This window comes from Anser brachyrhynchus (genome assembly GCF_964034855.1).
Source record: "Anser brachyrhynchus genome assembly, chromosome: 2".
NCBI classification, from domain to species: Eukaryota; Metazoa; Chordata; class Aves; order Anseriformes; family Anatidae; genus Anser; species Anser brachyrhynchus.
Window position 1 is genome coordinate 22,784,562 of NC_137695.1, and position 114,298 is coordinate 22,898,859.

At 39.2% G+C, this 114,298-nt stretch overlaps 1 protein-coding gene across 2 annotated transcripts; it reads left to right on the plus strand.

Moving 5' to 3' along the window:
• Nucleotides 1-3,985: 3,985 nt before the first annotated feature.
• On the plus strand, nucleotides 3,986-113,844 carry ITGA8 (integrin subunit alpha 8). 2 transcript variants are annotated; one of them, XM_080578569.1, is made up of 30 exons: nucleotides 3,986-4,310; nucleotides 4,394-4,518; nucleotides 15,573-15,673; nucleotides 18,332-18,455; nucleotides 20,718-20,779; nucleotides 21,729-21,774; nucleotides 22,775-22,900; nucleotides 24,019-24,063; nucleotides 25,773-25,816; nucleotides 26,883-26,939; nucleotides 27,133-27,185; nucleotides 32,388-32,593; nucleotides 34,748-34,939; nucleotides 47,104-47,149; nucleotides 49,210-49,317; nucleotides 54,326-54,381; nucleotides 54,912-55,066; nucleotides 56,198-56,335; nucleotides 56,800-56,867; nucleotides 58,082-58,229; nucleotides 66,556-66,648; nucleotides 71,231-71,310; nucleotides 74,558-74,638; nucleotides 79,410-79,515; nucleotides 81,182-81,340; nucleotides 87,528-87,653; nucleotides 91,015-91,128; nucleotides 102,315-102,416; nucleotides 110,443-110,565; nucleotides 112,469-113,844. In XM_080578569.1, exons 1-30 carry the CDS (start codon nucleotides 4,132-4,134, stop codon nucleotides 112,553-112,555), a joined length of 3,150 nt encoding a protein of 1,049 aa, XP_080434695.1. In that variant the 5' UTR covers nucleotides 3,986-4,131; the 3' UTR covers nucleotides 112,556-113,844. The 2 variants fall into 2 exon arrangements, with proteins under 2 accessions (XP_080434695.1, XP_080434696.1); XM_080578570.1 differs by lacking the exons at nucleotides 110,443-110,565; nucleotides 112,469-113,844 and adding an exon at nucleotides 103,696-103,880.
• The last annotated feature ends 454 nt before the right edge of the window (nucleotides 113,845-114,298 follow it).

Sequence of the window (114,298 nt, forward strand, 5' to 3'; positions counted from 1 at the left end):
ACTGCTTAACATATAGGATCAGGCGTGCTCTGGAGACTGTAGTTGTGGGTTTGCTGTATTATGCTGCAACTCTGCTGACCACAATAGCCTGGAAAATGCTGGGTAAAGAGTAAATGCATTCAGATTCCTCCCTGCAAGATCCCTACTGCTACACCCTTCAGTGTTCCGTGCACTAAGCAGTCTGCTTTCACGAGGATGGTAGGTTAGCTTGTTAGACTGGTTTACATTGATTTCATATGATTAACCTAGCTGACATTTATAAAATAAGGAAAAATCTATTCCCATGAGATGTCTTGAAAATAAGTTGTTTGTTTGTTTTCTTCATGGGCTATAAGCTTAGGTCACTGGAAAGCTTATTCTGCTCATTCTCAAATTAGCCTTAATGCTTTTCATATCTGAATTAATTTTGCTAAGATTTATAACTTGGACAGTGTTCACAGGGGTAAGATTCAAAACTTAACACTGAAAATCATTTGTTGGCATGTCATGCTGAATTCATGTCCCAGCAACTAGTGTCTGGGGGAAGAAGAAAGGTCTTGTGGTAGTAAAATTATTAATTAGTCTAAGGGACTCTAGCAAACCTTAAAGTACAGCTCAATGAGTTTGCTAATTACTAATTGATTTGGCTACAAGCAAAAATTGTCAGGCGTTTTACTCCCAAATGCAGGAGAGCATCCGTACTTAGGTCAGAAGTACAGAATGAGCCCCCTGATGAACCTGATCGCTTTGTTGCTCTCAGACTTGGATGTGGGCTAAAATTCATCCTTTTCAGTTAGGAAGGACAAGCAGGTGTTCAGATTCAGTAGCTGGCAGTAGCAAGCTGTTAAGGAATGTATGCCTTGTGTAGGGCATGGTCGTCTTCTCATTTCATCCTCTTGCTTTGCGACAGCATAATCAGTACAAAATACTGTCTGCAATGGCTCCAAGTGCGGTTTAGGAGAAGGCTTCCTGCTACAGAAAGAGTTACCGGCAAACAGCTAAGGGAACGGGTAAGCTTTCCTGTGGGAATTGGACACTCAAGGCTTCTGTACTGGCAGGTTTTGGAAAGATCCGACAGTAAAATTGGCGTTAGTTTTGACAAGATTTATGTTAAAATCCCATATGATTCTTTGGAACATTTATCCTTCCTCTGCTAGCAGACAGATTACTAAATAATGGCATAAAATAAGATTAAAGGTTTAATAATAAGAGTCTTGTATGAAATTCTAATATCTAAGTTTTACTTAGGCAAAACTTTCTGTAGAAGCTTTCACTGATTTATTTTTAAGGTTGGAAAGACCATAATGATATGTTAACCTTACCAACTGCATATAATGTAAGCTGCAGAAGTTCACACTGTGAATCTCATACTTTATCTGTATAAATTATTTGGTTCCACATCCGACCTTCCAGTTATTCTGTAGAGTAAATAGGTTTATAATGACTTCTGGACTCTGGCTAAATGCTGTTATATAAAAGCTCTCTATCTTGGCTCCAGATCAGTTTCTAGAGCCTATTAAGACTTTGTAGTTCAACATAATAGACATTAGCGTAGGGCAACGTTTACGGTAGCTGAATTCCTATTCATAGAATGGAATCGCAGAACCATGGAATGGCTTGGGTTGGAAGGGACCATAAAGATCATCCAATTCCAACCTCCCTGACATAGGCAGGGATGAATATAGTAGTATCACGATACACAACTTTCATTTATTTGCCTTCACTTGCTTTAAAAATGTATCGCTGTTAAGAGTAGGCATTATCCCCACAAGTCCTTGAGGTACTTCTGAGTTTCTTATTGGTGCCTAGAACTCTAGGTGATACTAGTTCCATGTAAAATGGCCAAATACTGTCAATGGTTATGTTTCACTCTAATAAGAGTAATAAAGTCAGTTGCATTGTAAAGCTAACAGAATTAAGGAATATTACAAGCCTGTGGGGACAGCTGAGGGTCACATAGCTAATGCTGGAAATAAACACACTGTTCTATTTTCGTGAGCAGGAATGTCAGTCTTATCAGAATAATCTTACCATAAAACACTTAAAATAAAACAAACACAAAAGAAAAGAAACCAGAACCTCAGAACAAAACAAACTACTCTCAGCTGCTTTCATAGGTATGCACTACTGGAACATGTTTATAAATGGGTTTCATGACAAATGTTCTCAATTTTTCTGATCTTTCCCTGATATTTTTTGGACACATCTTGCATTATAAATGATGAAAAACAACACTTTTTGTCCTAACAGAGCTGATTAATTTTTTTTTTTCCCTTTCTTTGGGTTGGTCAGAAAAAATAAGACTGTCCCTTCTCTAGATGTGGGTGTGATGTCCCGTTTAGCCTTGTTGGGGAGGGGAGCATTAACAGGCAGATGCAGTTTTACGTACTCTTAACAAAAACAGCTAGAACACTATTGTCAGGCTCACTGGGGCAGAACAATTCAAGAAAGATGTTATACAGCTTCATTGGTTTTAGTTACTTTTAAGAAGAACTTATATGAGGAACTTTCTAAAATTTGGTGTACCTTGCAGTACAGTAGAGTTGGCCATTTCTATGGGAATAGAGGCACGACATCCGCACCTGCACCAAGCTGTGGCGAAGGTCTACAGCAATGCTGTCCTCTGTGCGAATGTAAGGACCTCCCTTCAGCACGACAAAAGCTTATGTAGCCAGGCAAGCAGTAACAGAAACTTACAGAGGAATTTCCTAACTGCTAATGATGGCCTCATTCAGAGAGTTTTGGTCAACAGCTCAATGTCCAGGTGGAGATCAGTGACAAGTGGTGTCCCTCAGGGGTGGGTACCGGGAGCAGTACTGTTTAGTATCTTTATTAATGACATGGACAGTGGGATTGAGTGCACCCTCTGCAAGTTTGTGGATGACACCAAGCTGTGTGGTGCAGTTGGCACGACGGAAGGTAGGGATGCCATCCAGAGGATGATCAGGGAACTGGAACACCTCTCCTCTGAAGACAGGCTGAGGGAGTTGGGGTTGTTCAGCCTGGAGAAGAGAAGGCTCTGGGGAGACCTTACAGCGGCCTGCCAGTACCTAAAGGGGGCCTACAGGAAAGCTGGGGAGGGACTCTGTGTCAGGGAGTGTGGTGACAGGACAAGGAGTAGTGGCTTTCAACTAAAAGAGGGGAGATTTAGGTTAGATAGGAGGAGGAAATTCTTCACTCAGAGGGTGGTGAGGCCCTGGCACAGGCTGCCCAGAGAAGCTGTGGATGCCCCATCCCTGGAGGTGTTCAAGGCCAGGCTGGATGGGGCTTTGGGCAACCTGGTGTGGTGGGAGGTGTCCCTGCCCATGGCAGGGCGTTGGAACTGGGTGATCTTTAATGTCCCTTCCAACCTAAACCACTCCATGTTTCTATGACTCAAAAGTGTTCTGAACTGGGGGGTTAGTTAGCTTTACATCTTTCCTGTGGTGAGACATTTGGGTTTTTTGTTTGCATGATTTTGTTTGTTTGCTTTTTCTTTAATGCCCATGTCACATAATAACCTAATGAAGGTCTCTTTTTTTTGCATGTGTTCAGTTTATTAAAAGGCATTGTTCAGCTGTCAGACCCTTCAGTGCAGACTCTAGAACATGCTGCAAGCAGAGGGAAATGCCCGCACAAGCCTCGACTCTGCGGACAGGGCTGGCCACACGGAGCTTTGAGGGGACTGACTGCAGGGCAGATCTAAGGGGCTGTCCCAGCTGACAGCTTCTTCTCCCAGCTCCACTGGTGGATTGTCTGTGACAAATCCTCCTCAGACAGCCCGGTGAATGCGGTACAACCACCCCTCAGCTCCACGACGGAGCAACCGCCAGCGACAGCGTCGCCTCAGCGGAGCCCCTCAGCGGGGCAGCCGCGGCCGAGGCGCGCCGGGGCCGGCACCGCGGGGCTGAGGAGCCTCCAAGGCCGCCGTGCGGTCCCGGGGCTTCCCCGCCACAGCCGCTCTCCCCCGGGGCCGCCGCCGCCGCCGGCCGCGGGGCCGCCAGGGGGCGCCGGAGCGCGGCTCGCTGCCCGCCGGCCGTGGCGGCGGAGGTGGAGGTGGCGGTGGGGTGAGCGGGGCCGAGCCTCCCCCGCCGGCCCCCCGCGGCACCGCGCAGCTGCGCTCGGCTGCGGGGCGCTGCGGCCGGGCTGGGCGAGCCGCGCAGCGAGGCGAGGATGCTGCGCCGCCGGCAGCCGCCGTGCCCGCTCCTCCTCATCCTCCTCCTCCTCCTCCTCGTCCTGTCAGCGCTGGCGGTGGCCTTCAACCTGGACGAGGAGAAGCTGACGGTGTACAGCGGGCCCCCCGGCAGCTACTTCGGCTACTCGGTGGACTTCTACATCCCCGACCCCGGCAGGTGAGTGCGGGGCCGGCGGCGGGGGGCGGCGGGGCCGGGAGCCCCCCGCGCCTCCCCCGCTGACCGGGCGCCGTGCTCCGCAGGGTCGGCGTCCTGGTGGGAGCCCCCAAGGCCAACACGTCGCAGCCGGACATCGTGCAGGGAGGAGCGGTGTACCACTGCGCCTGGCCCGCCGCACGCTGCCGGCAGATACCCTTCGACAACACGAGTAAGTGAAGCGGCTCGCCGCCGGGTCCCCTCCCTGCGCTCCTCCCAGCAGCGGCGAGGGAAAGGTGCTCCCGGCTGGGGGAACGCGGCGCCTTCGCTCGTTTATTTGGGTTGCCCAAGCCCTGCCTCGCCCGCTTCTCCCACTCCTGGAAATCGCAGGTTATTCTGTGCGGTTATGCTCCGTCGCGGTACCTCGCGAGGCACGCTCGTCTAGTTCCTTACACAGAGCAAGAACCTTGCTTTCCTCCCTCTTCCCTCCTCTCAGGACGGGAGGCTAGCTGCAGACAGATTTAGGCGCAGTGTGGATAGATCACATCCACTTCCAAAGTCCCAAGACAGATGGTTCTTATTTAATTAGGGAGAGCACGCATTTTAAACAGTTCAGGCTGTTTATGCTTTCTGTTGTCTCTTTAAAGGTCTTGAAAACAATTTGAACCTAGTGTTTCCAGGGACATTAAAACCGATCGGTTTAATTCAGGCGAACTTTGACAGTTTAGCCATTAAACAAAAGTTATGGTTCTTTCGGTTATATTAGATCTTAGCTTTTATGTCGTATTTAAATACAAACACAATACACTTCAGTCTTGGGCTAGGAGCACAAATTAACTTAGAAGAGCTTACTTTAGTGTAGCAAGTAAGTGCAGTTCTTCCCCCCGTCCAGCCCCAGCCACCCTCCCACTATGACTGTGTTAGTGTTTACAGCCTCCTCCATTCGGGACTCCCATCGTCCCGTGTCTGAACAGGCTAGGAGCTCCTGCCCCAGGAGCCTGCAAAGCAGTACTGTATGTGCCTGTGGCCACTTGGGCATGGGAAGTGATGTAGAGCATATAGTTACATATGAATGGGAATGTATGGGCATGGTATGCATACAATATTTTTATTGTAATGTGTCTTCGTGAGCTAGCACACTAATAAACCTAGCTGAGCAAATATTCTTCTATTTCTATCTTACAATTAGATAATTCGTGTACCAGTAGTAGAATGTGTTACCTACACAAATTACTTTTAGGTTTGAAGAGAAAACTTTCAGACCAAATGAAAATTTATTTGCATTTTAAAGGGGCGTTTTGAAAAATGAATGAAAACCTAGTGATGAAACCTAGAACGGCATCTGGCTTTCCTGTGGGAAACTTCAGAAAAGTTCACTGCAGAGGCTTAGGACAACTCCATATGCTGTAGGCACAGATTTCCATTTGCGGGTACTACGCTTTGAATAAAGGCACAACCACAGGCTGTTGACTAAGTACATCAAAAAGGCTTTGGACTGTGCCACATGACTGTTCAGAGAGGACAGAGAGCTTGGCATCTCCAAAGTGGTGTTCTTTCAGTCTGAGGCATTTTGTATCTCCTCTGGATAGATGCCTGAGTTGCAGACATTGAAGTTAAGCAAGAAGCCCGTTGTATGAACATAAATGCACAGTACTTGGAGGTGGGACTGCAGTACAGACATGTTTGGAAGTGTTACCACTGGCTTTCCAGTTCAGGTACCAAGGGCAGTTCAGGTGTCATTTCACACAATTTGGTGCTGGCCAGCTGCCCTCATAGACAAGGACCCCAGGAAGGTTTGCATAGCTGGTACCAATGCCCATTCTTCACTGCCAGCAACATAAAGGTTATCTCTAATATGCCTTAGATAATTCATTTTACGGAAGAAGAGATGTGTATTTCATGTCAGTTTTGTCTCTCCAAAATACTTCACTTACTGGAGCAATTTTTCCATCTTTTCCACATTTCCTCCAGAGCAGTCCATGTGAACTCTATCCTAGATGATGCTATTTTAAAGAGCCTGTTACACACAGTTCCTGTCGAAGCCTTTGACCACTGTATGCCAAGTGAAAGTTAGCTGGTCCTTTTTAAATATTAGGGGTATTTTCAGATTACGGCTCTTCCTTGGACTGGCACCTTGTACTCACTATGCGTTCTCCCTCCAGCATCACTGAGAATTTCCATTACTCCCATTTTCTATTTTAATTTCCATTTTTGTATCCATTCTGAGAAACAGAAAAAAGTGAGTCTGGGTTGTCAAATATCATACAGGAAGTTGGTGATGGACCTGCAAACTGACTCTGGATTTTTTTATCTTCCTCCAGTGCCTTAACCAGAAAATAATCCTTTCTCCCAAAGCAGAAACACCCAGGAACTGTCAGAAGACTGGAAATTCAGCTCTAAGAGCTTCAAAATTAAATTATTAAAACAAACAAACAAACAACAACAACAAAAAACCTGCTCAATCAGTAACAGTATTTTTAAATTAACATCAGAAGCTAAAATTGAGGGTAACTAGAAAGAAAGGAAGAGAATAATGTAGCAGTTAAAAGGGAGTGTGACCCAACAAATAGATAAAGAATTTATTAGATCGGTATTGTTCAGCCCGAAGGGTCCAATGGAGAACTTCTGAAAAGTTTGTTAAAGAAAAGCAGATTCACGCATACTACAACCCAAGTTAGAGACATGAAATCTCTGCAGGTCATAGAAACCGTGGAATTTCTACTGTAACCTAAAAATTCAAGTCATCAACAAATTCAGTTGGTTGATTGAAAAACACCGACTTCAACTGCATATGAGCATGAAGGCTTTTGATATGCCTTCCATTTTTGAGGGCTGGGTACACAAAAGTAGTTCAGGTATGTTGTGTTCAATGCGAGTTATGCTCTCCCGTTGAGGGAACATACTGTGCACTTGGATGTTATTTGGACTTTTACTGCCAACAACAGCCATCATAGTTCAGAAACAGAGAAGGTTCACTGTGTAAATTAGGACAATTTTACCAAAAAAAAGCGCATAGAGCGCATAGTAGTCTTTTTGATTGCAAGACTGGAATTATCTCACAAGCAGGGTGTCTCTGTTGCCCTGTGCAGGTGCTGTAGTGTGCAGTCATCGCAAATCATCCTGTAACGTCGTAGTGCCTCAGTTTTGCTGGTGGAAATAAGTCTGTAAGTGGGTACCTAGTTGGTGAGACTCATGTGTAGTTGTATAGGTTATTGCACTGTTTCCAGAAAGAAAATAGACCTAATTTCAAGGTTTCCTTCATTTGCAAATGCTTTGATATTATTTGTCTTAACACTATTAATATCTCATTCCTGTGAAAATAATGATGTCATTGAGTACATTGCTTTGTACTAATGCATTGTTTCCCGTTATTTTACTGATTCCAAGACAGTGTTCCAAGACAGACACCTCAGCGAAAAGCTTAACCTTGGTTAGGTTAATATTAGGATGGTAAGTGCTGAGATAGTCTATGCAGGGCCAAAGTTCATCCTGTTTTGTTGATGATTTTTTTTTTCCCTCTGTTATCATTACCTTCCTATTTTAAAAACAACTAAAGGTTTAGTTTAAAGAAAGCTGTTCTGTATCCTCCATGCCATAAAGTCCTGAAGGGAGAATAGAGATGTGAAGCCTAACTGGACCTGCCACCCTGACACTGGTGCAAGACAACTGCAGGTGTTCCACAGAGGACCGGAGATAGGACACTGCACAGGCAGCACTGGCAAGGTGCAGCTCACCTCCCCTCCACCACGCTCAGAACTAAACTCTGTCCTTTGTCTCCTGTAAGCCTTAAATTACAGAAGACAAATCCCTATGGCTTCTGAAGTTCTCTTGCTCCTTTTTGTTTTTCTTCAGGAACTAAGACTGCATGAGGAAATAGGAATTGTGTTGGTTGCTAACATATACCTAACCAGAACACACAATATTTGGTCAATTCCCTGTGAAAGATAGGCAAACACTTTAACAATGTGTCATTACTTCTGAGTGCCATGTCCTGGCTGTCAAACACAAACTAGATTCCTTACTACTAGAGGTGATACTCAAGGCTGCTCCTGAACTCTCTGTGGCCCAGCCTGTAGTTAGGATGTACAAGCTGGTCTGAGTGCTATGCGCTGCTGCTGAACTTGTGTTAATGTGGCAGTGTGTGTGGGCTAAGCTGCTCTGATGAGAAGATGGCTTACTTAGAGTTAGCAGAGGGGTAGGAGTATCTGCAGCTCGTTCCGACAAGTCATAGCAGAGAAGCTGTGGATGCCCCGTCCCTGGAAGGGTTCCAGGCCAGGCTGGATGGGGCTTTGAGCAACCTGGTCTGGTGGGAGGTGTCCCTGCCCATGGCAGGGGGGTTGGAAGTAGATGAGCTTTAAGGTCCCTTCCAACCCAAGCCATCCTATGATGCCACCTAACTGACGTTGTTCTACTGAGACTTCTCCCAGATTGTCACTAATCTCTCATGTCACCCATCGTTGCTCCAGAGCAGTCAACCCAGACATTTCCAATGCACTGAGGTTACTTACCTGCAAACTATGTGTATAATTAGCCCTCCTGATGAAATAAATTGTTCCTGACAGGGAACGGAGGAGGGAAGGAGGATGACATTTTGACATATGTTGGGAATTGATTCCGCCCAGCCATATGTAAGTCACGTAACAGGACATTCCCATTTGGGTGGACCAGTGATATGGCCTGCAGCCAAGAAGGGGATTTAGCAGTAACTCTCCGTGTTTCCTGCTGGTGATGCAGTGCTGACTCTGCAGTCCCTTGTTTGCACTTCTTCAAAGCTCCCTAAATCTAGGTACTGGAGCCAAGACTGAGAGGAAGCTGAAAGCACTGTCCTTCAGAGCACAACTGGTGCTTTAACCGACCTTGTTGCAGCAGGGAAGTGAGATAAAGTATAATGGAAGGGCTTTTAGTATCCCCTTACTCCAGGAGATACGGACTGAAGGGCAGAGACTCTTCTCCCTTGTTTCCCTGCTCTGTGAGGCTGTCCTATCGCATTGCACTGTCAGGATGCGATACTCTTTGAAACGTAACGGGAGAACAGGGGAACAAGTGTTGGCATTATCGTAGAGAGATGTGATCTGAATTTCCTCTTTCCTACACAAAGCCAACTTCTCCTTTTCAGTTTCTCCATTATGAAATGAGGTTTACAATGAGTTTTTCTGCTTTAGCACTGAGGTAAAATTACCAAGTCCTTGCGTTTAAACTGGATGCTTTTCCTTTCGGCTGCCAGAAGAGGTAGCAGGAGAGCAATATGAAGAAATCTTTCTCCCCTCTTTATTAACCGGGGAACTTCTCTCTCAAGGCATCTTGCAGCCAGAAGCAAACTTAAATGCCCCCTGAAGTACTCTGTTGTGTTTGAGATCTGTTAATAAGCTAATACTTTGTATTTCAGAAACTAATTATAATAGTTATTTTTAATTGTAGTGTTAATTGTAGTGTAGTTTTTAATTGTTACAAACTGTAACAAGTTCTGATGCTAATTAATGTTAAATTAGCTCTGAAGGGCAGAATTTTAGATGCTTGCCCTAGGTTTCCAGGACTCACTGGAGTCGCCTTTGCTATCAGTCACCTTCACCAGTTTTAGTAAAAATAGGTTATGTTTTTTAAGCTAGCTGGAGAGAATTTGAACGGGCTCTGAAGAGGAACAGGTGAGGGGGAATATAGGTCAGACCTGGCCAAGCATGCAGTTGATAAAAAACATGAGCTAATTTGGCCGGCAGTTGAGCTGATTGTAACAGAACCCAGGTATACTGTATAAGGGAAGGATGTCTTGTGGGACTCGAGAGATTCAGTTACATGAAAAAATCGTTAGCTGCAAAGATGCTAAGATTCTGGGGAAAACTTAGAATCTTGTTATAAAGCAGAATTTGCATCTCAAGAGAAAATGCTGAGGGAGAACTTTGTTGTACTTTGAAATGTTGACACATTTCAGTCACTATGCCAGTAAGACCTTATCTGGAGCCTCATGGTTCACTTGTGGCACTCTGGTTTATAATAGACCCTTGTGGGTTTCTTTTATAAATCTCAGCATTATCTAAAGAAAGGAAAAAAATACCCTTAGCTGTGTTAGTTCAAGCCCCGAGGTCTTAATTTGTTTTTGATCAGATAGTACTTAGGCAAAAAATCCTGTTGGGTTTGATGATGCTTTTTTTTTCTTAATTCATGGAATTTAAGTCCAAATAAAGCTCTCTAGATATGATCTATTAAATTAAAATAACTCATATGAATAGAATCTAAGGCACAATAAAATAAAAAAAAAACAACATAGGAATTAAATATATGTTTATAGAGTCAGATAAATATAAAAATAGAGGCAACTCTTCTCGTCATGCATGGGTTTTGCATGTCCTTACTGTCTCAAATACTATGGAGTCTTTTTTTTTTACAGCATTAACGTTGAATGCAACTGCTTGGCTTGGTTCCCTGGATCATGGTTAGCCTTGTATTTGTGTTCTGACTCTCTGCTGAAGACCTAGTATCAGTGGCCCTGTGGAAGCTATTGGCTTACCTTCGGTTAATAATGGGTGGTATCATTTGAATCTTTTATGGTGGTGATACCAAAAATAATCACTCTGCCATGGTGGTAGGGCTGACAAGACCACCTCTTACCTCACTTCTAGAGTATGGGGCCAGTACAAACCCTTCCCTCTCTCTCTTCCCTCCTATAAGCCATGACCTTACCAGTGCAGCAGGGCTGATCTCCAAGTTAAAGCAGGTTGCTTGGAGCTTTGCACGTGTAGCCAAGTTCTGAATTTACCCAAGGGTGGAGATGTCACAGCCTCTCTGGAGAAACTGTTGCAGTGCCTAATCACTCTCACTGTGAAGGGTATTTAATTTATATTTAATCAGAAATTCCCTTGCTGCAACAAATATCTGTTGCCTCTTTTCCTTTTGCAGTGTACCTCAAGTGGGAGTTTGGCTCTCTCTTCTCTCTGCCTATTGAGCGCGCTGACTGAAGTGCAAACAGATGATAGAGATCCTCCTTTGCTTTCTCTTCTTCAGGCCAAGCAACTGCAAGTCTTGTACTGGTGTCTCAAAACTGTACTGTAGCATTCTAGGTGTTGCCCCATGTGAGGGGGATATTCACTTTTCTTGGCCTATAAATATTTATAGAAATATAAATTTTTGGTTTGTTTATGTATTTAGATTCACGTTATAGAAATATGCATAGGCTGAGATGATTATTCGGCTCCACTCTGTGTATATGTAATTAGGTATGAATATATATGTAATAACTATATTACGTTTTATATTTTCCCTATACATTTGTTTATACACATGGATATGCATAAATACATAAATATATCAAAACAGGTATTTAAAAGGGATTTGCCATCCTGGATGTAGTCTGATTAGACACAGGTTAGTGGGCATAGTGTAACTGAGCCTGCTGGTGGTGCCTGATGAATGGCCATGTATGTTTATCCATTCCAGCACATACAGGCAAACACACGCACACAGAGCCAGTGAAGACAGTACTTAACAAAGTTCATGATGAGTGAGAACTGACCTGAAAGAGTTGCAGGTGCATTATATAGCTGGATTTGCTACTTTGATTAGAAGCATTGTTTTCCTGTATTGTTTGTTTAAAGTATTTTGCTTTTATTCGAGTATTTTCAAATTCTAGTAGATAATTAATTTTTTACTTCTAGTTTTCAAGAACTGGATGAGCCACAATGAGCCATTATCAGTATCTGCAAATATTTTTATGCAGATCCTAATTAACAACAAAAAATAAATATTTATAAGGGTGATGTTTGATTCATGCCTGTTAAAGAATTTATAATGTACTCATTCAGTGCCTGAGAGGAGACCAAGCCCTGTAGTGCCAAATTTAGTTTAATATGTGCAAATGATGGGTTGGCATTTACACTTTTTCCAGGTTCAGGCTTTAATTTCCTAAAACCAAATCTCTGTGCTGTTGTTCTTTTGCATTGCTGTTGCATTTTCCTGTCTGGACTCATTTTTTTCTACTTGTCCAGGTACTGTTTTGGTGATTTCAGGAGCCTCTTTCCCTTTAGTAGCCCCTAGGTAGCTCAAGTCTATAGCAGTGGCTGAAGGAACGCTGATCTTGAGAACCACGTTTCACCATCTCCAGCACTGCTTCTGAAGCTGGCTTGTGGGGTAGTACCAATGCACAGGAGTTTTGGCTCCTGCAGCAGAAAATGAGATGATTTGGGGCTGCTAACATGCACCTATATTTAGATACAGACATCTCTCTGCCCTTTGCATACTCTTGCTTGTCTGGGCCTTAGCCTGCAATACAGTCCTAGCCAGTACAATTACGAGTGACTCCAGGGCTGAGGTTCAAGCCAAATTTGCGAGTGATCCAGACTGTTGACCATCTGGAAGAGCTCCTGGGCTGGCCCTGAAGCAATCCAGCTGGGACTGAGGCGCTCGCCAGGCCTCTCAGCGGGCAGGCCCAGGCGTTGTGTGCCCGGCCCAGCTGCTGCCTTCCAGCCTTGCTCTCCTCGCGCAAGCGTCACGTATCGTGATACAAGATAGCCTGGACTCCTTCCTAAAAGGGGCCAGGCATGTTCCTCCAGAAGAGAAGATGACATTTGTATGCAACCTGAATTCGAGCCAAGTTTTTGCTGCTCACAGAAGTATAGCTTAGCCTGAGGGCAAAGCAGACGAGACGTAGCCTGTGGGCCTCAGAACCCCATAAATAACACAAGGAGAGATATTTTGCTGTCTTATTAAGGGTGTTGTCAGGATACAGACATCTTTTGAAACACTTAGCGCAGTTTTGAGGGATTTACCAAAGACAGAAATAACTTCATTGTTTTTTGAGAACCGGAGTGGGATTTATCTGACTAAACAAGTACGTTTTATGTTAGCCTGCTCTCAGCTGGTCCTCCTTGGCTGTCTATAGTCAGTTTAAAAAAATGAAAGGTACTTTTAGGCCATGGTTCTTCTGACCTTCTCAGGTCCTTGCTTTAGGATAAGAACTGTGCAGTAGATCATGCCCTCTGTTGTAAGTGACTGACTAGCTCAGGAGGGGGCATTTATAGGATCTTCGTTTGGAGGCTTGCTGTCTAATTGAGTGCAGTCAGTGCACAGTAATGACGGTCCGTATGTATTCACACAAGTTAATTGTGTTTATAGCTTCATTTTGATAAAGTTATAGGGGAAGCAGTTGCTGTTTTACAGCAATCTGAAACACTGGCTGGTTGTTACATACTAAAGGCTAAACTGTATTGCAAAGCACAAGCTCAGAAAGTTGGCAGATGACAGCTCCAGCAAGGGTCCTGAATAAACGTGATTTGAGAATTTCTGTCAAAAAACACTTAGCCAGGGAAAAATAAAAAGCTATTTACTAATTTGTATGTGTGTGATGTTTTACTAATTAATTTATAATGAAAATCCCATGCCACATGATAAAGGATTCATACTACACCATATGCCACTAAGGGGGACTACAGTTCTCGCAGATACTGCTAAATTCAGCTATGGTTTTCATAAATCCTGCAAACACTTGTCCTAGTTTTGAAACCTAACATCATCTCAAATTTTGGTATACTTTGCCAGTAGACAAGTGAGCTGTTTTGATTAAAAATGTAAGCTCTTTTTAAGTTAGAAAACTGGTTGGGAGCCTCCTCAGAGCCAGCCTAGCATTGTCTTCTGTAAGCCAACCATGGCTGATTTTCAAGTTTCAAAAGCTTTGTTTCTATCAAGACCTAATCTGTGGACATTGATCATCTTCAGATCTGCTGAAGCATTAAAACAAATAAATAAATTAAATAGAGGTTTCTTTATGTTTGAAATGGTCTGTCTTCACTGGAAAAAATAATCAAAAGTGGGGTTGCCAACAAGTAGGTAGTTGGCAGCTGCCATAATGCAGTGTCAAAGTCACCGTCTCCCACACTCTTAAAGTTTATGCCTAATTTAAATAAATGTATTTCAAAAGTGAAAGTTTCTAGAATTTTAAATTATTATTTCTGAATTTTGAAGATCTAAATATTCCTGAAATTTATCTCGCTCTTATGAGTGCTCTGAGCATAGATTTCTGTATTAGCTTCAGCACAGCACAACAACAAATACTTGTATGAAGGAAGCTTTCTCAGAGGCTTTTCAGACTTTCACAGGTTTGTTCTTTTTCAACTTTCTTCTATGCTTATTAGAAAAATACAAAGGTAGGGTCCCCTTTTTCTCCAAATTTAAAGCATTTGTCTTTCTGTTTGTATCTGTAACATTTATGAGATTACCACCGGCTGAGGTAACCAGTGATCCAACATCCTAGAAAAGGATTCAGATATCTCCTCTATGCCTATTGGGGAAATTCCAGGAAGTATTGACTTTTTACAGGTGACAATTATACCAGCTGCATTTTTCCTCAGTTTAAAATAAAAAAGCATATATATCCATAATATTTAATGTGAGATTCCTTTTTTTTTTTTTTCCTACGTTCCAAGGTAGACAGTATATGTTTTTATTTTCACTTAGAGTGAATAAAAAGAATTGATTCTTGTGCAATCCCTCTTGATAGGAACCAGAAACAAGCATAAGGGAATGCAGATACAAGGGGAAAGGAGTAATGCCCTGCTTATGTATAAATTGAGAAGTTCATTAGGAGTGACTGGTAAGGGAAGAACATAGCTCACGAACATATGGGAAATCAGTTTACTTCAGAGAACTAAGGGTGAAAGGAAGGGATGTCTGTTTTTTATTAAAACCTGAAATGCATTATAATTGGCCTGAGTCTTTGCCCAGATGGCTTCTCTTATGCTGACATCTGCAAGAGTGTATATAAAGCAACATTAAGAAGCTGTCTCTTGTGACAATGTGTACACATGTAATTCTGTTAAAAACGAAGTCCTTTGCTATCAGTAGGGTTGGGCCCTGAATATTCATGCTGAGAAATTTCACATTTGACAAAAACTAATTATAGAACGTGGTCTTTTTATTTATTTATTTATTTTCAACGTGGAAAGTTTCTGCCACTTATGAGAAAAGTTTTTAGGGATTTTTGCTTATTTTTGTAGATTCCTGTGTGTTCACCATAAACTCCAGGTCATGTGCTGGGATTTTTGTTTGTTTGGTGGTTTTTTGTTGTTGTTTTTGTTTGTTTTTTTTTTTGTTTTTTTTTTGCGTGTGTATGTAACACAGAGTTTCACCTTCCTTTTTATTTCTGAAATTTAAGTGTAATTATTTTGAATTGTCAACTGATAGGATGATGACAGTGGATATGATGCAATTAATATACCCATTGGTCTGTTTACTCGTATCTGTAATTCACTGGGTAATACTTTTTAAAATAAGCTGTCAACATACTTCTTCTTTCTTCGTCAGACAACAGGAAAATTAAGGTCAACGGCACCAGGGAACCAATTGAGTTTAAGACAAATCAGTGGTTTGGGGCAACGGTCAAAGCTCATAAAGAAAAAGTTGTGGTAAGTCTTACGCACTTGGTATTAATTTGGAGATAATGTTTATCTTTTCTCAAATGTGTATCTTTAATAGCTGTCTGTGTATAGATCACATAAGCAAGTCTGTGATTACTCATAGAGTTTAAAACAGATGATGTATGTAGCTTGTAAAAAATCAGTGCGTAAAATCAAGTTGAACTGATCACTTGAAGATGATCCTGCTGCCATGTCAAAATAGCGGAATGCCATATTGGTTATGGAAGCAAACAATATTTTTTTTTAAACAAATAACGGACTTTTTTGAGACACACAGTAACTGTAATAGCTATATGCTTAAAAATACTTTGTATTATGAAGGTTTATGAGGGATGATAAATGTAAAATGTAATGGAAGCCAAGAATCTGTGTTGAAGATCAATTAATAAGAGAAAGCACTGACCTATTTTGTCACATTTACATTGTTTCAAACAGCTATGTCACAGGGTAGAACAGCCACAAAAAAGTCGCAATAAAAAAGCTCCAAGTCATGACTGCTGTTAAAGTGCAACATCTGTGTTCCGGTTTTGCAGAGCATTTTCTCTGTATTGGTTGAAGACCAATGGTCCTCACGGTGCAAGTAGTTTTATTGCTTAGTAAGGTAGTGGTGATGTTGCTTACATGCAGACACTTTATATTTACAATTTACGCACTTTAGTTTGCATTGGAAATACTACTGAAACAATTTTGATATGAATAAATAGTTTGGTGATACCTTACTATTTTTACAATTACAAAGCAATAACTTGTGTCCTGGTATTTGTTTAAAACTTCCAGTTATTACTTAAGAAATAGTCATAAGGGAAGCATCAAAAGGAAGTGCTTTCACTTAAATTGTATGCCTCATGGTTAACCTAGAGAGGGATTTTGACACGGAACATGTAATGAATAAAACATCACTTACTCTGTTATAGAGTTAGCATATACTGTGTCAGTGTTATCACAGCTCTCAAATCTCATATGCATTGCCTTCATGTACCACTCTTTTGTACGTGCACTTTCTATTTAAATGTTAATTACACAAAGAAAGTATTTGTCACTTTTCTGAATTGTCAATGATTTTTAAATCTTAGAAGTAGCTGAAGATTTTTCCTTTTGTTTACTCTACTAAAAATAATTCACAAACTGTAATAGAATACTACTTTATCACCATTTGCTGAATCTTAATCAAATGAACTGAAAACGTCATCACAGAGTGATGTGTGGTATCTGTACTAACCAAACATTGTCTCCTTTCTCATATATCTCCTCAGGCTTTCTGAAACACAGATATAGTCAACACTTTTCAGGCAAAAACTTGGTCAGCAGTGCTAGAAAATTTTCTTTTTTTTTTTTTTAAGGTTTGTAGACTGAAAGGAAAGAAAGGGAAAATGTCAACAAACTGTCAAATTTTTTTTAAACTACAAATCTAATTGTAAACTGCATGAGGTCGACATTTATGATATGTATAATTCTTGTTTCAATCCACTTTGCTCAATGCTATAGAACGTACCTCAGTTCACCCTCACAGGGCATGTATTCCTCATTGCTGCAGTCTGGTTTTGCTCTCTGATATATCTCAGTCTGCAAGGTCTTCTAGGCAGGGGCATGTCTTAGGGTCCCTGGTCCTAAACTGGTGTTGCAGAAGCTATGACTTTACTGGTAAGCTCTGAATAGCACAGGGGCTTGTCCAACTGGAACTGATTGCAGAACTAAGGCCAATAGAGTAATGTGAATAACAACGCCTTGCCAGGGGGAGATGGGTTTCTGATTGCAAAAGTGAAACAGGGCAGGATGCAGATGGAGAATTTGGTTGTATCTTACAGGGGAAAGGTTGTAGGGAGAAGGTAATATCTCTGCCCCACCACCCCCATCAACTGAAAAGTTTTAGGGCACAGGAGACCCTGAAGAGTGACTTGCATACCTGACAGCTTATCTTTTTGGTTTTATAATTATTTATTTTAAAAAAGATTCTCTCTCCCTACATAACTTAAATATATTTTATCCTTAGACTTTCATGTTTGTAACATCACTACCAGAACACAGAAGATGAAATACTAGTCTACTAGCCAAAAGTTATTCAACAAAAAAATTGTTCATTGAGGGTCTGTCAAATGCATTATAACCATATTGCCTCTGTGAAGGTTTGGACCAGGGGTTCATAAGACAGCAGACAATCTGATGCAGTGATAGGCAGTGTGGCAGAACACCCTGACAAATCTTCGATTCAGTAGAGGAAAATCATATCAGTTCTGCTGCAGTGGCCTTTATCTTAAGACACATCAGGACAGAAGTAGGGGTGTCCTCAGCCTAATACACGTAATGTACAGCTTAAAACTACGGGATTGAGTCCTGTGCAGTGAGCAAGCATATTACTTGTGAAGCAGGCTTAGGAGGTATTTGTAACGTACGCTTAAATGTGAGTTGTAGTCCCTGTTAGATTTCACCTGCTAAGGGCTATAAGGGAAGGATGAGACTGTTTTTCAGGTTATAATTTCATTATAAGAAGCAGTGGTTCTGCATTTCATTCTATCAATATGTTATGATAATTGTTATGTGAATGATACAACACCAGAGAGGATCCTTGTAAACTGTTTATTAAAAACTACATTTGTCAGGTACAGGAGTTTATGAAAGGTACGTGTGACATGGTTTCTGTTTTGATAGGCTTGTGCTCCCTTATATCATTGGAGGACGCTTAAAGATAGCCCTGAGAAGGACCCAGTTGGCACCTGCTATGTAGCAATTCAGAACTTCAGTGCCTATGCTGAATATTCACCCTGTCGCAACAGTAAGTATTAATAGAAACTAATTTGTTTTGGAGGAATTGATGTTTCACTCAATGTTTTCATCCTTTCAGTTTTTGCACAGTCTTGGTTGAATTAAAATTACTGTATGTTATTATCACACTGGATGAGGGTTTAAAGAAAAATCAACATTGAATTGTATGCCTGCAATTGGATGCTTAATTGTATAATTAAAAGAGAAGAAATTAAGTAAATTAAGCTCATGCAGTTACAGTGATGTGATATAATTGGTTCACTTTAAATGGCTTTAAAATGTAACAAACAGACCTAGATAAGAACCAGACAGCATTTTAAACCAATTACTCATGTTCATGCTGAGTATAAATCGCTCGTCACAGGATCACCATCAAAAGACCAGACCCCACACAGAAACACACAAGCCTGTATCGCCATTCGTGCCAACGTCACCCACAGTGACTGACTCACTTAGGAAGGACTTCCAACGTGGAAGAAAGCCACATGCATTAGCACTGTTGTTCCTCACTCTGCTGTTCTGATGATGTGTGCCTTCACTCCACTGTGGTAGCAATCTCTGGGCCTTCTTGGGGAATAGGAAAAAGCAGTGCATGCATATTTAGAACCAAGCTGTTACCTAGAAGTCTGCAGAAAATGCCACACATCAGATTAAATCAGATGTTCATCCTGTTCAGCATCCTATGTCTAGGTGTATGTAATGATTGCTAATACTCTCATTACCTCAATGCTCCAAATTATTAAAATCAATATGAGGTATCTGGTGATTTTACTGAGCTTTGGACTGGGCTAGGCATACTGCAGTTTCTGCACTCACAGATCAGAGAATTATTCATTCAGTTACTTTCCTAAAGGTAATGTCTGTATGATAGCAAATATGATAGGCTTGCCTATCCCTTCCTTTGGAAACTCCCAAAGTAGAGTAATGATGTTGTTCGATTTAGTAAGGTGGTTTGCTCTTTCAAGTTGTGTGTGCCAGCCAATGCACGAGAAGTCTGCACATAGCCCCTTATCACAATACCCATTGAACAGATAACCTGCTATTGCAGCCAGCATTCTTAACCACGTGCACATGGGCTAATTTTGAATCGCACCTTCTGACTGTTCCTCTTCTGGGAACTGTGCTCCTACCATCAAGTTTCTCGTGGATTATTTTGCCAAGAAAGTACCAGGCATTTTACAGGAAAAGTAGACACACACTTTGCATAATTAAAAGGTCTCTTTCCTTCTACAGTCAGCATTATATTGTGTAGCTGGATTTTCCTGACATCTGACAGATGCTTGATAATACAGCCCAGTAATGCTTTCCACAGTCTACCAGAAAATCTGTACACATAAAGCAGCAGAAAAAGCGCTAAACTGAGTTGTGCTACCAAGTGTTTCTTCATTGTCTAATCCTTATCCCTGGGTGGACAGATATGGAAAGAAGCTGAATTTGTAAAAGAAACGGTGCCCACAGGATCTGCTTCATGTAATTCTGATGTCTCACTGGGGTTTTGCCAAAAGCTGATGCCATTTCAGGAGAGAGTTGAAGTAGTCATTGCTCTGTTTCCTGATCCTACAGACTTCCAGCATGCCAGTGCTCATAGGGAACCCCTAAAATACATGCCAGCACACTTTGTACAATTATGTAAGAATTTGGAGACTAGAAATAAAAATGAACAGAAACAGGGAGGATGTTTTTGCATGTGCATCCAAAATTATATTTCACAAGTCCCAATTGAACAAATGTGTGTCAATTAAAGGGGTGACCCTTGTGAAGAACAAGTGCCCCTTTCCCATGCAGTAGTGCAGATAATCAGGATGCTGTTTGAACATTGACCCATGCTGACTCATCAACTATGTCAGCATTTCTTGAGAATGCCTTAGTAAACACTTAATTCTGTGTTTATGGCAGAGCAGGCTGTGGTGACCATTCTAGGATTCCTTGTTGTGTTGTTTACTTTTGTATCTGCAGACAAATTCAAACTGAATCCTTAGTAGTTGTAACAAGGGTCCTTCCTGGGCAATGAGAGGATGAAGACCCTAGTAACTGGTCCTATTTTCCAAAACCTTCACAAGGAGGCGGCATGTTCAGTGTCCTGTAGAAGGCCTTGATTTGCTCTGCCTCTTTAAAACAAACAAACAAACAAACAAAACAAAACAAAAAACTCCTTCTTTCTATGTAATTTGATAGTTTTGCATTTACAGCCTTACAGCTCCATGGGGTGTGTACACTGTCTTCTGCATGCCCCCATGAAATCAATAAAATGCTTCTCCTTTCATAATTGCAGGCAATGCAGATCCTGAAGGACAAGGCTTTTGTCAAGCAGGTTTCAGCTTAGATTTTTACAAGGTGAGAGATTGTGCTTCTGAAATACTTTGACCAAATATATTTATATGGCAAGTTTTGCAAAGTTGTTGCAAGTTCTTTCCTCCTTTGCAAGCTTCAAACTTTCTGGTTTCATTAATAAAAGAAATATCACTATCAGTAGCTGTTAGCAGCACTCAGATTTGTCTCTCCTCCATCTATCTTAATAGATAATTAAGCAAAAACTGTATGTGCTTCTCTCTCAGTGTTCCACACACACATTGCTTTCCAGAGACCTGACTTTCAGGAAATAATGGGCAGGCACCTGCTGTCTTCTAAAAGTCAAAATAGATTGTATAAGGATGCTTTTGGAGCCAGACCAATGATTGAGACTGTTCTCCTGTGGAGGTGATAGAGGAAATGCTGAAGGGAAATAGCTAGTTGTTCTTACATGCCAAGAGAGTCACTAAAAATACTGTGGGCCAAAGAATATACTTTGCAGCTATTGTTATTATCTTTGCCAGTATTACAGCACTAGGAGCCCACGTCTTTCACATCATTGGAATTGTTTTCAGTGTTGTGTAGCAACAATTGTTATTCACACTATTAATAGGCAAGTAGTAAAAACTTCATCGTAGAATGTACACAGCTGTATTTCTCTGTAAAGCATTACTGTTGCTTCATTGAATGTGAAGGACCTCTTTTATGCTGACTTTGTTTTCTTACAAATAATCAGCAATTTTTAGAATGCTGTGTTAGTTCTGAAAAAGAAAATAGGCTTTCATTCAAACGAAGATGCATAGGATGATCTTAACTTTATTTAACTGTGGATTTTCCTAAACATCCATGTACCTACATCCTTTGCTTGAACAGGACTGTTCTCCCTTATCATTGTTCTGATATTCTTTTGGTCATTTAAATTGTTTTTCCCATGCATGCTTCATTTTGTTGTGTTCTTTTGTTGTGTAATTTTATTCAATTCTGCTTTTTGTAGAATGGAGACCTGATAGTAGGCGGGCCTGGTAGTTTTTATTGGCAAGGTATGTTCATCTGGCTGGTTAACTTGATCTAAGAAGTGAAGCATAAAGTATTGTGGAAAACGTTCTAGATTTCCAGTGTTTTCTCAGTTTAAGATAACCAGTCTCTGGTCTATTTTCAAAAAGTCTAAACAACAGAGGAATTGTTTAGAAGCCACTGAGCATAAAAACAAGTCAGAGAAAATTCAGACTGTAGGTTATATAGAAAGTGAGACAAACAGAAATAACTATTTTTATCTTGGCAGTTTAGCACATTTGTTGTTTAATAAGCTGTTTTCCTAAAAATACTTATATTTTTAAAATAGCTAATATTTGTATAGTAAATGTAATATTTTCAAAGTTTTGTCACTATTTGTTTCTGAACACCACCTTTTATTGCTATCTACACATATTTTTAGGATATATGTGGCATCACTGCAGTTTCTCAGATGTAGTTTCTCATGTAGATGAAACCTGAAGTAGTTTTGTTAAATGAGAAAAAGTGTATTTTTGCTCTAACTGTTTTTGACATTTGTGATGTAGCTGATTCCTAGACTCTGCCTACCAACTTGGCTCTTGTCAGCCTCACTGATGTGTGTTTTTTCATAGCCATTAAAAAGGAAGATCTGATTGATTATACTGGTAGGGGATGCATGGCTTTGAATTTTCCATTAAGAAATTACTTCCATTTGTCTATTACATTTAAATTCTACAGCTGCAAAAGGTAGCTGTTCTGAAGAAGCTGAGCCTGAAAATGCTTGATTTTAGTTTGATTCAGCACTGTGAAATGTATATGGAGTTGTTTTTTGTGATTTTTCAATGCAGAATCAATGAATGCCTTGATGTATTTATTTACATGTACTTGTGAGATTTTCAGGGTAATGATGAAGAAAGATTGAGAGAAGATGCCTAATCTTTGCATTCGTGCTATGTTATCCTTTGAAGCTCTGTTTTGATGTTCTGCTAGCTCTATTTTGTGGCTGTCCTTTGTGTCCCTTTCATTTATGAAGCTGTTTGAATTCAGGTCAGGTAATCACTGCAAGCATTGCGGATATCATTGCAAATTATTCCTTCAAAGATATTCTGAGGAAACTGGCACGAGAGAAGCAAACAGGAGTGGCACCGCCCACGTATGATGACAATTACATGGGTAAGCTAAGCTCTTTTTCAGTTAGCAATATGTCCTAAAAGCAAGGGGCTTATATAAATGAGAAAACAAGCCCTAAATTACTGATGTCCCAATTGTGAGATGATTCAAACACATTATGCCTTAAGTAGAACAACAAATCAGTAGTTTGCTTGTGACTTCAATGGGATGAAGAACATTCTTCAAGTTATGCACAACAACAGGTTTTGAAAGTTGAGATCTTAAATGGCTGATTAGGATTCTTATTATTTGATCTTAAACAAATAACCACAAATACAAAGTTTTCCTATTTATATTTTCTTTCACGCCAAGATAATGGTTTGAGTTTAAAGTAATTAAAGACTATTTCAGGTTTTAATCAATAAAATTCAGTTCTGCAGTATTTCATACAGGACTACATAAATACCCAATTTATTCTCACTGCAATTGCTTGCTTGAATTGTCTTTTAAGTAATTTAAGACTGTTTGAGTATATTATGTAATAAAAAAGGGCTCTTTGTACCTTTTATTTTCGCTAAGAATTTGCATAATGTTCACACATCTCTGTATGCAAGACAATTTTTGCCTCACATTATTATAGAAAAAATGCAGTGGAATTAGAAGGCAAAGATGCATCCTTTCATCTCTGCCCATAGATTTGAAATTGCAGTCACTGATACAATCCTGAAGTCTTTACTCTGTCAATATCAATTATCTCACTGGCTTACAAAAGCCTGAGGAGGTAGTCAACTGCGTCTTTGGAAATCTATCTTCCATATAGAACTAAAACAGGATTCTCACACAATGCAGGACAGTAATGAAGACCTAAATTGTGTCAATAGCTGTTAGGGCAAACTACTGTAGTACCTCCCATTTTTTTCAGAGAAAGTATTAAGTATTAATGCTTTGGCAGCTCATCTGGGGAGAAGAAGGCTAGATGTGTTGTTATTCTTTGAGACCTACAGTTAATTAAGTCATAATAATGTGATTTTTTCCCATTTTTCCCCACACAGTTTTAGAATACTAATTTTAGAAAATTTACATTCTGGTGATTAGATGAGCCAACAAATCTGATTGTCCTTCCACATTTTTGGAAAGAAATGGTTTAACATCTTTTTTGCTTGTGATTTATTTTTAAACAGGGTACTCAGTGGCTGCTGGGGAATTTACTGGAGATTCTGAACAAGGTAAGAAGCCATGTACTTAAATGGAAATCACATGGCTGTGCACCTATTAAATTCCTCTGTTTGGGTCTGTACACAGGTACATACCTTTTATGCACCTGAAACACTGGTGAAACTTAACCTATCTGTGCCCAATATTCTTAGAGGCAAATATTTCCTTAGAAGGTGTAGCATGCCAGAGGAGAATTTAAGTAACTTAAACATCTGAATCTGTTATTGTGGTGTCCTTCTGCTTGTGCATCTGTTTTGCAGAGCTGTAACAACATCATAGGTGGAGTCAGCTAAGCTCACTGAATTTAGCCAGTTTGGTGATGAGTAGTAATGAGTGGAACCAACTGTGCAATCCTCTACAGTTCTGTGGCCTGTACTCAAGTTACTCAGCAGCATAGAGGCTGCTGGAGCTCAGCACCTGGCTGGACAGATGCAGCCTAGTTTAGAAATTTCTGTATGTTGAAACATACAGTTAGCTGTAGAAAACACTGTGATCCCTGATGTTTCATACCTTAAGAGCTATATATTTTGTGTAAGGCTGACAGTCAGAAAGTATTGCATAAAGAGGAGATTTCTTGAATATGAATAGCTCCATGGTCCAAACTCACAAGTCAATAGAGACCTGGTACATTTCTACAAATGAAGCCAGCTCCCCAGAACTGCTGCTGCTGCTTAATCCCTGTAAAGTTTGGAGTTTCCTGTCCTGTGCCACTCTGGAGTCAAAAAGAAAAAAAGACACAATTTTGAGTGCAATATTAAAAAAAAAAAAAAAAGGGGAAAAAAAAAGAAAAAAAGAGATGTGCTTCTGATAGTGGAAGGCTGCAGCCACTATATGGTTGGCACAAAGAATTGCATCATTGGCTGACCTCACAGTCCTTTGTTACTATTTTCATCTCCTCTTGGCCAGACACATTCAACCATAGGGGAGTATATAAACCCAAAGAGGAATAGGTGAATGTTAGGTCAGTCAAGGAAGATGTCTGAGGTGCTCTGGTACATGAAGCTCCTTCTGCTGTCTTCTGATGTGGGTATCCTAATGAGGGAAGGTTTAGACAGTATGACTGCCGGCTGTGGCTTTGGTCTTTTTTTTTTTTCTTCTCACTAGTTGTTTAAGATTTGTTCTCTGAGTGGAATCATGTACAAGAGAGCAGCTAGGTCCAGTGTTTTGTGTTCTAGTTCAATGAATTCCCTCTATGCCACTCACAAAAACTTGGCTTGTAATGCTTTTAGATAGCTAGCGTGTGCACAACTTGTCAAACACTCCCATGGCATCAAGTCAAATAACAGATGGGAGAAAATGTTGTGCAGCCAGAAAGAAAAGGGGAGTTTGTAATGACAATCATATTTACCTTCTGTATGATAGTGTGTGTTGCCACAGCTAATTCTTGTTTGATCAATCCACAGCTGTTAGATAACAAGTTGAATCAGAGTAACAGCTTTATTGTACTGTTCTATGCTAAGTAGGTGGAAAGAGATCTCTGGCTAGGTGTGGAGTGTATTCAACAGTTCAGATGTAGTATTTCAAGCAACTAGATGCAGTGGATGAAAGTTAAAATCTTATGAATGAATGCCTTGTGATTTGCAGGTGTTTCTGATACAAATAAAAATTCAAAATCATAAAGATAATGATGTAACAAGGAAGATATAAGTGGCATGGGATGCATGTTGCATGAACTGCTCAGACAGCATAACCCGTTCACTGCCAATCATTTATCTTTCAGAGCTGGTTGCTGGAGTCCCGAGAGGAGCACAGAACTTTGGCTATGTACGTACTGGACTCACATTTTATCCTCTTTATAGTGAGAATGATGTTAGACCATTTGGAGTGTTAAAGGCTATATTATATTTTCTGTCTCTTTGAACTTTCTAATCAAATAAAACTGCCACTGGCTTTTACACTCAGGCTTGCCTGATTGGGTTGAAATGCCTTACTGGCATCAGCTTTGAATATTAAGCTCTTACTCCATTTTGAAGTCTGTTTTCAACAGCCAATTACCAGCATGCTTTGAGTATGAGTAGTATCCCAGTACCCACAGGTATTAGACCCTGGCCTAAGTTTACCCATAGGCTGGGGTATTTCATGTGCAACTTTCTGTCCACTGTGGAGAGAAGTCCAAGTTCTGGTTATTCATACACGGTGTTTATTTTCAGTGTTCTTTTTAAGGACATAGACTGACTACCAGATGAAAGGAGGTACAGTACACAGAAACTGAGCGAAGGGTGATGTGTGAATACACAGCTTTTCTCTTTTAGGAAGAAAAAAAAAAAAGAGTTTCAGGTGTTTCTGATTGGGAATCAGAAAGATCCCAGCTACAGACACACTCTCTAGTTTTGTGGACCCAAAACTCCTTGTGTCTTTGTCTTTGACTCCTTGTGTCCTTGTCATTTTTCAGAGGAAAGGTGTGTATTTATGTATATATATGTGTATAGATGTAAATGTATGTATATATGTTATATGCTTATTATATTTTTTATATATATACATGTATGTGTATATGTGTGTATATATATCTTTTTGCTTAAAATTTCTCTTTTCGTGCTTAATGATGTAGCTGCTTATTATCTGATAGGCTGTGATTTGCAGCTGTTCACATTGTCTGGTAAGGAAGGAAACAATTTTTTTCCCAGTTTCTTCATGGGGGAGTTGAACTTGTAAAATTGTAGTGATTTATCCAAGATAACACAGGAAAACTGTGGTGCAACAGAAAAGAATTGATGTGTTTTCTTGACCACCTTGGACCATCCTTCAGTGTTTCAAGTTGGTTTGCAGCGATGCTATGCTGTATCATCTTTGTCTGTGCTTGAAACTTCCCATATCTTTCTGTTATCAGGTCTCAATCATTAATTCTTCTGACTTGACCTTCATCCAGAACTTCACTGGTGAACAGGTAATGTCAAGCAACTATGTGATGAAATATTATATATCAAGAGGATATAATTTCATCAATGTAGTTTCAAAAATACGTAAAATATTTTTACCTTTTAGAACTAATAACCATAGAAACAAAGAGGTTTATCAGTAAAAACTTCTTAAAAATTGATATATGATATGAAAGCCTATTTGTTGTTTTTTATTTCCAGATGGCGTCTTATTTTGGGTACACTGTTGCAGTATCTGATGTTAACAATGATGGGTAGGTTACCAAATATATTCAGCTCCACTGAACATCCATAGAAGCAATGCCTGATATTTATTAATAAACACAGTTTTTCAGGTGCTTCATGCCTCAAAATGCTTCTTTTGGCTTCTCTGCTTTTCTGATTTTTCACTTAGGTTTTTCTTTATGCAATTACAGTGGCATAAATATTTTCAGGCCTAGTTTGGGTGAGTTTATCTTCCTGAATATTTATTCAAAGCAGCATGGCAGAGTGGGAATGTCTAAAGTCTTAGGAAACAAATCCAAGTAGAGGTACAGTGAATAAAAAGTGCACGCTGCTGTTGGGAAGAGATAGATGCAAGGCAAAAGTTCATTCTTCTATTCTTAAAAGCAGGTAAGTCTTTTCACACGTAGACCATTCAGAACCTCACTTCTCAGTTTTTAGAGCTTTTCAGTATCATTGGTTCCTCTTTGCAGTGCCTGCTGGCTGGTCATCCTTTTTCATCATCTAGAGGTCCAAAAAGTGTCAGTGACCCATACTTGTTATGACAGCCATTGTGCTTGTCTGAGGGAGAATGCTGCTCATTAACTGCCAGGGTTATGCTTAATGACACTGACCCCATTCAACAAAATGCTTGCTAACTTTGATCTTATGCAAAATCTGATTAAATGCTTTAGAAAATCAGGACTTCAGTAAGCAAATATTGATACTAACTTTTTAGAAAGGAATTAAAGATTAGTGAGGCTCAGAACCTGGTAAGCCTGCATGAAGGTGAGCCAGGATTATATTTAGAGCTGTTCATACTCTTTCCTCTTGGAACATCTCAGCTTTTTCTACGCTATGTTCTTGTCATTATTTCTTATTAGTGGTGTAAACATAGTGCATTAAATACTTTCTCTGGGGTAAATCATTACTTCCCATCAGGAACTAGTGAACCCTTAAAGTTAGGGATATAAGAAATGAGAAGAGGAACAAGGTAATCAAATGTTACTGTAGTTCCAAAACTAAAATGGAGTGAATAAAGGCTTCAGCAGTTCCTGTGATATCTTTATACTAGTCAAGTCGCTCCAAGGTTCTGAGGTCAGATTTTGTCATAATACTTTAGCTTTCTAAAACTCCTATTTTTTCTGATACACTGAGTCAGGATTAGTTTAGTGTTACTGTAAGGTGTTACTAACATGAAAGGATGGAGAAATATTGATCTTAGTTACAATAGGCACTTATTAGACTTTCAGGGAACTTATTAGTTAACTTCTCATTGAACCAAACTATTTCGTAGATAGGTTATTTCCTGTGAATCATAGGGTTACTTGGCAGGTCTCATATTTTCTGTGTACCTCTAAGACCACAGTTTATGTCAATAATATAATCAAAATGCTGTTGAGGCCTGTGTGGTCTCCCAGTCTATATCTTAAAAGAAATCTAATGACTTTCTCTGAGATCCAAACATCCCACAGAAAACAAAACACAAAAAGCTCTACTTGATAAACATGTCTGATTATATATAGTCCATCATTGCTGGTTTGCACATATAGTCAATGGAAATATTTATCTGAAAGGAAAAGTAAAACTGGAGGGAAAGAAAACAAAAGCAAAAGGGAAATGTCCACTTCAAATTCACTTTTTTTTTTTTTTGGGCAGCTAAAGACAAAGGAGGTAATGATGGACTTACCAGTAGCAGAAAGCTGATTAAGTCATATGCTGAAAATATTAATAAATATGATGAATTGCTCTAATAAGGCTGAAGATGTGGCTCTGAGGCTTATCCTAGGAAAACAGCTCTGTAGGCAGAACAGGGAAATTGAGGGTATTGTTTCAACTACCCTTTAGTTGCCCACTGCTAGTAATCAGAAATCTTCAGTGAAACTTAAATCAAGTTGTGCCATCAACTTACAGGCTGAATTCCTAGTGAAGAGAAAAAGAGAGAACACTTTCAATTTAGAGTAAAACAGTTCAATAAAAAATGTGGAATAAATGGTTTACTGGTCTTTTATTTGGCCTCTATCAAAGCTTCCCATAGTTATACTTTGACCTCTTGACACTTCCCATACTCCTGCTTTTTATTACAGGGCAGGGTAGAAAGCAACCGCATCCAGTCTCAGCAGGTGATCAGCTTGTGCTTTTAGGGAAGCAATATTGGCTAGTAACATTTCTGTGCTGGAACAAACATAAATATACTGATCCATGTTAACTGCACCACCATAGTGCAGTGACAAAATAAATCTAATGGTGCAGTTCAAAATGCTGCACACTGAACTGCCCTTTTTGATTTAATATTGCTGTTAAGGGACATTTGCTTTGCTTTTGTTGCCCTTTAAAAGACAGGACATGAGCCTGAATTTGGCTCACAACTCCACTTCTGTAAATATAAACTCCTACAACTAAAAGCCAATTGAAATGTCCTCCTTCACCAATAAAAATAAATAATTCCAATCACATGGTACTTACAACCAAAAAAGTGACTCATCTTGAGTGCTACGTATATTTAGAACCTGTAAAGGTCCTAAAACACTGACTGTAAAGCATGGTGAGCAATAATTGATTTCTTATTACCCGCTTGGTGAGAAACTGGAATAAGAAAATGAGGATAACAGAAGGCAAGGTAGCTGAAGAATCCTCTCTGTCTATTGTATGTTGCTATGACAGTGAAAGAAAAAAAAAGTCCGTCTTACAGAGGACTTGCTGAAGCAGCTTATCTTGACCTGAGCTTGGGCACTAAGAAAGAAGAGGGAAAAGCAAGAGGGTGAGAAGTTTGGTATGGGTGGGACATGCCAAGAGCTGGATGGAAGGCCAACTCAGTGCTCTGGGAGCTCCGGGTAGCTCTGCTACCCACAACAAGTTTAGAGGTTGCTCAGTCTAATTTAGATGAATGCCTTCCTCCCACCTTTACCTCTTAGCCATCTTAGCTGCTGGGTTCTGATCCTGCTCCCTGGACTATTCATGCTTTTTATACAGTCATTGCCATTTCTTTTAAGAATGTAAAAAAAAAAAAAAAATCCTAGAAAAATAACCCAGGACTTTGTTCTGAGATGCAATAATCCCTACATGACAGACTCTAGCTCCTGTCTGTTTGCTTTCCATCTCATCTGGTGACTCTTGTATTCTGCATTGGGCTTCTGCTTAGGGAATTTTTGGCCATGGTGGACAATGGACAGTCTGCCTCTCTCTCCAATTTAGGCACTTGGAATATTGCTGTATGGCCCACAGTTTCAAAGGTATCTACTTATTTTACATTGATGTCACTGGGAGCTTACTGGCTCTGAATCTTTTGGTTCCCTACCACTTCTAAAATATCTTCCATTAGCCTTACAGTCCCTCATTTGTAAAATTTTAATTGGAGCCAGGCTCATCTTTTACCTCATGGTTTACACAGCGCATAACACCATGGGGTCACTTTATCAGTGGGAACTTGTGGACTGCAATGTAATAAAATTACAGATGATAATGCTACTGTGCAATGCTTTCAGTACATGGCATACATAAAAAAAAAGAATATTAATGATCTGTTTCTGTTGTTGCTGTTGTTTCGTGACAACAGCTTCAGCTGACATTCTGTCCAAGCCACTAACAACTTCCATTAGCAGAGAACTTTTGATGTTTAGTGTGGAAGGAAAACCCCACCTTTGCTGTTAAGTCAGCTTCTGCTTCCTTCCTTTTTTAGTTATCCATTCAATGGGGTAATATCTGACATATAAAAAAAGAACTGTACAAAAGTGACCTAACACTTTGAATTTACAGTTTCCTTTATGGAAAAATATATAAAACTTAATAGAAATAAAACATTTTGAGTAAGTGCTTTGTCACAATTTATAGAATGCTAAGTTCTACAATATGATTAAAAGGCATTTAAATGGGATATTCTCTATTAAATTCTGTGGCACACATCTTAGAACAATAGTGTATATCTGTGGTAGAGTAGTAGCTAAGTTACTCCTAAAACATGTTTTTATGTTTTTGTTGTTGTTGTTTTCTATCAGGATGAGGAAAAACAATGTAGTGCATTTTTTGCTAATTGGTTTGCTAATGAATAAAGCCTCTGTGAAAACATCACTATTCAGAATATGGTGAATTGAGTATATAAAGTTTTCTGTGATTTTTACAAAGTTGGAACAAAGTTTCATGTTAGAGCTAGAGAATATGTTTTCTAAATTTAAAATGCTAGGATTAAGCAGTGGTATTTCTTTGCAAAAACAGAGTTCCTCAATATGGATGACCAGTGCCACTGAATATAATGAGAATTTTCCTGTTAGTTTACAGGGGCCAGAACAACCTTCAGAAATTCATCTGGTACCATTGTTTCATATTTCAGAATGATCTATGAAGAACATTTCCTCTTGTTACATGTCTATCAATCTTGCTTGATTTTATTCTTTACTGTCCAGTAAAGCGTCTTTTTTTTCTTGCCAAGTAAACAAACGTTGATAAGATGCAACATATCTTTTGATTGGTCTGTCATCTTTTACTGATCCTTCTTGGAGTAGCAAAATGTAGCAAAATAAGCCTCATATTACTATGACTTTTTGATCTCTTTTCTCCTTAATGCTTAATACTGTAAAATAACAGCACATAACATGAGCGCCGCAGCTACTCTAATATTCAACAGAAGAGTTTTCAGAAATGAAGCTTTGGCTTTTTCTCCCAGCTTACGTTTGAATTAGTGATGAGGAATTCTCTATGATTTGATTTTCTGCCTGTATTTCACATGTATTACTTCAAAAATATCCTGGCAAGTGGCAATTTTTGGTCTGTTGTTCACTTACTGATGTATAATGTTAAAAAATAAATCTACAGTTGATACTAAACTTTGTCTTTCACTAGCACCATTAGCAGGATAGATCTACTGAATTTGTTTTGCTAACACAGATCACCTCTGAGTTAAATTCCTGACTTCTGAATTATAAACTGAAAAGTATAGCATTTCAGTGTCTATTGTGGGCATGAACCAAAGTACAATAAATTCTATTTAAAACTGAGCAGAAAATTTTTTGCTGTGAGGTTGATTGAACACTGAAACAGGTTGCCCGGAGAGGTTATGGAGTCTCCATCCTTGGAGATACTAAGGCACAGCCCTGGGTAGCCTTCTCTAGTTGACCATGCTTTCACCAAGTGGTTGCACTAGAAGAACTCCAGAAATGCCTTCCTACCTCAGTTAGTTTGCTTCATGTTTAACAAATGCACAAACTTTGTTGGTTTTGCTCAATCTCTCAGTGACACTGATCTTTGTTTGACTCTTCCAGTTTAGATGATATCTTAGTTGGGGCCCCTCTCTTTATGGAACGAGAATTTGAGAGCAAGCCTAAAGAAGTTGGGCAAGTTTATCTGTACATGCAAGAAAGTGCTTTCCTCTTCCAAGATGCTCAAATTCTGACCAGCACGGAAGTGTTCGGTAGATTTGGCAGTGCAATCACACACCTTGGAGATCTCAATCAGGATGGATATAATGGTAATTTTTATATAATGTAGTAATATATATGTGTGTGTATAACATTGATATTAAAAATGGCTAAGTAGTGAAGATGAAGTGTCTGTGCAGTGCCTGAAAAAGGCATTTTACCATGTAAGTGCTTTTGAAAGTCGTGAGGATTTACACTAACCCTAATGAAACTGGTACTGAGGGCCAAACCACAAAAAGCTTACTTTTAGGACAGTCTTATTCACTACAGTGCTATTTTTTACTAAATGCTAACATGTTCATTTGAATCAAAATATTATCCGTTGTTTTATAAATATAATTAAATTTAAATACTTAGTTAAGATGTTGAATTTGTTTAAAAGCAGAGTTCTCTTTCTCTCTTCAAATGCTTGGATGAATTGAACAAGGCTTAGTAAATGGAGCAGGAGTATCTTGCCCACAATGAAAGAAGAGGACAAGTACAGACATATGTTTTGGAATCAGACTTCCACTGGTACTTAGGCACTGAAAGAAACAGTTTCATGGTGGGATCTTTTCCAGATACCAACAGCACACAAATAAATAGCAAAACATTCACCAAGTAAACTGGGAGCCAAAGTTCTGGAAAATAGTCCAAGTAAACTAACTTGCTTAATTGTATGAGATATCTTGGATGCTTTGAGCACCTAGAGTTAGGCACCTACTCACGGTCAGTGACATTCTCATCTTACCTACATGCATTTTCTTACATCCTGTTGCCAGAATGCTAGGGACCTGCAAGGAGGCATCTCTGCATCTAAAGCCGCAAGGTGTTTTTACTGGTGGAGTTGCTTTGAACAGTAGCCTTAAAGATACTTCGGCCAGTAAACTAAAAACAAAGGACTTAGCTCCTCCTTTCGCACAGTGCTCTAACCGTTAGACTGTAGGGCAGTATGGTGAATGTGTGTCTCCTGTGCAAGGGATAAGTCATCTCTGGATCCATAGGATTTTACTGGGGTTCAGGGTGCAGAAAACTTGAATCCCAACTTGCAGGAAGAGGTCACTGGGTTGTGGTTGGTGAGAATACCCTCACTGGGTTTTCTGGGAATCCCATTTCCCTGGAAGCCCCAGCTGGGCTGAACCCCATGGTGAAGACTTCCTCTTTCCTACCTGTGAGCAGTAGCAGATGCCTTCAGCTTCTCTGGGCAGGGAAGGTTGGTCTCCCTCACATTCTGGTAGGGAAAGGAAGGCATATTCCTGCTTGTATTTCTTGCTGTATAAAGAATGCTAAGAAGGATCTAGAGCCAAGGTATTCCGTTTCATAACTGAAGATGTGAGTCACAGAGCTGTGTTGTACTCCTGCTTTCAGAGGGAAGGTAGGAATTCCAGGTGCAAAAGTCAAGTTTAATAAGGGAGTCTAGTGTGAGCTCCTTGATGAGATCCTAAAAATTAGAGCTGTAGATAGTGTTTCCTGTTGGCTAGCTCAGCTAGTGCAGCTGCTGAATCTCAGTCTTTGATTCTCTCCACTTCAATCATGATTCTCTCCACTTCCTACGTGTTAGAACTGTGAAGAGCTTTGTGAGTTCCACTTCTTGGATATGACACCTCATTTTTTAAGCATTGCAGTGCTCAGTTGCGTAATGCGCAAGGCCTCCTATTTCCTCCTCCTCCATTTCTCAATAACATGTTGGCTTGGTATAGATAAAACCTTACATTCCATTGTTCTCTTTTGCATACTAACTCACTGGATGTTTGAGAGGGGTGGAGTTTTTGCCTGTGTTGAACATTTTGTCAGGAATAATAAAATTAATTTTCTATAACAGCTATTCCTTATTAATTAGGTGATAGAAGAAATCAGGGAAAAATTTTGTCTGACTAAATAAAATGAAGTAGGTTCAGGCATTCATTAAGTCTCAGTTTATTAAAGCTTATTAAATGTCCTGGAAATACAGTAGAGCAATACTGTGTGGATTGACAATTTAGTATAATGTAATAACACCTTCATAGGATGAGTTTGTAAGGCTTTTGTCATAAAAGTTTGACACATAAGATATTACGAACATTTTTGAGTATTTGCCCTGAAATTAGAATTCATAGAGAGGTACAGAATGTCATAGTTCTTGCATGTACATAGCAGAAACCGTTTATGTCTGTTTTCCTGCAGTGACTTAATTCTTGCTTTATTTTAACTGTGCCCATTCTTTTTATTCTTTTACTGTGCTGCAGACATTGCTATTGGTGCACCATTTGCAGGTGAAGACCGAAGAGGGAAAGTGTTCATTTACAATGGATACAGTAATGGGTTAAATACTAACCCTTCCCAGGTTCTCAATGGAGCCTGGGCCTCACAGTCCATGCCTTCGGGATTTGGCTTCACTCTGAGAGGAGACTCGGATGTAGACAAGAATGATTACCCAGGTAAGATTTTTCCATTAGAAAGGGAATTTCATACTTCCATCCCCTGGAAAATGCATCATGCCTAAACTGCTCCTTTTGGACGGCAGAGGTCAAATTAACGAATAGACATATTTTTGGATAGTTCTAGCTTGCTTTCCTGAGAGTTAAAATCAGACAAAACAAATACTCCCTTTCCTGTCAAAAGACATGATCAGAAAGTCAAGAAAGGGCTTAAACAGTTACATTAACATAAAACATGTGAAGTTTACAATACAAGCTTAACCCTTTCCCCCCACTGAGTGCTCTCAGCTCATTGAACTTGCAAGGTTTCCTTCATTCTGGCATTCTTTCTTAATTAAAAACATGTTGTGTTGTAGAAGAGATTGACTTGGTAGTGTTGCTAAGTTGTTTTTTGCTGTCCAATGAGATGATGGGCTGTATTTGGGTTCTTAACAGCTTTGTTCTCATTACAAAAAACAGAGAGAATGAAAAGACATTGCTTAAAGACAGATACTTAATTTGGGCCTTTCCATGGTTTTTTTTTTGTTTTCATTCTGCTATGTCACCTCTTCCTTTTCAGGTTAGCTTTGATTCTTTCTTATTAGTTTCAGATTTGTCAAGTTGGTAACATCAGTTGAGTTTTGCTGGGGAGGAGGTGTTTGTTTTTTAAAAGAGGAATATTCCTAGCATCATAAGCAGTCTGAATGTTGAAGATATCTTACATGTGTCTGTGTTTGCTCTCTCTCTTCTGAAAACAAATCTGTTTTGTTTCTTTTCATTAGAATTCAGAAGCTGAGCAATACTGTGCAATAAAACATCATATTTTTTTATTGTGAAAGGTTCATCCACAGTAGGATGCTAAGTCTTTGTTTTCTAACTCTGAAATCTCTTTTGTTAGCCTGGATTGTTTCAAGGCTAGAGTTCTTAAAAGTTGTGTTCTTTAGAAAGGGAAAATTTTGATTTTCAAAGGGACAAAAGTGTGATCTCTTTTGATTTTGTGATGAATTGTAAAAACCTTAGAAGAGTTTTGATTTTGTTTTTCTCAGATGAGGAAGAAAGTTTCTGGGAAGGGGTGTTTATGATAGAAATTACAGTCTTACCAAACAGAAAAGCTGACTGCAGAGTAATAAAACGAGGCTATCACTTTAAGTGAGAGAAACTTTAGCCTTTAAGAAGAGAAAGGACTTTAAACAGTGTTCTGACTTTTTGTTTGCATATTGTCTGTGGTGCTATTAATAGTTTTTCATTGTCCATGACTAACGAGGTTGTTTTGGACAAGGGAGCTCTTTATTAAAGTTTCATCATTTAAACATTTTCTAAAGCACACACAAGGCCCCCCAGCAAAACCAAAGAAAACAGGATATTGCATTCCTGACATTTCTAAGATTGGAAAGATAGAGAGAGGGAAAGGAAAGATTCTTTCAGGTCTTCTTTGAGCCACACTGGGAAGCAAGAAGAGTAGAAGTCTACGTACTGTACAAACCACTTTTTGTGGAGCATCTTTTAAGCTAATTAATGAAAAGTTTGGATGATGGGACTCGATCTTTCTAAACGTGCATTGAGGAGCTTCTGTAGTCAGTTCACTTGTGAGATTTACTGGATTTATCCTGCCTGTCATTGTTGGCTCTGCTATACATCCTACTTGAAGAATTTCCCATTGTGATATCAGCATACCATGCGTTAGATGGTTTGGTTTTATTACATTAATTATTTATTTTAGAAATACAAAACAAACCTACATTTATCATAATTAGCTTTTTCCTACATCCCTCATTGAGTATCTGGATGAGCAGTCCAGAGCACTGGTGAGAATCTGTCAGAAAATGACATAAGCAAAAAAAACCCCACACCTTACTATTAGTTGACCACCTCTTCCTTAAGTCATAGACTTGAAGCACCAAAACAGAGCTGTAAAAATAGCACAACCATGGCACAGTATTAGCACAAGAATAGAATCCCTTCCTGTGGGTAAAAGAAAGAAAGGAAATAATATGGGGAAATGCAGGTCTAGGACAAACACACTGGGCAATGAAATAAGTAATCCTTCTTGTGTCAATGAGCTTTTCTTTTCTACCTTCTGACGGAAATCCCGAAGGGCTGCCCTTGAATGAAGAGGAAAGAAGGGACAGAACTTCGAAAGAATATGAAGGAAGTTTTATTTTAGATGTCAACTGAGAGGCAGGGCATTTGCTGACTATAGAAGGACTTGTAATTCAGTGCTTCCCAAACTATGGGTCATCCCTGTGATTCAAAGAGGGTTGTATAAAATTAGGAAAGGATCTCAACATCTTTTTAATGACTATATTGTAAAATCAACCATTTTACAGAAAGAAAAGGTTAATAAAATCAGGTTATATTGACTCATCACTCTCAGAAGTTCAGTTCCCTGGAGATGGGGAAATAGGAGCCAGCTGTAATGTCTGGCTGCAGGTATAAACACGTATTGCCACAGTCTAAGGTGAGAGTCTCCCAGCAATTATCTCTTCTATGGTCAAAGAGTGGTGTGAAGATAAATAAACTCAAAAAGGGATCATGCTTTCAAGAAGTTCAGAACTTCAGACACTAGTTTATGAGGGCTCATTTAATTTAAGCTGTGCTGATACAGTTTTTTCAAGCCCTAGTGCCTAACTTTGTTTGTGATGCAAGCATATCCCTGGCTAGGAAATGAGAGGCTGGGAGATAGGTGAATATCTGACATTTCATTTTTAATGCACTGTGTAGCATTTTTAGAGCTTTTAGAGTTTCAGTGCTTCATCTTTAAATCAGACAACAGATTAATGTTCGTGGAGCAGCACAGTGGATTCACAGACTTGGAGGCCAGAAGAGACCACTTGCTTGCTCGGCTTCCTCTCGCAGATCACTGAGCTTCATCCTGGACTCTCCCAGGAGCCAGCGCACTTAAAGACTGAGTTAAAAGTTGGGGAATACAGTTTCTGAAAATTGAGGATGAATCACAGTCTTTTTTTTTTCTCCTATTTTTTAGTAATTTTTTAGTAGGGTAAGCATACAGACAGGGCTGCTTTTCCTTCTCATTAACGGTCCTCTCGGTGTAATGACCATCTGTCTTCAGCTGCCCTGGCATAGATATTAGTGCTGTAAAAGTAACAGACCTCTTCTCTGAGCATTGTGAAAATACAGGGATTTTTTTAACCTTTCAACAGGGAAGATTTAGTTTTTGTTATTAAGCACAACCCTAGGTTTACATCTCCACAGACTTCCAGAGCAGGACTTCTGTAAATCATGTCAAGTTCACAGACACTCCAGATATTGTGTGCCCAGAACTACTCCTTTATCTACATAGCTGGGGGTGATAATATGCTAGCCTCTGCTTTGCAGGCCCAAAAGCAGTGGGAAACTTTCAGCCCTGGGAAGCACCAGGGGTAAAACCCTGTGCTGCTGACAGGTGTGTCTCTTGAAGGACGTGCAGCTGCCCCCTCTGCTCCTTTTTTTGTAGTCGTATGAGAGTTAGGCAAACTTTTTAGTTTAATACAGTCTAAATTTGACCAAATTTTATGGTCAGTAAGGCTATAAGGGAGCAGTAAGAGGAAGGCAAATCAAGCATGTCAGTCAGATAGACAGAAAGTACCAAGCCAGCTCTGTCTGTGATGTGACTTTTCAGTGGGACAAACAGAAAGGGCAGCTTTCCAGTCTTCTCTAACCACAGCATTGAAAATATCAGTGAGAGAGATACTGAGACATACCCAGTATCTCTCCAGCATACCATCCATTCCCAGTATTTGAAAGAAAATACCAATCTGTCCTCTTAAGCTACATCTACACTAGTAAATTAAATATGCTTGTGGTTGTTCTTTGTTTCCGAGCTGTCGCTGAACTGTCAATGTCCGTACCATTAAACTCTCTTTCTTTCCAAAACAGGTTCACTGTATGCCTTTTGGGCATGTTGCCTGCTCTATACTAACTCCTAATCATCTTCTGGAGATGCAAGCCAACTGCTTCACTGTCATTCTAATGGTACCAACATAGACATGGAGGTACAGCACTGGCACATTCCCTGACACTAATTTACTAATATTGACCTAGTTGTAACATCCTTCAGCGGATGGATGAACTTCACGGGTTTTTGGCAACCTGTGTTCTAGGAGGTCATATTTGAAGAAGAGGATCCAATCTTACTTGCGCTGCTATGTATCAACTATTGACTTAACACGGTTAATCTGAATTAACAATGGTGTAAAGAAATAAACATTAAAGCAAGAATATGGGGAGGAGTGAATGGAGTGCAGAAGTGTGAAAGATGGGCTTTTTCATCAGCATATATCAAAATACAGTGGCAGTTTGAAAGAAATACGTGCAAGATTCTGTGCCACGTTTTCCAGTGCTGGTGTTAGGGCATGGCACAGCAGCGCTAGGCTTTATCTGAGGGTGTACTGGTGAGGCTTATAATACAGTTTATATAGCCATGGGATTCTCTGTAGCAGCACCTCTTCAAGGTTTGCCCAGGATCTTTTGCAGTCTCTTTCTCTGCACGCCTTTCCTGACTGCCTATGCTAGAACATCTGAACAGTCTAATGGTAATGTTCAACACAGTTACTGCTCCCCTCTCAGTTAAATCTGGAGCTTTTAGGGCCCCTTTGCTCCATCCTGAGCTTTATTTGTGTCACAAGGCCTGGAGCAAGGAATGAGGTCTCAGCTTAGGCTTGCATTTTGAATTGTAGTTTATTTTGTTTATCATTTTATCTATTTTTTTCTAATAGCATAGTTAGAAATTGCAACTAGTTAGAAAAAATAAACTTGTTTCTTTTTGCTTCTGGGAATCAGTTCAAAGCTGGTCCCAACTGAGTGCTTGAAGTCTGTGATTATCTAGGTGATGGTGCTGCACTTCCAGCTGGTTCATCTATCTGTGCAGGGCTCAGGCATTTGGAGGCTGTGAGGTTTCCACCCTCACATTTGAGCATATGCTCAGTCACTTGATGGCTGATTATAGCTGAGCAAATAGTTTATAATGAGAAACTTACTCAACTCATTAAGCTTGCTTTCTTCTTGTGGCATATCCTCCGGCAGACTGTGGTTTGTTCAAATGTTTTTGTGAGCCAGGATTGTTTAACCAGTTTCTTTTAACAGTGTGGGTGGATTCTGAGCAGTTCTCTGGATGAATTCACTATTCAAAGGCTGTTGATAGTTAATTAGTTAATTGCTCAAATACATTATGCACTATTGTTTCTGTTCCCTGCTTGCTTTGACACTTGTGTAAGTCTTCCATATTAACTTAGAGATTCCCGTGGAATAAGTGTCACCGAAACTCTGCCATCAAGGTATCCCAGTTTTAAACAAACCCAGTTCTGTTGGCCTGTTCTTTTGGCTATTCTTTTAGTCAGGCCTTTTTCTGCCAGGGAAATGGATAAAGGCATCTTCAGGCCTCATTATTTTGGGCTCAGTTATTATCTTAAGAGTACACGTATTTATATTTAATAATTCAATTAAATAATTTAATACAATTTACTCTAGAAACATTTTAAGAAACAAACAAGTGTCATAATCAGACAAAATGTCTTAAGAACTTCGGCAATCCAGTGTAATCATATTAAAATAGGAGTATTTAACAGCTCGATCTGCTAAGTGCCTTAACTCAAACAGTGAGAAGAAAACACTCAAGTTTCTTTCTGAGAGGCAAGGGTTCTTCAGTGCTCATAAGTTTTTGAGAACAATAGGCAGCGTGCCAACAATATCACAGAATCATAATCTAGTGATGATTAAATTATGAAATTGGTCCAGGAGATTTGTGGAAGACAAACAAATTTAATCAATGAAAAGTTGCATCTGCTCTGGTAAGAAAAGACTGCTGAGCGTGGGAGCCAGAACAAGGGCGTGGGTTCTGCCAGCAAATGCAGAAGAGCTGGTGTTCCTACCAGCTAAATTTGTCTGCACATGAATAATCAATCAAAAATGTAGTGACAAGCCAAGAATCTCCTGCAAATATGTTAATTTTACAATTAACAATTGTGCAAATGATCTATTTAATTTATAGATACACTTTTCTAAAATTCTTTTGAGTTAATTAATGAAATTAATAATATTTTGCCCAATAGAGTATAAGAATAAAGCAGTTAATAACAGGAAGTAGGGATTGACTGAAGTGACAGGACATGAACTGCCTCCTTTTGGATTTGTTTGTAGTATAGCAGAGTGAATAATAACATTGCGTTATGAAAGGGTCTCATTCAGACAAAAGGGGAGCACTGAATTAGCCTTAGGTGTTATTCTTAACAGATCTGCTTCCAGAATGGTTGAAAAATGGGAGGATCAAGACAATTGAGAATGGTACAAGAAAGTGATTCTGATCTGGGTGGTGGTTGAATGTCGTATTCAGCTAAAATTCTTGAGTAAGGTTGGCTGAACTGGATATATCCTCTGTCCTTCATTATGGTCAAGCCTGTAGTAATGGCCATTTAAAAGGAATGTTATTCTGGACCGTTCCTACTGTTTAGTCATCTCTAAAATCCTGGAAAGCAGAAATAGAAATCTGGTGCTGGGGAAGTAGAAAAGAACAAAGGCTCACAAAGATTTTTAACAGGGTTTCCAGTTATGCCGTTTTCTCACTCTCTTTTGTGAAATTTCCATTAGCACCTACATTGATAGGATTCTAATTGTTTTCCAGTTACTATTTCTACTATGCAATTAAACTGACAGACTACACAATATACTGTTTAAAGCTGCCAGCAAAACATACCGAGCCCATAAAGCAAACACTTTCATGCCTGTATCCTGATAGAGTTGTGGTGGGGGCAGTGACTCATCTGTCTGTCGTTTTCATTTCTGGGTTTCTCGCAAATGAAGTATGTGCCAATGATGTAGTTCTTCACTGGCTGCTGTTCTTGGCCCCTGTCTCCCCATGAAGATGAGATTCCGTGCCTTGGCCGTGTCTCTTGGGACTGCTGGGCAGACTCCAAACGAAGGGTGGAGTGCTGAGCATGCCACGTGTTCTTCCCCTGCTTAAGGCTCCCTGGGGCTGGATCTCTCATAAGGGATGGAGATGTCCTTTAAAAATACCAGGGGATCAAAGAATTTGGTCAAGTTAAGAAATGAGTATCTCTTGTTGAGACTGGAAGTAGAACTCTACTTCCTTCAGTTGGTTGAAGGTTCAGTCAGCATCATGGCCGGGTTCTGCCCTTTAGCACAGCCTTTAAGGTCTGTCATGGCCACATGGAAGGTACAGGTAAAGAGATCAGCTTACAAAACCCAGTGTGCCCTTCAGTGCCATCTGTGAGTGATCTTTCCTTAACTATTTTTGATAATTTTTTATCAGAAAATGAATTATTTTTCTCCAGATAACATATTGCAAGCCCTTTCTTTAGAGCAAAGTAAAATTTGAAATAAACATTACAATTGCTTTGTGCTCCTTGACTTCAATTAAGTACATGTAAGACACTTGTCTCAGGATTAAGTTCTGTGAACTCTATCAGTTGGGATTTTAGTAACATCCAGGAGACATCTTTCCTTGCATACAACCTTCAAGTTGTGCTGAAATGCAAGTTGAAAATTGCCTCTTTCCGTAGTTACTGAACATTTTGGTTGTGAACCCTACAGTTCATTTATTCCATAGCAGCAATGAGGCAGAAATGCACCAGCCGTTCCTTTAGCTCTGTTTCTCTGAAGAGGAGCAGCTGGTAGAGGATCTTCTCAATGAGTTGGCATGGACAAGGTGGTCATTTACCTGTGTCTAGAAGGATCCTCATCCTCCTGAAAACGTGAAATAGAGAAGGAGTGAAGGCCATTTTGTGAGTCAGATACTTCTCTCTTTCTCTATTTGTACATTTTATTCGGACCTTGAAAAAAAAAATACAAATGCAAAGGTGCAGTTAGAAGTTTTCATATGCTTTCCTTCAGGCTCTGCTTGGAAGGGTTACACTTAGCTAAGCTGGTTTTTTTTTTCCTTCTTTTTTTTTTTTCATATGTAATTCCAAATTCCTCGTTAAACCCTTGTTTTCTAACTAGTGGACTTTATATCAGTGACACTGCATGCGTAGTATTAACAAGAAATGAATAAAAACAACTTCTCTCTATTTTTAGGAGCGGAAACTCGCCAAGCCTCAGATAATTTAGACATGCATTTCTTTCATAGAAATGATTAATAACTTTTCTTCTTCAAAATGCACAACAAATTCAAAACTTCTGCATATAAGTGATCTGATTTGATGTGTATTCAAATCTCTTGGGTTTGTACCAGTGTCAGAAATGTTTTTTTTTTAATTTTTCCAAGTGATAAGTATAAGAGTTGACCCCAGAAAGCATTGAAAGAAAGAAGAATAAAGCTAAATGCTCTTTAAGAGAACAAGTAAAAGCAAAGCATAACTGTAATGGATCTTCCAGTAAATCCTCTTCTTGAATGTATAATGACTTGGTCCTTATGTTAGATCATAGATGTCACTCCTGGACATAAGTATGTTTTATTCTTTGCATATTTATTCTTAAGTCCACTTTTCCTTCTTAGTAGTTTCGTGCTGTTGTGGTTTAACCCAGTGGGCAGCTAAGCTGTTAATTTCCCCCACAGATGGATGTGGGGGGAAGAGAATTGGAAGGGCAAAAGTTAGAAAACTCATGGGTTGAGATAAAGACAGTTTAATAACAAAGGAAAAAAATAAAAATTGCATACCCAGCAAGTGATGTATAACGCAGTTTCTCACCACCAGCCGATCAATGTCCCCAAGCAGCTCCCCGGCCAACTCCTCACAGTTTTATGTTGAACATAATGTCATATGGTATGGGATATCACTTTGGTACGTTCGGATCAACTGTCCTGGCTGCGTCCCCTCCCAACTCTTTGTGCACCCTCAGCCTACTTGCTGGCAGGGCAGCACGAGAAGCAGAGAAGTCCTTGACTTACTATAAGCACTGCTCTGCAACAGCTAAAACATAGGTGTGTTATCTCATCTATTTTCATTACAAATCATACGTTTAAAAAAAAAAAAACATAACACTATACAAGCTACTATGAAGAAAATTAATTCTATCTCAAGCAAACCAGCACACACTCATTCAGGCTCTTTGGCTGAAGAATAATTATGGCCAAGAGTATAAAATAAAGGACCTGTCAGGGAAAAACTAAGTACTTCCAAATGAGAGCAGGATGAACATGGTCCCAGCTGTCCTAAGCATTTACTCAAGTGGAGCATTTATGGTACCATTATTGAATGTCCTCATCTTTCTTGCTGTGTCTCCAAGCCTGGTTGAGGTGGCAATGCAGAAAGACTGCTCAGTCTTTTGGTGACTGGGGACTGTCATTGTTCCTCTAAAACCATTACCTTCTGTTTTCAAATAAGCTGTGTTCTGTCCCAGAGAAACCAGGATTTAACTATTAAGCAGATGTGCAAAATGTTCTTCAATATGAAAGTGGGGATGCTGAGATAGTGGGGACATAAGTTCACACAGCTGTAGATACTGAAATTAAGATTTCACTCACGTTGCTGAGGCTAACTATGTCTCACAAACTCATTTCGTCTAACTTCAGGTTCAAACAGGCTACAGGTTACTAAACTTGAATTCAAGTTGTGTGTTCAAGCTTTACCTTGTGTCTGTGAAGGGTTGGAGTGCTTGATTTTTTAATGAAAAATCAGATTATGAAATCATCGCAATTGTGGAATATGGATAAGTCATAGATATCTGCTAGTTTTGTCAGTGCCATAGCACAGCCCTGTAATGAAACCTTTTGACTTATCTAGTTTGGTATGAAACAGTACATAGCCTAAGTTAAGTCAGTTGCAGGATTCATAAAGAGCATCCAGCTAGGAACAACAGATTTAACGTAAAGTCCTTCCTTCTTGTCTCACTTTCTGTTCATAACACAATGTGTTTTTGTTTGTTTGTTTGTTTTTGTTTTGTTTGGGTTTTTTTTAATAATTTTTGGGTTACTGTGCATACTGTAGCTGTTAGGGAAAGTTCTGCCGTTTGCATTGAGTATCCTTTATGATGATAGGTATGTCTCAATCAGTTGTTTATTTAAGAGGATAATATCTTTAGGTCTTGGGATTGTGAGCAAGCTCTCTCTAAAAGCTCCTAATGAAAAGGACTCATAAATATCCCCAAAAGGAGATAGAAACAGCACTTATTTTCTGCTGTTTAAAGTGCTCCTGACTCTGAAGCATGTTTCTGTAAGGCCAATGGAAGCAGAAAAATGTAAATGTTGTACAAAAGGAAGATCAGACCCATAAACTGTCCATGCCCTCTCCTATGAGGATGTTCATCAGTGGAATCCATTGTAGGACAGGCTGTTGCCCATGTGGTGTGCTTGTTTAAACTTGTTAAATCCTGACCATCTGAAGGGCAGACAGCACTGGAAAACACGCTGCCGGACTGGCCTGAACCCACCAGGCTAATTAGCACCAGAGCTGTGTAGTTGCGTTATGCTCCATGACTTCAGTGCCTCTAAGCAAACCAGTGCTCAAACTACGGAAACAGCAAGTAAGGGGTTGTTTTTCAGCCATGTCTACTGGTTTCATGAACTCAGTTAGATCAGTTTAGATTGCCAGTCTGTGCCACTGCAAGGCCTGTTGTAAGACCCAGCCTACCAAACGGCACGTTTGTAAATCAAACCATAGGATAGCAACAGTAGAGAGAAAGAGGTACCCAGCTGGGCATTTCATTAGGGCATATGAAAACAAAACAAATCTCATTTCCCATTTGGGCTCCAGCTAGAAGCAGCAGAAAAGCTGATCCTTTGTTCCCTGCTGCTTGGCCCCAGCTTTTCTCCAACAGGAACTGGAGATCTTTCCAGCGAGCCAGTCGGGATCTTTCCAGAGAGCCCTGTATGGGGACTCCAGACAAAAGGAGGAAATATTTGGGCCTGTAGGATTCCAACCCAGGCCCAGTAACAAAGATATGCACAAGGCCCAGTGAAATGCTAGCGTTGTTGACCCTGTTTGTTTGAAATGGTGACCTATGATGGCTTTCAACTGATAACTATTACAAGCCTTAACACATCCTCCTGTGATGCTGAAAGCACTAGTACCTATGAAATCAGCCATCCTCCAACCTGTGCCTTGTATTCGTGGTCACAAAGAATTATTGTGCCTAAACTAATGAACAAATGACTTAAAGCACAAAGCAGGACTGGAAGGATTGTCAAGAAGGAACACAATTAACTTTCAATGTGAACTGCATGCGAGTGACCAAAAAGTTGGTTTGCATCTCTTTGTGTAATGGTCAGTTAGTGGTTTGGGATAAAACTGAGAGCAGCCCTGAGGAGAAGGACCTGGGGATGTTGGTGGATGAGAAGCTCAACATGAGCCGGCAACGTGCGCTTGCAGCCCAGAAAGCCAGCTGTACCCTGGGCTGCATCAAAAGCAGCGTGGGCAGCAGGGCGAGGGAGGGGATTCTCTCCCTCTTGTGAGACCCCACCTGGAGTGCTTCTCTCAGCTCTGGGGCCCCCAGCACCAGGAGGACATGGACCTGTTAGAACAAGTCCAGAGGGGGACCATGAAGACGATCAAAGGGCTGGAGCAGCTCTCCTGTGAAGACAGGCTGAGGGAGTTGGGGTTGTTCAGCCTGGAGAAGAGAAGGCTCTGGGGAGACCTTATAGGGGCCTTCCAGTACCTAAAGGGGGCCTAGAGGAAAGCTGGGGAGGGACACTTTGTCAGGGGGTGTAGGGATAGGACAGAGGTAATGGTTTTAAATTAAAAGAGGAAATACTTAGATTACATATTGGGAAGAAGTTCTTTACTCAGAGGGTGGTGAGGCACTGGCACAGGCTGCCCAGAGAAGCTGTGGATGCCCCATCCCTGGAGGTGTCCAAGGCCAGGCTGGATGGGGCTTTGGGCAGCCTGGTCTGGTGGGAGGTGTCCCTGCCCATGGCAGGGGGTTGGAGTTGGATGATCTTTAATGTCCCTTCCAATCCATTCATTCTGTGATTCTGTGAGTCTATGAAAATGTATGGAAGTTGAAGGCATTCTTACTCTTCAATACAAGCTGCGGAGAAGCAAGATTGTGCCATGCCTGATCCTGTGTTAAACAAATTGACACTGACTGGATACAACCAAGATATTTATGAACCAGTCTTGTCCAGTCTTAAATGTTTTCTTTGAGATAGCAGTGTTGAAAATATTGCTAAGAAAGTGGGAATTACATTTGTTTCATGTTACCGCATTCTGAATATAATTAATCTTATTTAGGATGGGAAAAAAATGCATGAGAGGCTTCTATATAGTTCTTCTGAAGCTGTTTTCTTTCTCCAGATTTAATTGTGGGTGCATTTGGAGCTGGAAAAGCAGTTGTTTACAGGTACGTGATAAATGCAATGGATTTTTAATTTTACAGCTTCAGTAGGAGATCTGTGAATAAACAAATGTCACATTTCTGTGTTTCCCTGGTGCAATGTGTAAAAGATGCTGATTACATATGATAAACGAAACATTGTGTGAGCAACAGATGTTGTTTTACAGGTTTCTTTTTTCTCATTCTCAAAACTTCCCATTTTTCATGAAAATTTCCATGCTTAGCCTTAGTTCAAGGAACTCCTTCTGGAACACTTGACTCCTCAGTTAATTTTAAATTAGATAAGAAGAGAAAATAGTGTCTTTTCTACCTTTAAAGTAACCTCACGCAAAATTCTGTATAGTCAAAAAGCTCTCCCTATAGCTTGTCAGAGAGAAATTTGTGAAGCACAACACTGAAAATTCATTTATTTCTTGGAAGAGTGGTGCTAATAAGAAATTCAGATTTTCAGGTGACTCTTGACCCTTTGGTGGTCATGTACATTAAGACACAAACTATTTATTAGAAATAAAGACTGCTGCTTTTTGCTTCAATTTAGAAAAAATGTATGCCCTTTGCAAATCTCCAGAGTTGTTGGCTGACTACTGGTTTTCGCTAAATGCACAGTGTGATTAGAAGTATAAATTACAACTAGCAAATGCATAAATGAAAATCTGCTGCAGCCCTGTTAATGCTGACATGCAGACAGTTCTTTGCATTTAAATATTCACCATCTGTTGCTGCAACAGTGTAGTCATATTTCCTGATTCCTCTCTGTCTTCTTGCTGTCTGTATTCCGAACAGTACCTGTCTGAGAGAAGGCATGTTCTGTTTCCTGGATGAATATTTGTCAAAGCATAAGAATTTTGTAGAACAGGAGCATTAGCTCATTTTTGGTAACACTGTAAGCACGGTGAGAAGACCTGGTTTTCCTGCTGCCCTGTTTTAGAATCATGCAAGTATTTTGCAATGCATCACTTTGCAGCGGCATTAAATGACTGCACAGGATGTGAAACATTGGAGAATTAGATCCACTGTGTACTTTAGATAGCAATAAAAAATGTGTTCTATTTCATTTAGGAAGGTGAATAGCAAGCAAGAATCCCTCAATCTTTCTGTTTCCTGTCCAGAGTGTACCAAATACCTAACTTGTCATACTGGAGAAAGTTTTATTAGCTGAACTTTGCTACAAAAAAAGGTTTTCCCTGTTGCACAGAAATGAAGGAAGTAACTTTATTTTTTGAGTGTCTTGCTGAAACAATACAGAAAAGTGATCATAAAAGCTCAACTGTGGGTTAAAATATGTGGAAAGTAACTGTAGTAAGCTATTTTTGGCAGAATTATCTAAGTTACTGTAAAACAGTATCGTCTTAACAGAATTTTGTTTTCTCTTTTAAAATGCTCTCAATTACAGATTAGCTCATTACTTACTAGCAGATTGTTTTTCAGAGGGATGTTTCCCATCACCACAACCATGTACTCACATGCTCAGCAGAATTTTCTGTGATGATTATTCTCATTTTCCAAAGTCAATTGTCTCAAGACATGATGTCAGACAGAGTTTACTTTATTGTTGGCTTAAGATAATTCTAAATCAACTTCTATTTTAGCTAAATTATGTTCATTTTTTGAAGAACCTTAAACAGTGATAGCAAGCCTGAATATATCACTGTTCATGAAGAAACACAAACCTGACAGTTTATAAAATAACAGCCAAGGGACTTCTGTAATTTCCAAAAGGCAGGCTCTGGCCCTTTGTGAAAACCCAGTGTGATGAAATGTGTCTGATGTGCCTGAGTCCCAGGACGGACCTATTGCTAAGTGTAGCATACTGTTTCAGCGATGCTGTTTGCTGTTAACCTGTGGGGTTTTTGTGAAGAACTTTCAAAATGTCATAGCAGAAGGTATCATAGTTTCTGACCAAAAAAAAATATCAAAGGTCTTTTGGGTAGGAGCAGCATTACAAAAGTATTTTCTCCAATGTCACCCTACATTTCAAGCTTCTTTGTGGCTATCTCAGTTGTTTTCTCTGATGCAACCTAGGTACTAATGTGCTGCATGTAGTGAATGTTATTTCTGTCCCTCAGAGCCAGACCTGTTGTGACCGTGAATGCTCTGCTCATTCTGAACCCTATGATTGTCAATCCAGACAATAAGACTTGTCAGCTCCCTGGCTCTCAGCTTTTGGTAGCCTGGTAAGTTCACGATTAGACAAAAAACATCTTCAGCATCCTCTTTTTTCTCAAATAACTTCCCAATCCCAGCTTTTCTCGCAGCTTTTTGTTGAACATACAAGTATTCAAATATGCTATAAGTGCAACAACAAAATGATATAGAACAGAGTTCTTTTTGACACCTTCCAATACTTCACAGATTCTCTAAATGAAGTAGCTAAAAGTTCAGTGGTGTGATATCCTCCTTCATGGGAGGATGTTCAGTATTTTACAGGATCAAGCTGCAAAATCACATTCAGTGTCTGGATGAGTGAAACGTGTAACAACCAAGACTGACAAAACACAGAAGCATTCACCTGACAAAACACACATCTTTGCTGAGAAAATGTCACAGTGAAAGTGATGCAAAGAGCTCGTGGTCCCACCAATTTCTGCTACAGAAAGAGAGATCTTAGCCCTTTGTGGAAGAGAGAAGGTGTCCTGCTCACTATGCTGAGAGCAGTTCACGGGATGTTGTTTCTGGCTGTCTTTGGTCAGAGGAAAGCTATTTTTAGTGCATCAGGCAGGACAATGTTGGATAGATCCTTAGAGAAACCCTCTGCCGTAGTAGCATTTAACTTTGAAAAGAAAAAGTACACTCAGAACCTTGAAGCAAATTGAAACAATTCAGGATCAGTTACAAATATAAATGTTGTAGGACAGTTGGAGGCCATCTAATAGTATTAGCACCACATGCAGGTGCATTTACAACACTAGAAGAAAATCACTTAGAAAGGACCCCAAATAACAGCTGATAAAACAGGCTATTAGGAATACATTAGATGCTTTTTAAAAGTTGAAATCATAACAAATGAGGAAACTAAAAACAAAACAGAGCATAAACACTTGCAAGTTGAATATAAAATTCCAGTAAGTCCTGCCAGAGAGACTGTATGGAACAAATTTCTAAAATATAAAAACTAGTCTTATAATTTTATTTAAACACATTAGGGGCACAAAGCCTGAAGAACATGGGATGTATTAAAAGCATATCAAGGTGTAAAGGAGAAAGACAAGGTGACTGCGCAAATTTTTCACTGCTTTTAAACCAGAGGTGGTCAGAGGGACTCCCCACACTGGAGACATTCTTTATGGGAGATGAGTTCTAAAAATAGTCTCAAACATTAGAGTTATTAAAGGAGGTTTTACATCAAATTGATAAATATGAAAAATAAAAAATAATCATGACCAGAAACAGTTTACTTAAGAGACATACAGGAACTCAACTCTGACACCATTAAACCACTAAATATATGGGCTTTAAATGCAGTGGATGCAATTTGTGACTCAGGAAGTGCTACATCTACTGACTGTCAAAATCTGGGACAGGGTTTTCAAGAGATTTTCACTTTTACTCTATTCTTTTACTCTTTATGGAACTGCTTATATTTATCATTACATTCCTCTTTTCTACATTGTGTGTAGTAAAATCACCCACCTACAGGGGAAGGTAGAATGCACTTGGTAGAACTGTGTGGTCCCAGAACTTTAAAAAGTTTAGCCCTTTCTGAAGGAGGTTCTAGATAAAGATCTATCTTTATATTTTGATTCAAGCAAATTTTGTTTTAATAGTTGATGCAATAAAAAATTCAAAGTATCAACACTGGGCTGTAGCATATTCATTGTTCCAAGTGCATTTGATTTTTTTTCCCCAAAACTTCAGTTTTTAAGACTTTTAAAGAATCTTTTGGATAGGATTTGTACTGGAAAAAAAAATCAATATTATAGCATTTACTGACAGTTTACTGGAAGAAAAAAAAAGATATGTTTATTTTTTTTGCACAAGACAATTGAATAAAAACATCTCTGCTAAAAATGTATTCCTGCTCTAAGGTACTGTTCAAAAAAGGCTTGTGTAACATGTAGTTTTTTCATTACTTTTCACTTCTGTATTACAAAAAGACAGAAGATGTTTGGTTCATATCTACAAGACTTTTACTATGAGCATAATTTAATTTCTGTTTGCTTTATTCCAAAATATTCTTCCCTAAAGATTTAGTTCGTATTATGAACTGACTGAAGACCAGCTGCTATTTTCCATGCTGTAATTTTTCTCCTTAGTTGATATAAGCTTGTATAGTACATATGAAAATAATTAGTAGGGAAACTCCAACAGGCAAGGAATTCTTCAGTCCCTTGGGATAGATTTCTGTATCCCTTAGCCAGCTGTGCTGGTAGTATAAAATGTCTACTGACTGACATTGCAAAATTAGAATGAAAGAAAACCTCCTACCAGAACAGTTTCAGGAAGTGTAAAGTATGAATAATGTAGATTATTGTACACTTTCTAGTATTAGGAAAATATTATTTTTGCCATTATATAATTTGGAAAACTGAAGTGCAGAGGAAGCATGCATAAAAAGTTATTTTTATACACAATCTTACGAGAATTGTCCTGAACTTCTAGAAACATACAAATAGAAACTAACAAATTTGGAACAAATTCTGCAACTTTGAAGCTGTCAAAGACAATGTAAACAGACTTTTTTTTTTTTGAAAGGTTTGAAAAATAGAGGTAGCAATTCCTGCTCCCACTGGCTTCATTGGAACCTGGATGTGATCAGTGCCCCACAGTCGGGGACTGAAGGCCTTCATTACTTTGCCCAGATGAAGGTCTATACCATCAAAACTTTGAGTGCCTTTCTGCTAAGGCATTATCCATCTTCCTGTCTGTGTGCAGTTCTGTATTCTGAAAAAATAGCCAACAATGACAAGTAATTTCTGGTAGGATCTGATAATTCCAAACTTGTCACTTCCTCAAGTACATTTCCTATTTTTTTCACCCAGTAGCACAGTCAGATTAAATTCAATTATTTCTAGTAAAAATGGCAGCCCAAAAAACATTTTTGGGGGGTAACCATCTTTTTTGTTTTTCTAATACTATTTTCACTTCTCAAGACACTATCCCCATCTATGCTACATGTTTTGAATGAAAAGAAATACTTTTAAGCTTGTTCTAATAGCATTAAAAATGTTTCTGTCTGACTGAAGAACATAAAATTATTTCAAACAAACTGCTTTGTTAGTCCAAGATTACCAGGGAAAGCTAGTGTGTTCAGTTTGAAGGCTTTCCCTGTATTTCATAGTCACAACTGAATACTGATCAAACCATGAGCTGATTGTGATGGCAGACACTGTTGAATAAATGCAGTGCAGGGATCTCCTACAGAGAAATAAGACTGATAGCACAGAAAAGATCGTATGCTTAAGGATGATGGGCCATTTCCCAGGCTTTTCTTACCTGCTGAAGTTTCCTTCCTTTTATTGTTAATTGTCTTGTTTGCTTTATGGCTCCTGCAAGCTCAGAAGATCAATTATTATGTTTCTTCATGTGCCAAGGAGTCAGATCTTAAATCTCAAAAATATCCTGGCCTCTTCTGTGGTCTACCTTTTCCTCTGTTTTCTTTTTCTCATGGCTAAAACATCCTGCAAAATCTCCACAGCAACTTCTTGTCAAAGTGATGAGGATATCTCTCTGTAGAACTGTTTCTGAACTGAGTATCCTTGAAATCAGAAATGGGTGGTGGAATTCTGCTAAACCCACAGTCTTGCCAGTCAGATGGGCAGAGCCAAGAGACTGATAAATTCCAAAGTTTTGATTTTTTTTGCATTGCCATTCTCTTCTTGACATACTGTGCCTGGAAAGGAAGGATTAAATCTTGGCTCTTACCATAGTACTTCAGAACATGACTTGGGTTATCAAATGTGTATTATGAATTATTGCATTCACTACAATCAATTAAATATACATTATAGTTGTGCAATTTAACAATTAATTCAATTCTGATTACAATCCATTTCAAGCTGGATTTTTCACTCAACCATTTTTTAAACAGGATAGTGCAAAAATTATTTGAGATATCAGGAAGTGAGATCACCAAGTTCAACACACAATGGCATCTTGTGAGTTTACATTTGAGCTCTTCTATGCTATGACATGTCAGACTAGTTTGTGAAGCCTGACGTCTAAACCGCATTTATGCAATTACACAAGCTTTTCTCTTTCATGTTGTTTGTTCTTGCCCTTTTGTGTCAGCAAATGATCGGTTCTTCGTCTGTTAACTCATCATTCTAAAGAAGTAGGAATGTGACTGAATTTGCAATTTCTGCATGGAACATGAATCGACACTCCTAATGTCATTTGAAGGCTATGGTTAAGCATAGCTTAATGGCATAAGGCAAAGTTTTTGGCCAAGAGGAAAATATTTAATAAGGTCATGAAAGTTATATGAATCCCAGATGTGGCACAGTTTCATTACGTTTGTCAGAGAAAGCAAACATTCAATTAGAATATTATTGCAGGTTATTTTAAAGATTGTGTTGCTGGTTTTTAATCCACTACATGGAGAATTTAGTATACAGTGTAACTATAGGAGGAGATGAAGAGCAATGGCTAATTCAAAAATATTTCTATTTAACCCAAGGTATTACTGTAAAATATGCTGGTTTCACATCTTCCAATGATGACTTAATATCCATGTTCAGCTGATTCTTCCCTATACAAAGCAAAATATTTTCTGAACCCATTGAAGTATTCCGTAAGAATGATTGGTAACCAGGGACACTTTGTATTGAATTGCACCATCTTGAAATCATGGAAGGCTTTCTTTCTTCAGCATGATGAAGCAGAAAGGACTTCTACAGGCAGCCTCATACAATAGTGGCTTGCTGAAGCTCAGCATTAGGAACCCAACTTTGCCAGTAGTATTACAAGGATGATCTCTATAGGCTTTCTGTAGAATTAGTTGGAAAAGTTCTCTATATCTTTCCTGGGAAGATATTCAGAGGCTACCCTGTCTTTCTTCTTTGAGTATTGGTGGAGCCCGGGAGACTTGCTGAATTAGTTAGGGGATATGTTGGGTGCCTAAACACAGATCTCAGTGAACATCATTTAAGAAAAGGAAACAAAAACATGGGTATGATTTGGGAATTGCTACTCGTCAGGTCAGCTCTCTTTATGCTAATAATTACTTCTTCTTTTTATACCTAGTTTTACAGTAAAAGTCTGCGCAGCATTTGAAGGTCAAAGTATTTCAGATGAGATAGGTAAGAAATGTTTTATATTCCTGTAATTTAGTCTGTCCCACTTAAATTCGGATTTGGTTTTTTTCTTATGCCTTGAAAGATAATAGGACTACAATGTTCCTAAGGTAAGAAAATGCAGTTAAAAGGGTACTTATATAAGCACAAAGCTTGTCTTATTCACTTGAAGGATTTTTTATTCATTTTTAGCCATTTTACAAAAATAAGCTTGTACCCAGCTGGAGAATGTTCTGTTCTGAAAACAAATAAACAAGCAAACAAAAATAAAAAACAGATTTCCTGTATACTACACATATGATCTGTAAATGAACTTGCAAAGGTTGACTGAAGTTACATGGAGGACATACTTTGAATCAAAAACTAGTATGCTCCTAAACAAACAGATACCTTGGGCATGGATTAGTTTTACTTGGAAGACTTTGCTAGTTATTTGTTATGTTAATGCTAGTTATTAACTAATATTTAATGAATTGTTTGCTATTTTTTCTTTCCATGTTAAATAAATAAATACTCAATTTACTTATATTCTTTAGTGCTGAAAGGTGAATTGCAGTTAGATTCATTGAAACAGAAAGGAGCTGTTAAAAGGACTCTCTTCTTTGACTACCATCAGTCACATCATTACTTCTCCATTGTGATAGAAAGACAGAAACAGCTCCGTTGCCAGGACTTTCTTGTTTATCTCAGAGTAAGTTTAAAATATTTTGGACTGTCACCATAATTTGAGTAGTATCAGGGATTTTAAAAGATTAATAAAAAGGGGGAACCATTTGAAAAGCAAGCACATTTTAGAGTGTTCTTAGATCCCAGAATTAGAGAAAAGAGAGATAAGAAAGGCCTGGCCTGAGTGTCCAGACCATTCTTCTACCTCAGCAAGAATTCCCATGTAAATCTTTGTCTGATTTTTTGTCAATGTAAGTATAAAAGGAAGATTTCCTTTGAAGAAGAGTGTACAGTTCTTCTGTGTACAAATATGTTTGTTTCATGCTCTTCTGTAAATTCTGATTAAACACTGAATCTCCTTATACAAAAGTGCAATATTGTTCTCTCTTATAGTATGTGCAGTAGAATAATCAACTGAACTTGTTAAATGTCATTTCAACTCAGTTCCAACAAATATGTTAAAGGCATGTTGCCAACAACATTGGCCTAAATTAATACATTATTTAAAATATTTTTAAAATCTTTTAAAATATTTGTTGAAAAATTAAAACAGTGGTGCTTAAGTTATGAAGGAGAAAAGGTCGTTGGTTACTCACTTGCAGCTGGAATTACCTCCTGCCATTGAAGCAGATTCCAAGGCTGGTCCTAGAAATGCAATGGGAGGTGAAATGGAGGAGTCTCAAGATGTATGTAAGACAGCATCAAGACAATGGAGTTGGTGGAGTTTTACCATCACTAATCCATATAAGTCATTGGTTATGGAACAAACAAACAATATTACCTCCACAAATCCACACATGCACTCCCTCCATTCCAAACGGAAGGCAGGCAGCAGCTGATAGCATTTGGTTTTGCGTGTCTCTTTTAAACAGCTTCATTTTAAGCTAATGCTTTGAAAATATTCTGAGTCTACTCAGCTCAGCCAGCTTCTTCCAGATGTGGGGCTGTGGAGGCAATGTGTTCTGGGCATTCCAGTTACATGCGAGTCACTTTGCTTTCATAATGATGTTACAAATAGGCAGATTTTGGCCAGCACCTGTCAAAGAATCATATCTTTACCTTCAATAAGACTAATTCTGAATCTGTTGCAATACCCTATTCATCTGAAAGAATTACATTAAAATAATGTTTTTTATTATATGATTGTCTCTCACAGGATGAAACAGAATTTAGAGATAAATTGTCTCCCATCAATATAAACTTGAATTATAGCTTGGATGAATCCCGTTATGAAGATGGCTTGACTGTGAAGCCAATACTGAATTATTACCAGAAAAGCTCATTAACAGAACAGGTATGAATTTTGCATGCAGCATCTTCTGTATATAAACTCGAAAATGTTTGGAAGTATTATGTGTGTCATTTTTCTTTAAACAGAGTATCAGGCTCAGAAATTGCACAACAAGGATTTAATTAATTCAAAATGTATATTGAAGATAAATATAGAACCAGGGAATCCTTTAAAGCATTTCCAAAATTTTGTTGTGTTCATAGTTTTGATTGCATTTTACGATATGTAAGCCAAGTTACTGTGGGAAAGGGCCTGAAAGATGTTATTATTCTGGTAAGGACATAGTTTACAATCTAAATAGTCTCCAACAGTACTTAGGTGGAAAGGAGCTTGTAGAAAGGAGATTAATTCAGAAGGGCAGTGATAGTGGCATTTAAGACATTTAAATTCGGGATATTTAATGAAGTGATTTGGACTTTCAAGCATTTACTAACTGTATTATATATATATTTTTTGTGACTACACAGGCTTACATTCTAGTAGACTGTGGGGAGGACAACTTGTGCATTCCTGACTTGCAGCTTTCTGCTATGCCGTAAGTTAAATAAAATAAATGATGCTGTATAAAACAAAACCCAGACAATTCTAACTGCTTTAGCAGAATGAAGCACAGTTCTGTTGTTTGCTGTATCTACTTATTCTTACTGATTTCCAGATTTTAACTTGTGCATCTAATTCATCTAGAAAACCAAGAAGTGGAGAAATATACACTTATAAAGTATGTATTTGTCAGACATGTTCATGGTGTTTAAATGTTACAGAAAATACAGTTTGCAAGTGTTAGGAGCAGTAGTATTTCTCTGAATGCCAAGAGATAACACCAATTGTTGTTCAGAGGAGCTTTTAAATGTACTTATTTCACTGTGACAGTAAATTTGAACTTGGGACACAATTCTCTTGAACTCACTGTACAGTGAACTAAATGAATCAAAGAATAAAAGAATTTCAAAACATGGCAACAATTCCTCTTGTGGAGGGAGAAATACACCAAGCAGGATAAGTGGGGAACCTCTGGCAGTTACATGGAATCACAGAATCACAGAATGGCCGAGGTTGGAAGGGACCTCTGAAGATCATCTAGTCCAACCCCCCCACCGAGGAGGATCACCTAGAGCACATTACAGGATGACATCCAGGCAGGTTTTGAATATCTCCAGAGAAGGAGACTCCACAACCTCCCTGGGCAGCCTGTTCCAGTGCTCTCTCACCATCACGGTAAAGAACTGCCCTCTCATATTCAGCCAGAACTTCCTGTTATCTGTCTCTGTGCCATCAAAATCAGTAGATAGCTGTGAAAGGAAAGGTCACAGTGCCATTGCAGTTCTCAGGAGAGCTTCTGTCTGTTCATTGTACAACAGGCATGAAGGGATAACTGAAATCCCACCAATTCTGTTCCCTCCAGAAAGAAGTACTGATGGGTCTCTGGTGGCAAGTATTTTCCTCCACTAGATACTTGTCTCTAGGTTGAAAATAGTCAGGCTCTGAAATTTTATACAACTGACTTTCAGGTTCTCTGGTAGTCTACTCTGATCATCCATGGTATGTGTTTTCCTTTGAACTGTCTCCTTCCCAGGTGCTTGCATACTTTTCCATTGAATCATTTTTTATTAAAAAAAAAAAAAAGTTTTACTCTGTATTCACAGAATATTTTCCAGAACAGATGCTATGAGAGCAAAATGGCTTTCTGCTTTAATCATATGTAAATCATACTTATGTTTTAATTCCTGACAAGTTGTATGTTCTATACAGAGATAAAGATCCGCTAATAATTGGAGAAGAAAACTGTGTAATGCTCATAATAAATCCAAGGAATGATGGAGAAGGAGCCTATGAAGCTGAGCTACATATAAAGATTCCACCTGAAGCAGATTATACTGGTGTTGAACGCAACAACAAGGTAAATGAAAATCAAAATGTTAGTGATAATCATAGAATCATAGAACCCTAGAATCATTAAGGTTGGAAAAGACCTCCAAGATCATCTGGTCCAACCATCCCCCTACCACCAATGTCACCCACTAAACCATGTCCCTAAGCACCAGGTCCAGCCTCTCCTTAAACACCCCCAGGGACTCCACCACCTCCATGGGCAACCCGTTCCAATGCCTGACTGCTCTTTCTGAGCAGAAATTTCACCTAATTTCCAACCTAAATCTCCCCTGACACACCTTGAGGCCATTCCCTCTAGTCCTATCACTAGTTACCTGTAAGAAGAGGCCGACCCCCAGCTCCCCACACCTTCCTTTCAGGTAGCTGTAGAGAGCAATGAGGTCTCCCCTGAGCCTCCTCTTCGCTAGACTAAACAATCCCAGTTCCCTCTGCCGCTCCTCACAGGACTTGTGCTCCAGGCCCTTCACCAGCTTCGTAGCCCTTCTCTGGACATGCTCCAGGACCTCGACGTCCTTTTGCTGTGGTTTAACCCGGCCAGCAGTTAAACACCACACAGCCGTTCACTCACCCTCCCCCCCTCCCTCTCTGGGATGGGGGAGAGAAACGAGAAAGTGAAGCCTGTGGGTTGAGATAAAGACAGTTTATTAAGACAGGATAATAATAATAATAATAATAATAATAATAATAATAATAATATGTACGAAACAAGTGATGCACCATGCAATTGCTCACCACCTGCTGACCGATGCCCAGCCTATTCCCGAGCAGCCGGCCCCCCCACCCCGGCCAGCCACCCCTATATATTGTTTAGCATGACGTCAGATGGTATGGAATACCCCTTTGGCCAGTTTGGGTCAGCTGTCCTGGGTCTGTCCCCTCCCAGCTCCTGCTGCACCCCCAGCCTGCTCGCTGGCAGGACAGAGCGAGAAGCTGAAAAGTCCTTGGCCTGGTGTAAACACTGCTCTGCAACAATTAAAACATCAGCATGTTATCAGCGCTCTTCTCATCCTAATCCAAAACATAGCACCCTACCAGCTACTAGGAGGAAAATTAACTCTGTCCTAACTGAAACCAGGACACTTTATTGTAGTGAGGGGCCTAAAGGTGAACGCAGTACTTGAGGTGTGGCCTCACCAGAGCCGAGTACAGGGGGACGATCACCTCCCTGGTCCCGCTGGCTGCACTGTTCTGGTACAAGCCAGGATGCCGTTGGTCTTCTTGGCCACCTGGGCACACTGCTGGCTCATGTCCAGGCGAGCATCAACCAGCACCCCCAGATCCTTTTCCTCTGCACGGCTTTCCAGCCACTCTCCCCTCAAGCATGTAGCGCTGCATGGGGTTGTTGTGACCAAAGTGCAGGACCTGGCCTGTAGTCATGCTGAACCTCATCCCATTGGCCTCTGCCCATCGACCCATCCTGTCCAGGTCCCTCTGCAGGGCTTTCCTACCCTCCGGCAAATCGACACTTCCCCCCAGCCTGGTGTCATCTGCAAACTTAGTGAGGGTGCACTCAATTTCCTCCTCCAAATCATCGATAAAGATACTAAAGAGGATGGGCTCCAACACCGACCCCTGGGGAGCACCACTGGTGACTGCTCGCCAGCTGGACTTCACTCCATTCACCACCACTCTCTGGGCCTGGCTGTCCAGCCAGTTTTTAACCCAGTTAAGTTTTTAATCACGTACCAGTCAAAGCCATGGGCTGGCTGCCAGCTTCTCCAGGAGAATTGTGTGGGAGCCTGACTGGTCCTGATCCCCCACTTGTCCCACATATGCTGTGTGGTTGCATTCAAGGTGACCAGTTCCATAAAAGAGCTGCTGGCAGCGGTGGGATTCGAACCCACGCCCCCGAAGAGACTGGAGCCTTAATCCAGCGCCTTAGACCGCTCGGCCACACTACCTGCCTGGTCCTGGTTCTGTCATCCTTGCACCCTCCCCTCAGGTGCTTATGGACACGCCCAGTTAACCTACGTAGGCTGTGCAGGCTGAAAGCAGCAAGTGGACGGGTGCCTCTTAGGAGAGGAGATCCCATCGACTGTCAGCTATCTTTGCGCTCACAGTCCAGGCTGAAGATCAGCCGTGTCACATGCAGATGGGAAAGTCAGGTGCATCCTGGTTCAGAGCCAGATCAGGTCCAGTTCCTCGTCATTAACTTAGGTATGGTGCCACACAAGTACTGTCATGTTTCTTCTAGTGTGAGAGCTATTCACATAGTTCAGATTTTGAACCAGTCAACCCATGGGGGATCCCATGGTGTTACCACCTCTCAGTCAGGGTCAATAAGCCCTGCTGAACCCCAGACACCCGGACACTTCTGTCTCATGCTACCAGCCCAGCAGTGTTTTACCATTGTTAAGGGTATTCCAGTCTCTGATATCCTGAATAATTGAACATTAACTGCAGTATAAACTTGGCAAAGTTGACCTCCTTTCTATTCAATTAACTTATCTTACGGATAGGCCAAAAAAGCAGTTATAATGTGAAATGTGGCAATGTTCACAAAAGGGCTGACTCACGTCCCGCTGAGCTGTACTGAACACACAGTGTTTCCTTTTGGGATCTGTTTGTTTTTTAAGAGCACAGACGAAACACTATCCTGCAAACAAGCAGAGTGTTCTTGTATTCTCTGTTGGACAGCGAGTCTGAATCACCTCATCTGCACATAAGTCTCCCGGGCTGTTGCAACATGAACTTTCTTTTTTTCTGTCAGTGCCTGGAATGTGCAGCAGGGCCTCAAGGGTGAGAGTGGGAGAAAGCAAGTTAATTTCCTTTCTGAAGGCAAATGTCTTTAAGGAAGTTGAAAGTAACTTACAAAGTATTTCCTTACTCTCCTTCTGTCAGTGCCTTTATTATTGGGCTTTTAACCCAGTTTGAAAAAAAAAATGACAAGAATTAATGGTGTCACTGAAGATGGTAATGTGGAAATTCTCTGAAAACTCACTTCTCAAAAGCATATATTTGTGCACAAATAAGTAAAGACACCAGCCTCTTGCTGTCATCTGCATTTCTTTTATTCTCTTAGCATACTCCCTTTTTTCATACTGTGATCTACAAGGCATAAGGAAAACTTAAGTTCTCTTTAACATGTACACCTGGCTGTCTTTTTCCTTTGCTGCTCTTTGGGAATCTTTGGCTGTTCTTTTGGCCATTACCAAGGATGTCAGGGGAGTCACTTACTCCAAAGCCCACACATATTAGCCCACACATATCTATCATTCGGACCAGACAGAAATCACTCAGGGCTTTTCATTACGTTAGGAAGACTTGAATTTTGTAGTGCCAGAAGGGTAGGCTCAGGGGGGATAGGAAGGGAAAAAGAGCTGTGAGAGTCTGGTGTTTTGCAAGAATGAGGATAAGCTAGAAATGGGTTGGCAAAAGATATTACTTTTTCTTTTTTAAAACCTAGGAAACATAACAAAGCTTTTCATATTCTTCAGTTTTTGTGGAAGGTAATATACATTTTTGACAAGTCAAATTCTGAATCCTCCCATATTTATGGAAGAATTGCCTTCATTTTCCCCACATTTAGTTAGTTCACTAGAGCACAGAATTTATTTCATATTCTGTTTTCATACTTATTCTATCAAGAGAGATGTCATTACATTCTTTCTGAGAAGTATCAGAACATTAGTCTTGCTGTCTACATCGTTGTTATCATCTTGCCTTCTACACTGCAGGTACAGCTTACACAAGAATTACACATGGTACTGAAAGAAAGTTTGTTCTTTCTACTGATTTTAAACTGTAAAAGTATATTTTTGAAAAGAATGGTCTTTGTGATGTTACAATTCATTTAACTAAAAAATTCATTTCTAAATCTTTATGTGGGAGGGAAATTGATATTGTAATTTTCTTTAAAAAGACAAAGCTAAAATTTGCTGGCATTTTTCTGCTGATGGAGGTTGGTTCTTGTACGTATTCATAGAATCAGAGAATCATTTAGGTTGGAGAAGACTTCTAAGATCATCTGGTGTAACCTTTAACTTAGCACTGCCAAGTCCACCATTAAACCATGTCACTGTACTGACATGCTACTTAAAACTGCTGTGAACATGACAAAGAAGAAAATATAGTCTTCTTAATTTAAAAAAATAAATTTACAATGGAAAAATATCACTCATTTTAATAACTCAGATATTCTTTTATGTTCTTCTTATTCAATATTCTTGTTTAATTTATCCCAGGTAAATGTACAGATTCAGTAGGATCACCACCTGAAACAAGAATTAGCACGCAATTTCATTTTCCTCAGAGTGATCAGAACCCTAGGTATCAGAGGCCCATCTGTTTCAAGGATGATTTGTTATAATGATTTTTATGGGTCATAGTACAAATGACTGTAAATTAGAAAAGGACTCATTTAATGCAACCTATGGGGTTTAAAAATCTATGGCAGTTTGAACCACTTGACAAGAGCTCAGAAGAACGTACCACATTGGTATGCAGGGAACACTGGGGTATACGGACAAAAGTTCTCTTGGTCTGTAGGTACTTTGAGGCATGGACTGTAGATTAAAATTAACGTTTTGTTGTCAGGTGCAGTGGAGCTGGGATTTCATTTCTTATTTTCATTTTTGTACAGCACCCTGGCAATGTGGCATTTGTGAACAATCCTGAAATACAGATAATTGAATACAGAGTGATTTTGGCAGACAGGTGGGCTTGTGGTAGAGGCAGTTGTGGTCATGCTCTTAAAGCTCTGCATCCAAGGATTTCATCAACTATTCACTGTATATATTCACAGTCCTCTGTGTAGTTGTTTTTCTCCATACTGCAGACTTCATTGTACTAATGCAGAGATGATAGACATCTCAGAAGCAGCAAAACAGGTAGGCTGAGGGACGAACAAATGAAATGTAATGAGCCAAAGAAATCACTTGGTACATTTCTGATGGAACCGAAAAATCTTTAGAATCAAATTATTCTGTTAGGCTGCCAGCATTTTGAATCAACTATACTTTTACAGGATGTTAGACTACTTTATTATGGGGCCACTCTGGATTTAGTCTAGCTAATAGACAAATTTATTCCTTAATTGCTTCTGTTAAGCCTGATTTTTTTTTTTTTTTGGAAATAATTTCTTGGGTTATTCTGTATTATTTGAATTACACTGTGAATGTGTTAAATACTTTCAGTTAAATAATTTAACTGAAGTGTTAAATAATTTCAGTTAAATACATAACTGAAAATTCCCACACCTGTTACCTCTTCTCTTCAGCTCGATGCAATGCAGCGTTTGGCATTCCTCAGTTGTCATTAGCTTGTTATCTCCGGCCTGATTCTGTAGCATACTGAACCTAGACTGGGCAACTGTATCAGAAGAGTAGCTCTTTGCAGAGATGTACATGAACACATGCAAGTGAAGACCCAAGCTAGTGTGTTTGATCTTAAAGTCTGAGGTCAAGGATATGATTTTGAAGTTTCTTTGACTCTTGCACGTACTGATACTTCCTTCAGTCAAAAACTGGTTAATGAAACAATGACTTATAATGAAATGTGTTATTCATTAGTTGTATTGTGGGAACACTTAAAAGCTCCAGATACCAGGTAAATGAGAAAATTACCACAGCTTTACAAGTTACTGGAAACCTTTTGGCTTGTAATAACTGTCCATATGCAGTAGGTGTGGAATTACAGGAATTAGCTGCAATGAAAAAAGTATAACCACATTATATTACCTCACATTTCCATGGCCAGCAGTAGAGCCAGAGGCAGTATATACTTGCTGTATGGTAACTTCTTACACTACAATAGCATGATTGTGTGCTTGAACCCCAAGCCATTGTCTGCATACTGTACACTAATCCTTTGCCCAACAAAAGAGTTTCACATACAACTCCATCCTGCCTTAGTAGTGATGGGTGGAGGCCAAATTATCATGGAATAATTAGAAGTAAATCAAGCAAATACAAAGCCCTGTTAGGTATTTGTTCCATACCAAAAACATTATGTATTTTGGCATGACTATCTCTGCTCAGGCTGGGAACTGCAGGGCTATTGCAGATCACAACCAGCTTTACTCTTCAGTGGATAAATCCAGAGCTTTTAGCCCCATGCCTTTCTGAACTATATCATTATACTCTTTTAAAATAGGAAAAGATACGCAACCTTCTTATCTTACCTGAAAATTCATATTATAAGAGTAAATAGAAGGTGGCTGGCTAGTTGAGTCATAAATTGAGCCTTTTGAGGACAAACACTAGTTCTCATTTATCAGTTAGATGAGAAGCTAGATTATGGAACCTGGTACCTAATCCATCCATTTCTACTCAGAAGACAAGGTTGGAAGGTGTTGATCAAGAAAAGAGAGGTGTTTTAATCCACAGCCTGTAGTGCTTAACAATTCTGGCATCAATTTGTAATTCATTGCTAAGACCACCAGAAAGTTTCAAGTTTGTAGGCTGCCTGGATGACTTACAGCATCCAGTCATTTCCTAGTTAAAATGCACCCTGGGAGCACATGTGTTAATTGTTGGGATTTTGCTTCTGCTCAAGATTGCCAAAAAGACCATGTGTTGCTATAAAAATGTAAATTGCTGCCAGTGGCAGGTAGTAGGATCTTGTGGCAAAACCTTCCATCTGGCTGAGTTACATATGAGATAATGGTACTGACAATACCGGGTAGATAAGTTTCTTTGCTCTTGCTTGCTTCCTGCCTGGTTTTAATTTGAGGTGTATTGAACCACCTTAAAAAGGTGATCAGTGGAAAAACAAAGGCAATTAATCTCAGTTTTGAAGAAATTGTATCACAGATCCCTGTCACATCTTTTTGCCCACAGATGAGCTTTTGTGATTCTGGTCATATAAGTTCAGTTCCATTAATCATTTTTAGTCTAAAAGCATAACCTACAAATTGCAGAAAACCTAAACTTTTCTATTTGCTTAGCCTTCAAGGGACAAAAAGTGTGTGATAAGGGATGAAGTATTCTGTTCTGGTGTTTAATACGGTATTAATAAAGAAACTGCAAGGTATGAAATATAGATGAATATCTATGTTCAAACATTTAGACCTGAATTTCAAAAAATAAAAAATAAAAATCAAGAACAAAACCATAAACCCACAAATCAAGCTAAAATGAACAGTTTTCCAGACAAATTTGGTTTCAACTGTGTTAACATTCTTGCTTCTCCCATGTGTTCCTGCCCACCTCTAATTAAGCAGTTGGGAAGAATGTAAAAATCCTCCGCTCCCTGCTGTAGAGAGGCTTGGGATGGCTGGACACACTGTGTAAAAAACTTTGTTTCCTCCTCACAAACTGTAAAAGTGTCAATATGAATGAGGTGCATACTGAGGGCATGCTTCACATGGGCTACATTTAGGACATGCCCTATCATTTCTTTCAGTTTCAGGAAGTGATAAGATCAACATGTCCACACTGGCTTTTACAGATTAGAAGTGAATTGGTAGCCAGGGGTCTGGAGATTTCTCAGGTCTTTTTATATAAAGAGCATGACCTCGCATGTATTGCTTAATCTGTGTGAAGCACAAATGAGAGGAAGGGTAGTGGGAGAGCCTTACGGCAACAGCTCTAGCTGCATTCTGCTTCTACAAAGCTAGTTTACTTCTGCACATAATTGTGACTATTTTCTCCAATATGCCAGAGAGGTAAACAGAAAAAAAAAAAACAAACACATTTTGTTGCTTTGTCTTAACTCCTTATCTCCTATCTTCTGCTATCCTATAGTTGTTCCTCCTTCTGTACAGTCTGTTTTCTATACAGATGAAACTACTAGCAATACAGATTACAAAGGGTTGAAAGAACAAAGAAAAAACACATTTTACATTAATAATTTTAGAGGGAAATTATTTAAGTAGAAATCCATCTTCTTTGTTGCTAAATTATAAACTACAAGTAATGTAGTTACAGAAATAACAACATGAAGTTGTAACAACATAAACCATAGGTTGGAAAATAAAATTCTAGGCTTGGTCCATTTGTGGCCAATGCCACAAATTCATTCCAGAGACTTCTAGTGACAGATAATAAAAGTATTGCAATTAGTGTGAAACCTGTTTCTTTCACCCCTTTTACCTATGCTTGTTTTCTCTGTTGAGTCATTATGGCCATAAGGATGATTTACAACAGCAAAGCCGTATGTTAAAACTGGAACTGGAGTGATTGCCCTTCAGGTACTGGGAAACTTCCCTGTTTGTTTTTCCCTGGCATCAGTTTTCACCCATTGTCTGACAATAACCAATTAAATGTTTTCCTAGTGCACTGAGCAGGTGTCTGAAATCAAAAGAAATGTCACGATCAAAAAGGCATCACTTTCCCGACTGGATACGTTTCACTGTGATCTCTGACCTCCATATTGGTGTCCTTTTGTTACAGGCACTGCGTGTATTGAGCTGTGATTACAAGATGGAAAATGAAACTAGAATGGTGGTTTGTGATCTTGGGAACCCCATGGTGGCTGGCGCAAATGTAAGGGAAAACCAGATGCATTTACTGATTTTTATCTAATTGAATTTTAAAGAGGAACAAATGGAAAACTATTCAATTAGCAGAATGTGTCCAAATAAGTAGCAACTAAACCAAATTATTTACTCGGACAGGAAAGTGTTGGTGCAATGAGACAGTACTGTGCTTCTGAAAAACTAACAATCTGTTGTTCTAAAAAATTGATGATATTAGATCACACATTTTATTTCACATACTCTAAAGAAAGTTAGTGTCCCTCAATTTAAGTCCCAGAAGTTGCACTAGTATGATGAGAAGAGAATCCCAGTCCATAATGTGTGATGTTTATTTCTGCCTTAGTATTCTTTCTATTTAAGATGTGTGTAGTAAATGACTGATTCTTTATTCTGTCTAATCTTGAGTGTTTTCTCTTATCATTCTCATATCAGTTATCTCTTAACCATTCTCTTATCAGTTTATATCATGACTTGCATCCATGAAAATGAGGTTGGAGTAAAGTTTTCCTTCACATTATGAATGTCATTTAGATTAAACATTTGGAGACAAAAAAAGAGCTACCCATTCCATGGTTATCATCACTTGGTCCTATTTCCTGACAAACAGTTCAGGGCAGCCCCAGAAGAGTTGAATCTAGGAATGTTCTGCCATGGATGTCCCTGCAGAGGAATTCTAGCGCTGCTCATAACCTCAAGGGGCATAATCCTATAGGTGTTAAACTCTTTTTCAAGAGCTTTCAAACAATCTTGAAATAGTTCCTGTCTCACCCTTGATAAAAGAACCAAATGGATCACATGATAGAACATTTGGACTCCAATAAGCTTGTTTGGGTATGTAAGGTTGGCTTCAGATCAGTCATAGAGCTTTTGAAGGCAAATGTGAGACCAGGTGTCTCGTACAGTCATGGTTACCAGCAGTCCCAGGCAGACTCCTTGGGATTGCAAGGAGCTAGAAACCACAGAGAAATGAACTCCAGATGGTGGACCCACTGGGAGCAGGAATCTGCTCGGTGAGGGTTCTGCTCTGTAAAACTGCTGCGAACTAGAAGTCTGAAGAGGGGGACTTTAGAAGTATTTTCTGGGAAAGGCATTGCGCTAGGAACGCTGACTGCATAGATATTGGAGTCAGTGAGTATAGAAAACAGGGCTAAAAGGTTCTGCAGTTTCTGTTTTATTCTATTAAATGAAACTCCTAAAAAAAGAAGAGGAATTGAAAAGAATACTGAGGAATGGAGTTTTCCTAATGTGATGATGGGAGGCACTGATGGGCCAAAGCAAAAAAAAAAAAAAATCCAAACTCTAGGCAGATAAGATCTCTTACCAGAAAAGCAGCAAACTTATCTACTGAGTTGTTTTCTGGTTAGTCTTATGGCAAAAGCAAATGATCAAGATAGACAAAAGTGGACAAGAATCTCATGGATGATTGTGCGGGTAAGCATTAAAGTTCCATGGGTTTTGAAGAGGAAAGGGAGACAAGAAGCACTACCATTTTATATCAATCTAGGAGCAAGTCTGTGTTGCTTTGCATTTTATCTTAAGTATAAGCAATGGAAAGGTCTGTGTGTGGAGATACTAAGCTAGAGCCCCTCTACTCTCCTCTGTGAATCCAAAGCTGTTTCCACATCATCCTTGACCCAAACTACTGGCAGTATGGAGACCTCAGGAATGTTATTTGGTGGCCACTGAAGCAGTGCTACTCTCACCTGTCTCCTCATGGATTCTATCAGCACAGCTAATCCTGTTTTGCTTCAGAATCAGCACTCGGGCTGCTGTAAATGCATTGTTACCAAATAGTCCTAAGCAAAATACTTCATAAAGGGAGACTTGGAAGTAGCATAATAAAACAGCAGGGTTCATAACATGTTTAAGAATATTCTGTTTTGAAACAAAAAGAATCTCACACTTGAAAATTAAGGCATACAAAGATAAAGCATCACAAAGCCAGATGGCAAAAGTGTTGGATTATAGTTAGCGAAAGCTTAAAGCCTAGCTGTATCTTTGAAACCAGCTCTCCTGGAAGCTTAGTAAAGGTGAAAGGACTTGAGCTTTTTCAGTATAAACGTATTTATGATGGCAAACGTACTTCCAACAGCAAAATACCAACCCTTTGTACAAATTGCATAAATCATGAGAGGCTGCTCTGATCCATTTCCAGTTTTGCAAAACAATTCTGCTCTGGCAGGAGATCAGTTATTCTCAAAATACGCAGTCAGAAAGGGACTCTGTGGAAGTTGTGAGGGAGTGGGAAGAGAGGGTTAGGTCAAAGTCTAACATTCTTAAAACTCTTAACTATTGAGTCACTGTAATGACTTTTCAGCACCCTGAAACCTGGGGATTCTCCAACACTTTAAGATCAACTTTCTGAGGATGAGAATTATGTCAGGATTTTGTGATGTACCCCATGGGATATTACTGCAGTGGGCTGCAGAACACTTTATATTTTCAACATTGTCATCAGACTTACTATCTCTCTGACTTCTTTAAATTCCATGACCTTAAAATCATTTACTGCCCACAGAAAGTATGTATCCTTTTCAATAGTATCTGCATGGTTAAAAAAAAAAGAAGATAAAAAAATGAGAAAGAAAATCCCACAACCATATGGCCCAGAATTCAGACTAGATGTCTGTGATACCATCTCACAGGCAGAGATGAAAGATGCTCGAAGTACTTAATTTATGAAATGGATCATACTGACAAGATTACTCTTCAGTGGTCCTAGCAAGTGAAATGTAGGTCTTATTAGAAACTGTGGTAGAAGAATTTGGAAGGGAATAGAAATGAATGGAAATAAGGTCGGAAGGTTGGGAGGCTTGGAAGATCTTGCCTATTTCTTGGTGTGTAGCAAACTGATTTTTCAAGAGCACAGAGGCTTTATCTTTCATACGCCCTGTAAGACATGTCAAAAAATGCTAGCCATCTATCTCCCAGCGTACTCCTGGGTGCTGCCGAACATAACAGATTAAAGATTATCAGTAATAAAAGAAATGTTATGTATTTCAAAGATGCACGATGATTCTAACATGGCAAATAATGCACTTTAGATGAAAGTAACTTCACTTGGAAAATTTAAATAAAGTTAAACCATTCTGATTAGATGAATCTCCTACTAAAATAAGGAGGTCCTGTGACTGCTAGTGTACAAGCTAAAGCAAATTCAACTCCTTTGGCCTCTGAGTTTTCAGCAAGGGCATATGAGGATCTTATTAGTAGCAGTGTCAAGGGCTACTTGACATTAACAAAGTCGTATTACCACACAAAGGCAACATCTGCAGCTCATTAGACTCATACAGTAGAGGTATGTTTCAGTATTAAATAAGCGATTAAACCTGGGACATCAGGGATATAACAGATCATCAAAACTGCAGTTCGTGCCTGCTCTGTTAGATCTGAGGAAAATGGTGTCTTTGGTTCATCAAAACTTTTTTTCTGCTAGAAATGGAAACAAATTTATGCAGACTGATCAGTAAAAGCAGTAAGAAATCAGTATCTGATTTTTTTTTTGTCTCAGAGATTAAAAAGATCATGATACATTTCTAAAGTTGAATCAATAAGGTTAAAATCATCCCCAAAATGGTCATAAAAATAGTTTACATCTCTATTCCAAGCCAACTGTTCAACTTCTGTTTAATTTAGTGAGTATTTTCCTTTTATCTTAAAGATTTTACTTCCAAAAAGAGAGATTAGCTCTAACTATGATATTAAAATGAAAAGAATTCAAAGATCTGAATGTGCCATTTTTTAATGGTAACAGTATTGCTTCAAGCATAGGACAATTGAAAGAAGTAATTGAAACACATTAGCTAAGTCTTGCTCTGCAGATGCATTAATACTCAGTGATCCACCACTGCAAGTGAGAAAAGAGGGAAAACTGAGTGAAGACTTAAAACAAAATAACGCTTGGAAAAAAGAAATTTCTTAAACATCCTAAATGATACCCACAGAGGAAAATCCTTCCTCGTCAGTGATATTGAATCTGTGTCCCAGACAGAAAACTACATTGTTGTGTTGTGTTCTGTTGCTGGCAATGCTGCCCCAAGTATGCCAAGGAAAGCATACCAAAGAGACAAGTCTTTATTTTTCTCCACATGGAGAATATGGTTATATGTAACAATCCTTTTTTAAAAAGGAAAGCACATATGCGAGTTATCTGTCAGGAAATGTTACCATCAGACAATGCAGGAGGTGAGAAGGAGGGGAGAAGTGGCACTTATATGCAGGGTATACATGCTGTATGCTTTGCTGTCAGCCTCAATACAAAATTCGGATTTCAGAAATCGCCAGATTAAAAACATACGCAGTTGAAATGAGGCAATTAAAAGGATTAATTTAAACATTGCGGTACGATTTTGTTAATTTAATGTGGAGGACAGATGGCATCTCCCCCTCCTCCCTAGCCACTTGCATAACCAGTGCTGTAACTATGTCCAGCAAGAGGGTTACAGAGACCCCACCATATGCTGTTGTATATTCCTTAACTAGCCTTGCAATTCCATTCTGTCTTCTGAATGAGCTTGTTCTGCTTTATTCCATGACTGTTTCAAAAAGCAAATGGAAATTAGTAACCTGTTCTTTTGTTTCTTTTCCAGTTCTCTACAGGCATCCGATTTTCTGTTCAGCATTTTGAAAATTCAGATTTCAGCATCAATTTTGAGCTGCAAATAAAAAGGTTAGATGTTTTATCATGAGCACAGTTATTTAAATTCTGAATTCCTGTCAATATCTGGAGTTTAAGAAGTTTGACTGTTAAACATTACTAGTTACTTCTCCTTTGGCAGCTTTCTTCAGGAGGATTTGTAGAGCTGGGGCCATGTTAGCTTTTAACTAAATCAGTCTTAGAGTTATTTTAAGGTTTTTATTTTGTTAAAATACAGGTTAACTAATTTTGGTTAGTGTTCCAAGGCTCTTCCACAGATTTGCCAAATTTGCATGTGGTTCTCTACTTCAGGATTAATGAACAGTGATCATTTTCCAACAAAGTTCTGTATTTAAAAGCATAAAATGCTCTTGAAACATAAAAGATATGCCACTCCTTCACAACAATATAGAAAATAGGTGAGCGGTTAAAATCTGATCAACAGTTTTCCTTTTTTTTTTTTAAGAGATGAATTTAAAAATATTTTCAGTTGTTTTATGTCTGTATTTTTAGATTTACTCTCGATTTTTTTACTGAAATTACCAGATAATTGTTCTTTAACATATATAAAAATGTTTCTTGAAAGTCAAAATGCTTCATATTTCACAGAAGATGTAGTTAAAGTTACTGTCATAAAGAGAGAAAGCTGTTTCAGTTTGTTTCAGGTGAATCTATACTTTTTTTTTAGTTCCTCATTTGTGGGGATGAAATATTACTTCTAGAGAATCTTCTATTTTATGCTGGGCAATGCATGGGGACAAAAAAGCACAGGACAGGCTGGGTTAGGATAACAGCAAGCACAAACTTGGGAATTTTTCAGTAGGTGGCAGAGCTTCTGCTACGTCTGTCCTCATCAAATACACGCTGGAGTTCCTGATGGGGCCCTCCCTGCCCCACACACAGAGACTTAATTGCTAATGTCTGGCCTTTAATGAGGGCCTTGATCACGCTCACTATGGTAAATAACTGAGACATTTAAAATGTTTAAGTCATGCTTCCAGAATGTAACCCTGGACGGAAAGGACATGCAGAAACCTGGGAAGAGCACAGCAACAGAAGGCTGCAGAAGCCAAAGGGCTGGGACGGTGGCTGACAAGCTGGAGGCCATGCTAACCTGGGCATGGGCACCTCCAGAAAATACATAACTTCTAGCTTGCAGGTCCCCTGCTCACACCACTGTTCACCATCAGGGCATTAATGCAAGCAACGCAGTTATATATGTGAAATACGTACCAAAGGCTCTCGTCACTACCCTTTTTGTGCTGTGACACCAGGGAGGCTTGGAGCTTGGTGGGTTACTAGATCTTTCCAGCTAGAAAGGGCCGAGGGCAAGTCACTTTGGTAGAAAAAGTGATGAGGAAGAAGTCTGAACTTCAAGAGGCAGCAGCACCTCATACTTCCTCCATATCTACTGACTGAAATGTAAAGGGAGGAAGTCTGGTGGACTACCAAGAAGACAGGACAGTTTCCACAAGTTGGTATCAAAATGCTGAACAGCACCCAGCTACTTAAATAAATACATAAAAGCTAAGCTTCTTGCATAAGGAAGATATCCTATAGTTAACACACTCCTGAACAGTGCTTCCCAAGCAGCAATACCATTCATGTATTTCTTTGTCCTTAGTGAACAGGTAACTAAAAAAACAGGTAAACTAAAAAAAAAAAAAAAAAAAAAAAAAAAAAAAAAAAAAAACAGAAAATTTTAACTCAGAAAAAGGAAATGACCTAAAATGGAAAGAAAGGAAAGCAGAGAACATGTCTGAATCTGTGTCCTGGTCTGTTATTCTTAAAGACACCTTTAATTTGCTCCAAAACATCAAGTGGAAAATAGTTTTTTTGGTTTGCACGACTGAACTCCATCACTTATAAGAAATAGGCAAGAGGCTGAGTAGTGTCTTGAAATCTGATTCATTTTCTGCGGTGGATTTTGCTAGGCATTATATACCCCTAAGTGATGGAGATGTCCCGGCACTTTGTAAAAAACTATTGTTATCTACAAAATAGCATAATGCATAAACAAGATTTAAATACCAAATACATGTGATCAAAATCTGTATTGTAACTCCATGGAAAGTAGAATGGTAAGAAGTTGGAGAACAGCTGATACTAACAAATTAATAGTATAGTCATTTTTTACTTAAAAGCAGATTTTAAACGCTGACTGCAGCTCAGAGCAATGGCTATGGAGGATTACTTCAAAAGTTCAAATGATGTTTGAGGGGAATCTGCATTAGTTTACAAACAAGTTAGAGCTGCTCCTAATTTTAGCAATCTGTAACCAGAAAGCCTGGATCAAAGCGCTATTGCCCTTTACTCCTCGGGAGTCAGTCACTGGGAATGCTGGCCTCCTCTGAATGTTTCCATTTGACTGATGCTACCCAGATGTGATAACAGTAAACTGTGACAGCAATAGACACTTAGACTCCATGAAGTAAGGAAGTGCTTCCATGCTTGCTTGAGTAAAACCTCCTAACTTAGTGTCATTAATCCCATAATTAAATATACTGTAAATCTCTAAATATTTTTTTTTACTGTCTTAATGAATTTAAACCTGGAAACTGTCTTTTATGTGAATGGGCTACAGTCACATGAACGGCCAGTTGAAGTGAGGGAAACTACTTTTGCTACTAAGAATTTCCAATAGGAAAAGAAAAGAATAGGAGTGAGAGCACCACACTTTAAATGTAGAGATCTGTTTTCAATGCTAAGTGGGATTAAGAGTGTAAACACTCTCTGGATAGAGGAGAGGAAAGAATAAGAAAGGGAAAGAAAACATTTATTTATTTATTTATGTGTTTATCTATTTTTACTTTAAAGACTCCGTCATGCAGAAGTCACAAGTTCGGAGAATCGTAAATTTTATTGTAACAAAGCCTATCTTGTTCATTAACATTGCCTTCCTTCACTGCATGAAACAAGCTCATATTCTATTAAGATATCCCTATCCATACAGATAGCCAAGTTGAACAGGAAAATTTAAATTATATTCTGAGCCAAATAAATCTGTATCATGATATCCACCCATATCCGCAGGATTCTTTAAAGGAAGTTTGAGTTGATTATACTATGAAACGTGATGAGCTCAGACTTAAATACAGATCTCCTACAAGACTGAAGAGTGGCAGTAACAAAACCCACATTGTCATATGTCCAACGGCACCACTTCCCAGCTGGAGACTTGTGGGTGTTCAGTGCTGTATCTATAACAGTCTAGAGTTCTGCTTAAAAAAAAAAAAAAAAAACTTTTTTAACCTTTGCACCAATCTTCAATCTTTTCCAGTTCTAATAAGATCAATCCAACCAGCAATTTAGTTAACCTCCATATCAACATCAGTGCTGTGGCTCAAGTACAGGTCAGAGGGTAAGTATTCCACCATTTCAATTCAGAATGGTAGCTGGTTTTGCATTGAATCTTTCTACATATAATAAGTATGTCTAGTGGAATCTTTCAACATTTTATAATCCCAAGGGCCTTTACCCAACAAGAACACCTGAGAATTCCCGGGGAGTCTCACCACCGCAAGCCTGATCAGCTAAGGATTTAACAGGCCATGTAGGGCGGGACTGCCCACGTGGACTTCTTTAAACTTACCGAGTGTCGGTGCAAATGCAGCGCACTGTAGAATTCCATTTTGTTTGGGTATTCAAATCGTGTCCATGGACATTACTGATACAGAATGTCTCTTTGTATGTGTCGGTCTGCTTGTGCAACCACCTAGACACTTAATTCTCAATACCAAAGCAGAATCTGCTGGTTTTATCACTGGAATGTTGAAACGAATTAAGGCAAGGCATATGCTAATAGAGAGCAGAGTGAGACCTTTGGAGAAAAGATGAATGAGGAGTGAGCTATGACTGTGACAAGAGTGCAGCCAGCAACTACTATAGTATTCTTCAATTTCTGCCTGAAGCACGTGCCTGTCCACTGACACAAGGGATACTGAAACTAAACAAGCACGGGATATGATTGAAGATGAGTATTTCTATTGTCTCTATTTTCACATACAGCTTGGTTTAGGAAACTAAAAAATGCAGTTAGGGGATAAGAATCTCAGACTGTTTTGTAAGATCTTGGAACTAGACTGCTATCTTGGCACCCTGGAAGAGATCAGCAGAATGTTCTCTTAAAGCAAATGATTGCCAAAATGCTTTTCGTCTGGGAGCTCAGATTTCCTGCATCGCCCCTTCTCACATTATAGCTCTGGACCTTAACCATTCTCAGCACTGCAGAGGGAGAGCAGAGGTACATGCCCTAGCTTCACTCCCACAATCAGACCATAAGGTCTGGTTGATACAAGAGGAGTAGATGTCTCTTACATGATCCACCTCAGCAGACTGCCTGAGATGTAAACAAATATTCATTTATTTACGCTTTTATAGATTTATAAAAATCAATTTATTATTACCACTTCTAAGACAATATTTTGACTACCCTGTCCCATAAAGAATCCAACCATTTTGCAAATCCCAGAGATCATGTTTTCTGTTCTAAGACTCAGCATAAGACTATAAGGGAGATTTTTGAAGAATTTTTCAACACAATTTGTAAGTGCTTTCCAGGTTAAGAAGGTTGCAGTTTGGTGGAAAGAAGACGACAGGCACACAAAAGACTATGTGGACATTTGTTAATGTTTATATTTCTGAAAAGGAGCAGCTGTAAGACAAACTATTTAACAAGAACAGAACCTAAGTCGTTCTATGATTCTATGACTGATTCTGTGATCATATTTTTTGTAGTTAGTAATGATCACAGGGAAATGATCTGGACACACTAACAAGGTGAAAAATACGAAATCAGGGGCAAGGTAACAGAGAAGTAGAGGCTGAGGTAGGATCAAAGGAGTTAGTTGGTTGGCTGCAGACAGGAGAGAGAATGCTGCTGGGAGAGAGCAACTGCTGGGTATTGCCATGAGTGGATGCCCAGATTAAAGAATGGCTAGAGTTTCAGTGCAGCAAAGAAAAGGCTATGGATACAGAACATGAGAGTTTTCAGTAAGGGTTGCTTTCACTGCTGCAGATTCTGATTCTTTTTCGGTGATACTGCTCAACACCTTCATAGAAGAATCTTACAGTTTGTATTCTTTTCAAATTTCACCAAATACGACTCAAACGACCTCGGTTGTTAAAAAGAGCAAGCTGACGAGTGGAAAAACGGGCCTGAATTGCTGCCTGCAGTGCTAAGAAACAGGTTGTTAAATAGAGAGAATTATTTAATTGAATGACTTCCAGTTGCTTTCCTCTTAAGTCTTTTGGTTTTCATGTTAGCTGTAGTATGCGTGTACAAAGGAAAATTCCCAAATGCTTTGTTGACAGATTTTGCTAATTACTCAGAGATGGTGAAGCATACAGCTCCATGGGAACTATTTGCTCATTATTTCCTAGATAAAAATAAAAGAGAGTCTGTGTCCACATTTGGACTGGAAAATATCTTACACTGATTTCCCTACTGCTCTGCACAGAGGTGGATGAAGTGGGACTAGAATGATTATACATTTTACTGAGGAAAACTAAGTGCACTTATCAAATTGTGCATATGCATATATGCATATAAACTTACACAGTAGATGCATGCAAATACTACCCCTATGAGAAAGAAAGAAATCTTCTCTAATAGCCTCTTCAAAAGAAATTTGAGATAACTGCTTAGATTGTTCATTGAATGAGTAGTTGCTCAGATAACTGAGATTTGATTATTCTGCTTACCTATATTTCTATAAAAAATTAAGTGTTTTATAGCTGTAATTGTGATTTCCCACTGCTGAAAGAGCATTAGAGGAATGAGGGATTTAGGAAGGAAGCAATTTGGACTGGGAGGACTTGCAGCAGGCAGAATTTTTATTAGTATATCCCATATAACCATTCTTTGTAGAACTTCTTTTATCTAATTTTTTTCAGTGCTCGTGTTTGTCAGATCATTGTCATTTAAAAGTCCAGGAAAAATTCATGACTAATAAATCATTCAAATGTCAAAATATTCTAGGTTAATTGCAAAATAAAATAGTCAAAAGAGAGGATTTCTGTTTTATTTGACCTGATTTTATTAACTTCACATCAATAGCAGAAGTGCTTAAAATAACTTTGTAAAATCTAGTAAAATAAATGTACACATTCTTATATAATTTATAATCATTTTAATTGTATGTGTACATTTGCACTTCGTACTTTGTAGTTCTGTGGATGAGAAAAACACTGTGCAGGGAATGTAATAGAGAACACTGACTTTTAAAACCCCGTTTTAAAAAACCCCTTCTTTTTACTGAAGTACACTTTGTGTTTTGAAGATTTGTGTGTTAGCTTAAGGGTCTTCATGTCTTGGCTTTTCTAACTACACAGGAAAGGTCCCATTTTCCACAGACAGTTTATAATTAAAGTTCTCATTGGAAACAAGGTTATTTGTGAAACATAATAAGTTAGGCTACGTAACTCATCTGAAATGACATTTTATGAATATGCTTCATTTTCTTTATTGTTTGGCTTTGCTTTTCAATTTGTCTTCTGATATACTTGTTAGTAGGAACTAGTGGCATTTTGAAGTCTGTGGAAGTATTATCTGGGGAAGAGTTAGCAGGATTCTCCAGGATGCCCTACATTTCACGAAGATTTATACTTTAGCTGGATGGTATTATGTTATTCTTCTCCAGGATCCCACCCTGCTTTGAGAAGCTATATTCTGTGGAAAAGTTTGTCAGACATTTCATTCATTGTATATGGCATAAGAGCTGGAAGCAGGAACATTTCTTCTTCCTAAAATATTTTGAAAATGTCAGGATTTGTAACAAAAACTTCTAGTTTTCGGTTCTTTACTTCAAGGGGAAAACTGTATCTGCAGTGATGCTTCCTCTGTTTATACTCAAGTGAAAGGGAATTGACATCAATGAATAGAAGTCAATCATTTCACTCAAATTTTATATTCTGCACAAAAAAAAAAAATCACCAGCAATTTTATTTTTTTGTTTTAACAGTTTTCTGTCAGCAAACTCCCAGCTTTAGTAGAGTAAGCACTGAAATTCAATGCCTTTCCTCTTAGCTAAAGAATCTGGGAAGCAGCAAAAGTGAGTGAGAGCTGACCCTTGTAAAGGAAGGGTAGTGCTTACTGTTTTAGCACCAAGAACTACCTCCAGTACAAGCAGATGACAGATGTTTGGGCCAAAACTCACCTACCACGCTGAAAGAAATTCTTGGGATCTGATTTCCCAGGCTCTCAACAACTGAACAAGGTTACAGTTGGCATCTGAATGAAGTCCCTCCAGGCAACTTTCAGTTTTTATGGGAAGTAATGCTTGCGATTCAAGTGGAAATGTTAACAGAAGACTGCTTGGTCCTTTCTTAAGATCAGACCCAGAAGGAAAGGGAAAACAAAATAGCGGACCTAAAGAAAGATGTCAAAGTCACTGGGTTTTTTTAATTTATTTTTGATTTTCATTGTCGATATTGCAACAGTGTTTTGGGCAATGCCCTAGCTACCACTTTGTCTGCAAAGCAAATGGGAAAGCCTGGAGCACTGTTTCATGCTCTGCCTATGAATTCAGTTTCTTGATACACCAGTTTGCTTTGTGGCTTTATGGAAGTCATTTGCCCTACCTGTACCTCAGCTTTCCACCTGTAAAATGAGGTAAATGACTACTTTATCATTCTTTTTTTTAAAAAGGGATAGTAACAGAGGTTATGAGGAATTTACAGTCAGAGAAATTAAATAAATATCTAAAAAATACTTGCAGGAAAGTTATATGGATGGCATTAAGCATCTATGGGCTTAAATGGAAAATGCATTATTTACATATCATTACTCTAGTTTTGTGGCTAATGTGTTCACATAACTCATCTGTGAGAATGATGCAAATGCCAGGCAGACTGCATTCCTCTTCACCAATAGAGAAGGAGTTACTGGAATCCTGGAAAGGATTACCCTTCAGAGGAAGTCTGAAACTACATGCTCACCCTTGGAAGTCTGTAAGGAGTCAGCAGCACCTTATGGAAGCATCACATTGTTCGCCTCACCTAACTGTAACGAATGTGCCCAAATAAAGCGCCCTTCAGGGTTCAGGTCACTATAGGGGTCTTAATTTTCTCTAAAAGTACTGCAGCTGATCACTAGCAACGGATACTGTTTTAACTCATCTTATATATTACAGAGTGTCTCACCCCCCACAAATTGTTTTGCCGCTTCACAACTGGGAACCCAAAGATGAACCTACAAAAGAAGAAGAACTCGGTCCTTTAGTAGAACACATCTATGAGGTAAGACTAATTCTCATCAGTTAGATACCATCTGATCTTACCAGTCAGATACTATCACATCCTGATTCCATAGGATGTGGCGCTGCTTCCAATGAAATCCTGATGAATTTGGATTGTCGTCTTTATTGACAACTAGATAAAGCCTTATATGTAAATATTCAAACGTTAGGACCTGACCCAAATTTAATCCAGAAATTCACAACCCTCTTTGTGTTAGTGGAAGAGACACAAGTTTATGCTAGAAATCTGCCTTTGACATTTAATAGATTTATAAACATTTGGGGGGTTTGGCAAGAATGAAAAACAGTGCATAAAGCTCATTACAGCCCATGTCAAATATTTTAAGTGACTTGACTGTTTCTTCATTAAAAGCTGTGAGAAGAAGAGTTCAGGTTAGAAACAAGTGCATTTAGTGAACTACATGGAATACAGACCATCTTTGGAATCTGATGGATGGCTTTAATTCTAGGGCGTATAACAGAGTGCTTCACATGTGGTTACCATTCACAAACCAGCACTCAAGAAAATAAAAGCAACAGAGTTTAATCAACAGTGTAAGATAAAAATTTGCATGACATACTAAACCATAGTGAATCAGATTATGAAATACAAAATATTATTTGTGAATTCCTCATCTTAACACATTTCTCTAAACTGAAAAGTCTCTAACAAATTATCCTATCTCAGCGATTTGAGCTGTTTATGGAATAATATATGTGACCTCAAAGATATTTAGTTACAGTGATTCAATAGTTACAGTGATTAAAGCCTTTTTCATGGTTTACTGATATCAGCAAAGCATAAAAAAGCCCAAACAGCAACATAAAAACCCTTTACTGAAGAAGGTGTAAGACTAAAAGCGTGTTTTATTTGGTTCCAATTAAAAAACACATTAAAAAAAAAAAAGGTTATTTCACATCTCCAGAAACTTTGAGCAAAGCTCCATGCTTTTCTGCTTCTGTTTCTCTTATACACAGTGATAGCACATACCCAATTTTTTAATTTCTGTTATTTCTATCTTTCATACCCAAAGTTTTAATTTCTGTTATTTGTATCTTTATTTATTTTCCCAGAAAAGAATAATGTCCTGTAATGTTACTTTAGGAAAGCTAATTCCTTTTTTTTTCTTTTTTTCTTCGTGGGAAATATTAACCGAGAAGTGCTGGAAATAGAGTTCTTAACCACAAAAACGATGTTCTGCTACACCTTCTATTCCTGCACCCTGAAATGTGATTCTTTTGTGTCATGAAGTTTCTCCTATTATTTTCCAGTATTTTCTGTTATGGTTTGTTGTTTATATTTATGCAGTGTATTTTGCTAATGCGTTTTGGTTTGGGTCTTGGTTGGTGGGGTTTTTTAGATAGTTTGGTAACTTCAGGTCTCTCATATGTATGAAAAAATGGGAAAGGTGATGGTTTTCTTGAATATAGAGTCATACAAAAAAAATCTTGTTCTCCCAGATTTGCCATAACTAATATCTCAAAGTCCTTTTTCATACCCTGCCACAGATCTTCCATCAATAAAATTATAATAATCATTTATATATCTTTCCTGAAGTACTTCAGCACTGTGAACATGAAGAATTTGGAAATGACTAAGTAGTGATTGCTGTGTTTTTAGTTATTATTCAGTGCCTTTGAAAGCACTGATAATACTTGTTTCTCAGCTTCACAATATAGGTCCCAGTGCCATCAACAACACAGTTCTCCATGTTGGTTGGCCTGTGTCCAATCGTGAAGAATTTCTTCTTTACATTCTCCATATTCAGACACATGGACCACTGCACTGTCAGACAAGCTCTCCTATTAATATACTGCAAATAAAGGTAAGTCACCCACTGCTATTTCCATCTCTATGTTTGCTTACTTTTTTCTGCCTACATCTTCACAATAGGGTGAAGCTTTGGGGATTTTTTTCATAATGGCCCTGATATCATTTTCATGTGTAAAAAGCAAGTTAGAGATAGTCCAGTATGTGTCCAGTGTGACAGTTGTGTTGTGTGATATGTTTGGTTTCTAAACTCTTCTTATTAGCAGAAAGTTATATGTTTTGATTAAGTATTGCAACATTAGTTAAAAGATAATTTTTAAATGGAAATTTTAAGTATTTTTATGGAGAGCTTTTTCTAACATGCCTTTGAATAGACGACAGAAAATTCTACTGTTCTCATGGGACCCGGAAAATTCTTGTGCACTAAGGAATACGTTAATTCAGAAAGTCACCTGTACAGCAGAGCTTAGCAGATGAGTTCCCAAAGGTGGCATAAATCTTCAGTTGAGTCTGGTACAACATAGCACTGGTTTGTTTATCAAAAGGTCTTTGATCTGAACCTGTTAGCAGTGTGGAACATCCTTTATAGCACAATACTGCAATATTATCAGATTGAAAGACATGAAATTCTTACAGCTGTTTAATAGACAGCAGGCAGCCACCAGCCATTGTGCCATTAAGTATTTTTTTAGAGTATTTTGAGTTACAACACAATTTTAGTGTTTTGTTTTGTTTTGCTTTTTTACTCCAACAATAATATAATTTACAGGTAACCTGTGTGGTGATTTGTTGTTTAGGATTATAGTCTAATTATGGTTAAAAAAGACCTCACGAGGGCTTTGATCCAACCTGATCAAGCAGGGTCAGCTGTGAGATCAGACCAGGTTGCTTAGGGTTTTGTCCGCTCTGATCTTGAAAACATCCAAGGACAGAGACTGCAAAACCTCCGCAGGGTTTTTTTCAGACATCCAGCCTGAACCTCTCTTGTTTCAACCTACTCCCATCGCCTCTCATCCTCCTCCCATTATGAACCTCTGCGCAGAACCTGGCTCCTTTTTTGTGACAACCTCCTCGTATGTAGCGGTGTGCTTCGGTCCCCCCTGGAGCTGTCTCACCTCTGAGCTGAACAAGCACTGGTCCCTCAGCCTCCCCCTGCAGGACAAGCTCTCCAGCCCCCACCATCCTGGGGGCTCTGCACTGAGCTCATTCCGGTTCATTGATGCCTTTCTTCTGCTGAGTGCTGAGCAGAGGGGCGTGATCGCTCCCCTTGCTGTACTGCCTCTGCTCCTGTTCACATAGCCCAGGCCCTCAGCCCTCCCTGGCTCCTCCTTAGTTTAACCCAGGTCCTCTTCTGCAGAGCTGCTGTGTAACCACTCAGTCCCTCAGCATGTATTGCTGCCAGGGGCTACTTCCTCGCACCAACTATATGATACCTATGTTTAATATCACATACTATATTTTGTAGTATGGTTAAGTTCAACATCATGTGAGACAGTATACTCTGTAAGATTAGAGTCACTTTAGAAGCCTGTATAGTTTTTACCTGTCTTAAAATGTTCGTGATTTTAAATTTTCAAAGAACATGCTTTGAATATCCTATGAAGTAAACTACCAATTAGGATTCTGCACTGAGTATACTCCAGAAATGAAAATGTTCATGTATTGCCACCTGATAAAAGGACTTAGTCTAAAATTATTTTAATGCCTTAATCAATATTAACTCTTTAAAAGTTATATCCGTGTCAGCTGCGACAGGCTTTTTTTGGTTTTGTTTGTTTTTGTTTCCTTTTTTGTTATCTACTTGGAAATGGTTCTGTGATTATTTTAATCATACCAACAGAAAGGAACAAAAAGAAATCCCCAGCCATTTTCTTCATGTTACTCCTAGGTATTGCTTCCTGTTTAAATCATTTCACTTTCCATGGTTGTGGTTCTTCTGCTACAGCAGAGCTGTAGATCTCAGAGTCTGGGGGAGGTGGTACCAAGGGGAAGCCTAGTAGCAGCCTCCTCAGCACACTGTTGATAGGCCAGTGTCTAAAAGCCTGTTTTAAGATCTGTGTTTGTGATGGCAGATCCCACAAGAAGAATTGGGTTTGGCTCAAAGTCAGAAGATTTAGCAAAACACAGCTCTACATATTATCCCATCAAAAACAAGGTATCCAGTTTATTAAGCATAACTGCTTCCAGACACTTCTGGAGTAAACAACACTTCTCGAGTTTAACCAGTAGTCTGCTAAACATCTTGCGGGGTGAGCCACGTTCCAAACGCTAAAACTGCCGTACGTCATCTGCATACCAGGAGGGGCTGAGCTCAGTACAGTGGATGAAAGTGGAGACATCTTTCTACTGAAGAGGATTGCTCCACACCACAGGAGCTACGTGACAGGTCTTTAGCTTACAGAGACAGAAATGCAGAATGTACTTACAGGCATATAGAAAAACTGATGTATAACAAAAACATTATGGCTAAATTTTTACATTTCCCCCAAGGAAGCCAGAGAAGGGTTAGGATTCCACCCTTGCATTTAGTTTCACTAGAGGATGAAAAATGAAATGAGTGATAGGGAATTGGGGATGGAAAAAGTTTCCATTTTGTGTCCAAAACACAGAAGTTTGGAAACAGGTATTTTTTCCACCTATTTTTTTAAAGTGGTGAGGAACAAGAAGAGAGATGCCAAATTTGTATTTGCAAGCCTAGCATCTCAAAGACACTGCTCGGATCAGGTTGCAAATATATGAAATGCATGCTGCTTTCTGCTTTAAGTTGCAGTGGTTCAGTTAAGAAGCTGAGATGGGAACATCGCTGTCAGGAGGACAGAGCTCCTGGGTGGAATAGTGCCACAGCTCTTAATGACATTTTCAGACAATGTATTTTTGATGACTTTTTAATATTTTGAGTTTGTTTTTCCTGTCCTATTTGATAAGGATTACATCTGTTACATAAAGAAGACTAAATCTTTGTGAGGCTTGTGTGAACTCTTCTTGTACTAATGAAATACCGGTCCATCTGTCTTAGCAGAAGACAGCCTCAGATGCTCAGTCATTACTGCAAGAATTAAACATCCTTTCCTTGTTTTAGCTTCTCGAAGCACTGAACAGCATGGATACACAAATTAGGTTTCAAATACTTAAGGCTTGTGTTATGCTTCAGATGGGAAGAGGATGCAGGGGGTTGTGTAAACACGGGATATCTGGCTCAGATTTCCAAATAAGGCTGAGGACGCCACATGTCTGGCTGCTCTTGGATTTCAGAACCTAGCTCTCCCAGGGTGCTGGGGTGTTTCCCCTTTCAAATGATTTAGATTGTTCAGTTTCAGTTAAAGCAGTATATTCCTCCCCATTGTTGAATTTATTACCTTGTAGAAAGCTTTCCTTTATGCTCCATTGTTTCATTCATGAAGACACATTTTGCTTGTAAACCTGGGCGCACATGGGAAGACTCCTAGTTAGGGGCTTTTCCTGTTCTGTAGCTTATCTTACACTGGAGGTGGTGGTAGTAAAACTATGAATCTTGCAAATGGTGTACAGAGGAGCAAAAGGACTGATCAAAGATACGGAACAGCCGCACTGCACAGAAGAAGTCGGTACCCTAGGTGCTTCAGTCTAGAGAGGAGGTGGCTGTATACAGATCGGATCTGCAAGGCCAGAAGTGTCAGACCCGTGGGTGGGGACTGACTGCTCTTTGCCCGCTACTGCCCAGGAATGCAGTGTCCACTGCACAGGAACTGCAGCATCAAATGAAGCTCGCGGAGTCGGAGTCAAAGCAAGCAAAGGGAAGTGGGGGTTTGTGCAACAGGTATTAGATGTCTGGAGCTTGTTGCCAGAGGAAGTAGTGGGGGTTAAAAGTTTACATGGTTTTAGGAGGAAACTGGACAAATCTGCAGAAGTCCAGTGAAGATTAATAAATGAACAGAAACTTTATCCACATCAGGAAGTCCCTGAGCTGAAAACATGTGGAAGCTGCAGTTTTTTAGGAGAGAATATCATGTATGCATGCCCTGTTCTTACTCTTCCTTCCACATCTGTTTAAAGGCAGGGCTGATGAGAAGGAGGCTCAGCCAGATAGGCCTTTGGCCTGATCCAGTGCTTCTGAGATTACATTTTTTTCCAGGCTAATAGCAAAAAGTAATTGTATGCAGCCTGTGCCTATAAATACCAGAGGGATAGGCCGTGGCTTCCAAATATGACAGACCATACGGGGTGACCAGAAGCCACACCGGGGGTAAGGTACATCCACTAACGTGACTGGCAGGTGCTAACCTCTGCCAGAGGTGGCATCTCCTCACGCTGCGGAGCTGTTACCAGTGTGTGTAAGTTCTGGTCCAGAGACACACATAAAATGTCCTCTTCAGAGCATTTCTGGTGCAATTGCACGTTGCAGCAGAGGCTGGAAAAGGAGGAAAGCTAAACTGGCTTTTTGCGTGAGAAGTGAAGAACTGGAGATAGCTGGAAATCTGCTCAAGACGACAAGGCTGAGGATAGGAAAGAGCAGTATAGTTTTTCCTGGTGGGGAAACCAAGAAAATCAATTGTAGTTAAAGAAAAGGAGCAAGAATCCATTTCAGGTAAGGTAATAGTGTGCAAAATATATGGTGTATAGAATGGCTACAGAGACAGTTGTCCAGTTCTGTGCTATTGGCTCAAGACAGATGAAATAATAACTTTAATCTAGTATCTTTAACCCGAATATTTAGGGCACTGGAGAAATTCTACTTTTGAACTGTGGCAGGAGACGTGTTTTTTCTTAATCACCAAGGGCTGTTTTCTAACCCTAGCTGTAATAATTCGGTACTGAAGATGCTGACACTAGGATCTATGAAAAAAATAAGTGAATGTAAAGATCGTCTACTATTCAAATGGATCGACATATGTCTTCATATTGTCTTCGTATACTGAGGGCTTCTTCAAAGGCGTGTCATTATATTGTGGTTCTTTTCATTTGTCATCATTAAAGAAGCTCATATATCCTGGTGAAAGAATCCTGGAAAGAGAATTCCCACATGTTATCACATGGAGATGGAGAGATTTACTAGCTATTTAACTGTTCCCTTATTGCAAAAGACAATGTTAACCTAATTCAGAAAAAAAAATCTCATTTTTGTTTAAGTGTTTTTCATTAGTTGATTAATTATAGTATCTTCCACTTTGCAGGATGCTTTTGACTGAAGATCTCAGACAATGTCAAAACTGTTCCCTCTTTTGCGTCATAATTTTAATCATTTGAATGGTACAGATTTTCCAAATCAAGTACAACACAGTATTAGTTTATGGAAGGTTTTCTGTGTCTGTGCCTGTTCTCATCCCCTCAGTGGTACAATATTTCTTATAATTACTAACATTTTCTTTAGTAATTTAAAATATTTTGTGCTCAGAGGTTAAAGAAACTAGTAAGATGGATCTGACATAGCTGTTTCTAATCTGAGGCCCATTATGAATAGTGGTGTCTGTGTTTAAGTGAGTTTCTTTGAGATCTTTTTGCAGACTTCCACGTACATTTTATTTGATTCAGCATAACAGGATTGTCATAAATTAGTATTTATCTTTCTCTCTGTAGAAATTTGAGTTCCCAAACATTCTCTGAAGCTTCTTGAAAGAAGCTACAAATGCTTTGTATATAAATTAAAGACAAAATGGCAACAATAGAACTAGGTTTTAATCAGAGATTGAAAATCCAGGAAGATAAAGCTGAAGAGGATGCATTTTAATATGAGTTTAAGAATGAACAAACTGTTGCATTATACAAAGTTAAGTTGTTACCCAAAAAAAAAAAACTTCAACAAACAATGATTAAAAACTGTGTTACTAGAATTCAGATTTCCTTTTTTGCTGTTACTTTCTAATGCTGGTAAAATCATTATATTCCAATAGGCAGCTTCCCATCTGAGCTAATGACCAGATTTCAGTGCAGCAACTTCAAATTTATCCTGTTACAGAGATCAGAATCCAGTCGCAAGCACCTAAGAAAAATAAGTACAGCAATGACTCCAGTAAAAATAGAGTGGAAAAAAATGTTACCTACTGTAATTCCTATAACCAGGCAATATCTTGCTGTGCTATTACTAATCATACTCCTGGTTGAAGACAGTATACTCTCATGGCTGAGTTGTTAAACTGGAAAAACAAACAAAACAAAACAAAACAAAATGTTAATCCAAAATTCAAGACCTCTGAGAAGGGAACAGATCTGTTAGATTCATTGTGTGGATATATCATTACCATTTGCTTTTTTGTTTCTCTTTGCAGTTTGCTATTCCACAAGACACTCCTGAACTTGCTGCTTTCTTGTATAATTCCACAATTTCTCATTATATCAGGAGAAGGGAGGTCACAGTTGCAGAACCTTACAGGAGAAACTCTGCAAAAATACTGGTGAGTTAACTAAAATCCATAAACTGGGACTATGTATGCAGTATAATCAAACTGGCTATCAGTTTGACTGCAATTTATTTACAGGTTTGTAAATACTAAGTAATTCTTATCCTCTTATTGTAAAATATTGTTTGCTACATATCACTGTGCCACAGGCTGGAGATTTTGTTTGGCAGTTTTTTACATTAAAGAGCATGCATACCAAATTCCTAGCTGTGCTACTTCTGGCTGCATGCACACAGATGGACCTTTGTGGTCATGCAATGACACACTTATCACAGGGAGGTTCAGTACAAATTTAGAGAATAGGCCCCTGTTCCAGGAATGAAATTTCAGATTCTGACTTCTGAAATGTAAGTCTTTCCTTGTTAATTTGGCTCCTGGTGTTCTGGCATAAACAATAGCTCATGCTTAAAATTAACATTTTCATGGAAAGTAACAGCTCTGACATACTTTGGAGTATATTTGATTCTGTCAGTAAGTATATATATATTTGGAAAGGTAGGACTTTCCCTTTCCAGTGCCACAAGCAAGGCAGATGGGACAGGTTACCATGTTTTTAACATTCCAACCAATGCTCCAAAGCATCTGAGGTGCTTAAAATTATGAGCAAGAGCAAAGATCTCTCTCCCGTCTAGTCCAGGAAAATAGTTCTGATTAGTTGGTCTGGTACCTGAGTATTTCTACTTGTCTGTATTTTCAGAAGGGTTTTCTTTTTTTCCATTCCTGAATTCCGTGTTCAATCTCAGGGACACTTAAGCACTATAGGCATCAGCTCGCCATGCCCAGAGGCTGTGTTCAAAGTTGATGACCTTGAGGTCAGTCGTGGGATTCATGTGGTCAGTGCTTGCCATTTATTTTTATGAACCTCAGGCAGTTTCTTTCATGCAGTCCATTCTGTTATTAGGCCATTTACTGCAGGCTCATTTTTGAATTCCTTGACATCACCAGAATTTGGTAGGAAGAGAAGCACCTCACTGACCTAAGTATTCTGGAGTAATAGAATAATTATGCTGCTTCCGAAAGTTAATTTGGCAGTTTTTATAACAGGAAAAAGATAGAATCTGAAAGTAATGAATACCATAATGTTATTAAGTACAAAATCACAGATGAACCCATTTTGAAACAATAATCACTGCTGATGCCTATGTAATTCTTACATTAACCTAATAGCCTGGGAAGAATCTGATTCCACTGGGGCTGAAGGAAAAATGCCTAGGCTTTCAAAGACATACCAGTCAATACCACAGAACATTTAATCCATTCTTCAGTAATACCTTAATTGTCAGTTGTCTTTCTCAGTGACTAGGCTTGTATGCTGCCAGCGTAGAAATCACTGCAGCAACTGTGAATGGTTAACCAAGATCATTAAGTATGTACTGTGTCTGCACCTTATTACTCATTTTAAAATATGAGGCAGAGATTTTTGAGCTGCTTGATGTAGACAGAAACTGTTTAGCTGAGTACATAGGAATACAAAATTGGCACATGTGATGAGCAGTTTTAGAGTACAATATGCTTTAGATAAACATAAATTGAGATAGGATTGGGTACAGTGCCTACCAATGGAAATATAGCAGGGTTTTTTCAGGATGGGCATAGAAAAGTAAGCAAATAAGTATGTTCAGTTAGAAACTAGTCCCAATTCCACGTCTTCATTGCATACCAGAAGTCCAAAACATATTTTTTCTTAATTTTGAGTCATTGGGAGATTATGGAAAGCAAATGTTGCTGCTGAAAATGCCTAATTGGCTAAAGGTAATTTTTGATCAAAATTTTATATTCTTTCTTCAGAAATTTTAAATTATTTTCATTTTCATCAAAACATTTTCACAGAAAGGAATAATGTTCTGAGAACCTCTTATTATATTTATAATGTTTATTAAACATTTGTTTTCTCTTCCTTTAGTTCTAATGTTACAGTGTTCTGAAAATCACTATGGGCTAAATGCATTACTTATTAAAAATAGAAATATGTGTTCAGGTCCTAAAATGTCAGCCAAAAGTAGGCTTTTTGCATACTAATGATTTATTTTGTTAATATGTGGTTTTGGCCACTGTGATTAATGAATACAGCTCTCCTCCTTCCTGCAAGATAAATAAATCTGGATGGAGGATGTTTAAATATGAAAAGCCAAATAAACAGATACTCTGAAATCCTCTTTTAAAAAAAAAAAAATCATAGTTTGCAAGTTCCAGTTTCATTTTCAGGCAAATTTAGACAAGGGTGCTTAAGCATGCAGCTTCTATTTAACTTGTAATAAGGTAGAAGTCTGCGGGGAAAGCTGTCCATAAAGATAGAGGATTCCTTAAGGGTGTTTTCACATCTATTACATCCATCATCATCTCAGTTTCTGAAGTATGGGCTTTGCAGTGAAGCCATTCTTACTCCCCTGAGGGAATGTACATGTGAGAACTCAGCTTTGCTATCAAGGTCACAAGATCTTCTGGTATAAGTGTTAGTGAAGTATCTGCAAGAGAGGTAATGTATGCTTTGTTATAAAAATATGAATTAATTAAAACCTTAGTCTTCCTCTTGAATTAAACCAAACTTTTGGTGTAAACACCATTTGTATATATACAGCTATACTTTTTTTTTTTTTCAAACCCTGACACACTTTTAATCATTTTTTCTATGAGATCTGCCTTCCTTTCTATACCCCAAACAACGCCATCATTTCTGTGGTTTCCCCATGAGACTCTGCTCATTCCCTCCAGTGGCTTCCAGTCAGTTTCTAACAATTTTTTTGACATTCTTCTGGCAGACTTTAACAGAGTATATAGTTTTGAGTTACATTACTTGGCTTTTGCCTTCCGTCCTGTGTATAAGCCAGAATCACTGCTCATCAGGAATGTTTCACGGACCACAAGTTTCAAGTAGAGCAACTAATGAATCTCAGCAAACGTTCTGGCTGCTATAATGTAAATAGCAGTAAGAAAACTGGGAGAGTTGGAAGAGGGGAAAGATTTAAGAACATAAATATAGGCTTCAGGCATAGAGAACAGAAAAAGTATGTGTTGAAATGACAAAATGACTGACAGATAGAGACAAAGCAAATGGTTCGTGCTTGATAAGTACCTGACCATTTTAAGAGTTCTTCAAACTAAATTGGTGAAAGTTATTGCTTTCATTTTCAGTACTACAGTAGCTGGTTGTATTCACTGGTGGTGCAAAAAGAATCTCCGTCTTGGTTTATATTCTCACAATCACTCATGAGGTATCTCATATGTATTAGATAAAAGTATTGGTTTCTTAACTCTTAAAGGGAAGGTTGATTGGTTTTGATAATTCTGAGCATTTGAAAGTGATTTCTTACATTTTTAAAGCATATGTATGACTTCCCTTTTTTTTTGTACACAGAACTGTACAAATGTAAAGTGTGTCCTAATTTCCTGCAATGTGGGACAACTGGAAAGAGGGAAGAGCGCAGCACTAAAAATCAGGTCCCGGCTATGGGCCCAAACTTTCCTGCAGGTAATGCAAACAAAATTTTTTCTATACACGCGTATCCCTGCATCTTTGGCTTGACCAGATATTTAAGAATATAAATGATGAAATTAAATGGGCCATATGCAAACCCTTCTACGTTATCACTTTCTTTGAAGGTTGCATCTCACTAGTTCATGTCATATGCATGCTGCTTTTCCTTCTCTCACTGTCAGTCCCTCTCAAACTCATGTCCTGAATCTTTCCCTGAAAATTCTACAATGATTTTTAAACACCTTTCCTGTTTTTCTCTCTGCTTTCTGCTTTGCTCGTATCTTTCCTGGTAAGAGATCTGTCTTGGAACCAAATAGTAGATGGTGTACGCTGTGTCCAGCTTACAAATAAATTGTTACTGTCTGTTAATCTAGGGTAGTACGTATCAAGCTCATATGACATACAACACTCAAGTAGAGATGACTTGTGATTTACCACTAAAAAGAAAGGCAGTGCATGGAAAGAACGAACAACTTCCTGCAAATTCTTGCACTTCCAACTTCACCTATTCTCAGAGTTGTATTTACAGTGGGATTGCATTGTGAGCTGGTACCTCATTGTACCTGGCCATGTGTCTTTAGTACTACGTGGTTGTTATGAACTTGCCTCTTTTTACAGTAGTGTTTTCCAAAAGGTCATTTTGAAGGAATCCTGTCTATTAATTACACATACGTTACTGAAAATATAAAGATAGTACATCTTGTCTTTGGATATCAAAAAATCCCACAGTATATATTGAGATCTGAAATGTAAAACTTTCCAGACGTATGTTGCTGTAGTGCTTCTCTGAAGGATCTGTTTTTCTGAGAGATAACTTTTTTAAGCACTCTGCAGGAGAGATTGGTAAGACTATCAGCGCTCTGGATGAATACCTTTAACAGTACACTGAGAAATTTAAATTAAGATCACTGTTAACTAGGAAATAACTGCGGATCCAATCTTGATCAAACTGGTCAATTATCACTTTCCTTCTTCAAGGAATTTCAAATCTCCTGGTCTTTCTACCTGGAACCAGCCTTTCTGTGTTCCCCATAGCTGTGGGAGAAGAGTGGTTTATCCCCACAGTGCCTCTTACCCTAGCGGGAGAAAAATGGAGAATGCTCAGTTTACAATGGGAGCTTTAAATTGAGCTCTTCATACCTTTTAAGTTAATTTCTTCTATTCCTCAAATGTGAAGGTAGATAAAAGAAATTCTTTCCCATTTAACTTGCTTCCCTAGAGAAACAAGAGAGCAGGTGGGATCTTAGCAGACTGGCTAGTCCCTGTTAAATTCAGTTAAGAGATTAGCTGAGCTACTTCACTGTCCCTAATAGAAAGATACAGACAGAGAGGCAAAGAAATTATCCATGTCTACAACCATGTATGATAATTTTGACCACTGCTGTGTCCAAGCAATGTCACCAGTGAACCTTCCCCATCTTCCTCACCAAACAAAAGATAGAGCTTAGCTGCCTTAGCTACAGTACTGGGAACAAGATAAGTCACGTTTGGGATTCCATCAAGTCTTTCTCTTCATCATTCTGCTGGTGAAATCTAATTAACTGTGCAAGGACCAAAGCCTTGTCTTGTTACAAAAACGAAACAAACAAACAAACAAACAAACAAACAAAAAAAACTATAAATGAACCCCCTTGCACAGATCCTAGACACCAGTTTTCTAGGGTATTTACAGCTCTTTCAGTGGTAGTTAGTCTCATAAATGTTTTTCTGAGTCTAGTTTAGTATGTAGCAAAAAATAACTACAAGAGATTAAAGCTAAACAAATTTAATGAGAAACAGAGGGCAGTTCTCTGAGATTTTGTTTGTGACCGAGGATCTGTAACAGTTGGAAGAAACTAGCTACAAAAGACTTGATATCTCCTAATCAAGACAGAATCTTTTTCTACAGTATAAGCTAAAGAGCTTATATTAAAAAAGCCTAAAATAATAAACCTAAATAATAAACCTAAAATAATAAAACCTAAAACCTAAATAAAATAAAACCTAAAATAATAAACCTAAAATGATAAACCTAACTTAGGCTCAGAAGAAGGATAACTGAATGAAATTTAGTGGCATGATTAATACAGGAGCAGGAGGACTCATCTTACCCAGTTTTAGTCATCTTAAAATTACATGCCAAAGGTGGTTTTCTAACTCTAGTCAGTGGCAAGACAGGGAGGTGTCTTCGGAGGATGTTTTGTCCATGTGATTTTAAACACCCTCCTGTGCCCTCCTGATCTGGATGGTGGAGAAGGGCCACAGCTCTGCTTTGGGACACAGGTGTGTGCAAACACACAGGCAGTGCCAGTGGGGGTGCTGCGGTCCCTTTAGCTCCTCCTTCTCCCTTAATAAATCCTTCTTGCTATGACTGTATCCCCCTCCACTTAGTGAGCTTGAGGCAGAGGTGGATCCTGCCCCAGCCTGTGGGCAGGGGCTGGAATGAGCCATCCTGTAGGCTCCCTGCGTGCTGAGACCCCACGACAAACACTCCTGCAAGTATACCTTTTAGTACTGCACTGTCCTTACATACCCTTGCTATCAAACAAGGTTTGTTTTTTTTTATGGACTTTGAGGATTTTGCCTTTTATCTATATCCTTCAGAAGCATTTCTGTTTCCTTCAGATAGTAGCTTACACGCTTTATAAAAGAAAGACTCACAGAAAACTCCACTTAAAGCAGCAGGAATTTTTTTCCACATAAAAACAGTAGTCACCAGAGAACTGTTGCATCTTCCCATATATGTCTAAAAAGCTGCCAGAATAACATGACCCCTGCTTCACATGCAAACAGATATTGAGAAGAGAGAGAGAGCAAGTAGTGTGATGGGATCTGGTTGCCTTCCTCCCACTCACCTCCAAACAGTTTCCTTTCTCAAAGCCCCTTTTAAAATGAACAGTTATACAGCCATCACCATAAAAGATGATAGAGCATAATTAGTTGCCTAAAAAGGGCATCTTTTGCTTTTAGTAAGCCTGTAAACTTTGAGTTCCTAAGGTCATCCCACAAGTAAAGTAAGGTACACCTAAAAAAACTACTGCTGTTAGCATGGCTGAAATCTGCAGATTCAAACTGAGGATTAAAATACAGTCAAAATAATGAGGATGTGATGGTTCTGCACCAGGACGCAGTGTTCAAGGGACAGACTGAACCCCACACTAATGTTTTTGTACAGAAACTGAGAGGAAAAATTGCTCTCTCTACAGCAACATCCCAAACTCTTTTGCACATGCACTTAATGTGCAGAATTTCATACGCCAAAGCAAGCGGGATGAAGGTGGCATGCAACATTCCTCAACTGTGTTATAATCTAAATGAAGATATGATGATCTGCAGAAGAAATTCTTTGTGCTCGTTACAGTTGAGCACAAACTGTCAGTATGCATTTTCTCCTCACAGATATGCTAATGTCTCCTTATAGATACTCTAATGCAAACGTGATAAAAATTCAATGTGATTGGTTAAAGCTAGGATGAAGTAATTCGTGTTTCTCATCAGAGGTCTATGGATGAGCCTGCATATTTTGTTGCCACAACAGACCAGCCCTGCATTGAGTGACTGCTTCCTTTTCCACTTAGTTTAACTGTCAGCAGCTGACCCCCTTTGCCTCTTGACAGTTGCAATCTGTCACCTTAAAACCCAAACGCCCATAACAAATAACAGCTAAATGACGTGCAATGATTAGACGTGTTTAAGTAAACAAAAGGAGCCCAAATTTCTCAACCAGCCAACAAAGATAGAGACAGACGTTGTGCGAAAGCCAAGAAGAATCACAGACTTTTTTTGGATTAACTTCAAAGCCTGGCTGTAAATGTGAACCCTCTCCTAATGCTGACTTAGGGATTCAGACTTGCTGATCTAGCAAATAGTAGCCTGATTCATGCAAAAGAGAAACAACCTTACATGGCCACGTTACGTTGTGTGCTGTTAGGGCTCTATTATGTCTCCACTTGTCTAATGGTGGTATTTCTGAGTCATCAGAGGGAGATCCAAGGGGATCTTGCCCAGCATTCTTTGAACTCTGATGGCTATTTCTAAATATAATACTGAGGAGCAGGGTAGTAAAACATCAGTTCTGAAAATATATTTCTAAATGATGAATCTGTGCCATCTGTCTGATGTGTGACTTCCTTCCAGTCCCCAAGCTCTTCGGACACTTACAGCCCTGTGGGAAGTAGGACTCAGCTCATTCTTGACTGTTTTTTCGGCCTGTATTGAAAGTTCCTCACAATGATGAAAATCTCCTTCTGGGTAGCCTGAGGAGACAGTAACATAAAAAACAACAAACACAGAAGGTGTGCAAGGTTCCCAAGAGGTTTCAAGTTTATTTGATTTCTTTCTGCAATTGAATGTAATTGTGTTGTTTCTCTCTTGGCTTTTACACAAATCCAGATATTTGAATGTGGCACCCCTGCCTACGTGAGCTTTAATAGCTAGAAGGGAGAAAAATTTAGTTTTAATCTGAGAAAGCTTAAAAACAACAGAAATATGGCAGCCAGTCTGTAAGCAGGTGCTCCCTTAAAATGCAAATCCATGTTTTGGCTTCTCTACAGAATACTCATCTTTTCAGTGTTTCTGAACATGCACTGCTCCTATTTCTTAGATCTTTAGATGCCTAAATATGGAAATAGTAAAGACAATCAGTGCTGTGACACCCACTTCTTAACCGCCTGGCCCCAGGCTGGAGTCCAAAACCTGAAGCCTTTTAGTACGTAGGGTTCCAGTACAGCGTACAGAGACAATCTGGTACCTCAGAAAAACAAACAGACCTGCATTAGCCATCAGGGTGGTATTCTCCTTCATCAGGAGGGCAGACAGGAACATCAAGATTAGGCAGGAGTATTTCCACCCTTTCAGAATGCAAATCCAAAAATCACTCCCAAGGGGAAATACTTAAAACGTTACTTGAAAGACTTAAGGAAAACTTTGTTTATTCAAAATTCAGTCACAAGATTTAGAGCTGGCAGTCTAATGGTCAGAGAATTCATGGTTGGAAGATGTGAATTCAGTTTCCTCCTTAGGCTGAGAAACCTCACATCCCTGCTTTTATAGGATGATGGTGTTCCCTGCTGCTCGGGAAGCACATTTATAAAGACACAAAAAGAAATCCATTGATCTGGAAGAGCACAGGAAAGGAAAAAGAGCCTGATGGAGTACCGTGGTATTTGGGGCCATCAGCTAGAAGTCCTTCCAGTACTCTCACCTCCCTTTGCCTTCATTGCCTACACCTGGAGCTGTCATCACTGTTAGGGTGTATGCTCTAGGTGTACTTCCTTAATGAGAAAATTTGTTGAGAATCTCCATATTTTACTACTGGTAAACTCAAAAACTCTTCTTAGTGTGGCAGAAGGTAAGCCAGGTAGTGGTTTTGGGACACGAAGTCAATTTAACTGCACAAAGACCATTGGAGGCAGAATGCAGATAAGCAGTGCCGTGGAGCCACACAGACCGTCCTTTCCATGGCACGTGTGGTGTTTGCAGAGCCTTGAAAATCAGAGCAGAGGTGAACTGGTGGAGGTGGCCCGAGACAGGTGACAGGTCTACCTCTTATATAGGCTTCTTTATCGAATCACTTTTTTCCATCTCCTCTTTCCTATGGGAGGAATTACTCCATCCGCAACAGAGATATGACCCCAAGGAACAGTAATTTCTATCCTCAGCATCCCCCAGTGTAGAACCTCTACCTGTGCCCAGTGGAACACGTCTCAGTCAAGGGAAGCTTACAGAAGTGTTTTCTGAAGTATAACTGCAGCCAGCCTAAATTCCCTGTCAGTGGATAGAAGCAATGCACCAGGCTACACAGAAAGTTTTCCTACAGGGAGGCAACAGACAAATTAGTGAGAGAGATCTTGGTCTCTTGATAATTGCTATGGAAGTTTAAGTAGATTATTTTAATTCAGACTGAGGACTGAAAGCCATAAATTTGATGCACTGCCCTCCAAGCCACATATAGAAACAAAAGGAGGAAATTGTCAGAGAAATTTGCCCTTACGTCAAACAACTGTTGTTATTTGAAGAAACAAAATAAGTAAAAAGGAAAACTGCGTGTGGCCAAAAATGCCATATTATGCTGAATTTGACTGTTTATGTGGAATGAAGGCTAGAAAGAAAGAGCCTTTGGCATTGGGCTGGGCCAGCTGGAAGTTCTTTTGGGTGTAGGCTAGTTTTGTTTTAATTCATTGTTACTTAAAATAATGACAAAATATTAACAAAGCAGAACATGAGGATCTTGATAGATGTACTGAAGTGTGCATAAAGTTAGGTGAATGGAAAAACAAACATCTTAAACTGATAACCATTAAAATCTATGTCAAAGTGATCTGAAATCACAGGATATCTGCATCTATCAATTAATTTGAAATAGTCCATTTCAATGAATGTAGAAGATACAGTATGTCAAGTGTAAGAGATTAAAGGTAGAGATGAGGATGTGTTGATTTTCAGAGGAGCTGTATTGTCTCTGTTCAAAAGATATATTTGCATAAACATACCATTTTAGTACAAACAGCACAAGTACTTTTTGACTTTTAGAATCATAGACACGCTTTTTAATGAATTAATAGAAGAAAAAATAGTTGCATGACCTCTACTCTCAGCATTTATGTAAGCTACCCTTTACTGGCTGTTGTTCAGGTTTTTGGAGGTGTGGGTCAAATAAAGCAAGTTAACGAATTCCCAAAGCATATATTTAAAAGGAAGCACAATATTGCTTACTGTCTCCTCTCTAAAATGTGCCAGACTCCAGTGGACACGAAGGGAAACAGGTTTTAATCAGCAGGGCCAATGTTGTTACCACAGCACCGAACTCTGTATGCAAGAGATAACAGTTTCTGGGGGAGAATTCCACCGCAACTTGCTGTAGAGAAAGTACGTGCCCTTCAGCTAGACTGACGTCACTAGACTACATCTAACCAGAAGGAAAGTATTTTGGAGTATTGTTGAACAACGCTGCCTAGAGGCAGTGGAACAAAGTCATTCTGGGGAGTCTCTCTACTAGTAAACTCTTCAAACCTGCAGAAAAACAAGTACCTGTCAGACACCTTTAAGCTGCTGGAAGTGCTATTTCTCCTCCCTGCAGTCTAGACCAGATTTGCCCTCTGCATTTTAGTCTGCCCTCTAAGATGCCTCTGTACACTTTAAAGATGCTTTGGAGACTTTGGGTCTTTGCCTGAGCTCCCTGTAGGAACCGCCAGCATTCAGCTGGAGCTTGGAGAACTCTCCTTTAAATTGTCCAGGAGTTTCCAGCACTCCCCACATTATTTCTGTTTGTCTCGATAGCACTCAGGCAAAGAGCTGTCTCAGCGATGCGTACGAGAGCAGGCTCTGCCGTGATGGGAGCTTCACAAGGCCCAAGTAGCCAGGGCTGGGCACCCACTGTTGGCCATTAGGCGCCGACATTCAGAGACTAAATTCCTTCTTCCCTTTCCTCTGAGCCATAATGAAGCCCTCAGCTGAATTGCAAACCACAGGTCCTGCTGCTTCCAGTAAACACTGAATATTTAAATATACGCTGTTTAAAAAATGATATGGTAAAGAAATGCAGTTTCTCACAAATGACTTGAGAATTATAAACAGCACTGTGAGAGACAGCTGCCTGTATCTCCAAGGTGTTGGAACAAGTAAAATCCTGTTTCCAGTTGATGCTGACCACAGTTATTGTTATAAAGCTCTTGGCCACAAACACACATTTCTGTGAACACAGGAAGATCCTCTCTAGTCTTTTATATTGCTTTACAGCAATGGAGATGTGCAGCATTTCCAAGGGCCTAATGATGGGTTGAGAACACTTAATAGCTGTGGGTACAACCCAAGGTTATTAACCCCAGTGAAGCATTAATCCACAGGAAATATTCTCCTCTGTTGTTCTTATTGCTGATATAAGCTGAAAATTAAATAAGCCATGTATAGTAGGTGGAAGGATTTATTTTTCTATGGGCACTGCATTTCTTTATAGGATATTTCAAGGGACTTAATGCCTTCACCGTACCTTTGTTTAATACCTACTTCTTCAATAATGTAACATATCTTACTTATCCATTACAATTACTTTTATAAATCATATAAATCATAGCCAGAATCCTGCTTAATATGAATGCTTACAATTGAAAACATGACTTTTTTTCAGGCAGAGAGAGTTCTGGAATTATGAATGCAAATTATTGCACAATTACAGAAACATTCTGGGGCTGCATGTGAGAAGTCCAGTGCTTGGACTCTCACAGAAAAATGAAGAACGGCTTGAGTCTGAAAATGGAAAACAATTAATGTGGTAAAGAAAAAAATATTTTTCTGAAGACCATCTCATGGATGTTAAGCACCATGAAAGAGTATAAAAATTATTTATTTGCTAAGTCTAATATTAAGTCAGTGTTTTTCTTAATCTTATTTTAAACACTGTTGATAGAAAACGTAGTTTCTTCCATTAGATGTCATCTGTATTAAGGAGCTGATTTGACTATCTCTGTGTAAGTCACTTAAGGCAATTTTCTTCATATTGCTCATTCCTAGTACAAGCCCAAAGGAGAGGTTAAATGTTCTGATAATAAACATTCAGCTGCTCTTGGTATTTTAAAAGAACAAAATTATGGCATAGCCAAATTAATTCCAGAAGGCAATAAATATGCTGGCTTCGTGTCACCAGTAAGCACTCATACTTGAAGAGAAAGTTCGTTGTTTAAACAGAAAACAGAAGGGACAAGGCAAATACCTGAACTACAGCCCTGGACCTCAGGAGAGTGGACTTCAGCCTTTTCAGGGATCTGCTTGGAAGAACTCCATGGGAGATGATACTAGAGAAACGAGCAGTCCTGGAGAGCTAGTTGATTCTCTAGGATCACCTCCTCCAAGTTCAAGACCAGTCCACCCTGACATGCAGGAAGTCAAGCAAAGGTGGCAGGAGGTTTGCATGGATGAACAAGGAGTTCCTGGAAAAACTCAGGTGTAAAAAAGAAACTTGTAAGAGATGGAAGCAGGGTCAGTTGACCTGGGGTAGGTTTTGGCTGGGGAATATAGCGATGCTCTCTGAGCGGTTAGGAAAGCAAAAGCCTACCAGGAGCTGAGCCTAGCAAGGTACTTACAGGGCAACAAGGCAGCTTGTATAAGTACATCAGAAGAAAAGAAAGGCTGGGGAAAATATGGACCTTCTGCTGAATGGAGTGTGCAGAAGGCCAAGTTACTTGATGCCTCCTTACTAGTAAAATCTGCATACAGTAATCCGAGGCCTCTGCAACAAGAGAGAAAACCTGCAGCAATGAACATTTACCCTCAGTGGAAGAGCATCTGGTTAGGGAGTATTTTTAAAAATTGGACATACAAAAGCCCAAGTGACCTGATGGGATGCACCCACAAGTGCAAAAGGAGCTGGCCAGTTATAGGTGGAAGTAAAGAAGACAGAGCCAGGCTCTTCTCAGTGATATTCAGTGACAGAACAAGTCAAATATGGGAAATGCCATTTAAACATCAGAAAAAAAAAACTTTTTACTTTGAAAACACTGGTCAAAATTGTCACGGGGTCTTTTTTACCTCAGTCTTTATTCCATAAAACAGATGAAAAGGTGTCTTAGACTGATGAGATTTATACCTTTGGTACAGCTGGAGATTCCAGAGGAAAACAACACTTAGCAGGGAGGAAAAGATTTTGGATAATCGCATAGGAACTAAGTCTTGTCAATGGAACAGAACTAAATGTGCCAGAAGTAGAAGGAACGAGAAAGTCTTGCAGAAGGGGATTTAGGAAATGACAAGGTCTTTCTAAATGCACTGGATACGATTACAGTCGATAAAATAAACTGTTATGACAGATAGAATAATTTTAATGATTAATAAAGCGCTATGTAATGCAACATACAGAAGAATTTCATATGAATTATTATAAAAATGGGAAATATTTAGGTACTAAATACAAATATGACTTCAGAAGATGACAAATGGCTTTTGGTACTTCCACATTAGTCAACCTGGAAGATGGGAGAAATTTCATAAGTGCTTGGAGATTATGGGGGGGCAGGGGAGGCAACTGAGCTTTGCAAAATGGATAAGGTAGAATTTACATTTGGCTCAGGTTACTGGGATAGTTTAAAATTCATCCCAGTTCGTCTGTTATTCAATGTAGTCTGTAAGCAGCTGGTGCCAAAACAGAGGAGCGCTTCACTTACAAGGCCCTACCTTTCCATAAATCAGCAGTGGAATATTGTGTTGAATTCTGATATTTCAAAAAGGATCGAGACAGGTAGCAGAAATGATTAAGTGTTTCAAAAATATTCTTATATAAAAGACTAAAGTTGTTTACCTCAAGGAGTCTAATGCAAAGGGATATAATGTTAGTCATAACTACTAGGCCTTATTTCAGTGCCTATATGGCTCCCTAATGAGGTGACAGCACTAACTGAAGCTCTCAGCATGAGCTGTATGTTATAATAGTTTTGAGTCATTCTAAACCAGAAAAAATACTGCCTAATCGAATCTAAACTAATGTAATTGAATCTCTAATAAATACTAGCAAGTTTAAATGAAAGACAGAGGATGGACGAAGCTACATTTGTTTATTCTGTACATCACTGAAGTGCTTAATGAGAGCTATGTAAGTATTATATTAGCACCCTGTTAAGCAGTGGCTATGATCCATTCCTATTGCAATTGCACTGTGTAGTAAAAAATCCAGGTGAGTTGTTCTGGTTTTTATGAACTCTACTGCAATGTGAAGCCAATCACACCCTACGTAAAGTGCAAAGATATTTGTCCCTATAGATCTTTGATGGGAATTCACAACCATTCCTCTGATGCCATCACAGAACTGTACCAGCCTGGTCTCAGCATGGGCCTGGAAATCTCAAGATACCTCTGGTTCTTGTTGGGCTTTGTGAGCAGAGGCAAGGTTTTAAAACATAGACACTCCATAAACCTTCCTCTCCTTCAAACTCCCTAGTCTCCTATTGCAGTGAGAAATATGAGAAAAAACGGCATGTGCCCTTCTACATATCTAACCCTTCTTCCATGCTTTGAACATGCAGTCTTTGTATTTCGGCTTTATGCTCTATTATTTGTGGATACATACAGGTCACAGGACTGATGGACCCTTTACTGAAAGAAACCATCTTTGCCTTAGGAAATGAGCTCTCTCTATTTTTTCTCTGCTTATTTCTCATCATGCTTTTAAGTAGAAACATGGTTTTTAATAATTTCTTCATTTTATATAATTTCAGAGAAAAAACGATCCCTATACTCTTTCTTCCAACGTGTCCTTCGAAGTTAAGAACATGCCCTATAAAGTGCAGCCAGCAAAGCTCCCCCGGGGAAGCATAGCAGTAAGTAACTGAAAATTATATCTTTGTGTGAAGCACATGTATTTGGTCATTCTGATCACGGCTGTGAGAGTTTTTATAGGTGAAAATATTGAGATCAGTCTTTCCTGTGTTTCTAGTGTAAATTCCTGAGGTAATGCCTAAAGGAAATACATTTATTGCATTCTGTGGAAGTTGCTGGTATATAATACTAACTCCATTTTAAATAACTGTGTGCTGCATTAATGTGCAGACTGTTTTATTGCAAACTGGATGGATTTTTCACCCAGAAGAAAAGAACAAAATCATGAAAGCAAGTATCTAATTACCTCATCTGGAGTTAAAAAAAAAAAAAAAAAAAGAGGAATTTTTTCATGCAAAATCCAGTTTCTGTCAGGTTTAGAGATCTCATCTCTCTCCCAGTTGGCAGTTCTCTTACTCAAGTTTATGGACTATCTATGGCAACCTCTCTCTTATCTATATTAAACTTTCTTCTTTACCCTAATTTTCAGAAGGGTCTGCATGCCTCCCTAGGTTTTGCCATCTCTTCAGGTAGGAGATGTAAAATTGTCTGGCAATCCCTACAGTTGTGTTAGCTGAATACTAAAGTACTTGCCTTATTTTCAGAGTGAGATTAATATGGCTCTGGGTTCTTATATGAAAAATGAATCTTGGAAACATAAATTTGATTTGTTTGCTGTTGCCAAAGCGTTGAGTTTGGGGAGCAACTTAAAAGGAATTTGCTTCTTTTGGTGTCTGATATCATGGTTAAAATTCACTCTTATTTTGTCATTACTGCTGGAAGTGAATAAAATATGAGTGCAAAATTTGATTTTAGTATGAGTCATCTGAAATTTGAAGGGTTATTGTTCTCATCTTTCTAAAGATTTATCATTCACAGCTCTTTTTAAAGGTAAGATCAATCCAAATTTCTTCAAGTTAAATCCTGATGCAAATATATCATATTGGTCTGTTGGGATGTAGTAGTGGGCAACAGAAGATTTTCTTATCTTTGAAAGCAACATCATACACTTTACGGTTTACACTGAATGTATGTTAGAGGATACAAGCTATAAAGTTTTGTTTTGAACAAGCACGGGTTGAATGGCTGGTTGATATTTGCACTGGGAAGACACAAGGTAAAATCCGGGTCCTGTAGGCTCAGTGACAGATCTTCAGCCTCTAATACCAGGAGGGCCATGATTTCACCAAAGAGATTTGATCCTTAATGCAGTGTTCACCCAAAAAGGTTCAAAGGCTCCGAGCTGACAGATATATTCAGGCTCTTTTTATTTTCTTGCAGCATGTGTTCCATACCAGAAACACATGTTGTGCAGAGCTCTATTGATAGTGGTGCCTTCATCTGGACTGAAGTGCTTTACCCCAGGTGATAGCCTGCTGTTCTCAACGAGTGTCAGATGATCTACCAAGTGATCAGATAAGCATTTTATTCTCTTACTCCAGCCAGTATAATGCTTGTTATTTGGTGCAGATGATTTACAGCAAAATGCCTGTAATGGCAACTGTAAAACGTTGAAAAATGATAGCGCTTTTATGTTGTTTCATATCTGGACATGGCAGTGGATGTCTGCCAGCTCTACAGCTTGATGTGTTATATGCACAAGCTCTTTTGATGTTCCACTCTCAAGAAGAAAATATTTGCTTGAAGTTGGGCAATGCTTAATATTTTTGCTTCTTCTGAAAAAGATCAGTGGTTGTGTTTTAAAAGTTTCCAAAGATTTATTTTGGAAGTTTATAGTTTTCTTTCTAGAGAGTGCAAGGGGGAAAGTGGAATAACGATTTTAATATTTTAAAATCAACTGTCGACAGTACGTACTTAATTATCAGCTAGCACCTTACATTTTGTGCAGTTAGGGTAATATATTCAAAAAGAGCAGAGCACATGTCCTTCATTTAACTCACACAGCACTGGTTTCCAGTTATGCAGGCTGATACATATATTTAACTTTAGTGGTATAAGTAATCCCATACCCGTCAGTTACAGTTACATACAGAGTCATGTATGTGCTTACATATTTGCAGCACTGAGGTCTTTATTTTCATCACCATGGAATAAAGGTCTGTATCTTGAACAGAGGTAGATGATACATAGATGTGTGAAAGGTTATGATAAATGTTATGATAAATTCTGAATCTTTTATAGTAAAATGTTAGAGTGAAAATGGCATTGAACAGAAATTAGCTTTGAACTTAGTGGGTCTTAAAACAAAATCAGCTAGCTGCTGTATAATTCAGGGGAAAATGTCTTTTTTTCTTAGAGATATTATTATGGTAAATAATAATGCAACACTTGATGAATTTCATGTGGAAGGTGAAATGATACTTTTTATTATGCAAAGTCTAGAGTTAGAATAAGCAGTAGTTTGTTCTATTTTAATTTCTGGTTCTTGAGCCCGTTTGGAGTTTAACAAGATACAATCGCTTTTCTTAAATGTTTGATAGGGTCTTCAGAGGGGATACCTTTAGTATAAAGTTTTTGACCAGTGTCCCACAGTGCACAAAATTGTTTTCAGACTCAGGCTTATAACTCATTTTTAGCTATTATATGGTGATGAATACTTTTATTTTAAATATGCTTATATTCCATATGAAATGTGTTTACACAAACATTTGTAAAGTGTAAACATAAATGTCAATATTAATTATGACTCCAAGCTCAAGGGAGCTTTTACATTCTATTTTTCAGCTTTGTTGCAGAGCATGCAAGAACATCATTCTGCAGAGGTTGGGTGGAAACATAGAGTGCTAAAGAGTTACTGTCTCATGGTCACTGCAATAAAATGAATAAGATTAGAAGAAGGCCATCATAAGCAGTAAAAGTAATTGCATTAGAATAATTAATTTAGCTACTGTTTCTTAAAATAGCAGATAAAATGATGGAGAAATTATTTTTTTAAGAGTGTCTTTTAAAGGACAAAAGAAAAAAAAAACTTTGTGAGAAGCTCATTAGCAGGTACTGTATTCTCACCATTGATGATGGATGTTTGCAACAGTAAAACCTAATTCCTATCTATCCAGAAGGACCTCCTGGTGAACCAGCAGCTTACCACACATTCCTCTCTCTGCGTTGTGCTGCTGTCCAGTGGAATCAAAGACAATTTTGAAACTATGCTGAGTAGCACCAAAATTAGGAGCAAAATCCAAACTGTATTAAAACCAAAGTCAAAAAAAAAACCAACAACTAATATTTCTTTTCTAACTCACAATGTGCTTTAGTGTGGCACAGAAAAAATACTAAAAAGGTAAATTAAAAAGAAATAAAAGCCCCCCTATAGAAATGCTTTCATGGAATCACGGTAGTGATTCTGAAGTTAAGACTATCAGACAACATCTGTTCTAAGACCAGCTTGGATTTTATTTCCAACAGTAAGCAAAGCGCTGCCTGTAACTCTGGTTGGCTTCACCTTCACCTCCGTGCTTGAGCCAGACAGCATTCCTTGTCACCCCATTGCACACCCAAAAGGCCAGAAGTCAGATGGATCCCGTCTTATGTCTGCAAGGTGTGCTTTTCACCAGTCTGACAGAGAAGCAATCACTGTTTTCAGCATTCAATATAAAAAAGTCTTCTAGCTCTGAAGAGAGAAAAAGCCAAAATGCATCTAAAGGACAGTGCCAACATGCAACACGTAAAAATTCCACTTCTTCATATTGGCCACCTTAGACGAAAACAGATAAATCTCCCCCAAAACATTCCCTGGCTCTGATCCTGCAGCACTAAACCTACCACATGAAGAACAGAAATCCAAGATGAATAATGTAGACTTGTCTTAAATCAAAATCATATGTAAAAGTGTTGTGGACAGCATGGGGTCGAGGAGGGACAGTCTTCTGTGGAAACGGTGAAACGAGGCAGGCAGAACTGAAGGGATCCTTTGTTTCTTTCTTCCCCTCCAGCTTCTGCCTCAGCTCTGTGGGTGTTCAGGACTTGCGGTGCCAAGCTGTTCACCAGGAATTGTGTTAGCAGCTCCACCAGTCTTTGTATGAAAGGAGGCAGCCCCAGGGCGCTAACTCTACTGTCACACAGGCAGGAGTGAGACCGCGTGTAATCCCCTGCTCATATAGCTGCTCCATGTATCTCAAGTATTTAGCACAACCATTCGCTAGCTTTCAGAAACCTGAGACAGCAAAGGAGGAAAGGCTGGGTGAGACAAGATTGTTTTAAGATTTTAGCAGGCAAATTAACTGTTGGTCTTACTTCTGCTTCAAGAGAGCAGAGCTGAGGCAGCTTTGCAGCAGCTTTCTGCTTGGTGCAGGATGGAGCCCATTTCTACTGTTATATTCATTGCTGATAATCTAGGGATTATATACACAATGTCCTGCACTTCTGTAAGATTAAGTTTTCTTGTTTATATTTCAACATTTGTCAGGCTCCAGCTGAGCTACTGAGCTACAGGAAATTACACTGTGAATTGCAAGCCACTGTCTGTAAAGGTGGAACAAGGGGAGAAAGATAGGGATGAGGATTATGAACCCACGCAGTACAAGCCAGGCTGAGCACTGCTGCACCGTTGCTTACAGCGTGGCATGAGAAAAACCCAGCTGTCCCTAGCTGGATCTTTGCTGACATGTTCTCTGATAGGTATCACAAGAAGAGCTAGATTGTCTTCCTCACAGCCTGAGAGGAAAGACAACAGAGCAGACAACTGCAGCACACACCTGGGAAGCAGTGCATCGAAGGAGACATGGAATGGCTACGTGGGTACCCACCTGTAGTTCCGCACACTACCTGTCAGCTTTATCCAAAGCCGAATGAAATCCACTGCCCATAACGAGATTCTCTGTTTCCACTGATTTCAGTGGGGTCTCAACATGTTTTGAAGTCTGGATTGACCCCACCTAATTTTGAACAGTGAGCTGAAGCGCATTAGTTAGAGTCTAATTGCTGTGCTCCTGTGCAATCAGTAGGCAGCCTTCTGAGCAATCCAGATGTTAGATGATGCCAGGAGCAGCTTAGCTCACCTTTGTCTAAAAGCACCTCCTTGCTGAAGGAGTTGCCTTGGCGTGGATGAAGGTGGACTTGTGCTCAAGGAGACAGCTGTGGATCAGTCAAATACTATCTCAAATCTGTAAACAAAAAATATTTTGTACAAAAGTAGGATAATCTCTGTATTCAGAATGTGTGACTTCGTTAGACTGCCTCTCTACCAATCCATTCACAGCTGCCCGGCAGCTTGCTGGAGTCCTTTTGTCCTCTTTTGCTGATGTTGCACAGCCCGGCCTGGAGCAGCGCTGCTGACTCCGCTTCCTGTTGTATTAACCTCAGTCACGTTATGCCACTCGGGAATTTGGCTCAAGCTATCCATACCAGAAATGACTACATCCAATTTTTGCAAAAAAATGGGTCTTCCCTGGGATTTGACCTTACTGTAAAATGGAGTAAATCATTTCATGAAATTTCAAAGGATAGGAAGCTCTGCTTGCATTGGCTTTCTGCTGTTGCTTGCAAGCGGCACGGTCACTGGGGTATCACTTCAATGTTCCTCTTCCACAGCAAAATGCTTGGATACGTGGTAGTGTTAGCACAGAAGGGAAGCTCAAACCTTACATAAGTAAGGTATGTTCATAGCTTCAGAGCCTTCTCAAATAATACATATATTTTTTAAGGTAATTTCTTGCTTGTGGTACTACAGACTTTGCCAGCAGAGGAAGCACACAGTATAAATGAATTGTGTTGTGTGTTTTTTTCAGTCAATCTCAGTTTTCTCTGTCATGGTGCTCTTTGAATTTTTGCCAGCACTTTCTAGCCCTTTCCTCAGTGTTCATGAGGATTTCTGAGCAGTAGAAGGGAGACACTTTCTTCACTGGGCAGCTGAGCTCATTGCTTGCTACAGGCTTCATGCAGCCCATCGTGTCCGCATCCCTTCTGCTTGCCCTTGCCAGATGAGCCTTTTGCTTTTATTCATCTTTTTCCTTAACTGGCCTTTCTCTGGGAGGAGTCTCTGCAGACAGTTCAGATGACCTTTTTCTCATTTTCTCAGCCCTTGCATTTTAATGCCAGATGCAGTGCCACTCTGAGACACAAGGAAAGCCATTCAAACATACTTATTAAATAAGCACTGCTATTGCTGAATCTAGTGACACAGAGAGCCTACAAAGTTCTGCAGTGCTTCAGAAACCTCCCAGAGAGATGGGAGTGGTATCCTTGCAGTGCCATAGTTACTCTAGCAACATATCTGATGGGACCCAGGCATGGGTTTCCATGGCTTTTAACTAACTTTGTTTGCCTTGAAATAAATTTCTCTTGCTCTAGTTGGCTAACTAAAATTTATTCTTTGCATATGCTATCTTTATGTCTTGCCTTATGTTAAATCTTGTAGAGTAATAACTATTTACATTTTTTATTACCGTTTTGGTAATACTGTGTCAGAGTAGGGACAGTTGGCTACACAGGTGATGTACACGAAGACAATTACAAAGTGTCTTCCAGTTAAGCATGGATGAAAGATCTGCTGGCACTTACAGAATGAGACGTCTGGGAAAGATCAAGAGGAATAGTAAAATTGGAAAGGGCTAGAAGTTGCGGAAAGGCTGAAGTTTGCCATCTTCAAGGAGAAAAGTGACAGAGACACAGAACTGAACTAAGTGGGAACCGGACTACAAAGTCATGCCCAGTCTTCAAACTTAGCATACTGTTCCATGAATTGGCAAATTAGATTTATGCTAAATTGCAGGTGTATCAGCCACTGAGTTAATAGCAAAAAAAAAAAAAAAGAGAGAATTTGCAATGAGTGCAGATCAGGGACTGGGCAATAGCCAAGAAATCTATTAGGAAGAGCAGATTTCCTAGCTGTACCTCAAGCACTGAAGAGGAAGATAATTTGAGAGTTTGTGTAATCAGATTGCAAAGCAAACTTGCCACCTTGTCATGAAGAATAAAATAACTTCAATCTGCCACATACCTATCCTGTTAAAGAGGGACTGGGAGTAAATGACAGAGGTCCAACAGAAAGCCGCAAAGAAATTTAACTTCCCAGCCTAACAATTAAGACAAAAAGAAGACAAAAGTTTGACAAAAAAAAAAAAAAAAGACAAAGACAAAGGGACATAACTGTGTCTGAGGAGATAAGAAAAGCTCAAAAAGCTCAAACTCACTCCTTCTCACTGGGGAATGGCAGGGAGAGAGCAAATATTAAATGAGATTGATGAGGATCCTTCCAAGCAGAGTCTGACAGCATAGGATAAATTCGTCTACAAGGTACAAAGGGGAGAGCAAGGAGGAGGTTGCTTGTATGGATGACCCCAGAAGGAGAAATAAAGAAGGGTTATTATTACTCTTTGTCAACATGAAGGTCTCAAGAGAGAAGTTTGCTGATTCAACTAAAACCTTCCATAAATTGTTAGACACACCTGCTGCTTTCGGGAGCCTCAGACAGTGACAGACAGTGTTTTATGCTTACTTCCCATTTACGTAACGGGCAGTATGCTTGCCTCCTTTCAAGGAGCATAATGCCATACGGGACTCGAGGCTGTATCACAAGGACAATGCGTTCTGCTTGAGTTTCATTTTTGGACTGCTTAGCTGAAACACAAGTCCTAGAAAAAATGTATACAGGCTTGTCAGCAGAAATTAGAATAATAATAATAATGTAGCTGGTATCTATTGTGGTTTGAATTAAGAGTTTGGGCTGAAGTCAACCATTGTTCCAGAATATTTTTATATAAGTAAGTTACACTGGCCCAGGCTGTACCAGCATACATGTGAGGAGAAATTTTCTTCTTGAAACTTCTTGAATTATCTGTGCAGAAGGGTTCTTTGTTTTTCGTTTTTGCTGTGTTGTATTAAGGGGAAATGTTTCTTACGTCCGAGGTGGCAAGTGCTTTTGTAGATGTGCAAATCCCATTTCTAGTAACTATCATGAACAAGAGAAAAGAAACTTGCAGTAAATGAAGCCAACATGGGAAAATTCCAAGCAACGTGTGTTTCTAATCTGCAAAATGCTCTTGAAGTGAATGCTTATAACCTGTGTATTCTACTGTCAGATTTGCTTTACTTATTTTTTGTTCATTTAAAGTATTCTCTTCGTTTCAGATCAGAACGTCTGTCATTTGGTCCACTCCAAATGTCTCCTTTGTAATCCCTTTATGGGTTATAATACTAGCGATTCTTCTTGGACTACTGGTACTAGCTATGTTGACCCTAGCTTTATGGAAGGTATGTTGTGTTATTACTACTTCTGTTGCCTTAAGGAAAAAAGAAAATCTGAAAAATGCTGGAAGATGCTCACAGATAAGGAATAAAAGAGGTTGTGATCTTTAACGGTTTGGAGGAAAAGCAACAATACACATGTGTCTTCTTTGTTTTGGCGTTTCTGACATGCTAGTGTCACTGACCTTTATGTAGGGAACATGTTTTCAAAGTCCTCCCTTATTATTACAGTGTGGTTATAAATGGGCATACAGAGTTTGGCTGTTTTCCCAAGACCTATGATCCTCTTTTTCAGGATGTTTAGGTTCATAAAGAAGTGACTCTAACTTTGTTTTCTCTGAATACTTAAGGAATTTCCAGTTTTTGTTAGCATATAACAACAATCCCAGCTTTGAGAATTAATTTTTAGATTTCCTTTTATATTAGCGTGCTATATTTTCAGTTTTCTAAGGTTTTTAGTTCTGTGTTGGTTGTTACTCTCCCTTCACAAGTTTTAAGACAAGTTACTGAAAACTGCTACATTACGGGGAGCCAATGTAGCTTTTTGCCATCCTTTCAGTTACCAGTCAAAGAAAAAATAATTTCATAAGTTAGGATATAGCTCATCCGCTTTTAGCTGCCTAAAGGAGGTGGATTAAGTATGCAGCCTATAGCTGTCCATATTCCCTTTGTAGTCTGTTAAGTACAACAGCAAAGAAGTATCTCTAGAACAGGTGAGGATGAGAGGAGTCACCTTTTGGTAGTACTCTGCTTTGACCCCTTGTGAAGCCTATGTAACTAGTTTCAACCAGAAGGCTAACTTTAAGGCAGTTACAGTTAGGTGACAGTAAACTCATCTTTAGTGATCTTTAGCCTTGGTTACAACAAAGTCCTGTGCACATTTCTGAACACATTTTCTATGATTATTGTTATTGTTATTATTAAGTAAATGTATCCTGGGCTGCATCAGAAGCAGCGTGGGCAGCAGGATGAGGGAGGGGATTCTCCCCCTCTGCTCTGCTCTCGTGAGCCCACACCAGGAGTGCTGCATTCAGCTCTGGGGCACCCAGCACAAGAAGGGCATGGAGATGTTAGAACAAGTCCAGAGGAAGGCCATGAGGGTGACCAGGAGGCTGGAGCAGCTCTCCTATGAAGACAGGCTGAGGGAGTTGGGGTTGTTCAGCCTGGAGAAGAGAAGGCTCTGGGGAGACCTTACAGAGGCCTGCCAGTACCTAAAGGGGGCCTGCAGGAAAGCTGGGGAGGGACTCTGTGTCAGGGGGTGTAGGGATAGCACACAGGGTAATGGCTTTAAACTAAAAAAGGGTAGATTTAGATTAAATATTAGGAATAAATCCTTGACTCAGAGGGTGGTGAGGCGCTGGCACAGGCTGCCCAGAGAAGCTGTGGATGCCCCATCCCTGGAAGTGCTCAAGGCCAGGCTGGATGGGGCTTTGGGCAACCTGGTCTGGTGGGAGGTGTCCCTGCCCATGGCAGCTGGGTGGAACTTGATTATCCGTAAGGGTCCCTTCCAACCCAACCCATTCTATGATTCTATGATGATTCTATAATTATTTTGTCTATTCTGAAATGTATTCTGAATGAGTGTCTTGCTGAACTGAAATTGACAGTTTCCTCATTAGTGTCAGTCAGTATCAGCATTCAAACGCGCCTTTACATTGCCTTCAAAGACAGCTTTCATATAATTGGAATTTTTAAAGCTATACTTTGGAACTCAACGTCTTGCACCTAAAACTTTCATTTTTTATAGGGAATGATTTGAATAGAAACAAAAGTGTTCGCAGTCTATCAGGTTGCCATAGACTGTACCCTACCTTTCAGCTTGAGCAAGCAAAGTATGAAACGGTGGCTGAGACTTCCTGTGTTTTTTTTATCATGACACACCTTTGTTTCTGTTGATTGTTTTCTGCAGTGTGGCTTCTTTGACAGAGCTAGACCCCCTCAAGATGACATGGCTGACAGGGAACAACTGACAAATAACAAGACTACTGATGCATAGAGGAAGAGAGTGACAGATAAGTCAGAATCCTGCCTGCGACTAGAAACCGTGAGGAGTAAATGAAGGTTTCCTTCCACCAGTCTTCTTTTGTACCTGCAAGTGACATGGTGTCATAGCCTGATCTATGCAACGTTCTGAGAACATGCCACATGATGGCCATCCTTGCCAAAGAAAGCAACTTTATCACTGCCTTAAGAACACACTCACCACTGAACAGAATGTTTATTCCATATTTCAGTCAGTCTGCATTTTACCAGATGCTTTTGAACACGTGTGGTATACTGAGACGCTTCCAGAACAAGCCCAAATCTCCCAAGGAGAAAACGCCTGCATTGCTGTATTGTCTAGAAGATGGACCAAGACAAAGCTTCTGAACACTACTGTATCACGCAGAATACCTTTGACACCTCCCTAAGAATAAGAACTTTTATGAAATTATGGCTCAGGGAGACAAGCAATATATCAGTACTGTGAAAGTACTTCTGAAAAACAAAGGTAGTCTATAAAGAACTTTATAGATGGGGCACAGTTATTTATTTTCCACCTTTTCAGGATAAGTATCTGATATAATCATCAACTTAGATTTTGAGAGAAAAAAAGCCAAAATGTAGAAATCATGTACTTACCTTGCATGTAAATAGAAAAGTAAACCTATCGTACACACAGAGCACATCTTTCTTGGTTACAAGGTGTTTTGCAGAACAGAGGATTTATGCAACTTTTTACAAGATAAGACAGGATAAACAAGTATATATTCTATCTCTTTCAACCCACAGCTGGCAGTATCACATGCAGATAACAAAATCCGTGTGCAGCATAATACAGTGGATGAGTTACCTGCTCATCCCATTGCTGATGGCTGCCACTTGGGCATCTGACACAGGATGCAGTCCTTTGTGAAACGCTGATTTAAATTGTCACAGGCATGCATCTGTGGTCTTATGGAGAGGAGTTGGGAATCTGGGGCTAGGATGAATTTTCTTTACCATTGCCCTGTTACTTGGTTGAAATATCCTCCTAAATGGCTACTGCTGGTGTATCTTCTGTCGAATTTGTGTCACAGACCCTAACATTTTGTTCAGCTTAGGAAATTTTTGTTTTCATTTTATGGACTACAAGCTAGCAGCATATTTAAAGAGTTGAAGAGATTTCACCGAAGTTTATAGTAGAAGATAATTATTTCTTAAGCAAAGTTTTGTAGGGAAGGTGAGCAAGGTTTGTATTTATGCAGAAAATAGGATGCCAGCCAGCTAAGTGTGAACACAAAAAAAAAGTAAAAAAAAAAAAAAGGAAGATATTTTGAGGTAAAGAGTAACAATATACACGTTTGTTTTTTTGTTTGTTTGTTTTTCTGACTCGAGGATTCTGAAGAAGAGAGGCTTCGTTCTTTCTCTCCAGTGAGCAAAAATAGGCTTGGTCCTTATCTCAGCTGGGGCTCTAAGCTCTGGATCTATGCAAATTTGTGCCTGAAAGCTCAGGTCTTCCAGTGCTGGCTGAGTGTGAAATTTGCTGTCTTGTGTAAACTTCAGGAGTGATTGTTCATTTTCTGAAACATCTATCACATTTTCCATCTCCTGAGCTCTCTTTCTCTCCCGTCCATCTCAGCTTCTCAAATGGTCCAACGGCTGTATCCCTTCAGCCACTGCTTGTCTCCATTTGGATACCTGCCCTCCTGCTTCCTGGGACTTTAGGACAGGAGTAGCCACGAGACATGGCCACTTCTGTCAGTCCCACAGGACATTT

What these genes read in the sequence shown, in the direction of transcription:
- ITGA8 (XM_080578569.1), top strand. Translation starts at nt 4,132, where the DNA reads ATGCTGCGCCGCCGGCAGCCGCCGTGCCCGCTCCTCCTCATCCTCCTC. An exon ending in AAGTATTTCAGATGAGATAG is followed by an intron (nt 54,382 to 54,911) that starts GTAAGAAATGTT and finishes TATATTCTTTAG; the next exon opens with TGCTGAAAGGTGAATTGCAG. An exon ending in GGGCCCAAACTTTCCTGCAG is followed by an intron (nt 91,129 to 102,314) that starts GTAATGCAAACA and finishes ATATAATTTCAG; the next exon opens with AGAAAAAACGATCCCTATAC.